The following is a 144,179-nucleotide window of genomic DNA, read 5'->3' as shown; positions in this document are numbered from 1 at the left end:
AATGAGCTTTTTCAGCTATTTCCCCTTGTAGTAGGAGGGTGGATCAGAACAGCACCAGGCACAGCATCTGTTTCTCTTCCCAGAGATGACAGACCACATCTTTGCTCAGCAGTCCCTGCGCCCAGGAGGATGGACACAGTTTAACCACTACTAGATTCTTGATTTCAAAACAAAACCAAAAACCTGGGCACAAGGCTGGGTCCATAATACAGAATGCCCACGTCACGAGAGGGAAATTGTAATCTAAGAAAAGTGAGAAAATAGAGGGAATAGGGGGCAGTAAAAGTAAAGCCATGAAAGAAAATTAGGAATATGCTAACCACACCAGTAATCATAAAAAATGGAAATGAGCTTAAGTGTTTTCTTAAATGTCTCTCTGAAATCCAAGGATAGGAAGCTATAGAAGGAATTTCCACTGCAAATGCTATAGAAAATTCTAGATAACACATGAGAAGGTTCCCACAGTATCATGCACAAAACTTCACATGGTACCCTACAAGTATGTACCATACAATTTATATTTGTCAGTCAGTGGGAGCTAAGTGTGTAGCTAAGAGGTGTAGTACTTGCTTACATATGCACAGCTTTGGGTTGAATCCCCAGCATGGCAAAAAAATTTAAGATTCATGAAAAAGATATTTTTAAGGAAATCTTAACAAACATATAAATACTTGTTTATACCAGGCAAAAATAGAATTCAAGATTTTTTGTTTTTTGTTTTTCGAGTGGTGCAGCTGTTGGGGGCTTGGACCTTTATAAAGACTCAGAATACATTGTTTAACAGCCCTGGCTGTCCTGTACACTGTGTAGACCAGGCTGGCCTCGAACTCACAGAGATCCACCTGTCTCTGTCTCCCAAGTGCTGAGATTAAAGGTGTGTGCCACCAAGCCCGCTAAGAATTTTTTAGAAGTTATATAAAAAGTTATACATTTGGGGGCTGTGGTGATGGCTCAGTAGTTAGGAGCACAGGTTGCTCTCTCAGAGGATCAGGGTTATATTCCCAGCACCCATGGTGTCCATCATCTGTAGCTCAGTTCAAGGGAATCTGATGCCCTCTTCTGACCCCAGGCACCCCTCCACATGTACACACACTCACACACACATAAATAAAACAATCCTTTTTTTTTTAAGATAATGACCAACAGATAAAGAAAATCTCAATTCCAAAAATACAGGATGATGACCACAAAATGACAGCCAGAGTAAAATAATAATAATGAAAATGTCAGAGTAATTTATGAATAAGCCTATCAGTGTTTATAGTGATCACTTCTTGGAAAAAGAGTTAGAAATAAACTAAATAAAATAAAATAGATGACATTTTTATATTTAGCCACACGAATGAGATATTTGCTTGATTTTTTTTTTATTGTTGAGTGTGTAATTTTGAGTTGTTTAAAGTAACAAGTATATAAAACAACAAATGAATATCAGATTAAGCTCCTTCCAATTGACAGGGGAAAAAAAAGCCTTAAGACTGAATTACTTAGAAATAAAGTCACAACAGTTGTTACATATCAAGACCTCAGCCTAAAGGCAAAGCAGGAGCCAGTGCACGCATATAGCCTGGAATGCACAGTGTAGGAAACAGCAAAGCTGACTAAAATGTAAAGAAAGGAGGGTCCTGAGTAAAGGTGCAAATGGCATTGAAATGAGACAAAACTGTTGTTTGTTGTTGCAGTAAACATCCAAAATAACCAGCTGAGCCACCAGTAATCGAGTAAGTAATAAACAGTGTGATATGCTTGCTCCTTATCCAGACATAAGTTAGCTCCTCGTGCTGGTGGGGATGTTTGGGGGAAAGGCCTTTGCCTTCTATTGAGGGGAAAATAAACGGACTCATCACAGAAAGCATCAAAGGTTAGACCTTTGTCCATGGACTAGGAGTCACACTGACAGTTCCTCTAGAGCAAGATTTTCGTAGGTGCACTGTCCTGAATAACAGAGGCCTGGAAGCCATCTCCATGGGAGCTGGGTAAGGTGAGGAGTCAGTCAAAGAAAGGACAAATGCTGTTCTAGCTGGAGAAGTGTGCAAGCGTGAAGACTTGAGTTTAGATCCCCAGCTCACACATAAAGCAGGGTGGGCGCCCTAGTGCAAGCCTGAATCCCAAGGCAGGTGGGAGGCTCCCTGGAAGTGAAAGGGTCAGCTAATCAACAGCAAGCAATCACTGTGCCGCATGTAACGTGGAAGTGTGAACTAACCTCTGTGCCTGTTCTCTGACCATACTATGCACACCCACACATGAGCATACATGCACATACACACATGCGCACACACACACACACACACACACACACACACAGAGAGAGAGAGAGAGAGAGAGAGAGAGAGAGAGAGAGAGAGAGAGAGAGATTAAAAAAAACTTCATTCCAAAGGGATAACAAGAAAGAGCTTTGGAAATTGTCATAGGTAGTAACAGAGTAGCAAGGGGAACTATAGAAGATGGAAAAGAAAAAGACAGTCTGAACACTGAAAAGAAGCTAGGCTGAAAGCCTTGGGGCAGGAGGCACAGAGATCTTAGCAAACGGTGGTCATCAACTGAGAAACTGGAGTTTGACAACCCTCAGCCAAAGGTTATCAGGCAGGTCAACCTCTGGAGCCACCCATGTGCAGTATAATACTCTACACTACTCCCTGGGGCGAGATCAGCACATAGGGAGTTATAAACTGTGAGGACAGGATATCTGCTTGCACATATCTCAGCACGGTGGCTGCTCTCCCATTGTAGTGCTCTTAGGAGACACCCACAGCTAGAACATTAGCCACCCCAGGGGCTGCAATCCTGGGAGTCTGGGAGCACAGGCTGCCTGCACAGCTCACACACTGTAAAGCTAAGTGTGGCCAGCAGAGGGCCCCAGTATACAAAGAAGAGAAGTCGTTAAGGGGCATCACAGTGCTATTTGCATGGCTGATAGGAAGGACTGAAGCACGGTTCTGCTGATACACCTTTCTTTTCTTCCTCCTCTTCTCCCATTTTATTTCTACTACTTTTAGTAAAAGTCTCACTGTATTGTGTTAAGAACAACGAAAAGCTTTTATGTTTCTTTATGCCCTCTTACAGCTTAATTTTGTTAATGTATTTTTCTCCTTTTTCAAATTAAAAAGATCCTTTTTATCTTATGTGTTTGGATGTGTTGCTTGCATGTATGTCTGTGTACTACACCCATGCCTGTTGGCTGTGGAGGTTAGAGAGGACGCCCGTCAGATCCCCTGGAATTGGAGTTACAGACAGTTCTGAGCTGCCATGTGGGTGCTGGGAAATGAACCCAGGTCCTCTGAAATAGCAGCAAGTGGTCTTAATCATTGAGCCATCTATCTAGCCATCCTGCATTTTTCTTGTTACTGGGCAATTGATTTTTTTCCTTTTTCCTACTCCCTCAATTATTTCTCAAACAAATTTATTTGGCTCTTTTGCTGCAGCCTCTGCAGTCAGTTTTCTTTCTATTACACAGTTATCACTTCTAAGACCACCTGCAGTCGAGCAGATGTACACGTTGGATGGACTCTTGGAAGGCCCTTCAATCCCTCGGTACCTAACTAGTATACATTCTGTAGGTCATCAAGGTCTCACTACACTCCTTTTGGACAGAACAGTCAAACCCAAGCCAACTCAAATGTGGTTCACATTTAGGACCTGGGCTTCTAGGATGAGAAGTGTGGTACAGCCCAGAGCCAAGGCCTCCAAGGGAGGAAGCCTATGTGAACAGTTCAGCAGGTCTGTGGTCATGTGTAATAGCCATACCTGTGAGACCAGACCTGTGGCCCACGATTGTGTCTGCAGCTGTCCAGACCAGCTACAGGGCACAAGCTGGGCCTTGTTCTTCTGGCTTTTGGATCTCACTTGTGCTGTGGCTGGCCATTCAGTGCAAGGCTCACACTGTGAGTAACCTCAGTCACACCTTTTCCTGATGTCTGCTTTTCTACCTCCTGTTGAGTATGTGCAGGACTCAGCTGGGCGGTGGTGGCTCACTCCTTTGGGAGGCAGGAGAAGGCAGGACCCTGAGTTCGAGGGCAGCCTAGTCTACAGAGTGTGTGCAGGGCTGTTGAATGGCTTAGGCCAACCAACAGCTAAGAGGGGTGATCACACAGCCAGGCTTCGGTGAGTGTCAAGCTATTGGTCATTCAGATGTTCACAGAGCAGGACACTGAGGCACACAGGGCCCCTTCTCCCTGCCACCTGCTGGCACATCGGCCACACCAGCAGTGCCACTATGGGCGGTGGTTTGTTCAAAACATTTTGGTCCATTTGTGTCTCCCCTTTTAAAAAGTTTGTTTACAATCGTTGTGTGTATCTCTGCACCTTCTACCCTGTGGGTCCCAGGGATTGAACTCAGATCATCAGGCTTGGTGTCAAGCACCCCTCCCTGCTGAGCCACCTTAGTGGCCCTCCCTTTTACTCTACTTTTGCTGCTGTTTTGACTTATTAGTTTTAAGATTTTTTTTTTTAAAAAAAAGCTCTGGTGTTTTATTTTTTATTCCCCTTCTTACATTAATGCAATTTTGTTTTTTAAACTTTCTAATTACTAGGAAATCTTAATTGTTGGTGTTTTTCTGTTTTTTTTCTAATTTCTTACTTTTGTTCTTCCTCTTCATAGCACTCTTCTCTACTCCTTCCCCCCTTTACTCCTTTAACTCACTTTCCCTGCTGTCTCCACTTCCTTCTCTCTGTGTCTTTCCTTCTCATTTACTGTCTTCACATTTATTCTAAATCTCAAACTTGACTATTTCTAAATTTCTAAAATTCCACATTCTGCATTGGTTTGGACATTTCCTGGCTTAGGTCAATGTGAGCATGGGAGTGGCTTTAACTGATTTTCAGTCATTTCTCTGTGTTGCAGGTTTTTGGTTGTAGCTGCTACAATAGCTTGCTTTCTTCCCTCTAAGCAGTGTTGGGGATTGAGCCCTCTAGAATCCCCCTACCATAAAACAAACAAACAAACAAACAAACAAAAACCCTAGAGGAGAGGTTCCACTAACAAATGCACAAACCATAGCACAGAAATATGGAGGAGTTAGGCAACATGACCGTTTAAAAGAGCCTAACTCACTGGACAGTGGTAGTGCATGCTTTTAATTCCAGTACCTGAGAGGCAAAGGCAGCTGAATCTCTGAGTTGGAGTTCAGCTTGGTCTACAGAGCAAGTTCCCGAGGGGAAAAAAAAAAAGAGCCTAACTCCCTAGTCACTGAATTCAAGACACCAAAGTGGGCAAGATACAGAAGGACTCAGAAGTTTACTAGTAAAACTGACCAGTGACGCCAGAGGATACAGCAATTGGCAGATTTAATCTAAGACCCAGAGAAGATGGTCAGCCACACAGAGGAAAATGTCAGCACAATGGGTGAGACAGTCACCAACAGTTCAACAAGGAACTTGTGATTTTGAAAACAAAACAGAAACACTGGAAACTAAAAGCTTAAAAAAAAGATAAAGCCAAAGCTAAAACAAAACAACCAAAAACCAAACACATTCATGATAGAGGAAACATCTCCAACACACTGAACCAAGCAGAAGAAAGAATAACAGGAATGGAAGACGAAGCTGAGGAAATATGGAGTTCAAGTGTCAATACAGAAAAGCGATTGAGTCGTGATGAAAAGACCAAAGACAGAAACCATTTGACAGGAGCTGTGCTAAAACTTGAGGTAGAATCTGTTCAGTAAAGTTAGAGCAGGTAACTTTCCAAACTGGACAAAGAGTGGATGCCCAAATGGAGGCATTTAGAACCCAGATCTCACCAGAGAGCCTGTCCATGACACATCAGAGTCCAGATGCCAGAGTGCAAAGCAAAGACACAAAGTGCAGAGCTGCAAAGGAAAACACCAACTCACCCTGTAAATGCCTGGAAGGCAGGCCAGTGAGATGCTCAACCAGCAAACCCCTGCTAGACCCAAGTTCAATTCCTAGCACCCATAGTAGGAGAGACTTGACATTGGAAAGTTATCCTCTGACCTCCCCACGTGTGCCATGGCATGCATACTACACACACACAGAGAGAGAGAGAGAGAGAGAGAGAGAGAGAGAGAGAGAGAGAGAGAGAGAGACAGAGACAGAGAGACAGAGACAGAGAGACAGAGAGAGACAGAGACAGAGGGAGGAAGGGAGGGAGGGAGGGAGAATGAGAGAGAGAGAAAATGAGAGAGAATGCCAGGCATGGTGGCAAGCACCTTTACCCACTGAATCATCTTGCCAGATTATTTGTTTTTCTGTTAACAGAGTCTCACTGTGTTGCCAAGGCTGGACTTGAACTCCTGACTACCACTGATCTTCCTGACTCCTCAGAGATTTCGAATCTGGATGAAGGTCCTTATGCCTGGCCTTTTATTAACATCTTGCTAAGCTTAATATTGTACCTTGTTGTCTGCTTATGGGCCAATATCTACACCCTGTTACTTGAGGCTCAAAGTTTGCATTAGATTCATGCTGTGTTATGCACATTCTCTGGATGTTGACAGATGTCACCATAGTATCATACAGAGCTGTTTCATGCACTTGGCATGTCGCCCTCCCCACCTCAAGGCTCTGCAAGCACTGATACTTTATTGCTCCATTATTTTGCCTTTCTGGAATGTCCTATGGTGCATATTGTGGGGTTTATCCATTCACCTCCCATTTTTGTTGATTACAAACTGCTGTTAACATCTGTGTGCAGCTTTTTGTGTGGACATGGTTTCCAGCAGATGCATCCGAGGGCAACTCCCGAGTCCCATGGTCAGACTGTCTAGTTTTGCACAGAACTGCCGAGCTGTCTTCTGGCCATTCTTCATCCTTGGGCAGCAGTGACTGGGAGCTCCTGCTGCTCCTCCCTCATTTGTGAGGGGCAGATTCTTGGATGTCAGCCATTCTAAGAGGTGTGCCGTGGTCCCTGCGGTGGCTTCCGTCTGCGGCTCCCTAGTGACACATGATGTCTCACGTCTGCTCCTGCACACGTTTGCCATCTGCCACTCTTCATAAAATGTGTAGCCCAGGTGACAGCTGGGGGCTTCTGGTCCCTCAAAAGTCAGATAAGATTCATTAAGCCCCTTATCCCAAGCCTGAGAACATGTTAATGCCTCCTTGAGATAAATGGAGGCAAGATTAGACTAGGAGAAGCTTCTAGAAGTGGAGGCATCTACCACACTTACTGTTTGTTTCCACATGAGTGCATTCCCACCCCTCCTCATGTGATCTCGGCAAGGGCCAATCTCAGTGGGTGGGGTAGGTACTATTTACTATTATTACTTGGAAAACAAAAGCGAGCGATAAATTTTTCCAGCTTACAAACTCTGAGGTGGTAGAGTGAGAAATGAGCTCTGGCCACTCATAACTCAATCCTAAGGGTCTTGTGGTGGCAGAATTTGCCTCTTCACTGAAAACTGGTGAAGCCGGTGAGTACACTTAACCACCTTTTAAATTTTCTTTTTCTTTATTAAAATTTTATGTGTTTGTTTATTTTGTATGTGGGTGAGGGTTGTGAGCACTTATGGAGACCAGAGGACAATTTTTGGGTGACAGTTCCCTCCTTCCACCACTTGGGTTTTGAGGCCCAAACCCAGCTGATCAGCTGCAGTGGCAGCTGCCCTTACCTGATGGCCATCTTGTCCCCCTCCCTCATTTTTATTTTCTCTCGAGACAGGATCTTGCTGTGTGGCCCAGGCTCTCCTTAAACTCTCTAGCCTCCTGCCACAGCCTCCTGCATTCTGGGATTACAAGCTTGGGCTGCCACGCCTGGCTTGTATCATGAAGACCTTTAACATGTCTAAATCTATACAGTAGGGAAATAGAAGCAGAGTTCCCCTGAATCTAGGAGCTTGGTCTTAGGTAGGGCTAGACTCTGGAGTCTTCCCAGTCTCTCCTTGTGGGGCTCTGGAAATAGGCAGCTTCCTGACAGTCATGGAAGGCCCAAGATCCCTCGCAGGCCATGTGTGGTTGTCAGTCATCGAGCCACTGAATAAAACAGATATTAACTTGCGGTGCTTTGACAACTTGCTTGGGTCCTTGATGTCCTCCGTGTGCTGACCAGCTGCCATCAGATAATAAATAGCTCCCTCAGGAGAGTGCCCTTCACGTGTGTACCAGCCATACCTGTCGTTTCCTTTATGGGACTCTTATACCTGAGGCTACTATTCTCCCAGCCTAGCCACTCACAAGCAAGTGTCAAGCATGCCCAGGCCGCAAGCCCCACGCCTGTCTGCCTCTCCATGTTTCTCCTCTGTCTCCTGTCCTACCTCATGGCTATTCTGCATGGTCCTGCATGGCAGTGGAGTGCACCTTCCTGCTGGGGACTGCAAGTAGCAGCCAGATCCCCATCTGTTGGTCAACTCCTTTTTTTTTTTTTTTTTTTAAGATGATCTCATGTAGCCCAGGTTAGCCTCAGACTTGTGGTGTAGCAGAGGATGACTTTGAATTTTTGACCCTTCTGCTTCCACCTCCAATGTGTGCAATGTCATATCTATTCTATGTGGTGCTGGGGCTCAAACCCAGGGCCTTGTATGCTAGGCAGTACTCTACCACTGAGCTATAGCCTAGCCCAAGTCAGTGTATTTTGAAACAGTGAGTGTGGTGTATTGAACCCTCATGCAGGAGGGCAATTTCCATAAGGATGGCAGTGTGGCCCTTACTGGAGGCTGCAACCTGGAGCATGCCCTGGACCATTGTGCTGAGGGGCAGAGTGGGAGGAGCAGAAGGTCGGCACCCTGCAAGATAATTTTTGGTGTCTACAAGATATCCTTTTTCCACTTCTGAAACTCCATGAAGAATCCATACCACCTTGTGCAGTGCTTAGTAGATGTGAAGATATCCCAGCAATTGACCTAAAGCTGGGTCCAGACGGAGCTTGGATTCTGAGCCAGAAAATTCCTTGGAGCTACAGGAGAATCTAGGGAGGGGAATCAAGACATAAAGACATCATCTTCCACATGGTGTGAGGAGTTGAGAGTGCTTAGTTCCCCTGGCCTTGCAGGGAAAGCAGTAGAGCCATCCTCCAGTGGCCATGGGTTGTCCATGTGGTATGGATAGAAAACAGCCAAGTTTAGCTTGAACTCCACAGTGAAATTCATTGTTGAAAATACAACCCTCTGCCTCTAAGCTTTCTTCCAACTGAGACCTCCAAGGACAGAGTGTGGTGCTGTGTGTGTGTGTGTGTGTGTGTGTGTGTGTGTGTGTGTGTGTGTGTGTGTTCTTTGATAAATGTTGCTCTTCATTACCTATTCATTCCTGTCACCCTTATTGCAGCCCTTACATCTGGCCTGCTTAATGCTACAAATGTTAAACATGTTTAGTCTCCTAACAGTACTAACACCTCTGCCCGGATGGATTCCAGTCTCTATAGCAACAATCTAGCTCTGCTGCTCCAGCAAACACCACTGTGCACAACACCAAGCCACCCTCGGACCAATAAAACTTTATTTATAAGATACTGAAGTATAGCTCAGTGGTAGGGCACTTACCCGATGTAAGATAAGACCCTAAGTTTAGTGCTTAATGCCACAAAATAAGCAAACAAAGCTTTACTTATGATCATTGAAAGTCAAACTTCATATAATTTCCACAAACCCAACATGTTATTTTGATTGTGCTTTAGCAGTTCAGAAATGTGGAAGGCATCTTCAGCTCATGGGATGAACAAGATGGCCAGCAGGATTGGCTCCCTGAGCTGGCTTGGACTGAACATTGATGCCTGAACTTTATGCCATCTCTTTGGCTTCCTTCTCCTCCTCCTCCTCCTCCTCCTCCTCCTCCTCCCTCCTCCTCCTCCTCCTCCTCCTTTGCTCTCTTCTCTCCTCCCCTGCCCTTTGAAAGCTGGTCTAAGCTGAGGGGAGAGATATCAGCAACTCAATGAGCTGGTGCTACCATGTGGTGGGAGCTGCAGGCTCAATGAAGACCAGTAGACCCAGACCTGAAGTCGAGGCTAGGAAGGGACAGTTCCAATCCTGCAGCAGTTGCAAGTGTCCTAGGTGTTCACATGGCTGCACCAGAGGGACCTGCAGGTCTTCACTTGCTTGCTTTCCTTCCTAGACAAGGCCTTTACTTCCTGACTAGCTTTCTTGGAAGCACTTTATAATAAACCACTTAAAACACCCTTTGCCTTGTGGTCTCTATTTGGTTTGAATGTGCAGTATCCCCTGAAGATGGAGGTTTCTGTCCCACCAGGTCCTGCGGGACATACAGAGACATACTTATTATTAAACTGATGGCCAATGGCTAGGGCTTCTTATTGGCTAGCTCTGTCTTAATTATTAACCCATATCTACTAATCTATGCATTTTTACATGGCCTTATCTTACCAGAGAACGCTTGGTGCATCCCATCTTCCTGGTCTCTACATGGCGTCCCTTTCCACGGCTTCCCTTTATCTCCCATTTCCCATAATTCTCCTGGTCTGGTCGCCCCACCTATGCTTCCTGCCTGGCTGTTGGCCAAACAGTATTTTATTCATCAACCAATAAGAGAAGCATATATACAGAAGTACATCGCCCATCAATCCCCTATAGACTCGTGTGTTTGGACACCTGGTCTTTGACTGGTTTCGGGAAGTTTCAGAACATCACTGCAGGAAGTGGGGGCACCAATGGGGGGGACTTCTTGTTCTGTTTCTGATGGTGACAAGAATGTGACTGGTTGTCTCAAGATCTTGCTACCCTGACCTCCCTTCTGTGTGTCCCTATTTGATTTTTGAGCCAAGGTGCTGGAGAAATGACTCAGTGGTCCTGAGCATGTACCGCTCTTGCAGAGGACCCAAGTTGCTGTTCAATAATCCTTTTGTACACTGTGAAGATTTATCGCTGTGACCAGTTTAATAAAGAAGCTGACTGGCCAGTAGCTGAACAGGATAAAGTTAGGTGGGAGAGCCAAACTAAGAATGTTGGGAGTTGGGGAGGGCCTAGGCCCTATCCCAAAGGATATGACAGACTCTGAAGACTCCCCCCTCCCACTGAAGACCTCACTCTCCCTGGGGAGCAGAAATGGTATTGGATAGGTAGGGTGTTAGTGGGGGGCCGGGGAGGAAGGAAGGGAGAGGGAACGGGCATTGATGTAAAACAATCTTGTTTCTAATTTAAATAAAAAAAAATAGAAATTAAAAAAAACGAATGTTGGGAGGAAGAAGGACAGAGTCAGAGGAGTCACCAGCAGAGACACGAGAAGCAAGATGGGCATGCCATACTGAGAAAAGGTACAAAGCATAGATAAGAAATATGGGTTAATCTAAGTTGTAAGAGCTATTTAGTAATAAGCCCGAGCTAGCCGGGCATTGGTGGTGCATGCCTTTAATCCAAGCACTGGGGAGGGAGAGGCAGGTGGATCTCTGTGAGGCCAGCCTGGTCTACAGAGTGAGCTCCAAAATAATACAGAGAAACCCTGTCTCAAAAAACAAAAAACAAACAAACAAAAAAGCCTGAGCTATCTGCCAAGCATTTAGAATTCATATTAAGTCTCTTGTGGTTATTTGGGAGTGGTTGCGGGTTACAGAAGAACTCTACCTACACCAAGTTCAGTTCCCAGCATCCACTTTTGGCAGCTCATGGCTGCCTGTAGCTCTAGCTCTAGGGGAGGGGGATCTGACACCTCTGGCCTTTATGGACACCTGCATTTATGTGCACACATACACAATTAAAATAAATATATAAAAATGTTTAAAACAAATCTTGAAATAGTAAACCAAAATGTCCCCCTTTTAAAGTTTTTGTCACAGCAACAAGAAAGGGAGCTAATATAGTCTCCTTGTGGGGACTCTAACATGGAACAGATTTGGAGGAGTGACCCTGTTTGTGTAGTGTAGCAGGTCCGGTGTCCTTTACATGAAGCAGCATCCCTGGTTCCCGATGGTGTGAGACACTGGGACTTACTTTTGCAAGTTAGGATGGCTGAGCAGTCTAAGGCACTGCATTCAGGAATGAGATGTGGACCTTTGGGAAGGGACAGAGAGGAAGCGGCCAATGCAAAGGTGCTGGACTAGTCAGGGTCCTTCAGAGCCAACAGAGCATATGCATATGACATAAAAGGTGATTTATTAGGCTGCTTTATGTCATCAGCAGGCCCAATCTGAAGGCCCGGAAGTTCCCTAGAGAGCTGATGCTGTGACTCCATGTTGAAATGCTGAAGAAGCAGGAGGCCAGCGCTGACCACAGCAGTCATCCTTGCACTCACTCGGAAGACGGGGTTTGCAGGCCCTCTGTGGACACTGCCTTCCTCCCCCTTCTTCAGGATGCCAGCCTGCTGAAGGATAACACAATCGGGAGGGAGGCTTTTCTTCCAGTTACTGTCCCATGTGTCACTTCTCTCTGGAAACACGCCCCCACAGACATGCAGAGGCGAATGTCCAAAGTTGTAGATATTTCTTAATCCAGTCAAGTTGGCAAACAAGACCAACCCCAAGGAACATCAGGGACAAGAGTGGGGTGGGGATGGGAGAGGCGACCCCACAGGCTCTGTCAGCAATTCCTAGGCATTTTGGTCTCTGGGTGATGTGGGAGCCCCAGACCAGAGGAGTATGAAACTGGATAGCGCCATGAAAGGCTTTCTTGACTCTGCTAACAGGGATAAACATTGAGCAGAGGTAGAAAAGCAGGGAGGAGGCTGCTTAGATGGACACTAACAATGCAGGAGAAAGGTGGTGCTGCTGAGATTACCGTGCCTCAGTAAAGGGGATGGAGAAAGGCACAGCTGCACAGATAGAGAAGACAGGGTTCCTGGAAGATTGGATATAGAATGTGAAGAAAGAGAATAGCAGATTTAATAGAAAATGTAACATGTGTGATTATGGTTCATTTTATGTATAGATCTGACCAGGCTATGAGATGCCCAAGTAGCTGGTCAGACATTGTTTCTGGGAGCAGCTGTGAAGGTGCCTCTGGCAGAGGTTAGCATTCAAATCAGTAGACAGTAAAGATTCAAGTCACCTGTGGAGGGCTATCATCCACTAAGATGAGGGACCTGAGTAGAACACAAAGGCTGGGGAAGGGTGGATTTTCTCTCTTCTCAAACTGAGATGCCCATTTCCTCTTGCCCTCTGACTTCTGGGGACTGACTTGTGCCATTGAATCTTCTGGTTATGTCTTGCAGGAATCCTTCATGCTCCACAGGTTACATCTTTTGGATGGTAGGATCCTTCCTCAGAGTTGGCATGTCTATTACAGCGTCTATACAAGGTGTCCCCCAAATAGCTCATGCTGAAGGCTTAGCTCCCCAGTGATGGTGCTACTGAATGGCGGCTGCATCATGAAGAGTGAACTTTATAAGTTAATTCATTAAGCTCAGAGTAAAATGGGCTCTTAGAAGGTGTGGTGGTTTGAAAGAAAATGGCCCCCAAAGGGAGTGGGACTATTAGGAGGTGTGGCCTTGTGGAATAACTGTGGCCTTGTTGGAGGAAGTGTGTCTCTGTGGAGGTGGACTTTGAGATCTCATATGCTCAAGAGACCACCCAATGTCTCAGACCTTCCTGTTGCCTGCAAAATGTAGGACTCAGCTACTTCTCCAGCACCATGTCTGCCTACATGCTGTCATGTCCCACCATGATGACAATGGACTGAAGCTCTGAACTATAAGTGAGTCATCCCAATTAAATATTTTCCTTTGTTTCCTTTGTTGCATGGTCATGGTGTCTCTTCACAGCAAAAGAAACCCTCACTCAGACAGAAGGTAAGATGTGAAGAGACACCAAGGCCACAGCAACTCTTATAAAGGAAAACATTTAATAGATTCAGAGGAATGGTTTATTATCATCATGGCAGGAAGCATTGTGGTGTGAGGCAGACATGGTGCTGGAGAGGTAGCCGAGAGTCCTACATCTGGATCAGCAGGCAGCAGGAAGAGACTGCCACACTGGGCATGGCTTGAGCATCTGAGACTACAAAGCTGGCCCTCAACAACACACTTCCTCCAACAAGGCCACACCCACTCCAACAAAGCCACACATCCTAATAGCACCATTCCCTTTGAGCCTATGGGGGCCATTTTCTTTCAAATCACTACAGTCTTTGGAGGGAGTGACTTACTGAGTCCATGCCTTTAAGGTAGCATCTGGTTCCTAGAGCCTTACCTTACATCCTTCTGCCCCCTGCATCTGTGATGTGAACAGCTCAGCTATACCACTCATGACTGATGCTCTGCCTCACCAAAGTCTGGAAACAAAGAAGCCACATGACCGTGGACTAAAAACCATGAGTCAAATAGTTCCTCCTTTAAATTGATTTTTCCCCCAAGGATTTTTTTTTCCCTCTAGGGTTAGAAAACTATGACAATGCTGCAAACCAAAGTCATGTCTTTAACCCAATCCTGGTCCCCATTAGCCACGAGCAGGACAAGCAAGACCCTTTGAGGCTGCCCTTCACTCTCCTGTCTCTGAGCCCCGTACCCGCCTTACCCATGCCCCGTCAGTGGTAGCTCCCATTTATTTTCCCAGTGTGTTTGCATTTCCCTGTGGCCAACATCCACCAAAACAACAGTCATCTAGTGAAGGCCGCATTCCTCTGACCTGAACTACTTGCAAAAAGTAGAACCTCATCATGTCAGCCTGTCAGCTCTTCTTCCTAGAGCAGATAACACCCCATGGTGGTTTCCACACTGCCATCACTCTGCTCCACTTATGTTGACTTGTCTTGTCCCCCTTGCTTTTCATGTCCCTCAGGTCATAAACCACAGATCTTGTGCATATGCTGGAGCTCCCTGCTACATCCTTGTCCTTCTCTCCACTCTTTTTTTTTTTTCCCTCCAATTTATTTACTGAAGCAAGGTTCTTTTGTTTTTCTTTTTTATTAATTTTTTACATTCTAATCCCAGTCCCCCTCCTTCCTTTTCTCCCACTTCCTCCACTCCTCCCATCTGCTCCACAGAGAGGGTAAGGCCTCCCATAGGAAGTCCACACATCTAGTTGAGGCAGGACCAAGGCACCTTTCCACCCCCACACCACTGTGTCTAGGCTGGGCAAGGTATCTCTCCATATAGAATGGGCTCCTCTAAGTCAGTTTGTGCATTAATGTTAGGTCTTGGACCCACTGCCAGCGGCTCATATGTTGTCCTAGTGACAACACACACACACACACACACACACACACACACACACACACACACACACGTATATATAATGATTTTTCGAGACAGAGTTTCTCTGTGTTGCTTTGGAGCCTGTCCTGGAACTCACTCTGCAGACCAGGCTGGCTTCTAATTCACAGAGATTCGCCTGCCTCTGCCTCCATGTGCTGGGACTAAAGGTGTGCACCTCCAACACCCATTGTCACCTTTATTAAGGGAGTCTAGTTCTGTCTTATGCAGGTTCCCCATTTGTGAGACCTGAGTCAGTGATCTCTCACTAGCTCGGGTCAGCTGATTCTGTGGGTTTCCCCATCATGGTCTTGACTCCTTTGTTCATATTTTCGCTCCTCACTCACTTTGAATGTACTCCAGGAGCTTGGCCCATTGGTTAGTTGTGGATTTCTGCATCTGCTTCCATCTGTTTCTGGAAGAGGATTCAAGCTTCTCTGGGGTTATGGATTGTAGGCTGGGGTCTCCACTCTTAGGAAACTCAGCATTGCTTGGCAAGGAAGCTGACTGGTGGAGAGAAAGCTCCCTAGCACGTTTCTCTCTCCTGTGGGGCACATGTCACAGTCAGAGTCATAGTTCCATGTATCTCGTGCTGTGTGTTCAGTGCCCACGTCTGTATTAACCCATTTACCCCCATCTGCCCAGTGCTCCATGCACTGTTGCACTTCTCCTAGGCACTCATAAATCTGTGTTAGATAAGAGAGTGACCACCTGAATCACTTCCTGGAGGGACTTCACACAAGGCTGAGCCTCCTGATTCCCTTCTTAGACTGGCAAAAGGATGCGGATGATAAACAGTGTGAAACCCCTGAGGAACATGAATGCAAGTAACCCTGAGTCACATGAATCCTACTCAACTCTGCTGCAGAGCATGGCTTTTTTGTCTTTTAGAAACAATCTTATTTTACATATCAATCCCCTCATTCCCTCACCCTCCCTCCCTCCCATACCCCTCAGCAACCCCCCCCAGCCACTCCCCAAGGACAGTGAGGCCTTCCACAGGGGATCATCAAAATCTGTCACATCGTTTGAGGAAGAGCCTAGGCCCTCTTTCTTGTATCTGGGCTGCAATTATATCCCTCCATAGGAAATGAGCTCCCAAAGTTCATTTGTGCAGAGCATGGCTTTTGGCTTTCTGGGAAAGAATCTGGGATAGCGAAACCATGCTTGTCTCTCCAGCAGGCAGCTGTGTGTGTAACAAGGTATATATCTTATGTTTTCCCCCTGAAAACATATGATATATACTTTGGGTCTCCCATATGCCACAATCTGGACACTTTCATAGTTTGAATTTCTGCATGAGACCACATGACTGGCAGGAAGGCCCTGAATTTGGCTCTGCCAGCCTTCATTCACTTATGGATGATGTGGGCATTTCACAGCTCAGATGGGAATCTAGGTCTTCCAGGAACTGGCAGCTGTCTCCTCCTGGACAGGGGAAGGACTGGACACATGGATGCTGAATATTTTCCCCAAAGACTCTGGAACAAGCCCATCAAGATGGGATAGGGAACTGAGAAAGCAGGCAGCTTGGGTGCTTCTGGTACATGGCCTTTTCTCTTAGAATCCCTCTTGTTGAAGAAGGATCTAGCATTGGCTCCATCTCCATCAGAGCCCTCTAGACCAGGGACACCTCACTAGATACGACTAAATGAGATGGTGTTCTCAGAGCTAGAGGCTGCTGCAGAGACCATTCCAGTTCGTATTGAACATGTCAGTCTGGAGGCCAAGCAGAGTGAGGGCTGGCCTGATTGTGGCTTCTGGATACACACAGGAATAACAAGCTGCCATGCCACAGGAGACAGGCTAAGGTACAGGAGACAAGAGGCCATGTGGCCTCAGCCCCTGTCTCCTTCCAGGAGATTCTAGTTTGTTCCTCAGCATGTTCCTTCCACAGAGGGAAAGATGGGGTAGGGGGAGGAGGAGTACAACAAGAGACAGTTCAAAGTGAAAAACAAACATCGGATCTCCCCACTGGCTGGAAATCAGGATGAATGGAAAGTAAGAAAGCTGTGATTGGCTGGGTATTTATTCTAGCCCCTTGCTGGAGACTGTCCACGTATCGTCTCTTCTTTGAATGGGATGCAGTAGACTTTAGTATCTTTTTTCACTAGATAGGGAAACGGGCTCAGAGAGGTGCCCTATCACGGACAGACGGGTGCTGCACAGGTGGGGATCGGGCTGCCAGTGGAAGCACAGATGGTGGGTACACTGCCTCCTGCCTTCCAAACTCACCTGCAGATGATGATAGGTGGGCAGTGGCAGTGGTGGCCATTGTCTCCCTGGCCAAACTCGCCTGCAGACGATAGGTGGGCAGTGGCAGTGGTGGCCATTGTCTCCCTGGCCAAACTCGCCTGCAGACGATAGGTGGGCAGTGGCAGTGGTGGTCATTGTCTCCCTGGCCAAACTCGCCTGCAGACGATAGGTGGGCAGTGGCAGTGGTGGTCATTGTCTCCCTGGCCAAACTCGCCTGCAGACGATAGGTGTGCAGTGGCAGTGGTGGCCATTGTCTCCCTGGCCAAGAAAGCAACAGCTTGTGTTCTGCCTGATCTAAGCCTGTTCACCACAGGTCCACACTGCAAAGTGCATCAAAGATGTCACCCCTGCGGAAAATCCCTTCTGTGCCCTCAGCCCTGTCTTATTCCCTCCTGTGCCATGACAGGGTGAAATGAACACTGTAACCTTCCTAGGTAGATAGATGTCTCTCTCACCCATCACTGAAGCCAGGGAAGTCTATGCTCAGGGTCACAGGGTGGGGGTGGGGAGCTGGCACATTTCCCAGGAGGGGAATGTGGCAGGCTAATGGAGCAAGGAGAAGGAAGGTGGATTTTCTGGCTGGGAGGCAGCAGATGTTTTTGTGCACCTGCCCTTTCCTTATTTGCAGGCTCCTACTTTGGGTACCACATTGTCCCAGGAGCCATGGCTGGCGGATGGTGCTAGAAGCTGCCCTTCTGTATGCACAGCACACACATGGTTTCCATGGGAACATCTCAGAAGGAGGATGCCACATTCCCAGCTCTTGGTGGCCTTGGATAAACAATGGTACTGGATGTTGCCGAGAAGTCCAGAACCTTTCTTCTGTTTCCTCCAATGCTATCTCTAAGCAGCAAACCACCCCCCAACCATGTAAAAATCAGCTGAAATGAAAAATTGGGTCCATTAAGCTTTTACTATGTAGGACAAAACTTCATGTTTATTTAATAAGTTGCCCCCCTCTTTTCTCTTTCTCGTGTGTGTGTGTGTGTGTGTGTGTGTGTGTGTGTGTGTGTGTGTGTGTGTGTGTATGTAAATCATATCTGTTGTCGTGGCCTGGCATGTCTCAGCCCCAAGCCATGCTAGCCATGAGATTCGGCCTGAGTGGGGGAGCGTGTACTTGGAAATTCCTAGCAACCCAACGGTGATAAAGACCAAACACAGGCATCTTGTCATTTTAGAGAGCTCTCAGTTCCATGCTGCAAAACTAGAGTCTCTTCTTTATTTGGCATCTTCCTGGTTGTTTCCTAACCATGCCTCCCTGAGCATGAGGCCATTTCTCTCCTCCAGTGGACCCCTTTCTGCTTGGTCACTCCTCACTCTTTTTCTGTCCTCACTTGTTACTTACACACCTAGCCCTCCACCCAGGTGCAGGCTTATCCAAATGCTTAGTCCTGTAGAGATGCAAACCAGGGGACATTCTCCACTGAGGCCATGTCATTCAATAGCTGATTAGCTCGAAACTGCAATACAGTTGTAGGCCGGAGCTGAACCGGAGGTTTGTACCTCGAGATATTTCTTAATGATATTTCCTGGCCCCTAACAATCTATCAAGCTGGCTTAGAAGTACAAAGGATCCCAGGCGAGTGTAACACGAATTAATAAATGAGCCAGAGACTGATATTGGGGTTCAAACTTCATGCTGAATATCAGAAAAACAAAGCAGCTGACCTCTAGCTTCTTACCTCTATCTCAGGCTGAATGGGCTGATCCTGTCTCCATGAGCTCTCACCAAGCCTCAGACTAACTTCTCCTCAGCGTGGCTGGAGGATGAATGCCCTACTGACTACTTTCTCCTGTCTTTTATACCCCTCTAGTGCTGGGATTAAAGGTGTGAGCTGTAATTCTCTTTTAGACTTAATTCAATCTTGTGTAGATCTGGGTGGCCTTTGACTCACAGAGATCCGTTTTTCCCTTAATACTGAGTCCTAGGATTAAGGTATGTACCACCACCAGGACACACATGGACAAGGTATCTCTTCCCTGTCGTTCTGTGCAGTTGGCTCAGGACAACCAACCAAAGGCACAGGTGCAAGGATCTGGAGGTTGAAGTGGGAGAGGGTGAGGCAGTGGGTACAGGATGGAATGTGGGGAAACTATTTAGAGACCATGCTGATATTCGACCCTTAGGTGCCTAAGGCCAGGGAGCGTGGCCTGTGCTCCATGGGAGCAGTTAACAAAGGACATGAGGCCAGTGCATTACGTACTTCTCTTACTGGGCCGAAGTGTCTGACAAAAAAGACTTTACTGGGGGGACATAGTCCATCATGGAGGGGTTATCATGGCAGCAGGACTGAGACAGCTGGTCACACTGTATCCATACAGGAAGCACAGATGACTGTTAGCAATCTGACTGCCCAGTGTTACTCAGCAGTGGGGCAGCTGGATGCATTGTGTGCTTGTTTATTTTGATAACGGGTAGAAACTAGACCCTATGCATGCTAGACAAGTACTCCACCACTGAGCCATGGCCCCAGCATGGCGGTTCTATGGTTAATGTTTTGAGGCTGTTTACCATGATGGCTATAGAAGTTTACATTCCCACCCACAATATTCCGTTAGAACAGGCCATGCATTTTCTCCATGTTCTTACCCTTATTGCCTTTTGGATGATAGTTATCCTACCAGTCATAAACCAATAGTTCATCGTGGTCTCTTTTAGATTTGTTTTTATTTTATAGCTGTGTGCACAAGTGAGTGCAGGCGCTTTTGGAGTTTGAAGAGGGCCTCAGATCCACTGGGGCTGGAGTTATGGTGATTGTGAGCTCCCCAGCATGGGTGGTTGTGAGCTCCCCAGCATGGGTGGTTGTGAGCTCCCCAGCATGGGTGGTTGTGAGCTCCCCAGCATGGGTGGTTGTGAGCTCCCCAGCATGGGTGGTTGTGAACTCCCCAGCATGGGTGCTGGGAAGTGGACAAGGGTCCTCTGGAAGAGCAGTTTGTGCTCTTAACTGCTGAGCCATCTCTCCAGACCCTTCATTTCCCTGGTGATGAATGGCATTGAACACTCTTCATGTATGGGTTAGCCATTTGCCTGTTGTTTAAAGAATGTCTGCTTGCATGCATCCTTTCCTACTTTAAAATCAGGTAAAATTTTCCCTTTTTGCTTTGTTTGGATTTTTGTTGTTGTCATTGCTTGTTTGCATTATTTGAGTCCCTTACATATTTTTATTATCAACCCTGGACCAGTCCTTTCCCAAAGGGATGTGTGAAAGATGGGTCCCCATATCTGTCATCCTAACCCGGTGCCAGGTAAAGTCTTAGGCCCTCTGAGACGAACTTCTGGGGTCTCAGAGTCTGTCCATTTAGGGCACATGCACACACTAAAGACAGCCTCTGCATGGAGCACAGCCGACACTGCATGCTGGCTTCTGTGACCTCTCTTTTCCTGAGTATTAGCTCTACTTCCCCAGTCAGCTGCTTGCTCTCCAAAGCTACAGACCTTGTCTGACTTTAGCATAGCAGCAGAGCCCAGTGTGGGGCTAAGAACGGAGGCGGGCCTTGGGAACGTTTTTTTTTTTTTTTTTCTGATTTAACAGGGAGGTTTCTCTCTGCCTTTTCATCCTCTGTGTCCCCCACAAGCCCCTGAGCCCTGCAGTAGGAAGCTACTGGCTTCACTCTCAGGGTGAACTTCCAGCAGCTGAGAGTCTCCCCACCCCCCACCCCTAACCAGTCCCTGTTCATCACCAATCCCTGTTCATGTCAAAAACCGAAGACAAAGCCACGTTTAGCAAATCTTGCAGTCCCACTCTTGACACCTCCCGCACAGAAAAGCATTTGACAACTGGTTCCTATGGCAACGGGCTTCCTTGAAATAATTTCTTGCTCACCCTGCCAGCCCCCCACCTTGCTCTTCTTGAGAGTAAATGGCCAGCATTGAAAATGAGACAAGGGAAGAATATTCCGGCAGCAAAGCCTGGGGTGGGGGTGGGGAGGCTCTGACTGGCCTATGGAAAGAGCGCTTACAGGTTACTGTCCTTGGAGCTATGCTGAGGGTCTGTAATGGGTTTAAGTATACCAAAAGTGAAGTCTTCAGAAAGCTGACAACAGCATTAGCAGGCGCTATTTAGAGCAACGCGGAAGTGTGGTGCACTCTAATTTTGGAAAAGAGCCATCTTCGTACATTATGAGCAATGGTGTCCTGGAAGCTGCTGGCTCCCTCCTGTTGCTTGTGAGCCTCAACACACAGGCAAGGCTCTTTTTTTCAGAGGGGAGCTGACCTTGCCTCGAATCTTTGTCCCCCCCCCCATGGTGCCAAGCAGCAAAAGACCAAGACTAAACTCTGCTGTGCACTGACCAGAGTTAACCCCAAATTCCTGTGTTCAAACCCTGGCTACTCAATACAACTGCATATTACTGTGTATGGAGATAGGGAGTTTGAAGAGATGATTAAGATACACTGAGATTGTTAGGGCGAGCCCTAACCCCGTGTGACTGGAGACCTCAGAAGACAGGATCAGGACATACAGAGACACTGGGGATATGTATGCAGAGAGAAAGCCAAGTGATCACACAGAGGAAGGCGGCTGTCTCAGTCAAGATGGTGTAGTGAAATGTTTCAGGCAGGGTTGCAGCTCAGTTGGTAGAGGACTCATCTAGCTAGCATGCCCGAAGCAGGGGTGGGAGTGCATGCCAGCAATCTCAGCACTTGGGAGGATCAGGAGTTCAAGGTCATCCTAGGCTATGTGGCAAGTTTGAGGCCAGCATGGCCTGCAAGAGACATTGTCTTTTTTTTTAAAGCTTGATGGTCATAAACTAGATGATCGCAAACCACAGACATTTATTTCTTGTTTTTTTGTTTTTTGTTTTTCAAGACAGGGTTTCTCTGTGTAGCTTTGGAGCCTATCTCAGCACTCGCTCTGGAAGCCAGGCTGGCCTCGAACTCACAGAGATCCGCCTGCTTCTGCCTCCCGAGTGCTGGGATTAAAGGCGTGCGCCACCAACGCCTGGTGACATTTATTTCTTGAACTTTTACAGGCTGCAGAGTCCAAGGTCAAGGTGCTGGCTGATTTGGTGCTCAGTGAAGACGCACTTTCTGGTTCACAGATGGCATCTTCCCACTGTGTCCTCAGATGGCAGAAGGGCCAAGGATGTTCTCCAGGGTTTCTTTTATAAAGGACACTAATCTAATTCGTGATGGCTCTACCTTCATGACTTTGTCATCTCCCATGGGCCCCAAATTCAAATAAATGCCATTACTGGAATGAATGAATGAATGAATGTACCTTCTTTCCTCCTCTCCCTCTTCCTCTTCTTCTTTTGAGACATGGTCTCAAGTAGCCTAGGCTGGCCCTTTAACTTGCTAATACCGGAGGCTCATCTTGAATTCCTGCTCCTCCTCCTTCCATCTCTCAGTGTTGAGATTACAGGCGTGTGCCACCATACTTACCTTTAGAATTTCAACACGGGAGTCTGGGGCAGATTCAAACATTCCATCTGCAATAGTGCAAGGTGAGAAGAGTGGAACCAGCCCTACTGACACCTTATCTTGGCTTCCAGTCTCCAGAATTATGGGAAATAAATGCCTGATGTGGAAGCCTCTCTGCCTGCAGCATTTTGGTACATCTGTCCAGACTAATTGATGTAACTTTCCCAGGAGCTACAGTCTCTGTCAGACCAGGGCTTGGGACCATGTCTGCAGTCATTCTACCTTTGAGTCCTTCTCAGGAATGGACTGTCTCTACCAGGCACTGGGAAAACCCATGGACTTTGCCTTCTGTCTTGATGTACTCATGGGATACTCATAGTAGTCAGTGAAGCCACTGGCAGCCACCCAGGCAACCACTGATCACAACTTTGTGATGCCCCTAGTGACAGGGGACCATGTGCTTGGGCTCCTTCTGCCAGCCTCCCTGCACCATGTTGTTAGCATTATCCGATGATGGGGTCCTCGAACTTGAGAGCCATCTTGCTTTTCTTTGTGTCTCAGCCACTGGCCAGATGCTGAATAGATATTTCTGACTAAATCAACATATTTAAACCAAGGCTCAGGGCACTTCTCAATTTAAAGTTCAAAGAGAAGCTGGTTGGTCCTTTGTTCTCGAGGAGGAGATAAAGGCTTATCACAGTCCTGCCCAAGGTCCAGAGAGGTAAAGCTAGGATAGGAACCAGGCTCTACACAATCTACACAGGTGCGGGGCGGGGGGAGGAGTTCTACTCTACCTTTCAGCAAATGAACACACAAGTAGGCATGTATGGACCCACGCCGGGAGAAAAGGGCCAGCACACACATGTCATTTAGGCACATCCTGTTTCGGACAGAAACCAAAGGTGAATTTATTTATTGTATTTCAGAGAATGTCACATCACACGGCTCTTTCATCCCGTTATTCTCTTGACTACAAATTCTTGCAGGCCACAACGTCTGCAGTTTTGAGCTCAGAGTCTACATATTATCAGCATTCGGCACATTTTTAGAAATGAATTAATGAATAAATGAAAGCAGAAGTCATTCTTAATTCCTACTTCTGGCACTCAGAGCCTTTCACAATCTGGTCCCTTCCTCTCCGGCACTCTGAGTTATAACCCTTCATTGCTCATCTCGAATGTGCTTGCAAAGACATGCGTAGCTTGGAACTCAGCTCAGTCTCAGATTGGGCTGTACCCTTCCATCATTGTGTGTGCTGATGATGAAACCGGAGCCTCAAGCACACTGAGCTCCACTCCAGTCCATTCTCTCCCACATTGTCCATCATCTTTGAGCCTAACGAAGCCCTCTCTCATTTGAGCCTGAAAGCAGCAGGCCACAGAAGAGAGCAGACAGGGTCTCCTGGAATGGGCTTTGAGTTAGGAAGAAAACCTGGAGGGCTGGAACAGAGGTGCAGCCTTTGCCAAGCAGCATGGCCACGACTTCAGCCAAAACTTGCCGCTGAAATCCTGTCAATTTTGTGCCGGGGGCTTAGAGTGGATGGCAAGTTGCTTTTCGGACTTTATTGACACTGAACATATCAGCTCAAGGTCTGCTGTCAATCTATGTAGAGCACTCAGTCCCTCTTTGTCCCTTCTGTGCAGGGAAGAAAGAACTTCCTGCCAAAGACCTTGTGTGCTCAGCACCACAGATCCCACCCTCTGCTCTTCCTCTCCAGTGTGTCTTACCCATCAGCTCTTAATGTGCTTATCTATTTATTTAGAGACAGTGTCTTGTGTATCCCAGGATGACCTTGAATTGGCTGTGTATCTAGGCTGACCTGGAGCTTTTGAGCCTCCTGCTTCGGTCTTCAAAGTGTTAGGATCTCAAGCTTGTACCACTACTATCTATTTCTGTGCTGCTGCTAGGGATCAAGCCCAGGGTTCCTGCATGTTAGGTAGGCTCTCAACCAACAGAGTGGCATCTCCAGCCCTGTACTGTTTTTGTACTTTCAAACCAGAAAGATGGACTTCTGCATTGTCTATCATTGAATAGCTGGAACCAGAATTGTCTTACTTCTGTAAACATGAATAGACTGGACGAAAAACAGGAGAAGGCATTTTTCTGGCCCAAGATAGCAGGCAGTGCTGGGCTGCGACTCCTGATAGAAAGGAATGCACACCTCATTTGTGCCCTCACTGCTGCCCACAGACCCCCTCCTGACCACAGCAAAGGCTGGAGATATCCAGGTAGAGACAGTAGTGTCACTGACTTAAAGTGGGGGCACCAGGAGCACTGGGTTTCCCAGGAAAGTGTAGAGTAATAGGGAATTTTGTGGGGAACAACTCTGAGTATCCACTCTGGGGCTATGCAATTCTGAGTAAAGAATCAAGAGTCTGCAAATGGTTATTCATAAATAGGATAAAATTCTTCACCAGGCAAAGGAAGCTGAGGAGGGTTTCCCCTCTGAAAGCTGAGCAGGGGATTGGAGCTCACTCGGACTGGGCATGTTTGGGTTATGACTGGACAGAAGAGGGAGACCTCTTTGAACCCCTTCATTGCTCAGTTGAGACTACAGGAGAGTCATGTATTAGTAGTAAGACTAAATTAATCCTATCCAGCCCATTCTAATTCATCTTAAAAACAAAGTCAGGTGGTGCTTGTGCACGCCTTTAATCCTAGCACTCGATGCAGAGGCAGGTGGATCTCTGCGAGTTTGAGGCCAGCCTGGTCTACAGAGCTAGTTCTAGGACAGCCAATGCTATACAAGGAAGCACTGTCTCAAAAACAAAAACAAAAATCTCAAAAGGTTGAAACGGTTTCACCAGTTATTTAACTGCCTGCTGGAACTAACGTAAACATGCTTTAAAGGAGAAAAACAACATCCAGACACTCAGTAACCTAACATTTACAACAACCAGTGTTACTTCCAGGCCAGTCAGAGTTCAAACATAGACACACATATAAAATGAGATTTGCCTTATGTAAGTTTGAAAAGTTCATTAAACTTGCAGTCTGTAGGGTAAATAGTCATGAATAGATCATGAGTGTACTGCAGGAAGAGAAGTGAGAAGGAAATTCAGATGCACCTGCCCTTTGGAGTCCGAGCTCAGAAATGTATGAGCTCCCCTTTTCTTTTCTTTTCTTTTCTTTTCTTTTCTTTTCTTTTCTTTTCTTTTCTTTTCTTTTCTCTCCTCTTTCTTTCTTCCTCCCTTTCTCCCTCCCTCCTGCCCTTCCTCCCTTCTTTTTCTTTCTCCTTTCTTTCTTCTTCTTCTTCTTCTTCTTCTTCTTCTTCTTCTTCTTCTTCTTCTTCTTCTTCTTCTTCTTTTTTTTTTTTTTGAGACAGGGTCTCACTCTGTATCCTGACTGTCCCTGAACTCACAGAGATGAGTCTGTCTCTGCCTTCCAAGTGCCCAGATCCTCTTTTAAAGACTTTCAGCTGGGGCTGGGTAGGAAGACAAATGGTTATGGGTAGGTACTGCTCTTCTGAAGAACCCCAGTTCAGTTCCTAGAACCCATATTGAGCACCTCACAACAGCCTGTCACTCCAGCTCCATAGATCTGATGCCCTCTTCTGGCCCCTGAGGTCACTGCACTCATGTGCACATATCCACACACAAACACCCATACACATCACACAAAATAAAAAAAGTAAAATCTTTGGAAAGACTGTTAGCTGATTAAGCCATGCATACTTTAAATAAACTTCATTTCAGTAACTTGAAAGCTGACATGTGTGAGGTCTTGGATTTGATCCCAGCACTGCAAAAACAATCAAACTAAAATGAACTTAAGTGAGAACAATGAAACATGGGCTTGAATTACACTTAAGAAACTCTCCAAGGCATGATTTTACAGTCCTGTTTGCACTCAGGTGTATCTATAATGTCCTCTGATTAGAGCAGGAATTTCTTAGTCCCAGTTGAGAATAGAGGGATATTCTAGGTCTACTTGGTTTGAGGGAAATATACAAATCTGTGTTCTACTTAATATGAAGTTTTGAGGCCTCTCACTTCAAAGGTAAATGTCTCAACCTTGCCTTTCCTTGACTGGATACATCTCCGTTTCCCTTAATTAATGTTTAGGTATCTTTTGCCTCCTGGAAATAATTCAAACATCTAAATCCCAATGTTATTTTTGTAGGTATGTCTGAATCCCATTTTGGTCACTAGGGAATGTACAAGATCACGTGAATAAAGGCATGTATGTTGGATTGCATGTTGATCTATAAAAAAAAAAAAACTCTCCAAATCAGCACATCAGCTTGCATTTGTTCCATATTTGGAAGAATAAAGAATGTCCTCTACCTCCCACCTGCACCTAACTCTCAGAGAGAGTACCTTTTGTACCTCACCCAAATCAGAAATTATACTAGAAAGGGAATCCTGGGCTGTGATGGAGCTCAGTGGTACAGCAATTGCCTGAGCATGCTTGAGGTTTGACCCTAAGATTGTGAGGACAAAATAGAAAAGGACTCTGGGCCCATGGTTAGTACATGCGACACATCACCAAGTCAATACATCCCGTATATCTCATATATGAACATGGTTAGATATGCAATTGAGCTGGAAAATAGACCCAGACTTTAGAGACAGCTGGATTAACAGGGAAGGACTTTAAAGGGCTATCAAAATATGTTCTAGAATTCAGAGAAAAATGTGATGATAAATGGTGGCACAAAGAGGAACCAAAAAGGATGTTAGAGCTGAAACAGGATATCTGGACCAAAAAATTCACTGAAAGGCTTAACTTCAGGTTAGGTTCCTCATCGTAACAATACCAACAACAAAGTCCTAGGCTGAAGACCCAGCAATACAACTCCCTAAGGTGACACATGAAAAAAAGAAAAGAAAGAAAAGAGCATTGCCCCAAGGGAATATTAGAACAGCAGCAAGCTGCAGGAAATGTGCATGGTTGGAGTTTCCCAAAGAGGGTGGCACTTGACAGTTATTTGAAGAGGAAAACCGTTTCCAAATTTGATGAAAACTATAATCTTGATATTCAAGAAGCCAGTGAACAACAAGCAGGATTTTAAAAATCACATCAAAGCATATCTAACTTGTAGAAAACAAGTTAGAAAAAGAAATTCTAAAAAAAAATTCAGCTAGATAAAGACACATGGTGTACAAAAGAACAAAAATTAGAACTGCACATTTTTCTCAGAAATAATAAAGGCAAGAGGATAAAACAATCTTCGATCTTCAGATTTTTTAAACTTAATTAGCCAGTTAACTAATTAATTAAATTGGAAGGGACACGTGTTTGCCTTAGCATGCATGGGGAGGCAAGTTCTGCACTTGTGTTGTGTGCATTCTGGGGATCAAACTCTGGCGTCAGTCACCATTACTTGCTGGACCATCTTGTCAGCTCATATGCAGAACTTTTGAAAAGCCAACCTATAACTCAACATTTAAGGAAAACATACTTAAACAATGGGTAGAAAACTAAAGCATGCTCCATACAAACAGGTTGTGGTAATTCCTTGTCACAGTCTGTGAGAAGTAATTGTCAGAGTTTCCTGGCTGAGGGAAGAATAAATGTGAAGCATGTTTGCTCTCATTTTCTAGTCTTTTCAGAAAAAAAAAAAAACTGAAGGCAGAAGACTTCTGTTTCCAGCTAAGATGGAGTATGATGGACTGGATTTACAGACACACATATGGGTGTGTCTGTAGTTAGGGTTTCTCTAGCTGTGAAGAGACACATGACCACAGCAATGTCTATAAAGGAAAACATTTAATTGGGGTGGCTCACTTATAGTTTAGGAGGTTCGATCCATTATTATCACGATGGGGAGCATGGTGGCATGCAGGCAGACATGGTGTTGGTTACATCTTGATCAGAAGGCAACAAGAAGTGTCTGTCTCACTGGGCGTGGCTTGATCATATATGAAACCCCAAAGCCCACCCCCACAGTGACACACTTCCTCCAACAAGGCCACACCTCCTAATACTGCCAGTCCCTTTGGGGGGCATTTTCTTTCGAACCACCACAGGGAGAGTATATGAAAAGTATTTTAAGTAACAGTTTGGAGATATTAAGTAATAGGCAACAAGACTGGGCAATTAAGTCAAGTGCCCTCCACAATTACTCCAGATTGCTGACTGGAGAGAACTTTAACCACAGGACAGGGATGTTGTCACATGCCAGTAATCCCAGAACTTGAGAGGCTGATACAGGTTAAAAAGAAAGTTCGGGAAGGACAGACAATCTTCCAAAACACATAAGACATTTATAAAAACAAAGCACTGAAACATTGAAATCTTTCCACTTGCCAGATCCTGTCTCAAATAAATGCATCCACTAATCACATTGCAATTACTTAGAATTGGCTTAAAATGGAAAGATGTTGATACTACTCTGTCCCTCCATTGAATAAATTTTTGAATAAAATGTCTATAAAATATTTAATGGGACAGAGAGATGACTTAGATATCAAGAGTGTTTGCACCTCTTGTAGAGGACTGAACTTCAGTTCCCAGCACCCACATTGAGCGGCTCACAACCACCTGTAGCTCCAGCTCCAGGGTATCTGATGCCCTCTTTTGGTCTCTGCGGGCACTGCAGTTATGTGCATATGCCTGTCCACATAGACACACACAAATAAAAACACACAGGAATTTAAAAATACATATACATATGTATATATATAATTTACACATAATACATTTGCATACACATATATAACAGAGAATCTAGGGCTGTAGCTCACTGATACAGTGCTTGCATAGCATGTACATTGTCCTAGTTTCAATCCCTAGCATTGCCAAAAAAGTGGGCTATAAAAAACTGATACTTGAACTTACATTTCTATGCTTAAATACATTTGTGAAAGACAGATAACAAAGACTAAGGCTGGGAGATAGCTCAGTGATGTGAAGACCTAGGTCTTATACCTAGCATTAAAAAAAAAAAGACAAAGAAAAATCTTAGATGAGAGGAAATACAGAATAAAGCTAAGGATGGAAGTTACTGGAGTGAAGATCAGGAAAGACAGTAAGACTGATTCTCTATAAAACATCAACAAAATAGCTAACCTTATGGAAATTGTGAACACACACACAGAGAGAGAGAGAGAGAGTGAGAGAGAGAGAGAGAGAGAGAGAGAGAGAGGCAGATAGCAGATAGATAGGTGATAGACAGAGAGATTGATTCAGAGTGGAAAGGAAGTCATAACCACAAAGTATTAATAATTTAAAGCAAGAAAAGGGACTGACAAATTTGTGCCTTTTCATTTGAAAACCTTATAAATGGAGAAACAGAAAGTCTGAATGACTAAAATTGACCCCAGAGGAAATTAGAAACCAGGAGTGGTTCAATAGCCATTAAAGAAACCCATTCTGTAGGCAGGCTTCCTCTCAGTGCCCAGGTTCCTCCCCTGGCAAGAACCTCCACGTCGCTCCAGGCTTCAGAGGACACTGAAGGCAATTTGTGCTGAATCCCGACTGAGCTAATAGTCCTCCTTATCCAGTGGCATAATAGCATTATTGTCGTTTTAAGGCATATTTTCTCATGTCACACCAGCAGCTATTTGTGTCATCATTCCTCTATGTAACTATTTCCTAATAGCTGCTCCCAGGATTCTTTATTTGTATATGAGGACGGATGGGTGAGTGCCACAGCATGCGTGTGGACATCAGAGGGCAGCTTGCAGGAGAAGTAAGCTCACACCCTCTACAATTCGGGTTCTGGGGATTGAACTCAGGTCCTCTGGCTTGTTGGCAAGCACCCTTCTCTGCTGAACCATCTCACCAACCCCATCCTCACACTTTATTCTCATCTGTTTCCAAATCCGTCTTTTGTTTCTGAAGTCACTAGCAAATGTCAGGGGTACTCTATGTGTTGGGGTAGGTGGTAGATGTGGTCTCTGCCTCTCTCCCTTTTAAACACTTTTGATTTGCTACTACTGTGTGTGCATGATGTGTGTGAGAGCCCTCATGCCCCTGTGCAGGTATGGGGTTCAGAGGGCAACTTTTCAGAGTCGGTGCTCTTTCCATTATGAGGGTCAGGTTTGTAAGGTAGTCACTTTACCCACTAAGACATCCCAATGCCCCCTGCTTCTCCTCTTATTCTTCAGTGCATAGCAATTCCCACCCCCTACGCTTGGCCGAGGGTGCTTTTTCCCCCTCAGGATGCCCAGCCTAGGTACATACAATCTACCCTCTCCAGAAAAGCAGCCAGCCCCAACCCGGTGAAGAGAAAGCAGCTGTGTTAACCTTCCCCCTGGAACAGAAATGTCTAGATTGAGCCAAAATATGTCCAATGGAATGCATTTTGTTTTCTTTTGAAACATCTATTTGTTTTATTTTATGCATATGCGTACTTTGCCTGCATGCTTTGTGTGTGCTAGGTGTGTGCAGTGATCTCCAAGGCCAGAAGAGGGCATCAGATCCCCTGGAACTGGAGTTACAGATGGGTGTGAGCCACCACATGGGTGCTGGGAACTGAACCTTACTCCTCTGTTAGTGTAGTCAGTCTTTTTATCTGACAACCCATATCTCCAGCCCCTGGAATACGTTTTAGATCATGCCATCAATGACTTTAAAGTATAAAGGACTTGTGGGCCGGCCCAGACTCCCTGGTTCATCAGTCTGGTTTCCATTGTCTTTTGCTCAGTAACAGTATGAAATTGGCTATCATGACAACTATTTGATCCAGAAAGCTTTTATTTTGGTAACTAAGCTTGTTGGGAAAGACCTGAGGACACTGGGGGGAGACCTGTACATGGCTGACTGTGTGGAGGAGGGACAGGTCTGGGCAGGACACAGTGGGGGAACATCTTTCCTTTCTGTAAGCCTTTCACAGTGGCTGCCAGCACAGCCCACTGCACAGTTCTTAGAAACTGCCACCCCTCCCCCTTTGTAGGTACTCCCTTTTAAGGGGAAGCAGGGTGGCGAGGAAAGCCTCAGCTGCTGTTGAAAAAAAAGCCCTGACAACTAATGGGCAGTCCCAGCTGGTATACTGAAAGCAAGATGGAAACCCTACACTTTTCCTTACAGGGACATTGATTTGGGTTTGTGATCCTGGAGTTCTGCTAATTTTTATGAAGATGTCCATCTGGGATGTCAGTGAGCATGTGGGCACAGACAGGAGCAGTGTCATAGAGATTGGGACCAGGACAACTTCCTGCTTTGGTCTCTTGGGAAGGCTAGGCTGATAGTGAGATGTCTGCATTCTCTCTCTCTCTCTCTCTCTCTCTCTCTCTCTCTCTCTCTCTCTCTCTCTCTCTCTCTCTCTGTGTGTGTGTGTGTGTGTGTGTGTGTGTGCTCACATGTGTGCCTGCCATGTCATACATAAGGAGGTCAGAGGACAACTTACAGGAGTAGGTTTTTGCCTTCCACCATGTGCATTCTGGGGACTGAACTCAGGTCATCAGACTTGTTGTCAAATGCCTTTAGCCATCTCTCCAGGCCCTGGCTTTAAGTCTTTAAACTACCAAAGACTCTGCTGGTGGAGCAATTTGACAATACTTGTTTGTTGGACCCTCTTTCTTCACTCTGTTTCAGGCTCTGTCCTTTCTCTGCAGTAATTTCTGACCCCCTGCCTTGCCCAGGCTCACACGACTGTCTTGGACACAGACTGCAGTTGTTATTCTTTTCTTTTTGCTATTTTTTTTTGCTTTGGACAACACCCACAGAGATTAGCTGTAAGTGGACAGTGGATAGTGGGGCAGAGGGATGAACACACACCAGCAAGAAGTGAATGTCTTCTTGAGTGGCGCCTTGGTTATGCAGAGCCTGTAGGAACACTACTGTCACCTCCCAGTATTTCTTGGGGGTGGAGGAGACTCAGCAGCTTTTTACTGAGGGGATGTAAGGGCTGCAGAACTCTAGGAGCAAGACTAGAGTTCAGTTAAGGATATGGGTGACAGGCGTTCAACCAAGACTGTAACCGGATTTTTCTTTGGGGCACCAGCTCACAAACAAAAGCCCAACAACACAGAGGCTCATTATTAATTATGAATGCTCAACCTATAGCTTAGAGTTGTCACATTAGCTCTTATAACTTTGATTAACCCATTTATATTAATCTATGTTTTGCCTCATTTTTTTTAACCTTTCTTCCATCTTGCACTTCCTGTTTCCTCTCTGTGTCCTTGGCAATTCCCCCCTTCTTCTTCTCAGAGCTCTTTTTGTCCAGAGGTTTTGCCTATACCTCCTGCCTAGCTCTTGGCTATTTAGCTTTGTATTAAACCATTCACAGTGACACATCTTCACACAGTGTAAAGGAATATTCCACAACATGAGATTCTGTTGGTCTTGGTCATTTGTCTAGAAAACCATGAGATGTCCAGAAGATCTGCTGAACATCACAACTATTTGGAAAAAAAAAAAAACAATGACAACCTTGCATTTAGTTTGGGAAGCAGAAGGCAGCAGGATGCACAAGCCTGAATGGCTGATGCAGTTGTGGACATCAGTGACATCAGTGTCCTGAAACACACAGGAAGCTGATGGGCTGCCCTGCAGTTTGCGCCAGGGAAACCTACTGAAAAGGAAAATGATCTTCAGCAATGGTTCAAGAATCTTGGATTCGTATCATTGGAATCCTATCATTAAGGGTTAGGAGTGGAGATGGGACATGAGGTGAGAGCCCTTCCTGGGAGGATTTTGCTCACATGATAGGGATGTGGAGCAGGGCATCCCTCTGGGCACTCATGCCTGTATACTGGTCACGGTGTGTCTAGCACAATATGGAATGCTCACCCATTGCACTCCAGAGAGGTGAAGCAACTTCAAGGCCTCCAAAGGCGAGAGTCAATTCCTCTGTCTAGATCTACATAGGAGAGCTGACTTCAAACCTGAATTCAGAGTCCACCTCTACATCCTCTCACCCTTGGGACAACACAGGCTGGGGAACCGTTCTGGCTCTTACTTTCCTGAGCAAGTGAGTTGGTGATCTGTATCTGGTCCTGTGCATTTAATAGGGAAATCCATGATGGGTAGGCCAAGCGCTGTCTTATCCTTGGAGACACCACCCAAGTAGTTACTGTAGTCCTCTGTTTGAAGGTTTTCTTGCCTAGAAAAGTTCAAGGCCTTTTGCTCTACTTCAACTTTCTTTTTCTTAAATATTTATATTTTTATTATTTTTATGTGTGTTTGAATACCACGTTTGTGTTGCTACCTTCAGAGGCCAGAGAGGGTGTTAGATCTCTGGGAGCTAGAGTTACAGGTACCTAAGAGCTGCCAGATGTGGGTGCTGGAAGCTGAACTCAGGTCCTCTGGAAGATCAGCAAAGGCTCTTAACCACTGATTCATCTCTCTAGCCCCTTTCATTTGATTTTGTTTTATTTTTAGTAATGAAGCCCCTTCAAACAATCACCCAGACATATAGGAAGCAAAAAATAACTCAGGACTTCACTTACTCAGATTTATTTCATAACTTCACAGTGGTAGCATTTAAATTTTGCAGTGACAATGGTGAGGCTGTTCCCAGGAACACAAAGCCACATGAAGTCAGGATATCATGGTCAACAATGACAATCACATCACTGTGGTTGGATGGTGTTAAGAACTAATATTTCAGAAAGATAAATAATCACAGATGATGACTTTTAAAAATACTTCTCTCACAATTCTTATCTTCAATTAAACTAACCACAACCCAGAAGAGCAGGTTATCATTTCAAAATCAAGTCAACTAACAGTTACCAACCACTTCTGGAATACTTATTACAGATGTGGAAGACAGCCAATGCAAAAGAGCTAAAATGCTTCCCAATGGCGGGAGCATCATGACTGGAAGTCTGTTACATCTTTACTTGTTTCCACACAACTTGAAAAGTCAGGAGAACATGCATTGAGCTGACAACAACTATCTCGAAAATACCAAGATACTCGGTGTTATTGAGGGGTTTCTAAGTTCCAAACGTTACTTGAAGCACTTAAATGGCATGGTGTTACGTGAACCTGATGGCAGGCCATTTTGAGATAGGGAAACTGATGTTGAGAAAAACTAAGCAACTTGCTCACAGCACACAAGGATCTACCACAAGGCTGGACATGAACTGTGCCAGGGCTCTGCCTAGCATGTAACTAAGTGGTGTTTGTTTATGGTGTCCCAGGGCACTCGACCAGGCACACTCACAAGACACTACAACTTTTCAGTCTATGTACAATCACAGAGAGCTTGAAATATGTACACCAATGGCAGCAGGGAGCTTTTGCCACAAGTGGGTAAGTCTGGAAACAAAAGCAGGTTGGGGAACACTGATAGGCTGAGACTTGGTCATCAGCACACTTGAAACTACCTGCTGTGTGTTTGAGATTTAAGGAGTTTAAAATACATCTGTTCAAAAACCAATCTTCTATAGAACTAAGAAGACACATTTGAGTGACACATAGCTAGTGGAGGGTGGGTTCCCAAAGTCTGTTCTGGGCTCTGTCTAGGTGTCACTTCTGAGCATTTTGGGGTTGAGATCATTTAGCTCATTTGAGCTTTGCTTCTTTCTCTTTATAAAAAGTAACAGACCCTCCACCCTTACCCCCCAAATGCATGCATGAACACACACACACACACACACACACACACACACACACACGAAGTCGGATTCATATGGAACACATTGCAGGTTGCAACCCTCAGTAGGTTGTGAGGTCTTTTTCTCTGCTTCGTTCACTGCTGCCAGTTTAAGTCTTCATGGTTAAACAGAACAGAGTGACAGTCACACACACTCTGTGAATGTCCAGTTCTGTGTGTGCCTTTGAACATCCATCTTTTTCTCAAAGACATCTCTCTATAGTTGTGTACCTCTTGGTAACGGACTTCGTGAGTCATCCGTGGGTTGAGACTGACACTGCAGCCGGGTCTGGAGCCATCTACATGAAGTAGAAGAAAGGCATGTGTGGACGGGGACACTCTGCAGGTGACATTAGAAACCTAAAGCCACCATGGTCTAATTCATCTGGTGGAGGTAGGCCTGCCTCCCATCTCCCCAGATCCTATTGCAAGGCCTGTGACTGCTGAGCTATAGATGACAGCTGGAGGAAGGTTCCAGAGTCTGACAGAATTTGCTGATTTGAGACAGGAAATGTCCTGACAAGCCACTGTACCTCATCTTTTAAGCTTATTGCAAAAGCTGTTTTTTTGTTTTTTGTTTTTTTAAAAATAAGGTCAATTCTTTCTTTTAGAGTATGAATCAAAATTGGTCTATTTGGTGTGGTTTAGAGCAGTGTGTGTGTGTGTGTGTGTGTGTGTGTGTGTGTGTGTGTGGTGTGTATGATGACAGCTTGTAGGAGTTGGTTCTCTGGGGATCAAACCTTCCTGAAGAGGGACATGGAGAAGAAGAGAGAAAGCCATGTCCCTCCCTTCCTCCCTCCCTTTCTTCCTTCTTCCTTCCTTTTTTCCTTCCTTCTTCCCTCCCTCCCTCCCTTCCTTCCTCTCTTTCTTTCTTTTTTCTTTTTCTTTTTCTCTTTCTTTCTTTCTTTCTTTCTTTCTTTCTTTCTTTCTTTCCTTCCTTCCTTCCTTCTTTCTTTTTGAATTAGGTAGAGGTTTAGCAAGCAGCCATATTTAAAGAGAAGAAAAAGCCCGAAGTACTAGAAAAAGCTTATTTAGGCTTGGGCCCCAGGCAAAAGAAAAGAAAAAGTGAAAGTTCCGTTTTGTGGTGGCTCTGTAGTGACTGTACAGATAGCAGGGATTCTGGGAAGGAAATGTACATGATCTCATTAAGGGGATAATTATTCCTCCCCTGTCTTTAGCATGGAGTTAGATGAATCTGCCTTCCTGGTGGGCAGTCCATTAGCCAGGTGATGGACCTACCCAACTGGATTAACTCTTACGTTTTGGTTAGTTTGGAATGTTAGGGTTCCTTTAGTCTTGTATTCAGTTACACTCTGCTTAAGAGTCCACCAAACCACTCTACTCAGAGTCTAGGCATTTTTTTTTTTCTCAGAAAGAAAAGTTGAGATGGGGTGCTAGTGATGGTATACTCCTCTAATCCCAGAACTCAACTTGGGAGTCCTGAGGCAGGAAAAGTGCAAGTCAAGGCCAGCCTGGGCTATAAGTTGAAACCCTGTCAAAACAAAAGAAAAAAGAAAATATCTGGTTCTAATGCTTGACTTCAATCCTGTGTATTAGAGAAAAATTCCACTGTAATAGGATTAGCCTCATCAAGCACTGTCCCTATGCTCACCAGGGGGTGACAGGAGTAGGGGTGTCTCTCAGTTGTTCCTCGAATTGTCCCAGCGGCCATAGCCCTCTCGTTCCCCTGGCTCCTCCCTGCTCTCATGTTCAAAGTAGGCCTCTTCTTCTTCTTCCTCCCGTATCACCTTCATCAGCTCCAAAAAGGTGGGTAGTGGGCCCTGATCCTTCAGCTCCCGTAACCGGCACCATAGAACATTGGTGAGGTTGGCCCCGGCCATGACCTGCTCCAGGCGTACCTGGTCAGCAATGTTTCGGGGAATAGCCCGTTTTTCCACGGCTCTTCGGAGCAGAGTTTCCAGCCGGAGCACGTAGGCTGAGATTTTCTCCCCTTCTTGCTGATAGGTCTTTAGGTATCTTACCTGCGAGCTCCTACGGCTCTCCAGGCTCCCAAACACCTGCTTAAAGGCTTCCAGACACTCTTCCACACTGATGGATGGGTTGTCTCCCTGTACGATGTGCATGAGGTCCAGGGCAGGGCCGCGGAGGCTCTCCATCATCCACTTTTTCTTTTCTGCCTCTGGGATGGGCCACTCTTTGGCTATCTCAGTAGCCTGTTCCAACCAGATCTCGAAGGACTCCTCCTCCGGGGCAGGTACTGTGTTCCCAGAGAATACTCGCAACTTACAGTACCTCACAGGCTGCAGAGGCCTTGGAGCTTGAGCCATTGCCTGCCCCACCAAGTGGGCCAGTAACTCAGGGGATGTGCAGGTTGGGGTAGCTGGAGACACTCCCTCCTGCTTCAGGGCTCGGAACATCCCTGCAATGGTCTGGCCTTCTTTTTCTAGAAAAAGGTTCAATCTCTGGAGAAACTCACTGTCCTGGTTAGGGGTCTTAAAGATCACTTTCCAGACACCTCCTTTCCCCTGCACCTCACTGGGGACCACAGACATATCTGTGTCCTCCACGAGTTCTAGTAAGACAGCATTCGTGTTGTCTTGCTTCTGGAATATCTTGCCTAGCAGGCGGTAGTTGCCCACACACTTGAGCGCCTCCTGAAGGACTGCCTGGATCTCAGGCTCACCACAGTCGGCTGGTATGCCAGTCACCATCAGTGACTTCTGATCGCTCACACTCATTATCTTGCACCACTCCTCCAACAGTGCCACTGCCATCGCCCTAGGGTATGCTTCTGCACACAGTGCCTGCCTGGCTCACTTCCCAAGTAGCTCAGAGCCTTGCGGACCAACGCTCTGTCCTTTTACTCAGTGTCAAGAACCAGGCACTTCCTGTGTGTCTTCGGACCCACGGCAAGGTTGCTGGGTGGACAGGGTAGGCTGCAGTTACCAGCCCCGTGGCTCTGCAGTGGGTTTGCTGCCGTTTCTGAGAGCCTCAGGCAGCTGTGTGGTGCTGACTCTTGTCACTGTGAAGCACCTGGAATGACTGCTCGACCCAGCCTCTCCCGGTTTCTGTCACTTTGTCTCTACAGTCAATGAGGAGGTGGTTTTCACTCTAGCACCCAAAACTCTGGAAAGTCGTCACACAGCGAGATGGTGAGGACGCCTACGGAAACAGAGGTTTGTTTTTACTACGCAGACCTCTACTTCCCAGGACACACCCACACTGTGGTTTGGAATGGAGCTAGGGGTGGACCAAGGGCTATGACTCCCACTGCACCTTTGTCCACCCCACTCTGTTGGACCCCCTTCTTTGCTCACTGTACTCAGGGCTAGGGGAGCAGCTTAAACCCCTTCTCTCCACCCCAAAGCCCCATCAGTGGGTGGGATTCAAGACCTTCACCATTCGAAAGATGAAATTAGGAGACATAGTTAAATACCTGTTTATGTGTTCCGGAATGTTCCTCAAGAATCAAGGAGCATGTATTCAGCTTCCAGCTCTGGAAGATGTCTCCCACCTCTGTACAATAGTATGGGTGTGTCTGAACTTCATCCAAATCAAGCTGTCCTGTTACACACAAACATGAACAATGTGTTTTTAGGCCTAAAATCTAGTAATAAAGATGAATGCACTTATTAAAAATATAAAGGTTCAGTAAAGGATGGGAAAAAAGTGACAGTCCTGCACAATTTAGTAGAACATCCTAAATAAGATAGTTGCTGCACTTTGAATAAAAACACCTCCTAGTTCTGGGTATACTCCTCAGTCTGTAGAGTGCTTGCCTACCATACGTGAACAAAGCCTGGAGTTCAATTTCCAGCACCACATAAACTGGGCATGGTGGTACATGCCTGTATTCCCAGCACTTGGGAGGTGGAGGCAGGAGGATCAGGAATTTAAGATCATTCTTGACCTCATAGGGACTTTGAGGTCAGCCTGGGCTACATGAGAATCATACTTAAAAACAAATACAACTGCACTGTGTGTGGTGCCACTCTCAACTGTTGTGAAGATAAGGCAGGAGGGTGCCAAGTTTGAACTCAATCTGGGCTACCCCCAAGAAATCTCGTCTCAAAAGAAGAAAAAGATATATATAAAAAAAACCTAAGTAGAATCACTCAGACCTTTCAAAATAATTTTTAATGGGTATAATGAAGAAAAATTGAATCTCAGAAAAACAAGCACACCGTGAAGTTAGGAATCAGTCCTCCTTTGCTGTCTTTGAGTGTTACACGGCTAAGTTATCAACCCAACTCCTGTGTTGGGTCTAGCAAGGTTTTTCAAGTGTTACACTGCTAGGTTATCAACCCAATGCTTCCTGTGGTGCTTTCAGTGAAAATGGGCCCCACAGCTCTTGTATCAAATGCTTGGTCCTTAGCTTGTGGAACTGTCTGTGAAGGATTTTGGAGGTGTGTCACTGGGGGTGGGCTTTGACATTTCAAAAGCCCACACCATTCCCACTGGCAATCTCTGTGCCTTGTGCTTGTGGATCAGATGTGAGCTCTCAGCTACTGCTCCAGCACCATGCCTGCTACCTGCTGCCATGCTCCGGGTCACAATGGCAGTGAAGTAACCCTCTGAAGCTGTAAGTTCCCATTAAATGCTTTCTTCTATAAGTTACCTTGGCAACGATACTTTGTCACAGTGGTAGAAAAGTAACTATGACACTTCCTGTCATTTAAATTGGACTGGGTCATTGAGGAAAAAGCAGAAAGCATAACCACTACCGAGTGAAGTGTCTATGAAGCAGCTTGCCCTGCAGGGAAAGAGAATGGTCCCTGTGACAGCCCAGCCATTTAGCCATGGGGATGCCTTCAGAGAAGCACCTTAGGCAGCTTCGAAATTGACTGAACATCACAGAGTGCACTTATGTAAACTAAGATAACTGCAACATCACTAGACCATGCATTCTTATGGAGTCACTTTGGAATGCCAATTGAAATTGGATTTGGTACTTGACTGTGCCTCTCAGAGACCTTTGCAGAGTGTATGTTAGGATGCTACAACATTTCTCCCCTTAACCTGAACATTTCCCATCAGTCTGAAGGAGGCCATATGCCACAGATGCTGGCCATAACTATGGCAGCAACTGCCTCAGGAGCAGCTTTGGGAGGTGCTAAAGGCTGTTCCAGTGTGCTAGAACCAGGAGGGCAAGATGCTGCCTCACACTGTGCCTGGGAGCATGAAGACCTGGAACTTTAGACCAATCCAGGCCTGAGATTTCCTTGTAAAATATAGGAGTGAATTTTGTCCTCTTGGATGTTTAGAGGAATCAGAAATGTAAAGGGCACTGGAAGGGCTAAGAATGTTGCTCAAGTTGGTAGAGTGTTTGCTGCCATGCTTGCAGCCTTGAGTTAGATAAGCCAGGTAGAGCAGCACATGCCCATTAGCCCAACACTTAAGAGATGAAGGCACCAGGATCAGAAGCTCAAGAGCATCCTTGGCTACATAGGGAGTTTGAGGTCAGCCTGGGGTTACTTATAGGACCTTGTCTCAAAAACATCAAAACCAAACAAGCAAACAGCACTGAATGCCCAGGTCCACAGAAAAATTGTCATGCTAAACTTGGCTAGCTTTTGAGGCTTTTCACCTGAAAGTAATTCTACCTACAAGGGATGGCCTTAAACAAAACAAAATAAAACAAACAAACCAACAAAAAACCGCAAGTGTCTGGAGAGATTCCTCAGTGGTTAAAAGCACAGGTTTGGTTCCTAGGACCCATGTTGTGGCTCACAACCATTTGTAACTTTAGTTCTAGGGAATCTGACACTTTCTTTTGGCCTACAAGTCCCCTGCCCCTCCCCAGGCATGCACTAGTACATGTACATACATTCAGGCAAAACACACACACACACACACACACACACACACACACACACAATGAAAATTAAACCCTCCCCCAAATTTTAAGATCCCAAGTGAAACACCTTGATATACAACAGGGCCACGAAGGAAATGTTTGGGTGTGGAGGAACACAGGGGTTTTCTATATTTCTCACATAAAGGGGACCCACGGGATAACCAGCCTCTGGGATCAAAGATCCCACTTGAATTACCGACCCTCCTAAACCCGTGTCCTAACTTGGGAGGCCAGAAGGATGAAAACCCTCATCTCACAGGGCTTTGGTGAAGCGTTGGCAATTACAGTTGGAGCTTTTGTTAAAATGCCAAGCACATCTGGTGCTAATGTCCAAAGGCCCTACTCCCATGAGCTCCTCTCAGCTTCTACATTAAGTTCAGGGTGGTGTGTGTGTGTGTGTGTGTGTGTGTGTGTGTGTGTGTGTGTGTGTGTGTAAACTGTGACTTCATCCATCAAGCTATCTCTGGCAACTGGGGGCGTTGGTATCAGCATGCAATCCTTCCCTAAGCAAAGGCTGACAATGGGACTGATTTCTTGGTCACACCGCCCTGTGAGAACACGCTGCAGTAAACTGTCTCTCATAGACCAAACCCATTCTCCTTGTGAGCATGCTCAGATCGCCCTCCAGGGCCCCGGAAGGATGGGCAACACTTCTGCAGGTTCCTGTCACTCTGGAAAACAGGAGGGGCTTAAATCCACCAGAAGCAGGACCAAACGGGTGGGAATAAGCAAGGAAGGGCCCAAGATTAGAGTGCGGGCTGGAAAAGCCTCGAACCTAGCGGCCGGCCTTGACTGGACCGCCCGCACACGAACACGAGCACACACCCTCAAATCCCCACACACTTTGGCTGCTAATAATTCACAGCATGTAATCCTCCCCTAAGACGCGATCTACCCCTACCCTTAACGCAAAGCTCTGCCGCCCTAGAGAAGCCTCATCTGGCAACTGCCGGGCACTGGCGCAGTGTGCAACAGGGGCGGGGGAACTAGGCGGGGCGCCTTGAAACAAGATGTGTCTGGAGTGGGCTTCAGTCTGCTTAGGCTCCAACCATTTTGGGTGGGGGCGGTGGTAACCGTGTGTGTGTGTGTGTGTGTGTGTGTGTGTGTGTGTGTGTGTGTGTAGCGGTGGGAGATACCAAATCCCCCTGTTCCTTTCCTGGGTCAGTGGCCTACCTGCAGGGCATGGGACTTTCAGATAATGTTGAGGGTTCTCAGTCTCTATGTTGAGGCGCAGTGCTACGATCCGCAACTTGCATTCTTCTCTATGCTCCTCCATGCACAAGAGGCCTGCGTTTTTCTCCGGGTCATCCCTCCCTTTCGCTACGCCCCTCTGCTTTTTTCGTCCCCGCCATATTGGGAGCCCCACCTCCCGACCACAGCAGCTTCAAGCAATGAGAATATTTTCCTTTTTCTCCGCTCCTTGAAGTCCTCCTCCGCCCCCGCCAAGGTCGTGGGTAAACTGAAGCTTTGGTGTCGGGTACTTGGGTGTTTGAGACCAGCCCTTGCTGTTTCCAGGATCACCCCTCCCCAGCGTCATAACATCCCAGCGCCTGTAGGCTTGACCCTTGGCTCCCCCAACCCTCAGCCTACACCCGGGGACAGGGGAGCTCCAGAGCCACCTTAGCAATGAAGCGAAGCAGGTGGAGGAGAGGGACTCGGGGCCAGGGTCTGCGCCCCCCGGTCCTCGCCCAGCTGTAGCTGTCTGACACTCACCCTGGCGCCGAGAGCGGTCTGCTGGGCGGCCGCTGCGCATCCATTAGCGGGTGGAGTGGCCGCTTCACTTCCGGAGCGCGGGCTCCGGGTGCCCCCCACCCCCTAGTACCCTCCCTTCTCCGTCCCTCCCTCCGTCTCCCCTCCCTTCTGATCGCGCGTTCAGCCCTCCCCGCCCCGCCCCGTGCTGCCGGGAACTGGCATCCTCTGCCGCAGAGACCGCCCGCCCAGATCTAACTTTGCCGCTCGCTCGGAGGTGGCGCGGCGGCGCCGGGGGGCGTGGGCAGGGAGGGAGAAAGCAGGGTCAGGAGGAGGGACCGCGAGGGGTGGGTCGCCGGCTCGCCAGCCCTCCATCCTTTCTGTGCACCTTGCGGTAGGCAGGGAGCAGCAGCCGCGGCGGCAGCGAGGGGCTAGTGCACACCCAGCCAGGGAGACTTAGGGAACCACGGACGGACGGACGGACGGACGGAAGGACGGAGAGGACCCTCCCCAGCGCCCCCTGAGCCATGGCCGATAGAAAGCAATCTGGGAAGGCGGCAGAGGACGAAGAGGTCCCTGCCTTTTTCAAAAACCTGGGCTCGGGCAGTCCCAAGCCCCGGCAGAAATTCTGTGGCATGTTCTGCCCGGTGGAGGGGTCCTCGGAGAACAAGACCATTGATTTCGATTCGCTTTCGGTGGGCCGGGGCTCGGGGCAGGTGGTGGCTCAGCAGCGGGATGTCGCCCACTTGGGCCCGGACCCGCACCGGCAGAGCCGGCGTGGCAGCGGGGAGCCATCTGTTGAATCAGGCCGGAAGGTGGAGATCCGGCGGGCCTCGGGCAAGGAAGCCCTGCAGAACATCTACGATCAGGTTGGTATGGGGGGTGGAGCGGAGAGCGGGGCTGAACCCTGGCATCTCGCGGAGGACCGAGCATCCCCGCGTGGCGGCGGGCACGCGGCGCTTGGAGCTCTGCCTCTCGCATCTGCACGCGCACCGCGCCCTGCCCGCCCCTTCACCGCGCAGGGTGCGGTGAGGCAAGGGTTCGCCGGTGGGCGTCTCAGCGCCTACAAAGGCTGCCCTCGCCTCCCCGTGCCTGGGAGCGTCAGGGACCAGCTGATCCCTAGGCTACAGGCGACGAGTGGCGATTGGGATGGACCACTGTGCTGTTCTTAAATCCTCCCGGGTGGCATCGGATTGCGGCTGTGGCTCAGTGCCCCACCCTTTTTTGATGCAGCTCAAAGAGCGCAGTGGAGGGCTGCAGTGAAGGCCAGACGACTTCCCTGGGGTCGAGGAGGGGAAGGGGCTCATATGGCTCCTCCGAGTGTCAAGGTCTCCGCCTTGGGAGTGCTCTGCACCAGGGTCCTGAGCTCTGAGGTCAGGACCACGGCCAGCGCCCTGAGCGTCTGAACTCGGTTCACAGCCAGTGAAGAGTTGGGGAGGCCGTGATGTCACCGAGAAAAGCTAGATAGCCATGTGGAGAACAAAGTTCTAAGTGTCTCGGCAAGGGCTTCCCAGAGCGCTTCCCCGGTGCTGTTTGGGAGGCACTTTGGGAATGGGGAGAGACTACGTGGATTATATTCAAAGAGCCAAAAAGAAAAGGAAAAAAGAGGGTGGGAGGAGAAGACTTGCATTTGAAGACAAGAGTCCCTGATTGTGTTAATGTCGAGACAAAGAAGTCTAGCTTGGTTATCCGTGGTCATAGAAAATGTTTGACATGGTCCAGTAAATCCCATCAGTGCACATTTCAAGTCCAGTGGTCTTTTCACACACATTTTCCTCCGTTTCAGGGTGACGTTTATGCTCGTATATTTTTTTCACAGCTTTAATGTCTCAACTAATCGTTTACAGTACACAGTGCCTTAATGCTCGATTGCTGCTTCTCTCCCATGCCAGTGGTGAAGACAAGACACCAATCTATGAATGACTTTATATTGAATCCCCATGTGCCTTCCCTTCTAGGGCAGCAGGGAGGTTAGTCCTAAAGGTGCTTCCTTCCAGACAGCCACTGGGAAGTTGGGGACAGTTTGCACACACTCGCTGTGGGACTTGCTTAGCATTCAGATTGTATGCTACAGAGAAAGCCTCGGAGAGCAGCTCTGGGGCAATGATTAGGGTACCACTCCCCTGTTTCCTGACGCAGCAGAGTGTTCTAGCTTTTGTCTTTTCTAGGACTACTTCTAGCACACACACACACACACACACACACACACACACACACACACACACACACACTTAATTTACATCCACCCACCCATCCTCTGATTTTTAAATTTATATTTCACTAAGAGGCAACCAGAGTCTAAATCCCAAAAGCTTGTTTTGTTCCAAGTGATCAATTGAAGTAAAAAGTTTCTTCTTTTCTTTCTTTCCTTTTCCTTCCTTTCTCTCTGTCTCTCTCTTTTGAAAAATAATCTCACTCTGTAGTTGAGACTGGACTTGAACTCATGACAATCCCAGTGCCACCAGAGTGCTGGGATTACAGATGTGAGCCACCATGACCATCGGCTCCATATGTCTGTCTGTCTGTCTATCTACCTATTGCCTATCTATGTGTTTATCTTTTCTTTTCTTTTGTGATGCTGGGGCCTGAACCCAGGGACTAGTGTCTGCTAAATAAGCATCCTATCACTGAGCTACATTTCTAACCCAAGTGTTTCAATATTGTACTTTGTACTGAAGATGGGGTAAGTATAAAATGAGTCCTTATGGGAATATGTTGGCGAAAGTCAAGACCACATAGCACCAAGGTTGAGTGAGCACTCTCAAGTCAGACACGATGTACAGGTCACTCCAACAGCTTAAAGGGAATAGCACCACTCCTGGAGGATCCACAAGAGAACACATAAAAATAACAGATGAAGTGACCTGCATAACAATAGCAGCATAATAACACCAAAAGGCAGGATGATCAGGAGTGATTGTTGGAGCATACCCTAAATTTAACAGAAACTCTAAATTGCAAATCTAGGAAACATGGAGGGGACAATTTGAAGACAAAAGCACCGGCTAAACCCTTAGTTTTAGCCCCTGCAAAGCCATCCCTGCCTCAGCTTCCTGCTCATTAGGTTCTAGAGGTTAGCTCGGCTTTTCTACAGCCCCTCTCACATTTATCAAAAAAGGGGCATTCCTGTGGGATCTTGTCATTCATAACCAGGGGTATTTACCCAGTGTGGTGCTTATGCTGTATGAATTTTTCATGTTTCACGAGAGAGTATGTGTATATGTATAATGATGGTGACTTCAGAAAGCACAGGGGTTCATTGTTTTGTCAGAATCAGTGGTCATTACTTAGATTTAGCTCTTGAGAGGGTGTCTTCAGGCTTTCAAGGAATTCCTCCAGAAACTCTGGCACAGAGGAGGGTAGGTGGAGTGGGTCATGCTCCTGTATCCTCCCTTGAATCTGTGTTTTCAAGGGGTCTTAAGAATGGTCAGACTTGATAGGCATGATGGCACATACCTTTAATCCAGCACTGTGGAGGCAGAGGTAGGTGGACCTCGGTGAGTTCAAGGGCAGCCTGGGCTACACAGTAAGTTCTAGGCCAGCCAGGGCTGCTTGGCAAGATACTGGGGGGAAAAAAGAAAAGAAAATAAGAAAAATGAAAAGAAAAGAAGTATTTTGCTCACCTACCACATTAAGAATCCTTCGGTTATAGAAAGGCCAGACAGAGCAGGCTCCTTAGCCACGTAACTCATGGGAGATGAGGGGACTAGTGAAGCATGATACATAGAGTGAGCAGACCATAATCAGAATGTTCTGGGAGTGGCTTGCCCCAGGCTTCCAGGTTTGAGTGAAGGGAAAAGCCAGTAGAGGGGTTAGGAATGAGGAGAGCTTCCATCTTGATGCTTCTCTTTCCCATGTGTTCTGGCCAGAGGCCAATTTGGACTACAATGAAATCAGATTGATTCCTGAGCCTGTTGGGATAAAGAACAGAAGGACAGCTGTCTTGGTCTTTCTGTGAGCCTCACATCACTATAACAAAAAACTCGGAGTGGGATACTTATGAAATAAATAAAGATAGATTTGTTTGGGCTCATGGTTCTGGGAGTTCATGTCCAAGATCAGGTTGCTTTGTGGGTTTGACAATGGGGGCATATGACAGAGTGGGAGAAGGGGAGGGAGTGAGGGAGGGAAGGAGAGAGATAAAATAATCCCTTTTGAAGGCACACCCACAATGGCATTGGAAGTTCCTATCAAATCATACATCTTAAAGGTCTATAGCACCTCCCTGGGAATCCAGACTTTACATACAAACCTTTGGAAGACACTCAGTGCTTAACCATGGCAGTTGCCCTGTTTGCCAGTGAATATGGGTCTTTGAGTCCCGCCCTTTCTCCTGGAATCCTTCTCTTCCATTGGAGATATGGTTAGGTCAGAAACATCCTTTCATTCTGGGATACTGGATATTGAGCCCCTTTCAAAGAACTTCCAGGCACATTTTTGTTATGAACAACCTATGCAGACTACAGAGGTGGGGAAGGAACTGTCCTCTGGTCCAGGGCAAATGCCAGTGAGTGGACTCTATAGAACTCTGTTGAGCTTGGCAGCATCATGCAGTGGCTCAGATATATCCCCTAAGGTATTTGCTGGAAACTCAATTCCCCATGTAGCGCCATGTTGGGAAGCAAGGCCAGTGGGAGCACCCTACCCTTATGCTGTCAACACTGATGATACAAGGACCCGAGTCTCTTGAATTGTGTAGCTTTTCCTCTTTTGCCGGTGTGATGCTTTCTACTATGTCACATGGCAATGATGAAGGCTCATGGTGTGTATGTAACCTCAGTCTTAGACTTCCCATCCTCTAGATTCAAGCACCAAATGCAATTCTTGGCTAGGACTGGGGAGGTGGCTCAGTCAGTAAAGTGTTTGCTGCATAAGCATGAGGACCTGAATTGATCACCAGGGCCAACGTAAAAAACTGGGTGTGGGCTGGGCATGGTAGCACATACCTTTAATCATAGCACCTGGGAGACAGAGGCAGGCAAACCTCTGTCTCTGTGTTCAAGGCCAGCCTGATCTATGTAATACATTCCAGATCAGCCTTGGCTACACAGTGAGATGCTGCCCCCCCCCCCCCCCCCGCAAAAAAAGCAGTGGGTTGTGGTGGTGTACGTTTGTAATCTCACAGCTGTGGAGACACAGCTGGGAAGATCCTTGGGACTCATGGCCAGCCACCCTAGTCAAAGCAGCAAGCCCTAGGACTTAATAAGAGACTTTGTCTCAAAAACCAACATGAATGCCTCCAGGAAGGATAGCTGAGGTCAACCTCTGGCTTCCACACACATGTATACACAGGTACAGTCAGAATATATGATCATGCATGTTTATCTGCACATATGCATCTAAACAAATGCATAATAGGATAACATGAAGAACAAGGAAAATGTCTTTGTTATAAGTTACCCAAACCAGGTATTCTGTTACAGTGGTACATAAAATGGATTGAGACAGTCAACACACCTATACAATACTTTCTAATATTCCTTTCTATATCCCCTCTCCCTAAATTGATTAGTCTCCAGCCCTGGGTTCCCCGTGTTCTACAATACCATCCCTACCCCATCCTCCTAGGGTGCCCCTTCTTCCTCCCAAGGGCATCATGTTCTAAATTCCTTCTCTTCCCCCCGTTCTCCACTCTTCCAGTCAACACTCCCAAATCTTAGACACAGAGAAATCCTGATGGTTAAAATTTCCACACCTATGTAAATGGCTATTAACGAAGTTATCCCTTAAGATTATTGTGTGATGACAGATGTGTCGTGGAGGTTTGGCTGGGAGCCTAGAACCAGGCCAATAGCTTGATACTCTTAGTGGTTCTCCTGCCTCAGCCTTCCCAGTGCTGGGATTCCAAGTATATCTCTACTTCAGCTTTTACTGGAGTTCTGTGGGTCAAGTGCAAACAAGAACTTCAGCAGCTGAACCAGCTCCCCAGCCTTCTTCTTTTTCTTCTAAAGGTTTTGTAATTCTTTAAATTGCAACACATCATTAGTAACTAATACATTCTTGTTCAGCTAGTAGATGTACAACTAACTAATTAATTGTAGGGGGAAGAAGTGAAAGCTTGAGCTCAGATGAGACAAGATTCCACAGCCTTTTGCGGAAGGCCTAAGTTGAGTAAAGCCTGCCAACTAAACAGCTGTAGCTATCTCCATAGTAGCTCAAGAGGAAGGTAATTGTCATTGCTCTACCACCAGCAACACCCCCCATCCCAGCCCCACAACCATTTGGAAGTTAAAGTGCTCAGGTTCCATGCTGTAGAAGTTAAGGCTGGGCTGAGCCACTATTCTAGCCCTGGCAACAGCAGGCAGCTCTTCTTAGGTGTCCTTTGGTACAAGAGTCCCTTTTTACTTCTTTAAAAAGGGAGAGTCCAAATAGACCATTATTTGACCATTATCTGTGTTGTATCTATACTTTGAATGTCAGAACTCATTTGAGCAGTGAAAAAAGGGTGTCACCCCTGGACTTCAGGTGGCAGTCCTGTGACTAGAGTGGAGACCTCTTCTCCTGGTTCTACCCTAGCCCTAGCCTGGTTACTAGCTAGATATGGTGGCACATGCCTGCAATCCTAGAGCTTGGGAAGTGGAGGCAGGAAAAGGAGGAATTGACAGTGAGCCTTGGCTATGTAGTATGGGTCGAACCTGGAAATATGAGACCCTGTTTCAAACCAGTGCAATGTCTCACTGGGAAAAAGCGCTTGCTGAGTTTAATTCCTAGAACCCATATGGTGCAAGTAGAGAACCAATTCTCGAAAGTTGTCCTCTGACTTCCATGTTTACTATGGTTTACATACCTGGTCATACACACAATAAATGAATGTAATTTTAAAAAATTAAAAAGAGACCCTATCAATATGACTCAATACATTGCTATGTTGCAAAACTAGAAACGTACTCTGAATAGGGAAATGTACAAATTCTTAAAGAAAAACAAACAAGCAAACAAACAAACCAAAAAAAAAAAAAAAAAACTCAGCCCATTACTTACACAAATCACATCCTGACTCTCAACAGTGACTTTCTACACCAGAGTCCTCGTTGAAGGGGTGCAGCCACATCACATTCCCTTTGACAGATGTGTCATCACCTTCCTGACACCAGTCCACTGCTGCTAACTTACCTGACTGTGGAGGCACGGACAGGGCTTAGAACAGAGCTGTCCGAATCTGCCCCTTGCTGCTTCTTTCAACTTGTTCTGCAGCTTAGGTCCATGGTGTGTCATGAACTTCAAGGTGTGATTCTTTCTTCTTCTTCTTCTTCTTCTTCTTCTTCTTCTTCTTCTTCTTCTTCTTCTTCTTCTTCTTCTTCTTCTTCTTCTTCTTCTTTCTTCTTCTTCTTCCTCTTCTTCTTCTTCTTCCTCTTCCTCTTCCTCTTCTTCTTCTCTTCCTCTTCCTCTTTTTCTCTTCCCTCCTCCTCCTCCACCTCCCTCCTCCTCCTCCTCCTCCTCCTCCTCCTCCTCCTCCTCCTCCTCCTCCTCCTCCTCCTTTTTCTTTGAGACAGCATTTCTCTGTAGCTTTGGAAGCTGTCCTGGAACTTGCTCTGTGGACCAGGCTGGTTTAGAACCCACAGAGATCCGCATGCCTCTGCCTCCCCAGTGCTGGGACTGAAGTTGTGCGCCATCACCATCCAGCGTGTGACTCACTTCTACTGGCAGAGTACCTTACATCCCATTGAACATCATAGCTTTATGGGGCAGGCCTGGGAGTAATGCTTGTGTGTTCTGTTTTACTAATCCTGCATTGACTTTATGAAGCATGTGCTTATGAAGCATGACCCTTATCTTGCAATGGAAAGATTTGAAGTTAAAAGCAACAGCCTAAGAAAGTGCAAAGGGTGGGATTTGAACCCAGAAGTAGGCAGCTGAGAACTTCTAAATCACCAAGATGTTCTGAGTTGCTCCTGGGTCCCACTTATTTGAGACAGGGTCTCATTATGTAGCTCTGGCTGGCCTAGGACTCACTGTGTAGACTAGACTACTCTTGAACTTCTGGTAATCCTCCTGCCTCTGCATCCTAATGCTAGTAGTAAAGCAGTATACCATCATGCTGGGCTATGAGTTACTTTTTATACTCATCATTTCTTATGTATCTCCAAAAGACTAATTATTGCAAACATGTTCTGACTGACTACATTTTTTTTTGCTATACATTCTTCAATGTCATTTATCAAATGGGCCATTGATTTGTCTTTATGAATGTGCCCATAGCGAACGATATTCTGTCCATTTATTTTTAAACAGAAGAAGAATCTCCAACTACCATTGGGACACAGGCCAAGTCTGAACAGCATGAATGACACCCCTTTCTAAGCTTAGAGCTCTGTGATGACAGTGTACCTTTTCCAGGTGCTGTCAGTCATTGTCTAAGGCAGCTGGAACTGCTGTAATGGATTACTATAGACTAGGCTTCTGGAACTCCAGGCGTCCATTCTCATAGCTGTGCACTCTTGAAGTCCAAGATCAAGACACTTGCAGATCCCTTATGTGGGGAGAGCTGCTCAATCCCCTCATGTGGTGGAGGAGGATCTCTGCCTGTTATGATGACATTAATCTCACCTTCATGATCTAATGTCTTCCAGAAATCTCACCATGTGATGCAATCCTGCTGATTAGGGTTTAACATAGAGATTGCTGAGGGACACATACGTGTAACTCTCAACAGTCATGTGAGCACTGAGGGAGCTGTTGTCAAAGCAGGGACAGGTGACAGGTGGGTTGCCGGACACTTGAGTTGTTTGCAGCAACAAGAAGCTTGGTGTCATGGACCAAAAGCCACACACAAAAGCCTTGCAGTTGAGGGAGAGAACCTGGCCTTGAAGGGCTAGTGTGGCCTTGAAGAGAGAAAGCCTGGTCTTGAAAAGCTAAAGCCAGGCTTTGAGGAGAGGACTTTGTCTTGAAGGTACTTCTGGTTTTGTTTTTTGTTTTTGTTTTTTGTTTTTTTTTTTAACAAGCACATGGCATGTGTGGGCTGGGATTCTTGGAGAACTGTCTGGAAGTGAGAAGGCTGTGTGAGGAGACAGGAAACCCACTGCTAACCTGGCTCTGCTACCACAGGGATGTGTGGCCTGCACAGTCTTATGACCTTGAGCTGTCACTGAGTGGACCTATGTCTCCAAGGGTTCTTTATTCATCTCCACTGAAGGATCAAAAAGAGCTGTGCTGTTCCTAGCTGTTTTTCATAGCCCAAAAGTTGCATTTTTACAATTTTGTGCATGCCACCATAACTGCCTCATTTCAAACACTTTCATCACCCTCAAACTAAAACTGTGTCCAGTAAGTAGACACTTCCTTTAGATCCTCTGCCAACCATGCACCTGCGTTTATGTCTGTGTGGATTTGCCTTTTCTGAACATTTTGTGTCCACAGAGTCAAACGATATGTGGCCATTTGTTTTTTCCTTATGTAATGAGTTTAGTATTGTCGAGGTTCACATTGTAGTGTGTGTGTGTGTGTTGGGGGGGGGGTGTTTCTTACCTTTACTGGCTAAATAATATGCCTCATTTTGTATGCTTTTCCATTTGTCCCTTAATGGGCATTGGGGTCATTTCCACCTTTTGGCAATTCTGAATAATTTGGTGATTCACAATCTTCTCAAGGTAGAATCATATTCTCCACTTTTTGGATTCTACCTAGGAGTGGAATTCCTGGGCTCTGTGGTAATTCTAGGTTCAGCTATTTTAGGAACAACCACACTCCTTTGTATTTCATGTTCTCCGGAGTGTGAGGGTTCCCATTTCTGCACAGTCCTTTCAACACTGCTTATTTTTCCCATTCTGTGAATTTGCGCAGTCTCTTGGTGGTTTTATTCCCGTTCCCAGGAACATAATGCTGTGCTTGCTGGGTGTTCATGTGTCCATCTAAAAACATCTCTGTCTGTTTTTAAGTTTGATTCCTTGTCTTGTCATTGAGTGATAAGAATTCTTTATATATTCTCCATCCTGCCTCTTTATTGGACAGATAATGGCTGTTTAGTGCTAGCCCTGGGTATCAAACCTAGGAGTTTGCCCATGACAGCCAAGCTCTCTATCCCTCAGCTGTCCCTTCAGCACTGGTATATGGTTTCTGATATTTTCTCCCTTTTCGGGTTATTTTTCACTTTTTTAAGATTTATTTTGTTTTTTATTTTTATTTATGAGTATGTGTGTGCCTATGCTTCTCTGTATGTGTGCATCGTGTGTGGTGTGTCTATGTCTTTCTGTGTGTAGATCATGTGTGCAGGTGACCTCAGAGGTCAGGAGAGGATGCCAGAGCTCCTGGAACTGGAATTACAACTGTGAGCTGCCCTTGTGGTTGCTGGGAAGCAAACCTCAGTCCTCTGGAAGAGCACTGAGCCATCTTAACTTCTGAGCCATTTCTCCAGCCCCATTAAAAAAAAACAAAAAACTTTTTAAGATAGTGTTCTCGGAGGAACAAAAGTTTTTCATTTTAATTAAGTCCAATTTATCTCTCCTTTTTTGCTTCTGTTTTTGCTGCATCATCCCTCGCTGTGCTTAACTACACAGCTGCCTCAAATCTATCCTGGAGTTTTGGGCACCCCTCCTGCAATCCCAGTCATATCACTAAGTCCTCAGGGAGCCTTGAAATTCATTTACAATAGCTGGGTATCTCCAGAGTTCTTTTGCTCTAAATAATGAGTCTCCCATCTTCTGGTCTTGCTCATATACAAAAGACTCCTTCATTATTCACACATATATGAATATCTAATTATACAATTATGAAATTATTTAGTATATACAATAGAGTTAATAAAATTGAAATTTTAAGTTGTATATATAAACTGTATCCCTAATAAAAATAGAAAAAATTCTTTCCAAGCAAAGAGCTTTGGAATGACAGGCGTGGCACTGAGGAACAGTGGCCAACAAGTGGAATTTAAAACTATTACATTTGGAAAACTGCATTCACTGATTTTTTTTTCCTATTGGAGTATAATATATATAACACAAAATTCACCATCTTAATGATTTAGGCGTGCAGTTCACTGATAAGTGTAAAACATAGGTTTGCTCGTTCATCAGAATTCTTTGCAGTTTGCAGATCTGCCCTCCACACACTGCTGGTCTTCTGCACAGCTTCCCTGCCCCTCAAGGACTTGGCAGCCCTAGTGTACTTCTAGTCTTTAAAATCTTAGCACCATAGGCATGTCCTATCTGGAAGCTGCACTGTTACATTATTTCTTTCACCATGACAATTTCAGGATACACCCTTGTTATAGCATGGACAGAACGGCCTTCTTTTGACTGAATGCTGTCTCATTGCTAAGACTACATTTTTCCCCCTCATGGTGCTGGGATCAAAGCCAGGGTCTTGCATGGGCTAGGTAAGCACCGTCCACCGAGCTATACCCTCAGCCTCAAACTACATTCTGTTATCCATTTATCCACCTGTGGGCACGATGAATCATTTTTGTTATGAATATGTTGTCTAAAATGTTTCCTTGAGCTTCTGATATCAGTTCTTCTGAGTATCTACCCTAAGGTGGAGTTGCTGGATCATTTGATAACACTGCTTTACTTAAATTTTTTATTTCTTGTAGGACAGGGTCTCGGGTAGTCCATAGTGACCTTCTAACTCACTGTGTAGCTGAAAATGGCCTTGAACTTTGGGATATTCCTGCCTCTACATCCTGTGTGTTGAAATTACAGGCATATGCCACCACATCCAATGTATGCAATTGGAGATCGAACTCAAGACTTCCTTTGGAAGAGCAGTCAATGCTCTTAATGGCTGAACCATCTCCAGGCCTTTACTTTTTGAGTGTATATTTGTGTGTGTCTCTGTATGTGTGTATTTGCATGTCAGTGCATTGCCCGAAGAGACCAGAGGCAAAGGATCCTCCTGGAACTTGAGTTTCAAGTGGAACCACTCAATATTGGTGCTAGGAACAGAATTTAGGTCCTCTGTTAGAGTAGTACGTGTGCTCTTAACTGTTGAGCCAGCAAGCTAGACCGTTTTTAGTTTTTTGAGAAACCACGAAATGGTTTCCCCAGCAGGTATGCTGTTTTATCAACAGAGCAAAGGGTTCCTATTTTCCCACTTCTTATGTCTTTTAAAATCTTTTTTTCTCCCTTCCTTCCTTCCTCCCTCCCCCCTCCTTTCCTTCTCCCCTCCCTTTCTGCCTCTTCTTCTTGCCCCCTTCTCTTCCTCCACCTCCTCATTGAAATGAAGTCTTACTGTGTTGTCAACTCTGGCCCCAAACTCTTGAGTCCAAACTGATTCTCCTGCCTCAGCCTCCCAAGCAGGTGGAAGTGCAGGTGTGTGCCACCACACCTAGCTGTTTTTGTTTTTGTTTTGATAGTAGCTGTCCCAGTGGGTGTGAAGTGATATCTCATTATGGGCTTGATTTGCATTTCCCTAATGACTTGACTGGTGGTGTCAACATGTTTTCAGATGCTTCCTGGTCATTTGTATATGTTCCCTGGAGATATATCTGTTTGGTCCCTTGACCATTTTTTTTTTTTTGAGTTGGATTGAACAATCACTGTGCTATAGAGATGTGTCCATGTACTATTAGTAACTAACTATTAGTAGACATACATGACATGTAAATATTTTCACCCTTCCCATAGCTATCTTCTTCACTGTATTGATTATGTACTGTGGTACAGGGAAGTTTTATAAGGACATTAAACATTATTATAGGTATTGTGACTGTGCACTTAAAACTTTTTAAATTAGACTTTTATTTATTTATTCTCTGTGTGAAGACACATGTATGGTCACCTATAATAAGATATATAGCTATGGAGGTCAGAAGCCAACTTGCTAAGGCTGGTTCTCTCTTCCCACTGTGTGGGTCCTGGCGATTGAGCTCAGGTGATTACATTTGATAGAAGTCACTTTTAGCCTGCGGAGCCATCTCACTGGCCCTGGAATTGTTTATTTTAGACTCCCATCAGCTATTCCAAAGGAGAAGACCTGTAGGCAGAGCTTTCCTGTCCTGGCAGGAGCTCCCAATTACCACATAGAAGCTTATATTAGTTGTAAATGCTTGGCCAATAGCTCAGGCTTGTTATTAGATAACTCTTACATTTAAATTAACCTATATTTCTTATTTATGCTTTACTACATAGCTTGGTACCTTTTCTCAATATGTCATGTCCATCTTGAGTCTCCCTGTATCTCCTTGTGACTCCTCTGATTCTGCCCTTCCTCATCCCATTATTCTCACTTTGGCTTTCCTGCTAACTTTATCCTGTTCAGCTATTAGTCAGTCAGCTTGTTTATTAACCAATCATAGTGACACATATTCCCACAGTGTACAGAAGGATTATCCCACGACACAGACCTATTTCCCATGACTTTACCATCACTTTTGATAGCAAATTTAAGTACTTGCCAGTAATATGGGCTATTCAACTCTTGTAATTTTCTTTTCCCCTTTTAAAAAGACTTATTTGTGTGTGTGTGTGTGTGTGTGTGTGTGTGTGTGTGTGTGTGTGTGTGTTTGTACAGAGATCCTTCCAGGCTGGGGTTACAGGTGTTGGTGAGATGGGTGCGCTGGGACCTGAATTCAGATCCTTTGATAGAGGAGTAAGCACTCCTAACTGCTGAGCTATTTCTCCAGAATCTCTCATAATTTTTGTTTGCCTTTTCCCTGGTGCTTGTGAGTTGAGCATCTTTTCATATGGTGCCTGGTTATTCATGGTCTTTCTCTTGTGAACTGCATATTTATAGTCTGTTTCCATTTTTTCTGTGGAGAGAAAACTGGATAATTAAATTTCTTTTTACTGTTGGTCTGTAAGCATTGCATATATATTTTGGATACTACGGTTCGCTCTTCAGCCCACTCCAATGTGGCTTGTGTCTCTACCTAAGTCTTTCAAGGTCATAGTACTCCCCTGTGGTGAATTCAGCAGCTCCATCCTACCATTGTCTCATTGGATAGCCCAGTCTTGTATAATCATGCTGTATCAGTTCATTTTCTCTTTGTGTTGACAAAGTCCCTGACAAAGCTACTCAAGGAAGGAAAGGCTTGTTTTGGCTCACAGCTTGAGGGCACAGTCCATCACGGCAGGGCACGTATGGCAGCAGGAGCTTGTGGTAACTGGTCGCATAGTATCCACAGGGTAAGCACAAAGAGTCTCTCTTTTACTCAGGGATCCCAGTGCATGGAAAATGACACTCCCATGCAGGGTGGGCCTTCCTTCCCCAGATAAACCTTTGTGAAAATGCTCTTATACACAGACACCACACCACACCAACACACACCCCAGCCCTGTCATGGGGCTGGGAAACAAAAAAAAAAAACATGACCATGACTTAACAGTAGCAATGGTGGGCTTTCTTTGTGGGCGTTTTGAGAAAATGCCTGAGACAGGAAGTCTTTCACAGCTGGAGACGAATCAGAGAGAAAGGTGGGCCACCACCCCATAGAGGATGGATGACATCACCTGGGGTGGGACGAGGACACATGTCCAGGTGAATTTCTGAGTCAACAAACTTCAGATGGTGACAGCAGCAGGGGCCTTCTATGGTGACTCAGCTCATCTATGGCTAAGCTCTGGCCAACAGATGCTGCGTGTGGTTTTGTAGAGGGAGACGCAGGAAGACTTGGGACTGCTTGTTGAGGTGATTGGGTGTCTAAAGTTTGAGTCTGGTGCTGACAAGTTTGGATCCAACAGTTCCAGTCTGTGTGAAGAAGAGAAGGACACAGGGACCAGTGTGTAGGTCTCTTCTGTTGCCCTGCCTGTGAGCCTCTCACACCTTCAGGGCTCAGGGCTCTGTTATGTCTTTAAAACTTGCTGAAGGCTTTTGTCTGTGTGGGCTTGCATCCACATTTCACAATAGAAAGTAAGGCTTGGAACTAAGAAAGCATATTTATTCATTCATTAAAAATAATCATAGCCAATAAGAAGAACAAATTCACTAAAATAAACAATAAGCCCAATAATAAATTGAATGATTTAAATAGCAATAAGAGAAACAATATTTGAAAAATGAAAATAAGCTGGGCAGTAGTGGCACACACCTTTAATCCCAGCACTTGGGAGGCAGAGGTAGGCAGATCTCTGTGAGTTTGATGCCAGCCTGGTCTGCAAAATAAGTTCTAGGAATACCAGGATTACACAGAGAAATCCTGTCTCCAAAAACAAAACAAAACCAAGCAAACAAAAAAGAAAAACAAAACAACTGCAAGTTCCTACCATTGTGTGGATTTCCTCTTCTCTACCATCTTTAGATGTAGAGCTTGCAGGCGTTTAGAAACAAATTGTAACCACGATGGAAAACAGATTGGAGGATACTAAAAAATGTTAACAATAGAACCACCACAGGGAATGGGGTGTGGCCTGGGAGGCTCCCTCATTGAGAAGGTCTGAGCTGTATGAAGAAGACTTGAAGGAGTTGACTAGGAGGCTCCAGAGAGGGGCTCTAGGCAGAAGGAAGACAATCTCAAGGAAGTACCATCTAGAACACTTGAGCTGCAGACAGGCTGTGTGTCAGCAATACTGAGCCAAGGGGGATGAGCTGCTGGGAATGGCATGGTGTCAGCAGAGTGTAGCCACGTTGAAATGCAGGCTTTGATCCTTCTTCAAGTGGAGAGTTGGTGCAGGAGACTGGCATGACATACCTGAGATTCTCAAAGGACTGCTGTGGACAATTGTGGAAGCAAAGAGCTGCAGGGGGCTCTGTAACAAGTCACATAGGAGATGGTAGTGACCTGGGCCTGGGGAGGGAGGGGATGGGCTACAGATTCCGGAGCTGGTGGGAGATTCTGCGGGGGGGGGGCGGGGGAGGGTGGTGGTGGAAGGCTGTGAGAAAGTGGGTGTGGCAGTCTCTCTGTTTCTCATTTGGATAAAGTGAGATGCAGAGCCACAGGGAACAGGGTGGGGAGGGGTGGCTGGAAGAGAGCAGAAGACTTTGCTATAGACGTTTTTTGAGTGTGAGGTACCTGAGGGACATTTATGTGGGTGTCACAAACTGGCTTGAAGTGAGGGAAGGTGATTTCCAAGCCAAAGATAGCTCCAGAAGGAGAGCAGTCAAATATCAGATTCAATGTATATGTCAAGAAATGAAGGAAAAGAAGTTTTCTGAGCACAAAGATTGAAATGCCAAGGAAGAGCCTAAGTAAAGGGACTGTCAGAACCGGCTCCCAGGCCTGTCTCAGGCTGTATGTCACTATAACCAAATAGCTGAGGCTACACAGCATATTTTTAATTTGTCTATATGCTAGCTTGTTTGTTTAGTTATTTATTTGTTTAGTTAGCCACGGCTGTCCTTGAATTCACTGTGTTGAAGTCACAGAGTTCTGCCTTGAACTTCTGGCTAGATCACTGTGCTATTACATCTGCCTTGAGGAGTTTATAAAAGAACACCTCCTTTCTCTTAGCTTGGGAAGCTGCAAGTCCAAGAGCGAGGTGTCAGCATCTGCTAAGGGCACTCTTGCGGTGTCCCCACACAATGGCAAAGTGGCAGTGACCTCTGTGTAGTTTGTCCTGGCTAACAAAACAAATAACAGTGACATCAATCTATACATGAATGTGGGGCTCTTGTGATCCAGCCACACCCCCACCTCCCAGTATTGCTGCATTGGGGTTAACTCCCATCAACTTTGGGGGCACACGTTCAGGCCACAATAGTGGCAGGAAGCAAAATGGAAAAGGCAGAGGGAGTTGTGGAAGAAGGTGATGGGGACTTAGAGAGAACACAGGGCTCGTCCAGTGTCGTGGAAAAGGTACTCAAGGGCCTCTAGATGCTTTTAAAGGGCCCTGATGCGAGTCTCCCAGGCAGTGCAGGGAATGCCTTCTAATCTACCATAACCTGCAGGAAATAATCCCAGAAGCCATCTGGAGACTGAGATGGAGGTGGGTTGCCATTGGCTACTAGAAGCCCTGGACAGAAAAGACTGCCCAGAGATACCATGGCCTGGATGAATGGAGCTAGCTGGACTGTGGGGAATGTGCCATCCTTAGATGGAGGGTGGGAGAGACAGTCCTGAAGACGTGCAGGAGAATGGCCAGAAGACCCAGAGCACAGGGAGTGATCAAATGGTTGAAAGAGCACAGAGGTGCAGGATGGCTGACAGTATCAGAGGCAGAGTCAGATGAAGTTGGAGGAGACGGCAAAAAGGCCCCACTGGCCGGCTGCTCCATGTGGGTCTTACTAAGAGCTGTCTCCATAGAGCAGCATGGGTGGTGGCAACTGTCATGTGCTGTGAGGTGGGAGGGGTCAGGAGGGGAGAGTAGGGGCAGGTTGGGACTTTCAGGAGCATACAGGGAAGGCAGGTGGGTCATTAGGGAAGGTCCCATGCATTCATATGTTCCTGTTTTGGGACACATTGCATCTTTGGTCACATTTTATGGTGAGGATTGGCCCTGGTCACACTGTCTAGTAAGGAGAGGTGGAAGTGGCAGTCAGAACAATGGAGATGAGAACCTGACAAGGAAGGTTCTGGCCTCCAGTGCTGAGGCAGGCATGGCTCTGAGGGCGAGGAAGGTGTGGGGAGTCGAAGGGCAGAACACTCCAGTTTTATCTTTTTGGTGCCATCTATACGTAAAGGAGGAGGGCAGGGCCTTCTCCAGGGGCAAGTTGGGGTAGAATAACTTCTGAAGATAGTTGAGTTTTGGTAAAAGCATTTTTCAATTGAGATATAATCCACATATCTTAAAATTATCGTGGTATGCTGGTTTTTTTTTAAGGTACATGCTTTTTCCTTGAATATGTAAGTTTTCTTCTTAAAGTCTATCTATCTATCTATCTATCTATCTATCTATCTATCTATCTATCTATCTATCATGTATTGAGATAGAGTCTCTCTATGTAGTCCTAGCTATCCTGGAACTTTCTATGTAGACCAGGCTGACCTCAAACTCATAGAGATCACCTGTCTCTGTCTCTTGGGTGCTGCCATTAAAGGCATGCACCAGCAGGCCTGGTCTTCCTTTTAAAATTTTAAGTTAGCCCACAAGGTCTTAGTTATCATTATGACATTTTCAAACAAAGTACATTGTAGTTATTTTCCTCCCTGTCTCTGACACCTATTCTCCCAATCCACCCTCATGTCCTTCCCAATCTATGTCTTTCATGTCTCATGTGTTCTTCCCCCCCTATTTTTCCTTTTTCCCCACTTTCATCTTTTCTTGGTTTCCTTCCTAGTTTTCTTAGGCTTCATGTGCGTTTACACCCTTTTGTGCATTGTGGGTTAGGAATTATATATGACATGTTTTGTCTCATTTTGGGCTAAGTCAGCTCACTTAATATTATACTTTCCAGCCTGGCAGTGGTGTCGCACGCCTTTAATCCCAGCACTCGGGAGGCAGAGGCAGGCAGAGCTCTGTGAGTTTGAGACCAGCCTGGTCTACAGAGCGAGTTCCAGGACAGCCTCCAAAACTACAGAGAAACCCTGTCTCGAAACAAACAAACAAAATATGATACTTCCCAAATCTATTTTCCTTCAATCTCATAAGTTTATTTTCTTTGCAGCCAACTACAGTTTCATTGTGTATATGAATACATTTTTTATCCACTCATCAGACGATGGGCATGTAGGCAGTTTCCTTTTCCTTACTGTCACAGAGCAGCAGTGAGCACAGAGGTGTGCAAGCATCAGGCATGGAGTCCTTTGGGTATAACACTCTCCTCTTTAACACATGTGACTTAGGAGCTTCTACTATTTTCATAAGCTGTGCACCACCATCAAATATTTACTAAGTGTTTTAATCACTCCACCCCCACCCTGACCTCTAAGAGGCCCCTTAGAAAGTCCTCTTTTTCTCCATTGGTGCCTCTGCTAGTTACTAATTTCCTCCCCGTCACTACAGATTTGATCATTCTGCAGATTTTATCTATATGAAAAGACAATCATGCTGTAGTCTTTGGTGATGAACTTCTCTCCCTATGCATAACGTTTCAAGGGCAGTGTGTGTCAGTAGTCCATTCCTTCCTTTGGGACTGCACAGTACTGCACTGTGTTGATATACACCGTTATATCACGACATGAGGGAGTGCAGTCTGAGAACTGTGTGTGGTGGTTTGAATGAGAATGGCACCTATAGGCTCATGTATTTGAATGTGGAGTCAGCAGGTACAGCCTTGTTGGAGTAGGTGTGGTTTTGCTGGAGGAAGTGTTTCACGGGGGGGGGGGGGGGCTTTGAGGTCTCAAAAAGCCCTTGTCAAGCCCAGTTTCTCTTTCTGCCTGCTGCCTGCAGATCGGGATGTAGCTTTCAGCTACTGCTCCATCGCCATGTGCGCCACCGTGTTCTCCACCATGATGATACTGGGCTAAGCCTCTGAGACTGTAAGCCAGCCCCCTGTTAAATGCCTCCTTTTATAAGAATCGGCTTGTCTCGAGTGTCTCTTCACAGCAACAGAACAGTGACCAAGTCACCATGTAATTTTGTTGTAGGAATATTATAGAGCAGTATTTTGGTGAGCAACTTTGCCTCATTTCTCAGGATAAGAACAGTGTGAGATGCCCTGATTTGGACTGGCAGAACCAATTACCGCCGACTCATAGCTAAAACACTGAATTTTTATTTCTCATGGTTGTATAGCCTAGATATCTGAGACCAGCCATCGTGACTGGTTTCTGGTGAGGGTGTTCTTCTTGAACATTAAGTCCGTAATGTTAAGGTTGTTTGGGGGAATTAAATGTATAATACTTGAAGCTTTTGGGTAAAGAGCTGAAATGTAGTTTTTTAAAAAAAAAATAAATAAAAAACAACCAGCCGGGCGTTGGTGGCACATGCCTTTAATCCCAGCACTCAGGAGGCAGAGGCAGGAGGGTCTCTGTGAGTTCGAGGCCAGCCTGGTCTTCAGAGCGAGTGCCAGTATAGGCTCCAAAGCTACACAGAGAAACCCTGTCTCGAAAAAGAAACAACAACAACAACAACCCACGAAACAAACAAACAAGCAAAAAACTCCTATAGTTCCAGCACTGGGGAGGCTAAGGCAGGAGGATTATGAGTTTGAGGCCAGCTCTGGTTGACATTGTGAGACCTTATGTCAAAAAAGAAAACAACAATAAGAAGAAAAAGTTAGCTTTTACCCCTTAAGTCCGGTTGAAAAATAAAATTTTAGGTAGTTGGGCATGAGCAGTGAATTTATAAAATGGGGAAATTATGGGGATATGTAATGAAGATTATTTTTTACTTGTTCTTTTTCTTTTTCCTTTTCCTTTTTCTCTTTCTTTTTTTGTCTTGTTTTGTTTTTTTTGAGACAGGGTTTCTCTGTGTAGCCCTGGCTATCCTGGAACTCATTCTGTAGAGCAGGTTGGCCTCGAACTCAGATCCACACATCTCTGCCTTCTGAGTCCTTGGATTAAAGGTGTGCACACCACCATGCCCAGCTGGTTCTCTTTCTTTAGCTAAGGCAGAGTTTGAACTCACAGTCTTTCTGCCATAGGTATCACCAACCTCAGTGTTGAGATTACATGTATGTACCATCATGCCTGAGATTGCATGCACCTTAATACCTGCTTACACGGATTGTGTGGGGGCTGGAACTGGGGTGACACCTCAGCATGTAAGATGCCCACCTTGCAGGCATGAAAACCTGAGTTTGATCTGCAGGGTCCATGGTTTTGTTGTTGTTGTTTTTAAACCCAGGCATGGTGGAGCGTGCTTGTAATCAGGTGGATCTCTGGGCTCCCTGGAGAGGCAGTCTAGCCTATTTTGTGAGCTCCAGGCCTGCGCGAGATCCAAGATGGACAGCTCCTGAAAAATAACAGTCAAGGTGGTCTTATGGCCTCTACATACATGTGCACACACATATACCTGTACATACACACACCTGTACAATGAAAACACATATAAATATTATATTTTTTGAAAGCTTTTTTTTTAATGAAGACTTTATTTTGGCTTATATTTGCAGAAGGCAAGAGTCTAAAGTGGTGGAGAAGGCATGACATGCTGGCTGGATAGTTACATTTTCTTTACATGTATGTGTATAAATATATACATAATATAAATATGTATATATGTAAATATATTTATATACATACATATGTATAAGCTAAAACATTTTTAAATTTAAATATAATTTGATCATATTCTTTCCCTCCTCCAAGTTCATTCAGATCCTCTTCTTTTTCCAACCCACCAAACTTTAAGTTACTTATCAATTTCAAACAAAAAACCCAATGTAGCAACAAGATGCCCAAAACCTAGAAAACAAAATACAGCGTCACCCCCAAAGGAAAAAAAAACAACAAAACAACAACAACAAAAAAACAGACCATTGAGAGATCCTGTCTCAAAAATCAGGACGGACAGCTCCTGAAAAGTAATAGCTGAAGTTGTCTTCTGGCCTCTACACATATCTGCACACACATGCAACTGCACGCACATGTACCTGCACACAAATGCATGTGCACACACATGCACCTGCACACACATGCACATGCACACACACACCTGTTCACCCATGCACCTGCACACATATGCATGTGCACACATATGCACCTGTACACACATGCTTGTGCACACACATGCACCTGTACATCCATGCACCTGCACACACATGCCCCTGCACACACATGCATGTGCACACATATGCACCTGTACACACAGGCTTGTGCACACACATGCACCTGTATACACATGCACCTGCACACACATGCACCTGTACACCCATGCACCTGCACACATGCACCTGTACACACATGCATGTGCACACACATACATCTGCACACATTGCACCTGTACACACATGCTTGTGCACACACATGCACCTGCACACAGTGTACCTGTACACACATGCATGTGCACACACATGCACCTGCACACAATGCACCTGCACACACATGCACCTGCACACAATGCACCTTACACACATGCATGTGCACACACATGCACCTGTACACCCATGCACCTGAACACACATGCACCTGTACACACATGCATGTGCACACACATGCCCCTGTACACACATTCACCTGCACACACGCACCTGTTCACCCATGCACCTGCACACGCATGCATGTGCACACATATGCACCTGTACACACATGCTTGTGCACACACATGCACCTGTACATCCATGCACCTGTACACCCATGCACCTGCACACATGTACCTGTACACACATGCATGTGCACACACATTCACCTGTACACAATGCTCCTGTACACCAATACCCCTGTACACCCATGCACCTGAACACACATGTACCTGTACACACATGCATGTGCACACACATGCACCTGTACACACATGCTCCTGTACACCCATGCACTTGCATACACATGTCCCCGCACACAATTGCCCCTGTACACACATGTACCTGCACACACATGCACATGCACAGACATACCCCTGCACACAATGCCTCTGAACACACATGTGCCTGCACACAATGACCTTGCACACACATGCACCTGCACATACATGCCCCTGTACACACATGTGCCTTCGCACACATGTGCCTGTACACACATGTGCCTGCACACACATGCCTCTGAACACCCATGCACCTGTACTTACATTCATCTGTTCACACATGCACCTGTACACAATGCACCTGTACACACATGCAGCTGTACACATATGCACCTGTACTTACATGCATCTGTTCACACATGCACCTGGATACACATGCACCTGCACACACATGAATATATACATACACACATATAATTGTAATCCCTACCAAACTGTAACCAAATAAAAGCACACACACACACACACACACACACACACACACACGCGCGCGCGCGCGCGCGCGCGCGCGCGCGCGCGCAGCGCGCGCGCCCCCGCCCCCGCGCACAGAGTCCATTATTGTGTTGGTCAATTACTCCTCAACATGGAATCTTCCATGGAGTGGTTGATATACTCAGTGTCACTCCATTGGAAAAAATGGATTTTCCCTTTCTAGCAGGTATAAATGACAGTTTACTTATTAGTCTTTTTCCTAGTTGCTTAGCATTCATTCATTAATTCATTCATCCTTAAATGTATTTTAATTCAGTCATTTTTAAGTGTAACAAAAATAAAATATAATAAGATAAAACAACTAACACATCAGAGTTGGACAAAGCAAACAAAAGGAAAATAAGGCAAGAGAAGGCACAAGAGTCGTAGACTCGCTCGTTTGCTCACTTAGGAATCCCATAAAAACTCTAACTGGAAGCCGTAATATAAGCCCATAAAGAGGACCTGGTGCAGATCCACGCAGGCCTAGTCCATGCTGCTTCAGTCTCTGTGAGTTCCTATGAGCTCTTCTCAGGTTTACTTAGAGGGCCTTGTTTTCTTGGTGTCCTCCATGCCCTTTGGTTCTTACATTCTTTCTGTCTCATCTTCCTGAACTCTGAGGGAAGGAAGGGATTTGATGGAGACACCTCATTTAGGGCTGAGTGTTTCAAGTCTGGCTGTGGATCTCTATATTGGTTCTCATCTGCTGCAGGAGGAAGTGTCTCTGATGATGGTTGAACGAGGCACTGATATGAGTATGGCATAATGTATCATTAGGAGTCATTTTATCGTTACATTCCTTTCTTTCCTTCCTTCCTTCCTTCCGTCCTTCGTTCCTTCGTTCCTTTTGTTTTTTAAGACCAGTATTATTTAGTTTTGTCCTAGGTTCCTGGGCTATCTAGTCTCAGGTTCTTGGTCACTCTAGCAGTGTCAGGTATGGGTTCCATATCCTGGAGTGGGCCTCAAGTCAGATTAGCTATTGGTTGGTTACTCCCACATGCCACTGTTTCCCTAGCATGTCTTGCAGGTAGAATACCATTGCAGATAAGGGTTTGTGGCTGGCTTGGTGTTTACATTTCTCTTTTGATAGCATGCAGAGTACCTGTTTATACCAAAGGCACTGGAACATAGTGGTGAATGTTCTGAGCAGACACTACTTCAACATATCCACGTTCAATGAGTTGTGTAGGTGTTGTCTTCAGCAATGGGGCATCGATGTCAGTTTGTGGAGAGCAACCTATAATTTTGGCAGTAGCCTGGGTTGTTTGGGGATTCCCACAGAGCCTGTGGAAAGCTTTTTTTAAAGTTTATTTTCTAATGAGTGACTTGAATAAATTAAGGGCTATAGAAATCCCAGGTAATGTTGATCTGCTTATTGTTGGGTAAATATCTAGATAATTGGGACAAGATCTCAAGATTTGGGGGAAGCACCTTTACCTTCTCACCAATCCACATCAATGGTTCATATATTATGTTTTTGGTCTTTTTATCCAAAAGAGAATGTGAGATTTGGGCCTTTGTCTCTGTGTGGGGACACACATCATCTGTTTTATAAGACATGGCCTTGGATCTCTGCTTTCCATTATGGTAGAGCCAGGTTTGGGCCAGCTGCCCCAGAAACTTCAAGGTCAAGGTAAATCTAGAGCTTTAGGATGAGGCAGCAAGGAGCCCCAAGTATCAGCATTTGTGAGGGTTTTTTAATATTTTATTTATTTATTATGTATACAACATTCTGCTTCCATGTATAGCTGCACACTAGAAGAGGGCACCACATCTCATAATGGATGGTTGTGAGCCACCATGTGGTTGCTGGGATTTGAACTCAGGACTTCTGGAAGAGCAGTCAGTGCCCTTAACCTCTGAGCTCTGAGCCATCTCTCCAACCCGTGAGGGTTTTTTTTGTTTTTGTTTGTTTGTTTGTTTGTTTTTTGAGGGGGAGTGATCATATTTGTATATAACTTTCAGTACTATTATATAAAATTTTGTAAAATGATTTTGGGCTTTAATAGTGTTTTAAATAAATTTGCATTTTGAAGACATTTAATGTTTAGAGAATTTCAGAGGCCATGCACAGGTATGGGAGCAGAAGCAGAGAATTAATGCAAGTTCAAGGCCATTATAATGAGTTCCAAGTTATCTGGGGAAACACAGTAAGAAAAAAAAACAGTAAGAAAGAGGATTTGAGTATGCTATATTTTCCACTTAGCTTCCTTAATTGCTGACATTTTTACTATATCCCCTTTCTCTGTCACCTCTGCTTAACTATATGTATTTTCTGTATCACTTGAGAATAAGCTGTCAATCAATCTATTGCTCCATCATCACTTAACACTCTCATGTGTATTTCCTAAAAACACAATAATATTCTCCTCATGGTTTAACAAAGTAAACCATTAAAGTCAGAAAGTCACAAGTGGCATGGTACCAGTTTCTACCCCCACCTCCAGACTCTGTTCACATCACACTGTTATTTATTGGTGTTCTTTGGTGGGTCTACTGTCTAAGGCATATATCTGTTGTCTCTTTGTTCTATGTGCTTTCTGCAAGCTTATCTTTAAAGTGATTCCAGGTCTTCTCCAAGACCTACCCACATCATGGGGTACAAGATGTCATTCTGCTCCATTACTGATCAGGTTAACTTTGATCACTGGCTGTCATGAGGCTGCCAGACACAGCTGTAAAATTAGTTAATAAACACACTATGCTTACTGGGGTAGTGTGTCACCAGCAATGCTTGGATGTCCCAGCTATCAGCACCCCAACACAAAAACAACAAGCAGCCGGGCGTTGGTGGCGCACACCTTTAATCCCAGCACTCGGGAGGCAGAGGCAGGCAGATCTCTGTGAGTTCGAGACCAGCCTGGTCTACAAGAGCTAGTTCCAGGACAGCCTCCAAAGCCACAGAGAAACCCTATCTCAAAAAACCAAAACCAAAACCAAAACCAAAAACAAACAAACAAACAAACAAACAACAAGCAGACAACCGTGTACAGGAGATCTGGGAGAGTTCTGGGCACAACGAAGGAACAAAAAACTGAATGACACATCCTCACAAGCTGAGAATGACTGCAGAGAAAAGTTTAGCAAGCAAGTGCCATCCCCTCATGACACACACGCTACCCATGTGGCTGATCTGGGTGTCCCTGTGCCTTGGACATTGGCATTCCCGTGGTAGTAAGTGCAGCTATTAACTAAACCTAGAGGGGTCTTATTGACCATGACTTTGTCACACTGGCAAAAGGAGATCACAGGGACTCTAGTGTTTCACTGCCATGGTGAACACCTCAACACAAAGAGCTGAGGCCTTCTTAAACTCTTCCCCAAAACAAAAGGCAGGGGACACTTTCTGGTTCATGAAATGACAATTTGCCTTGATTTCAAACCAGGCAAACACAACTACTAGAAAAAAAAAGCCACAGGCCAGCATTCCTGATGAGCACAGATCCTTATAAACACCCTCAACCAAATTCAACCTCACATGGTTGCACAGCATGACAGGGTGGGATTTGCTTGGGGAACAAAAGGATGTTTTAACACAGGCAAACCAACTTACAACATGCAGACAAGATGAAAGGAAAACCCTGCAAAGCCACCCAAAGAAATGTAAAACAGCTTTTCACAGAGTCTAATAGTTGTTGGTTAATAAAAGTCTCAATCAAGCAGGTATAGACAATGTCTGCGTTACTGTTCTATTGCAGTGAATTGACACCATGGCCAAGGCAACTCTTATAGAAGAAAGCATTTAATTGGGGCTTACATACAGTTTCAGAGGGTTAGTCCATTGTCATCATGGAGGGAAATGGACAGGCAGACATGGTGCTGGAGCAGTAACTGAGAGTTTTACATCCTGATCCACAGGCAGTAGGCAGAGAAAGAGAGAGACTGGGCCTGGCATGGGCAGGCTTTTAAAACTTCAAAGCTCGCTCCCACTGACACACTTTCTCCAATGAGGTCGCTCCTCCTAATCCTTTCCAAACAGTTCAACTAAATGGTGACTGAGCATTCAAATACATAAGCCTATGGGGGCCATTCTCATTCAAACCACCACAGAAGGATTGGGTCTCACCACAGTGAAGTCCATCCATGTACACTCACAGCTGGGGCAGGGAGATGGCTGAGTGGGTACATAACACTTGCTATGAAAGCATGAGGACCTGAGTTTGAACCACTAGCACGCATATTACAAGAAACAGCTAGGCATGGCTGTGTGTCTAACCCCAGCGTTGTGGGGACTGGAGACAAGAGGATTGGTGCAGTGTGCTGGCTGCCAGCCCAGCTCTAGGTTCAATGGAAGACTCAGTTTCAAGAGGATAAGATGTAAAATGAAACAGCAGGGAACCTGACTTTCTCCTTGAGCCTCCTTCTATCTACACACATGTATGCTTATGTCACAGTGGGTGGGATCAGAGGATCCCAAAGCTGGACCCATAACCAACGGGGAAATAAAAAAATTCTCCTTAGTTTGGAGCAAAGAAGGATGCCATGTCTTGACAGTTGGACAAGGAAAAGAAGAAAAAGCTGCCTGTATTAGTCAGGGTTCTCTAGAGGAACAGAACCAGTGAATAAATCTGTCTGTCTGTCTGTCTGTCTGTCTGTCTGTCTGTCTGTCTATCATCTATCTACCTACATACCTACCTATCATCTGTCTGTCTATCATCTATCTACCTATCAATCTACTTACATACATATGTATGTATGTATGTATGTATGTATGTATCTATCTATCTATCATCTACCTATATACTTGTCTACCTATCATCTATCCATCAATTATCTATCATATCATCTGTCTAGCCTTTTATTTTGTTTTGTTTTTGAGACAGGGTTTCTCTGTAGCTTTGGAGCCTGTCCTGGAACTCACTCTGTAGACCAGACTGGCCTTGAAACTCACAGAGATCCACCTACATCTGCCTCTCAAATGTTGGCACTAAAGGCACGTACAATCACTGTCCGGCTATAATCTATCTTTTTACCCTATATATATCATCTATAGCTACATGAATTTACCCACTGAGCCATCTTATGGCTCTTTGCACTCATAGCTTGATTTTTAAAACAGTTATTGTTTTGAGATAAAGACTTCCTAGGTAATCTAAGCTAGTCTCAAATTTGTGATCCCCATGCCTCAGTTTCTCTAGTACTGTTATTACAAGCATGGATAACACACCCAACTTCAATCTTGTTTTGATACACCATAAGCTATCCTAAAAATGAAATTTAGAAAGCAATTCCATTCATCTGAGCAGCAGAACAGTGAAATATGTGGAAATAAATGTGACCAAAGAAGTGAAAGACTGGTACATTGTGGTGTGTTGAAAAGTATAACTTATTCATAAAGGATTAAAGAACAGAAAGATAAATGGAAAGGAATCCCATGTTCATTTTTAGAATTAATATATTTTTAAATATCCACACTGGCTGGGGAGATGACATAGTAGTTAAAGTGCTCGACTCCCAGAGGTATGAGGACTGGGGTTCAGATCCCCAGAAATCCAGATTAATGCTGTGTGGGTGCGGTGACCATCCTGTAATTTCAGCCTCTGAAGGTGAAAATGGGATCTCCAGGGAAAGCTAGCTGGGCAGACTGGCCACATCAGTGAGCTCTGGGTTTGATTGAGAAATCTTACCTCACTAAATAAAGTAGGAGAGCAAGAGGGGACGAATCCACCATCCTTGGGGCTTCACATGCTCATGCACACACCTATCTCACGCATGCAAAAGCATGAAAACTGGAAAAAGAAAAACAAGCTGTCCACATCACCTAAATGAGTGAGACAGATTTGATGTGCTTTCTTCAAATCCTGATGGCACTTTTTACAGAAATAAAAACCAGTCTTAACTAATGCAAACCACCAAGGAGCGTGAATAATCTAAGCAGTTTTGAGCAGGAAGAACAAATCTGGATGCATCAAGGCTCCTGATTTCAAAATATATGAAAAGCTATGGTGACAAATAGAGGGTAGTAATGGCGTAAGGACAGAGGGACAGACCAATACGACTAGATATGATGCCTAGAAGTCAAATCCCATCTCATGGTGATTTGGTGGTGGACACCTGCCTGGCAGCATGAAGGGCAGTGCTCAATTCCCAGCACTGTAAGTAAACGAGAAAAATCTCCCAAACCATCCACCAACACCAGCAACAATCTTTACTTTAAAAAAGAAAAGAACGGGGTGGTGGTGGTGGTGGTGCATACCTTTAGTCCCAGCACCGGTGAGGCAGAGGCAGGTGGATCTTTGAGTTCAAGGCCAGCCTGGTCTACAGAACAAGTTCCAAGACAGCCTTGGCTACACAGAGAAACCCTGTCTCACAAAACAAAACACCAAACAACAGCAACAACAAAACAAAACAAAACAAAACAAAACACCCCTCCACACACACCCATATGGTCAGCTAATCCCTGATGAAGATTCTAAGAACTCACATTGAAGAGAGGCCAGATGTCACCATAATGCAAAACAGCAATGTCTCCTGTATTTTATGGCAGGAATGAAAAGCAGAGCAACCATGTTGGAAGAGCTGTTCTTAAAAAACTAAATATGCTCTTGCTAGGTGATCCAGTGACCCTCCACCTAAATGTGATGAAGTACAGGTCCAGGTAAAACTCTATGGAAATGTTTACGGCCGCATGGTCATAACCACAAAACCTTGGAAGCCACCAAGTTGTCTTTCTTTTATAAAGATTTGTTTTTTTTTTAATTCTTAATGAATTTTGTTTGCTTGCATGAGTTTATATGGACCATGTGTATGCAGTGCCCTCAGAGTACAGAAGAGGCCATCAGATCCCCTGGAACTGGAGTTACTACTGATAGTGGTGAAGCTACCATGTGGATGCTGGGAACCGAACCTGGGTCCTCTGCAAGAGCAGTAAGTGCTGCTAACTGCTGAGTGTTCTCCAGCCCCCAAGATGGATGCTTTTCAACAGAGAAGCAAATACATGGTTTATCCACCTGATAGAATAGCCAAACTGTGAAAAGTCAGAGAGTCCTACCCCCTCTATTGATGAATGTAAGAAGCCAGTTTTGAAAGGCTACACAGTGTATGACTGTGACAATATGATGTTCTTGAAGAAACAAAACAAAGGAGTCAGCAAGAAGACTAGTGTTTCCCGTGTGTGTGTGTGTGTGTGTGTGTGTGTGTGTGTGTGTGTGTGTGAGAGAGAGAGAGAGAGAGGGGGGGGGAGAGAGAGTCTGTATAGTGCCAGGGATTTTTTAGGGCAATGAAACAATTCTGTATGGTAGTGTAATGGTATACATTCAAGAGTAAACCTACTAAAGGTGGTGCACACCTTTAATCCCAGCACTTGAGAGGCAGAGACTGGCAGATATCTGTGAGTTCAAGGCCAGCCTGGTCTACAGAGCAAGTTCCAGGACAGGCTCCAAAGCTACACAGAGAAACCCAATCTCGAAAAACAAAAGAGTAAACCTGCTGGGCATGGTGGTGCATGCCTGTAATGTATCTCAGCACTTGAGAGATGAAGAGTTCAAGTACATTCACAGCTACATAATGAGTTGGAGGCCAACCTATGCTATATGACATCCTGTCTTAAAAAAAAAAGCAAATCACAGTAATGAAGAGTGAGCTCTGATGAGAGCTATGTTCTTTAATGAACAATGTGCCAAATTCGATATAATGGCTCATGCCTGTAATCCCAGCACTTGGACAGTGGAGGTAGCAAGATCGCCATGAATTTGAAGCCAGCTTGAGTTATAGAAAAAATTTCAAGTCAGCTAGCATTAGAATGAGACCTTGCCTCAAATTACCTCACTGGTGGTAATAAACTTATTTGACATAAGAAGCTAATGTGTTATTAGTAAGAGAAACTGTATTTTCTGGGGCGGACATATGGACCTCTTGTTACATTCTGCTCATTTTTTTTTCTGTGAACTTAAATGCTCTGAAATCAAGTTTATTGATTATTTTGAATGGGATCATATTATGTAATAATACTCTATAACTTACTTTTATCCATTTAGTAATATATTGTGGACATTAGACTGCTAATAGTTGTTGAAAGAAAATAGGCAGAGATAACAGTTAAGTGTCACAGCTAGGTCCCTTAGGGTAAAGTCTACAAATGAGTCCTGAGGTTGACCCCTTGCCAACTCTGTGTTAGATCTCTTTCAATAGCAGGGGAAGAAGGAGTCATGGCTTGAGAAGCTAATGGGAATGGAAGCTGAGAATTGCCTACACTTTGCCAGAATACAACCATGGAAGGACAGTAGCAGGGCAATAGCTGGTGAGGACACTGAGCCCAGCGGGTGAAAGAGCTGTAGCATTTTCCCAAGTTCAAGGAAGTGAAGAGTAGAGACATTGTGATAGCAGACAGTCTAGAAAGAATATTGCTGCTGTGACAAACAGACCTCAAGTTGTATGCATTAAGCACAGGAGTGATTTGTAAGAGTCTTGCGTGTGTATTTACATGAACATCAGGTTAATATGGGTGAAATAAACCTAAAAAACCCGTAGCTATATGACAGGCCACCACAGCCACATGGAGTAAGAGGTGCCTTGGCTGGGCACAGCAAGTACAGCATATCTGCCTCCCTGCAAGAAATTCATTGTCGACACATCACTCCCGGAATAGAAGGGGTGTGAGAGACAGCTGTATCATGCCAGGAGAGGTTTTCTCTCAGACATGGACACCCTGCCACACTCTGTCAGTGTTGCTTTAAGAAGTGTTGCTGTGGGGACAGTCTGGTAAGAGTGGAGGTCAAAGGAAATGGCCCACAGAGACTCTGCTGCCTTGCATGCAAGCATGGGGCAGTCATCTGGGCTATAATTGTGTGAGTAGTGAAGATTGACCTGTGTTGGGCAAACAGGGGATTTCTCCATCCTATCCTGACTGTGTCCACTGTATTCTGCATGTACGAGTAGATCCACCCACTGTGCACCTAGACCTCTGAGTGCCTTCGAGGTAAATTAAATTCTTCCAGTGGGAAGAACCACTAAGCATATTCATTTAAACTTTGGTGTCCTTCTGTGCAGGTTCTCAGGACAGGAAGTCAAGGGCTGCCCAGGGAAACTACTTTCTGTGTGTGTGTGTGTGTGTGTGTGTGTGTGTGTGTGTGTGTGTGTGTGTGAAGGGGTAAAGCAAGAAAGGATGGATTTGGGGGAAAAGGGGATGTGCTTTAGGAGTGGGGGTTGGGGATAGAGATCAGTGAAGACAGAAGGTAGATCACTCATGCCTTCCTCTTGTACAAGGTAGGGCCTGGGTTCTACAATCAAGCTCTTTATTATTCAGAGAACACACCTGCTGAACTATGGGCTTCTTGGATTTGAATATTTCTCTCACTCCAGTGGGAAGCTGCAGTTAACTAGAGACCTCTTTGTACCCTACTCTCTCTTTATCTGTATGATAGGATACAAAGACACACCTTGTAGGGCTGGGTGGTGGTGGTGGTGGTGAAAGATGTGTATTGTTTTTTTAAATGTATTTAATTTGAACTTTGGTAGTGCTGGGGACCAGCATATTCTAGGTAAATTCAGCCATGGAGCCACATTAGTGTAGGAAATATGTGCTTAAGGTCTCAGCGACATGACTAAATCAGTCTGTGCCCCATAGACGCTGTTTCCTGCCTTTTTAGCTACACAGCAACATTGTAGCAGATTGCTGGTGGAAACCAGACAAGTTTAAAGCTAGTGGGAATATTTATCCCTTTTTTTGTAGAATGAAAGAGCAGGTTGCATTGAATTTTGGGAAGTAGAGGAAGTTCTGAGTAGGGGTAAAACCTTCATTTTAGCTCATGGTTTGTTGTTTTGCTTTTGGTTTTGGTTTCCTCCTTTAGAAATAGAAGGCCCAAGTCTGTGGCCCAGTGCCTGGAGGACAATAATCTTCCTGAACCTGGCTGTGGGAGACTCTGGACTTGAGGGTGGAGCCAGGGTCAGATAATTCTGATGGGCAGACAAGCTCAGGACACTAGGGCAAATAAACCTAAAGGCTCTCTCCCACTGTGAAGCCCACTACTCCAAGACAAAGGAGTGAACTATGTGCATACTCCACTTTGGCCACCAGAGGGAAGACCTGAGACAGGAAGGCCAGAGTCAGGTGCCTTCTGTCTCTAACAGGGACAGAGACCCCAAGGACAATCTGTATTCACACACATTGGGGTGCAAGGTGTGTGATGTGAGGTCTTTTGGGTGGTATCTGTCCTAACTGGAGACTGGAAGAGAAAGTTTGATTCTGTTCGTTTCTGTGGAGTTCATGTTCATCTCTACCCTAATCCCCCTCTTGGCCTCATGTAGCCGGGGGATCTTAGGGACACTTTCAAAGCCCCCAAAGGGGCACAGTTCTGGTAAAACCAGTGTTTGACTGCACTTGTGGCCCTCACTGGTCACTACTCAAAAGACACACTCACTGAAGGTGGCAGCAGGCTGGCATCAAGTATTGCTGCTTAGCCGTTCTTTGGCGATCTGTGCCCTTTGGCATTCTATAGTCAAGAAAGCAATCATGATTGCTTGCACCCCTCCCAGCAGAGCACTTTAGCTAAAGCCCTTTGATTTAGGCACTGCTCCTTCTGTTGACCACAATGTCATTCCAACCTCTGCAGATCTCATTGGAGTTTGCAGCCCTGGGCAACTGGCTGCAGCGGCACAGGGATTGGTGGCTTTTTCTTCTTGGCTACATCTGGGTTCTCATCTTCCCGTCAACATTTTGTTTCCAAGTGTCTCTTCTCTGTGGCATTCTGAACATCGTGCTTCCACAGTGCCCCTTGGGTGCCGCAGAAGCAGAAATGGTCACTCCAGCTTCCCATACAGAGGGGAAGATGAAACCGAGAGCCTTGGGTTGGGCCTGGACAGACTTCATCCTGGGCACATAGTGAGGAACTGAGACTAGCCAGTCAGCCCAGAGCACCAGAATGACAGCCCTCAGCTCACCACCCCACCCCAGTTTCTGGTATAAAGGTCTTATAACTCCCCGGTGGGTGTTATCTCTACTCCATCCATCTGCAGAGCCATTTTTTCAAAGCCTGGAACTCCTGCTGCATTCTTTCTGAGGGTGGGTGGGTAATCAAGACTTTGTAACAGGTTCTTAGCTCTTGTGAGTGCAACCAGAATTACCCTCCCTCAGGCTCGGTGCTGGGGTGCACCGTATAGTACAGGTGGCACGATAAGACCAACACTATTATACAAGCACAAGAGAGAATGATGGAGTGGAGAGAAGAGTAGCTTCAGAGGACTAGGGTATGGCTCCAGAATGGAGTGCTTGCCTGGAAAGCATAAGGCCCTGGGTTAGCGCCCTTCTTTCCCCGCTCCTCTCCAAAATATAACTTCAGAAATTAGTAATGGGGTTAGTTTCCTAGGGATACCTTGTGTAATTCTTGGTTTTTGTTGTTATGATTTATTTAACTTTATTTGATGTGCGTTGGTGTGAAGGTATCAGATCCCCTGGAACTGAGTTACAGATGGTTGTGAGCTGCCATGAGGTTGATGGGAATTGAACCTGGGTCCTCAGGAAGAGCAGCTGGTGCTCTTAACGGTTGAGCCATCTCTTCAGCCCCCACCTTGTATGATTCTGAGGTTCATTTTAAGATTAATGACACTCCCTGTTACCAGGCTTAGTCAAACACAGCAGTTTTGTTAGGAGGAACATAACATAAGAACATAGGCAGCTTTTCCCTCTCATCTTCCACAGGAATAAGCTTTGCAGGCAGAATTCCATTGTGATTCCAGGGACTTGGGGAAGAGGGGCTGTGCAGACAGAAGCAAGACCCTGCTCAGTGATAGTGTCAAAAGAAAGACTGAGTTCGGGGTGGGTTTTTTGTTTGTTTGTCATGGTGGTAATATGGAAGAGTCTTTTTGGTTTTACCTTAACAGTTAAAGTGACAAAGCCTATTATGTATCAGTCACTAATGCCTGCTATGGGTCTGATATCTTGCTGGACTGCAGCTGAATATGGAAAGAAAAAACAGAGACACAAGCATTAGAAGTGAAAGAAAAGAAAGCACAAATGCTTTCTTACCTTTTTTAAGATACAGTCTTGGTAAGTTGGCCAGGTTGGCATTGAACTTGTGTTCCTCCTGCCTCAGCTTCCTGAGGAGCTGCAGTTACAAGTCTATGACACTAGGCCTAGCTAACACAACTGAGCTTGGGGCAAGCTAGGCAAGCACTTTACTGCTGGGATATATATGTATATATATGTGTATATATATATTTATATATATATTTTTTTCTCTTCTCTGAAAAGAGAGGTTTACTTTGAAGCTCTGTGTATCTGCTGAGCATGGTGACAGGAAGGGAGTCCAGAGGCTGACATCAGTCTCTGACAGGGCAACTCAAAGTCACCCCTCAGCTTTTACTCCCCTAGCAGACACCAGAGGCCTGGGGTGTTACCATCATGAGGACAGTAGACACCACTGCTGGCCCTGCTCTGATGCTGGGTGAGGAATTGCAGGGAGGTGGGCTCTGGAAGAGACTGTGAATGCAGAATAGACAGATTCATCCTTGTTTCCATGCATTTAATTTTTAAACATCCAGAAGTCAGGCTGGAGACTGGCTTCAAATATCCTATTTCCAGATAATGATTCCCTAGGAATTTTCCAGTGAGCATCTTTAAAGAGAGTTAACACAGTCCGGATTAACCCATCTGTCAGTGTAGATGCTTCTTTCCCACCACGTTTTATTTTCCTGTATTGAACTGAGCAGTAAGTTTGCTAAGATATGCAAACTACAATTATTTTCCTTCATTAATTAAAGTTGTTTTTTTTTCTTTGGAGCCTTCTACGTGCCAGATATTCTTTTAAGCTCCAGTCTGAACAGATAAATCAATTTTAACCTTATGCTTCTGGACATTTATGATGAGAAATGCCAATTCTCATGGGTTAAGATCCTTGTATGCATGGCTGTGGGAAGGAAACTGACACTAATAAGATGGATGGATGGATGGATGGATGGATGGGACAAAACAAAATATTCCATAGCAAATTGGTAAATAACAAGATGTATTTAAACCCATTAAGAGCAAGAGCAGGAAAGTGCAACAAAAACAAACACTGTAAGTAGAGGCTATTTTGTTTAAGTTAATTTGAATCTCATTATCCTTGCCTGACAGTAGTTATTTTTCACGGGATTTAATAGGCCTCTCCTTCTCCTGCTGATTTCTAGCTAAACCTTACTGTTGGCTTTCCCTGAGAGAAAAGCATTTTTTTTTGCTTATTTATTTATTTATTTATTTATTTATATCCTCCTGGATCAGCACCCTGAGTGCTGGGATTATAGGATCCACCTGATACCCTTTCTGAGCCTGAAGTTTTTAGCCATTCCTGGCTGACAGTACTTAGGATCTCAGCTAGTCTGCTTCTGTTTTCTTTTCAAGAGAGATGCACAGCTTAAATCGAACTTGAATGAACTGGCTGAGAGCCTCACAGTCCCCTCCCTTTTCCTTCAGGGACTGTAGATTTTAAGGCAGGAATTGAAAGGGTGAATTTTACACCTCCTTTGAGACTGTAAAGACAGAAGACCCCTACAGTGGCCAGGTGCAGAAAACAAAACAAAACAAAATAGGTGAACAGAGCCCCAGGATAATTCTGTCTATCTGGCTAATGGTGCTGAGCAAGCCAGTGAGCCAATTAAATAGATAACCCCTCCCCGAAAGGCTGCCCCATGACCTAGACTGAACATTCTTTGATCTCAATGTGAAAAGGTCAAAGCCATGCCTCAGTAGAAGTTCTGTCATCTGTCGGGGAACCTTCCCCGGGTCCACTGCACCAGCTCTTCCCCTTCCGTTATTGTTAGAACACAGCCTGGCTTGACAGTCAAAGGCTCACAGGCCTATTGCACCCTAGGGCCATTAAGGGAGGCCTGGAATGACCTCAGTGACTAGAGGTTGTGTTACTCCATGACTCAGTTTCCCCTTCCTGTGGGATATAACCTGTCCAGTCTCTTGTTCTTGCTCCTTCAAAACTCATGACGTTGCTTCTGGCAGTGGGAGCTTTAGGACTCCCTGCAGCTAGTCTCAGCAGCTTTTCCTTCCCACATCTGCAGGCGCCGCACCCACACAAAAGGAGTCAGTCTTGGCGTGCCAGCTAAGAGGGCGACTAGGGCGCAAGACTGGCTCCCTTTTGACCCATAGGCGCGGGCCTCCATCTCTTGTTCTTGGTAGCCTGCCGTCGCAAAACAAAATAAAACAAAAAACCCCAAAAAACCAAAAACGTTCTGGAGAGGGGCATCCGGTGCCCAGCAGCCCTCGACCTTTCCGGATGCTGTTCGCGTTCCTCCAGCCGTCAGTCCCCTGTCGCAGCAGCCGCTGCAGGGCGGAGGCCGCGCCTGGCGAGCGGGGCGGGGGAGGCCGCGGTGCAGTCGCGCGCTCGCCGCCAGCGAGGCCATTGGCTCTGCGCAGTCACCCCACGCGGGGCTGCAGCGGCGGCCTCCGCGGATTGGCGCGCGGGCGGGCGTGTGCGTGCCTCCCGGGCCGTACTGAAGCCCCTCTGTCGCGGGCTTGCGCCCCCTGCTCACCCTCCCGGGACGACCACCCCTCCATTGTGCCCTGCATTGCAGATGCAGCATCTGGGGCCGCTGCCAGCTGCAGTCCCCGCTCGCCCTCCCAGGCTTAAGAGAAAGGGCGCGAAAGGCGCGCTCCCCTCTCGGGCGCACGCACCGCGCCCTGCGCGCACTGCAGCAGTCGCAGCCCGGGCGCTGAGCCCCGCCCCACCTTTCTCATTTGCATATCCCACAATTCTAGCCAATCAGTGAGCGTCTCTCGCGAAGCGGATGGCTTTTGCCTGGGAGGAAAGGGAGTGGCTGGCGGCGCATGCGCGGTGGTGTCTGACTGGAACCAAGGCTTTTATTGCTGTAGTTTATTTCCACCCCCTTCCCTCCTGTTCTCTCTCCCTCTTTCTTTTTTTCCGCCCTAGCTGGATCTGTGTTGGAGGAGAGAAGAGACAGAGGATTACATTTGTCTCTTACAGTCTTGAAATCTTCTAACAGCAAGAGCAGCTAAGGGATTGTATCTTTTTCCTACAAAAAAAATACATATATTTTAAACCAAGTCTTTTTTTCCCCCCGGCTATCTTGGCTTTAAAGCTGTCCTCTTGAAATTACCCCCGCCCCCCAGGAGAGATGTCTTATCAGGGGAAGAAAAATATTCCACGCATCACGGTAAGTTTGGTACTTGGAAAGGCGAACAACCTTTTGTGACATAGACTAGCTAAAGAATGCATTTTAAAGGCGGAGGTGAGAAAGAGAATCAACTTTTCCTTCTTGTTGCCAACGGAGGCTACGGCAGTGAAGGTAGGGGTGGGGGCTGGGAGATGTAATAACAGTTATAAGGCACGCAATTTGCAAAACATTGAAATAGGCGCGGGAGTGCATGGAGGTAGCGCGCCAGATCCGCTGTATCCTTCATTGTCAGTACGAGATGCTGCAGCGCTGCCCGCGGGGTGCAAGCAAATGGATGCCAGATTGAATATGCATGGTCGACGCTCGGATATTGTTCTCCGGCTGCGTGCGGCAAGGCTGGGCTCCGGGACTCCGGTGATGGGGAGCATGGAAAACGGATCCTCCCGTGTTTCCCGCCCCATCCAGAAAGAGTTTTCTGGAGCCTTCTTCCTGCGAGAAGGAGAGAGTTCCAACCCGGAGGCGTCATGACAGCGGAGGGATGCTGGAAAGGGCAGGGTGTACCGGGATGATGTGGAGGAAAGGGAGGATCGGGACTCGATGATGAGCAGAGAAGGGCGGGAGCTTTTTGTGGACTCGGAGGACCTGGGGAGCCTCTGGTTTGGGGCTGGGGTCTTGGCAGGGCTCCCGGCTCGCTTTCTCCGTCTTTCCTGCCCCTTCCGCCACCAGGGAGGCGGCTGTGGTGGCGCATACAAAGCGGGCTGGGCGGGTGGGCGCTGGGGACAGCAGCGAGCAAGCTCGCGGAGGTAATGGCGCTGGCTCGCTCAGATGGCCTGGCCTGCCCTAGACAATGATCACCGCGGCGAAGGTGCTGGCCTCGTTCACGGCCTCCATCCCTGCCAAGCATCTGTGCAAGGAATTCGCGATGCTTCAGGGATGCAGCGGGTGGTGCCCCTGCCCCCCCCTCTTTTTGCATCTTTTACTGAAAAAAAATCTCACTGGTCCAGTTTTCTACATCCTCGAAGGAAATCCTGGGCAGGGAGAATCGCCAAGGAAATTCATTGTTATATAATGCTGTGCGATTGCACTGGCCAGCGTGTGGCCGGCTAGGACCCAGGGACACGGAGATTTGAAGGTATCTTCCAAATAGTGAAGATGGGTTTTAAGGCCGGATTTGAGGGTGAGCTTTTTCTCTGCTTGCCTCTGGGGCCCTGGGACCCTGGCCTCCTTTCCTTGGTGCACAGGGACACACCCATCTGCAGGAGTGGTGTAAGAACAGTTGCCCAGGGGAGGGGGCGTGTGCCTGGGGTTTCTAGCTTGGTAGTTCTCAGGCGAGGGTGGGTACTAGCCTTTTTTCAAGCCCCCTCCCCCCACTCCCACCCCCTGAACCAGATCCCGAAGGACTGACACACAGGACGCAATGTAAAAAAAAAAAATGTTCACTGCTCTGAAGGACCACATCTGGGTAGCTAGGCAGTGGGGGTGGGGAGAGTTCCTGCAAACCTCTCGTGATTTGTGTCTTCCTGCGCGAATAAGACAATTTCATTTTGACAGTATGGGGAGGGGGAATAGGCAACCAACAAGACCATTTTTTAGAAGAGCGCCCTCTCTATCCCTTAAGAATATCTAGGCGTGTGCCCTAGGACATATTGGTTCTCTCCCTGTGTCACTGTGGCCCGCCTCTTATGTAAGAAGTCTTCTAGAAGCCTCTAGATTGAACAGACTATTATTTTACCCTCCCCCGACTGGTTGGCTGGGGGATTCTCAAAGATGGCTCCGACAGGTACTTCCCTGAGGAGTGGGAGGTAGTGAAGAGCAAGACTTATTGCCTCCCAGACTACAGACATTCCTCTCAGGGGAGAGGAGGAGGGGATCCCTGCAGGGTTAAGCACACTGAGCCCCAGTCTTCTCATGTGTCACGGTAGTAGAATCTTGCACCATTCACTTCACAAAGGTTCCCAGGCTCCCGTAGCATAGAGTGTTGGGCAGGACTGGTAAAGATGTTTTTGTTTACCCTCTCCTTGTTGACTGCTTTCAAGGACTTTCCAGGTGCCTACCTCTGGAAACAAGACCCCTGCAGTGTAAAGCTGAACTGATCTTGGTTTTCATTGTAACAGAAACAATAAATATTTCCTAAGCCCAATAGTGTTTACATTAATGTGCAACTGTATCTTGTTTTCTTTGTTTAGTAGCATCAGGAGTGTATTTTAAGGGAAGGATTTCCCTTTTCTTGGTAGTAGCAAAATGCAGGTAGTACTTGCTGTTCTTTGAAAGGTGTATTATAATAATAAAAGGGGATGGCTCTGCTTGTAAGGATTATCTCTCTTCTGTCCATCCGCCCAACCTAGGGATGACATCACATACATCCCATCCACTGTATTTTGGATAGCTGTGAGTCATGAGTCAGAACACAGCATTTCTTATACATGCTCTTTGGCTCTCTCAGTTGGATTAGCCTTTAGTTTTTTTTTTTTTTTTTAACACAAAAGTGGGTTAACCATCTGTAGTGACATTAGTCTTAAAAAAAATTCCCCATGTCTCTAATTTATCATAAAACTCTGTTTCTTACCTGCTAGATGGATGTGTTTTATAGTTCCTCACTCACTCCTGCACTTGCTATGATTTACCCCAGAGAGAAATGAACACAGAATATGGACACACTAAGCTGAAAACTTGTTATGGCTGAAGTCTGTGTTTGGGTAGCATATGCTATGACAACAGACTTTTGGTCAGTTTTCCCCTACAAAAACTTTGCCAAGACATGACTTTCCTACATGTGGGTGGAGTTTTTTTTTTTTTTTTTTTTTTTTTTTTTTTTTTTAAGATGAGGTTTAGCAAAAAATCACTTCAAAAGCATTGTCTTCTTTAGCTGGAATGTTTTGTAATGGCCTTTTTGTTTGTTTGTTTTTTTGTTTTGAGGTCTAAGGTGCTCATGAAAAGATGGTTTGTTTATCTAGGGTGAGCTTTACTCATGTGTTCTGACTCATCAGGTGATGAACAGCCTGCTTAGCATAGATTCACTTTGGTTAAGGTACCTGGCTAAATTCCCTCAGATTTGAGCATCACTCTTGAATGGTGAAAACATGCCCTTTGCCCCCCTCCTCTCAGGATTGGTGCTTCTCCCAGGTCAGTTATGTGTTATGTTGTTATACCTTGTTCCTGTCTTTGTTACAGAGTGATCGCCTTCTGATCAAAGGTGGCAAGATCGTGAATGATGACCAATCCTTTTATGCAGACATATACATGGAAGATGGGTTGATCAAGTAAGTAAATGATTCATTGGTATGTGGAGGTGCATATACGCACACACACACACACACACACACTCACCATGTTCTTAAGCTTTAGCTTCTTTCATGTAAATAATCTCAAGCTTTAATGACTCTAAGAGTTATTAAGCTTGGGGAGGGGATGTTGTAGGATGTGCATCTGGCATTAGTCAGGCACTGCCAAAAGTGGTGGCCAATCTAGCATATTTTAAGCCCATTTTTATTGGTGGTAATTAATGAATTTGGGGATTCAGATTCAGGGAATTCAAAGTCACAGCACACACAAACACCCATGCATTATGTAATTTACTATTTTTAACAGAGCTGACACAACATCCTCCTGTTGCCAGCTCATGTACGTGGTTTGTGATAGGCTGAATGTACTTTAGTTTTCCTAGACTGTAGTTGTTTGGGATGGAGTACCCAGTCATAGGACATAAATGCAGATTGCAGCCTGCCCAATTAAGATGTATATCTGCTTGCTTAATCAGGAATGGCCACAGGACATTGCGTTAATTACCAGCAACCCAGTAAATGACTGCCTAATGCTGGAGGGATTTTAGGCTTCATTCCTTTTTAAAATTTTGTCTTTTAGATTTATTTTATGTGTATGACTGTTTTGCCTCCATGTATGAATGAATACCACATCTGTACCCTTGAAAGTCAGAAGAGGGCATTAGATTCTCTGAAACTGGAGTTACGGATGGTTGTGAGCCACCTTGTGGGTGCTGGGAATTGAACTAGCTTCCACTGCAAGGCTAGCATATGCTCTTAAAACCTGAGCCATCTCTCCTGCCCTAAGCTTCATTCTTGAAGTGGTTCCTAGAATAAATAAGGTCACCCCGTGTTGCTTGTGTGTTGGGTTCTGGGTTTGGGTATTCTGGGACTCTTGAGGGTTAACTGAGCGGAGTATTCAGCAATATCTTCATGCCTTTCCTCTGGGGATGGCTCATGGGCTCTGGAGAGAGAACACATCTGTTGAAAGACAAACAACCCAGGGAATGACATCTTTTAAATAAGCAGTGCTCATCAAACTCTAGCAGCAAGTGAGTCTGGAAAAAGGCAAGCTGGACTAACTGCTTGGAAGCTCACACCCTGATTGATGAAGCCAGAATGAATCTTAATGTTTCCACAGTTAATGCTTTCTCCATGTGTGTTTGTCTGTAACAGTCTTGGCTCTGGACAGTCACAGCGATGACTTTCTTATTCCTTTAGCATCCCCAATTGTAGGAGAGCATGATGAGTCTGGCTGAAGGACACTGGCCTGGAATGGAGCAGCCCAATGCTATTTTTAGTCGTAATTTATTTGTCTTAGAAATTTAACTCCTCAATTAATTTTTCTTTTTAAAAATGGTAGAAAGATGTAGCAAAATTTTTTAAAAAATTGGATATGAGATCTTGTTTCCAAAATAAAACCCTACAGCTGGGTGGGTTGGCACATACCTTTAATCTAGCACTGGGGAGGCAGAGACAGGTGGATTTCTGTGAGTTTGAGAACAGGTTGGACTACATAGTGAGTTTCAGAGTAGCTAGGGCTTTGTAGAAAGACACTGTCTCAAATAAAACAAAACAAAAAACCCCAGGCCCCTCAAAACCAAATAAAAAACAGGTCACAACAGTGGACACGATGCATGCCCCTAACAGCATGGATATTTGTTTTTCTACCTTTATCTGAATCCATGAGCACCTGCTTTCATGTTCTACAATTGTTGGAATCATAGTGTTTTCTTTTTTCCCTTGTTTTGCTCCCTCTACATTTTTCCACCTCTTTCCCCTACACTGAAAAGGAAAATGGTCAAACAAATGTTGGGAAATAGGTCTAGAGGGAAAACTAGCTGAATGGCTTGTCAGTGGAGAGTTTTGGGGCCTTGTTATTATTCAAGCTTAGGGGTTTCTGATAACTCGTCATTGAATGAGGAATTTGCTGCCTTGTGTAAGTTATGCTTTGAGATAGGGGCCTTATTCTTCAGTCTAGGTGAGCCAGGAACTCACTCTGTAGCTAAGGCTAAAAGAACTAGAGGTAATCCTTGTGTCAGATTCTCAAGTTGCTGGGATTATGTGAGCCCCTAAGCCTAGTTTCCTAGTTCATTCTACATCTGCTCATGTTTTGGGATGAGGAGTGGGTGGTGCTCCCAAGGAAGATTATTGCAACAACCCTCCCCAAAAAACGCTCATCTTGTAGTGAAGGTCAGTTTATAGCCTAATGAAAACAGATGTCAGATCAGATTTGATTCCACATTTCATTGGTCCCTCTCCCACCAACTCTGCTTTCTCAGGCAAATAGGAGAAAACCTGATTGTGCCAGGAGGAGTGAAGACCATTGAAGCCCATTCCAGAATGGTGATCCCAGGAGGAATTGACGTGCATACTCGCTTCCAGATGCCCGACCAGGGAATGACGTCAGCTGATGACTTCTTCCAGGGAACCAAGGCAGCCTTGGCTGGGGGAACCACCATGATCAGTAAGGCTTGGGCATCATCACCTTAATATGAATCCAGGGCAGTGTGAACATGAGTGGGTTTTGCTAGATTGTAACCTTGGCAAACTGAGCAGAGCTCTGAGTGAGACCATAGTAAACTGTCTTATTCCCTTAGCCTCATTTTCTGCTAAACTTTGCTTCTGCAGTTGAACTTGAGGATGAGCTTCTGGGGAATTATATAGGCCAAGAGGAGGTCTTGCTGCTCAATCTGATCTGGCACTTTTGTCCTCCTTGACCTCCACATGTGTCCGGGTTGTGAAAAATATGACATTTGAAGCCATACATATTAGAGTACAAAAATTCCAAGGATATTTCTCAGAATGAAGATAGGATAAATGAAGTGTTTTCTGTCTGTTTTTTAGACAGGCTAACCTCAATCTCTTGGTGTAGCTGAGGTTAGTTACTGATGTTCATTGCTTGGATGATAGGCATATGCCACCACACTCAGGTGCAAATGGAGTGTTAGCCTGAAACCTTCATCCCAATAATATGAAGCTCAATTGAGGGAGCACTTTTCTAACCTGGGATGGACACTAAGTGAGTTGGTCTCCTTTGCTTGGAACAAGACCTACTGATACTAGTTGTTTGTTAAACAGGAAAGCTGTTGGCACCCACAGTGGAGCCCTTTCATGTTATCACTCTCAGGGTTTTGTGTCCTTGGTTCAGTCAAGTCTAAAGCGTATTCACTGGACATGGCAGCTGTGTTCAGAGTTTGCTTATGAATGGTTTGATTCCAGCATGCCTTTTGAGCAGGGGTTGGTGGAGGTCAGGAAGCTGCACAGTGGCCTATTAGAGTTCTTATGTTAGAAAAGGGATTTTATCTAAGAGCAAAAGTCAGTATACTGTTGTCATGAAGGGGGAGTTAGCAGTGGGGTTGGGAAGAGGGTTTGGACCAGCACAGAAAGAGACTCAGTTTGTGCCTTTTGAAGCCTGTCTTCTTGGGTGTTTTTCAGGGATGACTGAGGCTTTGGGGTCTGTATAGAAGGTTCCCATCTGTCTTCCTGAAGCTAGAGGAGCAATGTCTCAAGTTTCCTGCATTTTAAATCACACCTGACTCCCTGGTGCTCCTGTCATCCTGGTCTTCAATCTGAAGCATTAGGGACAGCACTTACGGGCTTCCTTCCTTTCCCAGGTGGAGGCATCTCAGTATGTCTTGTGCTGATCCAGGAGACCTAAGGTGGTCAATAGAGGGAGGGCCCCGAGGATATTTACAGGGAAAGGGAGTGGGCCAGATGGCCAGCTCTGTCTGTTGGGATGGAATGTGATGACGCTAGTGTCGGTTCAAAATGCAGTCAGTTTGCCTCAATAGTAAGGGGGTTCGATGAACAGATCTCACAGAACAGAAGGGCCGAGCCTGCCTCTCAGCAGTAGAACTCACATATGGGAGGTTCTGAGTTGGAACCACAGCATTGTAAAAGGTGGAAAGATAAAGACTGTGGGTAAACAGTTAGTATTGTGGCCTCAGGGTTGTCACACCCTATTTGTGTTGCTTTGGTAGTTGTTGAAAAATACTAACGACTCTTGCAAAAGCCATAGTGCTGATTCAGGCAGGAATCCCAGCAGCCCCACTGTCTTCACCTGGGGGAGGGGCTCTAGTGATGCAGGTGAAGAATCAGGATTTTTTTTTTTCTGTCTTCTGCTTGCTGGGTGCACATATATTCTGCTTGGCTTAAGTGTGTGGCTGAAGCCTGCTCTGAGGGGTAGAGGCTTAGCTTCATGTAACTTGGTGCCTGCTTCTTTAAAGGGGCCCATGGCTTCCTGAGTACATGTTGAAGCCAGAAAGGCTTTGGGTGTTTTCAAGTGCAAACTTGAAGGGCTTCTAGCTGTTGTAGAAACAAGCAGTTGGGTAAATTGGTACAAAGACTGTCCAAACCTTCTCCCTCTTGTCCCTCTCACCTCCTCTAATCCCTGTCACCTGCACTGGTGGGTGAATCTTTACCTTTCTGTGGTTTCCCTGGCCCCGGAGGCTCTGTTTCTGCCTGGCAAGGCTTTGCCTGCTGAAGAAAATGCAGCGAATGTTCCAGTGTAAAGAAGGGGACACACACATCATCAGCAGAACACATTATTATCATCAAACCAAGCTGCTGTTGAGTATTACACAATGGGATCTTTGTGACGGGACCCTGTGTAGGGTGGTAGGATGCCCTTTGCCCTTTCCATCCAGGATGGGTGGGCAGAGACACCAGACATAGCCTGCTGGTGGCATCCAGACTGGCCCCACCGTCATGGTGGTGGCTGGAGGTGGATTGTGGGGGTGGCTGGAATTCTGCATTGGGAAAATGGGAGTTGGTTCTAGGACTCCCCATAAAGATAACAAAATTTGAGTGTGGTAAATAAAGTCTCTTATGTAAGACTAGTATAGTATTTACATATCTTCTACATATACCTTCCTGGAGACTTTGAATAACCTCTGGATTATTCATAACACCTAATGCAATGTAAATGTTGGGGGAAATTATTGTCATGCTGTATTATTTCAGGGTGTGTTCTAGTTTGCTTTCCTGTGGCTCTTATAAAACATCATGACCAAAAGCAGCTTGTGGCAGGAAGTGTTTTTGTCAGCTTACACTTCCAGGTCATAGTCCATCTTTGAGAGAAGTCAGGACAGGAACTCAAGCAGAAACCTTAGAGGAATGCTGCTTACTGTTCACTGTGGCTCATGCTTAGCCAGCTTTCTTATGGCCCAGGCCTGCCTGCCTAGGGTTGGTGCTGCCCACAGTGGGCTGGATTCTCTCACATTAGCCACAGGCCAATCTGAAAGAGGCAGTTCTCTAGTTGAGGTTCTTTCTTCCCAGGTGACTTTAGGTTGTCAAGTTTACAGCAGAAACTAACCAGCATAGGACTTAGTGACAATGAAAGTCCACACATGTTCAGTAGGATGCCATAGAAGAAAAAAAAAAGTGGGTCTGGAGTTGGTTGAATTATCAGAGGCAGAGCACTGTGTATCTCTCCGAAGCCTCTGCTGGCTCCAAGGACAGAAGTTGCTGCAGCTGACTTAAGTCCAAGGCTTTTCCTAGAGGTGTGGAACCTGGGCACAGTGCACCGGAATGGCTCCTCTGCTGTGTTTCCAGCACCCAATTCCGGAGCATTGCCTCATGGCCTCACTGGCTTGATTCCCAGAGCCTCCCTGAATCTTCATTCGTGCTAGTGCATTTTGCCTCTGTATCCTGCCGATTCCCACCTTTGCTTCCCAGCCTTCTGTGCCTGTACTCTTTCTTCCTAAGCTTGACTTATGCTGTCTGTTTCCTGCTCCTTCAGTGGTTCCCTCCTGCTCAGAGAATGCAACCCAAGCTGTCTGCAATGTGGTGCAAACCTGCTGGCCAGCCTCAACTCCCATTGACTCCTCGACTGCCCTTCCTTCTGCCTCTGAGAATCCTTATCCCCTTTGGGGTTCAGCATAGGTGTCCCATCACTACAGTCCGTAACTTCTCAGAACCTTAGCAAAAGATGGGCTTTCATGTAATGTGTCCACTGAAGCCCTCTGTTTTGTTTTTAAGTTTCCCACCCAAGCAGTTTCAGTGCTAGGAAGGATGAATGGGTGGATGGATGGAGGGAGGGATGGATGGATGATGGATGGATGGGTGGATGGGTGGATGGGTGGATGGGTGGATGAATGAATGGATAAATAAAAGCAACCTCCAAGGACACTTGATTTGAGTGATGCTGCCTGGGGTGGGTTTGAGAAGTCTCTGTCTTCTGCTCACTATGATGGCAGTGGCTGTTCCCTTAGTGCTCCAGCCACCCTCACCAACACCAGTGCTGTGGTCGGTGCTGTCAGCAGTTGGGGAGAGCCCAGAGCTCAGCCTGTGGTTGTGGACTGGGCAGGCTTTCTCCCTGAGTTATCCTTGCATAAGTGTTGGACTGGAGATTCATGATGGTTTTCATAGCAAAGAGAACTTGCTGTCTGTGGACAGTCACTGTAGGAGAAGTCAGGCATCCCTAGAGACCCTGGTGGACTCAGAAACATTTCCCAGGGCCCTTTGTACTTGTCCCTGCTCTTTCTGTGGGCGGAGGAAGATTGAAGGGACGTGGCTCAGGAGTGCCACTGTGGTACATCCATTGCTTGTCATTTGTTCATCCATGTGGCATTTGGGTTTGCGCCCTGCCTGTGGCAGGCCTACGTGTGAACACATAGTGTAAGCCGAATGTGTCTGTAATGGACACTTTGATTATTCCCTTTGCAGTGCTTATTTGACTTTGGTTAGACAGTGTTTACCAAATACCCGACCACATCACACTGAAGTTTCCAAGTCCAGGACCAAAGTTGTCACCGCTAAATCTGTCTGTAGTGGTGATTAGAAAGCCACGTTATCCACTGTACTGTCTGTGTGGACGCTTCCCACCCACTAATCAGCTTCTTATCCTTCCTAAGCCCTGTGGATGAAGTCACATGGTTTGCCTAAGGCCCTGGAGCCCTTTTCTGGGCTTTCTCAGGTGTCACTGACTGGCTGTCTGGATTGGAAGGTTTTGTCCGTGGCTGGGTAAATTACTTGCTACCTGTTGCTAAGGAGAATCAAGAGGAACATTCTGGAGGACAGTAGAACTCGTCCCAAGGGTCTAGCACTCATGTCTCACAGGGATTTTCTCTTGAAGGAGCCTGAAGGCTAGGCTTGATCAGCCTGCCGGGCACAATATTGCAGCTCATTCAGTTCAGTTGTGCAGAAGGACTTAACTGTGCCTTGCTAGGTCCATTTCAGGAGTTACCACAATCCACGAGAGTTTCCTTCTTGTATCCTCGTCCTGAGAGTTGGCAGTCACAGGCTTAGAGATCAAACCAGCTTAGGAAGGGAAGGTGTTTGTCTCCCGAGACATCACCCTCCTCCTAGATCTCACTCTTTACTCAGTTCCTGGATGCTTCTAGAACCTTGTCTCCAGTTTTCCCTAGAGAGTTCAGACTGTTTGGAACTTTCTGTTTGGAACTTTCTGGCAGTCCGATGAGTAAGTGATGACTGGGGCCAGGAGGAGTGATGGGGCTGCAGGGAACATGTTGGGGCTACAGCCAGGCCTCCCCAACCTTCAAATGTGAATGAGTGACAGGCTTCCATGGCTCAGGGTCCCAGTCTCAGGTTCCTGATGATAGATAAGATTCCATGCCCCTAAGGTCTCCTGTTCTATATCCCAGCTGAGTAAACTGAGCAGAGAGTTCTGGAGGGCAGAGCTGGATCTCTGGCCATTTCTGTATGCCCATGGCTTTCTGGGAGCTGGCTACACTGTCTGCTTGGCAGGTTGCTTTATGGTGGTCCTGGACAGCCCTTTGTCCCCCACCTGACAGGACTGATGAGAGCCGCTCTAGTGGGGACAGTGGGTGTTGGTGGGCTGTGGAAGACCTGGAGCCTTGCTCCCATTTTCTCTTGTCTGTTTCCTGTTGGTAGCTGCCCTGCCCCCTCAGGTTCTGGAGCATCCTAGAATTTGGGGAAGGGAGGTGGAAACCACACCCTCCATCACTTACCTGTCTTCCACAGCTGTCCCTATGTAGCTTCCATATTGAGTCATGGGATAGAGGGGTTTAGCAAATAGAGGCAGCATGCTCATCGCCTCAGGAACTTCCCTCTACTTAGTGGTCAGTGAACACCCCTCCTTCTGCTCAATATGGGTGCTGGGAGCACCCATTTAATCACTAAAGTGCTTCTTCCCATGCAAGCTCGTGGACCTGAGTTCATTCCCAGAACCCATGCAACAAAAGCTGGGCGTGGTAGGAGGTTCAGATTTGTAGTCTCAGCCCTGAGGAGACTGGACAATTTCTGGGCCTTCCTGACCAGTCAGCCTAACCTGCTTGGTCCGTCCCAGGCCAGTGAGAGACCCCATCTCAAACAAAATGAAACACACACACACACACACACACACACACACACACACACACACACACGAAAGCACCGTAGGAACAATATCAGAAGTTTCTTCTGACTTCTGCATTGGTTACTTTCTGTTGCTGTAATAAAATACTGTGACCAAGGTAACTTAAAGGGGAAACAACTTATTTTGTTTTATCAGTCCAGAGAGATAAGAGTCCATCATGGCAGTGAGGCATGGCAGCAGGCAGGCATGGTGGCGGGAGTATGGAGTTCCTCAACTGTCTGCACATAGCAGAGAGAATGAACTGGAAATGGCTCTGAAAACCTGACCCCTGTGATGTACTTCTTCCAGAAAGGTTCTGTCACCCAAAGCTACCCAAATAACACCACCAACAGGGGAACAATGTTCAAATACCTGGGACATTCCTCATTCAGACTACTGCCGCTTGCATACACACCTGTTCATGCAGAATAAACACACACACACATACACATACACTCCTGCTCATGCAGAATACACAAATATGTATACAGACAACAAATGTTGTGCAATGGTTGAAAAACAAAGCTGAGTACACCATAGGAACAAGTTGGCCAAGAGACGTGCTGTTTTTCCTCATCATCGATAATTCTGTCTCTTTTCATGCCGTTCTTTTCCTCTTTGAGTAGTCTTCCCCCATCCCCCATTTCTTCCCAAGCAATGATCCCTTAGTTCTTTGTGTTTTGAAGGCTCTGCCTCAGACTCGTGGCTATTGTTGGGTGAAGCCTTTTATTCAAATTCTTTGCCATTAGTCGGCCTCACTGCTATGGTTAATGATAAAGGGGGTTTCAGTGAGTAGACATTAGAGTTCTTTCTGGCTAACCCATTTGGGAGACAGCTCTTTTACAGTGTGACTGAATGTTCCCTTAATGATAGAGTGGATGCTGCCTGAAGTTGGGTCGTGGTAGCCCAGGCCCCTCTCCAGAGAAGGGAATTTTGTAGTGATCTCTGGCCAACATTAGAAAGTATGATTACACATTTGGACCCCCTAGGGAGATTTTTTTTTTTTTTTTTTTACAGATTCCGGGCACAGAAACTTCTATTTCTAGGTGGTTCTATTTCTAGGTGGGTTTAGCATTGCTAGTGTGGAAGCTTCCAGCATCTAAGATCTTGTTTCGGCAGTTGGGTTTCTAGTGAAATGGATTGAATGGATGTTCAGGAGGTCTCTAGAAGTCAGAGGTGCCCTCTGGGCTGTTCCCTGCTCTGCTCTCTCCTCTTTGTAAGGGGAAGGGTATCACTGCTAGGACCTGGTGTGTGTGTGTGTGTGTGGGGCATGGCTCACAAAGCCACTTTTCCTCAAGAATCTTAGGAGACCAATGAATGGCACTGAGCCTTCTCATTCTGTTGCTGTCCTTGGTGTCTGGAAGGTTTCACTTGGCTTCTTCCCCAGCATTGGTTAGTACTTGGAGTGAGTGGGAGAGACAGTGAACAGGAGAAGGATGGGAGCAGGGATGAGAGGAGAGCAGGGCAGAAGTGACTGCCTTCCCCAGGCCACCCGCTGTGCTGCATTTCTGCCAGAAGGCTACTGTCTTAGGTTGACTCAGTAGTGTTTATGACCTAGTCTCCCTCTAATGACAGGCCAGCACTGGAGTCCTTCTTTGTGGGGAGCCTGCATGCAAGAAATCAAAAGATCTTGGTAATGACATAGAATCAGGGTACTGAGGACGACCGTTCAGGTCTTCTATCCCAGCTCTGCCCTTGTGGCTAGGTGAAACTCACTGGACCACTTCAGAGGATGAGCTTTACATAACAGCACCAAGAATCATACCCGGGTTCACTTTCCCTTGTAGTGCTCGCTGTTTGGAAGCCACTGTCCTAATGTATTTCTAGGTAGCAATTTTACATCTGTGAGAATGACGAGGATGCTATTTCTTATGGTTATGTGCAGAACAAGTGAGATTTGTGGATTTTTTTTTTGTACTGTGATATTTACAAAATGGTTATTGTGATAATTCTGGTGTGTGTGAATCTCGAGTAGCTTATTTATCTTAATCTGTTAGTCTAGACCGCATTGCTCATGTATGTATTCATGTATGTATGTATCTATCTACCTATCATGTCTATATTTACTGTCTATCTTCTCCATCACCTATAAGTTGCCTATCATATCTAAATCTGTAAATCTATCATCTACCTTTATCTATTGAATCATAGATAAGATCCATCTATCTACCCATCTACCTAATTACTTATGTTGAGCTACTATGACAAAATACTATATGAGGGCAGTTTATAGATCACAGAAATGTATTTCTCACAACTGTGGGTGCTGGGAAGTCTGAGATCAAGACGCTAGCAGATTTGGTGTCTGTGAGGTCCCTCCCATCTTATGAGTCACAGACACTTGCCTTATCACTGTCTTCACATGGTGGGAACAACTGGGGGGTTTTCATGGACCTCTTTAGTCAGAGCAATAAATCCATTCATGGAGTTACCACCTCCTAAAGCCCCGCCTCCTACTGCTATCCTTCTGGGGGTTGGGATCTCAATTTATGAAATTTTGGGTGCAATCTACCAGTCTTCATGTCATAGCTCACTCTATGACCCATCTATCTATATCTGTCTATCTCTCTTTTATTTAATCTGTCACATATGCATCAATCCAATGTGTACATTGGCATCTATCTAGCTAACCTATTGCAGTATTATATGTAACTATGACTTTCTATAATCTATTGAGTTGCCCACCTATGTGTTGTCTGTCATTCATCTAATCTGTCTGTCCCCTCAGTTATCTGTCTATTCTGAGAGGATACAGGAGGATACCACCTGACTATGTGTTATTTCACAGTACTTGATGGAACCAGGAAGAGAGTTCAAAGTTTGTTTTATGCTCAAGTCTACGAAAAGCAGTTATTTTGTGTGTGTGTGTGTGTGTGTGTGTGTGTGTGTGTGTGTGTGTGTGTGTGTTTTAGATTTCTTTTAAAAAATTATTATGTATACAATGTTCTGCCTGCATGTAAGCCTGCAGACCGGAAGAGGGAACCAGATCTCATTACAGATGGTTGTGAGCCACCATGTGGTTGCTGGGAATTGAACTCAGGACCTCTGGAAGAGCAGTCAGTGCTCTCAACCTCTGAGCCATCTCTCCAGCCCAAAGCAGTTCTTTTGAACACAGCAGGACAAACAATGACAAACTAAAGTAAAAATTGTAACTTTTACTTTTCTTCACTCTGGGTTCTAGATTTTCTTGGCAGCACATCTGGCCCTGGGATACTGTTCTTGTTGGATCTCAGTTCTCAGCTGTCTTTGGAATTCAGATGAGGCCAGTCCTGTGCCTCTTCTGGACTACTGTACACACTGAGCCCTGTGGTTTTCATGGTAGACCTGCGATCTAGTCTGTACCCTGGTGTCCATTCCTCCCTGAGCCGGTATCCACATCCCCTGCTCCACCGTCTTGCCCTGTAGCTTGCCGAGGGTTCTAGACTACAGCCCTGGGTCTTTCCTCTGCCAGCCTTGGTGACAAATCCTTCCCAGTGGGTTTTTTGGCTTAGGAACCATGTGGTCATAGTGTCTATAACTCAGGGAAGTGGGCTTAAGAAGGGCCTGCCAGAAAGCAGAGCTCTTTCCCCTCTGAATGGGTGCCGTGAGCCTTGTCTTCCTGTCTCATAGCATCAACCAAGGGACCACATCATGGCTCCCAGCATCAGAGTACTGGTCTCCAGGCCATGGGTGGTCAGTTCAGGAAGAGACATATGGCAGGTACCTCTCCTGCCTCCCTTTAGCTGGTAGCCGTTACTATCATTATTTATTTTGTGCTTTAGTTCATTATCAGCAGAAATCATAATAGATAAAAGCCAGGCTGAATAGAGCCAGTATTAAACCCAGGAGAGAGTATAAGTAGGGGATCCTCTCCCCAAAGACCTGACAAATATTCAGGGTCACTCTGAAGCCTACTGTGTGGGGGGCAGAGGTTGTGGGCATTTAGTATTTTAGAGGAAAAGAAACTTTTGCTTCAGAGTTTGAAGTGGGAACTGACAGGAAGTCACAGCTTAAGTAGTTTTGGTTGTGTGTTGTGTCATTTTGTGCAACTATGTGGAACTTCTCTGAGGATAAACATTTAAGGTCCTGTCCGATGGATGCACTTCAGTCTACATCCTATTAATGTGACACTGGGACTCTCTCACAGGCCAGACTGATGCAAGCAAAGACACAGACACGGATTGCTGAACCACTAAGGCTCTCTTCTGTTTTGTTTCCTTGTCCTCTGATGAGCTTTGATGAGAACTGACCTCGTAGATGCTGTCTGGACACTTCTACAGACCCAGCAGGAGTCATGGACAGGATTCTGTCCTTTGTCACAAGACCTGAGAAGAAAGTTCAATTTTGAGTGCAGATTCAGTGCACTGGGAGTCTGCAAACCCTGGGCCCCATTTCCAGTCCTGTCCTCCCTTTGACCTTGAAGGTCAAGAACTGATTATCAGGCTAAATCTGAAGGTATGGGAAGAAGACCAGAGGAAACACAGGACTTGATTCATTACTCTTGAGCGTAGAGAAGGACCGCAGTTCTGATCCAGCCAGAGAACTTGGCTGTGTGCATGCATGCGTGTGGGTGGGTGTAAGTGTGTGTGTGCTTGTGTTACTCAGGCACCATCTAGCTTTTTTTTTTTTTTTTTTTTTTTTTTTTGAAACAAGGTCTCTCACTGACCTGGAACTTGCTAAGGGAGCTAGGCCAGCCACCTCTATCAATCCCCCTATCTCCATTTCTCCACTTCTGGGATTATAAACGAACACCACCATGTTCAAGTTTTTTATATGGATTCTGGGAATTGAACCCTGGTCTTCATGTTTGTAAGGCAAGCACCAAGCAAGCACTTAACCAACTAAGCTGTTTCCTCAGCCCAAAGCGTTTGTGGTTTTTATTTATTTAGTTTGTTTTATTAGAATGTCTGTGAATGCTGCAGGAACCCTGGGCACAGCCCCTACCTCGCGCTTGCCTGGAGGATTAAGCTCCCATCCAATCCCCCAGCAGCAGGAAGATTCTGGTATTCAGGCTTTATCCTGCATTTCCGACCAACTATCACTTCAAAGTGCCTTTCCTTCTTCTGTAATATAGAGGGAGAAAATGATCAGTTATTGTACATCTCCCACTAAGAGGGTGGCTACACCCACGTGGAGCGGCTTGCCACCATGGTGGTCTACCAAGTGTCTCTGGTCTCCCCACAGAAGCCCTGCCTCCATGACCTAGATTTCCCCTGAATCCTAGAGGGCTATTTGGACAGCCGTCCCCATGGTGACTGACACCATGAATTCACCATCTAACTCAATCCCACTTGTGAGGGGCCCCAACCCCTGTTCAATGTAGGGCTGACCAACTTGAGCCAATTGCTCTCAGGCAGGCTGCCCAAGGCTTCTTGACCTTGTCTGGGGCCCCTCTTCCGCATATTTCTGTGAAGTTCATCAGCTCAGCCCTCCCTATATCTGACTGTGAGACACCCTAGGAATGGGTGTTTTCTGAAGTTGAGGGAGTCCAGGGACAGGGAAGAGAATCAACACTGTCTGGGGTTGGGACTGCCGCTATTGGCATTGTTTTTTTTTTTCCTTTGTGTAGTTATCCCAGGGATTCACTAAGGAAGCATGAGGTGTAGTGGAAAGAATTTGAGGCCTCACTGTTTCAAGGACACATCAAGGAGGGACTCAGGAGACCTTAGTTCTGGGATAGACTGCTGCTTATTAACTCCGGCAAGTAGCTCCATGTCTGCCTAGCTTTCCTTGCTTGTCCAAAGCCTCTCTTGCCTACTGGCATTTTGGTGAGGTCTCAGGGTGTTGTAGATTACAGATAGAAGTGGGGTGAGTTACAGAGGTGGGGGGGTGGCCCACTAGCTTCCCTTCTGACAGCCTAACTGGTTTTAAGAATGTCAAATCCTGGGAGATTTGGGGGCAAAATTTGTTTTGCAAAGCAAGTTCAGCATTGGCTGTTGTTTTTATCGCCCATCTCTCATGCTTCTATCCTCTCCTTAAAGGGCTCCCCACTGCTCTGAAGTGGTTGTTGCTCTGTTCCAGAGGCACATTCTTTTGTTGTTGTTGTTTTACTTTCTGTTTTTTTTAAGACAGGGTTTCTCTTGTCTGTCCTGGAACTCACTCTGGAGACCAGGCTGGCCTCAAACTCACAGAGAAGAGCCTGTCACTGCCTCCTGAGTGCTGGGATTAAAGGTGTGTGCCACCAACGCCCAGCCAGAGACATATTCTTATTGTCACCTGATTCTCTCTCTCTCTCTCTCTCTCTCTCTCTCTCCCTCTCTCTCTCTCTCTCTCTCTCTCTCTCTCTCTCTCTCTCTCTCTCTCTCTCTCTCTCTCTCGTTAAGAGAGTTCAGCCATGGCTGCTGGAGACTTCTTGTCTTCGGCTACTTTCCATGGGCTTGGGGTTCATCGACGAGAGTCTAGGAAGTCTCAGGACATGGCAGTGGCTTTCAGAGAGGGCAGTGGGGGCTGTGACAAAGCAACAGGAGGGAGCTGTACAATCATCAGTGCCATCATGGGGGCCTCACCCTTATGACCTCCTCTAGCCCTAGTCACCTCCCAAAGTCTCTGCTTCTGACACACCATGGGCGTAAGAATTTAGAGATGAAAATTTAAAGGCATTAACTTTGGGGAGCTCTGTGGACTGGGGAGGATACACATTCAAACCATAGCAGTCCCCCCCCCTGCCATCTATAGAAACATCTCTCTTCTTTTGAAGACAAGGATTTGCTTTGCTAAGCTCTGTGCTTAGCAGCCAGTGTGCCACCTCTTCCACCACCTTGGTGGGACATCTCTCCTGCCATGCATAACCTCCAGCTCAAAAGAGAGTCAGGTATCCTAGACCATGGGAAAAAGTACTGAGAAGTCCTGGCTGTGACACCCATGTCATTCTGTCCCTTGAGGGCATAGTGGAGCCAGACATGGACCTTAGATCTTTGTTATAGTCATTTCTTGGATGGTGCACTGAAGAAAGGGGGTTTGGCCTTGGGGCAGGGTTGGGGTCACCAGTGTCTTTTCTGCATTCCACACTAATGAAAACCCTTGAGTCCATTTTCTGTCTTTATGGATTTGCTTATTTCACCTAAGTAGAATCATAACCTGTGTGCTTTTGCACTTGGCTTCCTTTAGCATGTCATTCTCAGGGTTCACCTGTGTTGTGTTGTGTATCAGTGCCCCCCCCCACCGCACCCCCATCCTCAGTGCTAGGGTTATGGACATGTACATGCTCAGTTGAGAACTTAAGTTTTAAACCTCTTTTGCTAACCCTGATGTGACAAGTTCAAGGTGGTAGGTAGAAAACAGGCAGATTATTGGGTGGCAGGGTCACCACAGGAAAGTGGAACTCAGAACTGCTGCCTGAAAGGACAAAAGCAAATAAAATTATTGCAATATTTTTTCAATGCATCCCCTAGCTATTCAAAGGGGCTGACGAAAGAAAATATTTGCTATTTCTTTATAGAAAAGTTTATTAAGCTTATCAGCTTGAACTAAGGTTAAAAGCTTCTATGTACTGTAATATACCATAAATGACCAGTGGGAAAATATAATTTAAATTCCTTTTTTACAGGAGCAACACAAAACTAAGGATTTTAAGAATATGATTCTACATATACTACCTAAGAGAAAAGTTTAGTAAATTAAAAGAAATCCTTTGTTCATAGAAAAACTGCATGCTATAAAGAAAGATTCTTAAATGATTACTTTCTATAAACTCAAAATCTTAGAAAGTGGCTCTGGGGAGACGGCTCAGCAGCTAAGAATGTGTGTTACATTTGCAGAGGACCTGAGTTCAATTCCCAGCACCTGTGTTTGGTGGCTGCCAACTGCATGCAGCTCCAGCTTCAGGAATCCAACGCTCTCTTTGTATGCCTGCACATGGATTCGTGTGCACATAGGTTTTTGTGTGTGTCCTTCACAGCATGCCTATGGAGGTCAGAGGAAAAGTTGAAGGCCTTGGACTATGTGGATCTGGGCATTGAACAACCATTAGGCTTGGCAGTAAGTGCCCTAATTAGTTAACTTTTATTTTATTTTATTTCTTGCTATATGGTCTCTTTGTTGCCTGGAGTGATCTTAAACTCTTGGGCTCAAGAGGTGTTCCTGTCTCACTGTCTGAATTCTGGGACTATAGGCAAACGGCATTGTGAGGAATGAACTCACCCCCCCAACCCTTTATCTTAAAGAGAGAGATTTAGTGATGAATAATTTATATACCATACTATTTTAACACTGTATTTAAAATACATTTATGTGTATAGAAGAGTGGTATAGATATTCATAAAAACAAATGACCGTTGAGCATTTTATTTGGTTGATTGGATGAATGGCGTTTATGGTCACGCAGGTCTTCAGCTCTCAGCGACTGTTGCATTTGGAGTTGCATTTGGGTTGCCCTTCCCTAGCTCTATTCTTCCTGAGCATGGGGAGAGCATATTGTGAGTGTGTGTTATTGTGAGCACATGCTGGTGTTTGTGTGTGCGTGCTGGTGGGTGTCACCTGGATGCTAAACACAGGTTCCTTATCAGGCTTCAACAGCATTATCAGACACCATCCAGATTGGCTTCTGTTCAGCCTATCTAATTAACGGGACAAAACAGGCCCATTGAACCATCATCCCCAGTGGAAAAGGGAGGCTCTGGTCAGTGTAGTGGCTGTGTCAGGCTCCAGTGAGACCATGATATGGTTTGTACTATGCTTTTGAATTCAGTCCAGGTTCCTAGGAGGAAAACACCCATCACTCTTTTTTTTTTTTTTTTTTTTTTTTTTTTTGGCTTTAAATCGAGCCCAGTCAACAGATGACCTCACCGAGTCTTCCTGCTGGACTTCGTTTGGAGGGAATGTAAGAGGCATTGTGCAATGTTGGAACAAACAGTGGAGGCCAGCTCCTTTGTTTTTGTTTCTTAGTTTAGCTCCAAGCCCAGAAAGCTGATCTATTCCTGACTGCACAGGGAGCTGTCCTGGAAGCTTTTGTACAAGGGTGGGATGTCTGTCCACGTACTGACGGAGTCCTGTATACACTGTGGTTAGTATTTAAACTAAGTGCTCCTTTTGTTATGCTAATCATGTATTCTCTATAAACTGTGCCCTCAAATATAGGTGTGAGTACTGTAGTGTTTGTTTCAATCTGTATTCTCACAGAAGGGTCATTGTCATCAGGTTGTAGTATTTCTGTGTGGACAGCAAGAGAAATGTGAACACGACCCTTCTCATGGATTGGCACAGTGTTCTTTCCTGTTATTGTCTGTGGCCTTTGGGCTTTTGGGAGTATTCGCACATAGTTTTGTACAAATAAATGTGTGTGTTGCTGTTTGTCCCGACTAACGGGAAGATCAAGTCCGTGGGTTGTCTACTGGATAAGGAAACTTCTGGAATGAAAACTGAGTTAATTACATTCTTTGCACATGGAAACCTTATGGTATACGACCTTTCTTAACTGATTCCCTCCCTCTCCCTCCCCCCCTCTCCCCCTCCCCCTCTCCCATTCTCTTCCTCTTCTTCTGTCTCCCCTCCCCTCTCTCTCTCTCTCTCTCTCTCTCTCTCTCTCTCTCTCTCCCTCTCTCTCTCTCCTTCTTTCTTTTTCTTCTGATGTTCCACCCTGCCCCTTAATCTCTTATTTTTGGCAAGCCGGCACCAAATCTGTGGTCCTGTAGCCCAGGGCAACTGAAAGCTGAGACAAACAGAGGAAGTGTCATGAATGACATATTTCTCCAGCCACCTCATCTGGCCAGCTCAGCCAGTGGCCACCCCCCTGTTGACATGGTACTCACAGAGCTCAGTCTGGCCAGTGAGGCTTGACCTAGTCTCATGTGGAAAGTCTTTAGGTTGTCTTTCACAGTCCCCCAGGCTCATCACATCTCTTTACTCTTTCTGTAATGTGCTCATCGTCTGGAGTTTATTTCTGGCAGACTGTGGTGAAAATTGGGAAGTGTCTCTTCTATTTCCCTTAAACGGTCCAAAGGCCCCAAGAAGCAGGGCAGGGAACTTGCCTCCACCCCACCCCCTCCTTGCACGCATGTACACCCACCCATGTGTAATGAACACATACACATCTGTGTGCGTATATATACACACACGGAGAAGGGAAGGAGTCTGGCATCCAGCCAGCCTGGGCTTCCTGTGTCCCTGGGGGTTTTGAAAGTAAGCATTGCTCTAGCCTTTTCAAAGGCTGCTGTGGATGGGACTGATGTTTGGAGAGATCTCTAGGAACCTACAGGATCAGGTTGCTTTGCTTTTTATTGGAATGACAGAGAGCCCTGCTAATGAGGCCAGTTTGTTATCTGCCCTGATTGGCAGCTTTCCCCACATCTGAGTCCTCTTAACATCAGAAACAAATTTACCTGATCCTAACACTTTCCAGAAAATAAGATTTGTTTTGTTTTGTATCCTGGTGTCCTGGCATGGGGGCTGGTGAGGAGTAGTGCAGGGAATTTCCCCAGGAACTAAGCTGTCTCCTTTTCCGACGGTCCCCAGAGGATCTCTGCAATGTACCCACTCACTTGTCCTGTAAATAGGACAGCTTCATCTTGTTCCTTGGGTTCTGGTCTGTTTCTGCAGAAGCCTGTTCCTCTGAGGGGATGACTCATAGTTCCAAGCCTTTCTTGTGGTGCTGTGGCCTTGGCCTTCCCTCTGCAGAGCCTTTATCCAGTTCCTCCCCACACCCTGTTCTCCCTTGCTGAAACTCCCTGCTTGAGGGCACCCTCATTTCCACCCCATTCCCCTGCTGTTAGGGGTGTGTGGCTGGTTTCCCCAGGAGGGGCTTCACCCTTTAGAGACCACAGCACTTGGGCGGGAATTGCTTGAAAACAGCTTTTGTCGTCCTATGTTACTTAGTCAGAGGCTTGATAGGACCTCCTGTTGTAAGGCCTTGGCACATGGTGTGTCACAACAGGTATTAGAATAATGTCTATTTTACAGATGAGAAAACTGAGGTTCAGAGAGTGTCAGTAATCCCCAAGTTCTACAGCTAGTGAGAGAAGTGGTACTCGGATACAAACCCAGGCACTGTGGTTTTGGTTTTCCAATGCTATGGGATAGACACTGTTGCTATGGGGAAAATGAGGCACTGAGGAGTTTATTAACTTGAACCCCATCAGTGGTGAAAGGTTCAGGCTTTAATGCTGATCGGCTTTACCTCTTTAAGAGACAGACCCCGCCCCCTGACAACAGTCAGGGCACGCACAGGGATGATCCATCACCACATCACCCACCACGCATTTACAGCCTGCGTGAGGACTCTGGGCATGCGTGGAACCTCAGTGTGCATGCGCAGTCTTCCCTTTAAAAGTTCCAACTTCTCTGCTTCGCTCTCTCTCTGCTTCTTCTTCGCGCTCTCTCTGCTCTGCTTCTCTTCTCTCTCTCTCTCTCTCTCTCTCTCTCTCTCTCTCTCTCTCTCTCTCTCTCTCTGTCTGTTCCTCTTACCGCTGTTCCTCTTCTCTCTTAGTCCCTCTACTCTGTCAGGCCCTATAATAAACTAGTTAATATGTCTCATCTTGAGCCTCCTCTTTTTCTTTATATCTAATTTAAACAAAAACATAACAAGTGGTAGTGCCAGGATTGAAGGCCAGACCTGCAGCGTGTCATGTCCCTGTTTCCTTCGAGCTTGGAGTGGACAGTTAGACCTCTGGGGCCTGTTCTCATGTAATATTAATGTTCCTGGTCCTCTGACATTTCTTTAAATGAGCAAGTATTTCACTCTGTCTTTTCAGATGAGTGAGTCCCCATGGTCTACACTGAGCCTGTGAGCGCTGGCATGTCTGGGAGCTTGCAGTGTTTCTGAGAGCAGGGGATGATGGCAGGGCTGGGTCAAGTCACTCTCAGGCTAGAGGAATTCCAGGCTTGACACACCCAGAGGAATGAGAGTATGTTTCTCTCCTTGGTAGGGTACATAAGCTGCTATCAATGTGTTGTTTGTTCAGTTTGACCTAGAGTGCATGCCTAATGACAGGAAAGAGGAACCTCACCCCTCCCTCAGCCAGTGACTTCAACATTTCTTGGAGAAATGCAGCGTGGCCTGGAGCCTGTAGCATCGTGAATGAACGGGTTTGGCTAGAGTGTTCACCTTTGGTTTTCCTTTCTCTCTTCCCCAGGAGAGAGTTGTGTCATTCTGCCGCAGGAATGGTATTTTCTATGAATTGCCTATGCTGGGAGATGAACATGAAGTCAAGATGGGGCACAGATTTTCTCAGTGCTGGGAGCTGGGGCCTGGGCGACCCTACCAAGCCTGTCTCCATTGTGCATGTCTAATGGGTCAGTGTTAGCTGGGAATTGTTCTGGATGCAGGTTGATAGCTGAAGAAGGGCTGAACAAGAGTTAGAACTAAAATGGCACCAGTGACCACTGGATCAGGCTCTCATGAGATTGTGAGTCACTCTGCACAGCTAGCCTACTGAATCCTTTGTGTGTTCCTTGGTTCTCCATGGATCTTGGAAAGTGGCCAGTTTTCTAAAACAAAGGCAACTAAGAAGGGTGAAGAGGGTGTTGTGTTTGCCCCTTTAAATAGCAAACATGTATACTGGGCACCAGTATTATCTGGAGTGACGTCCCCATGAATTGCTAGTGGCAGAGTGAAACCACTTTGATCATCAGGGTTGAGAGCCATAGTCCACCCCTTCTTGCTGACTCCAGCATCATCTCCAGGGAAGACTTTAAAGTAGGGGACCAGTTAGGAACATGAGTGTGTTCAGAAGAACATTATGCATCATTGAGGGATGTAGAAAACCCACAAGTTGTTCCTCAGGGAAATGTGAATTGATGGGCAACCCTAAGGATAACTCATTAGAAGATGGATCAAGAAGATGGTAACATGATGTTCTCTTAAGATAAAATAAAGCCCCACACAGCTAAAAATGATCATGGCCCGTGATTACACCCACACTACATATATGTATCTGTATGACAGATCTGGGGAATAATATGAGTGATGAGTAGTTATTAATAAGGTGGTGGGATTATGGGTAGTATTTTCTTCTATTATAGTGAAAAGGAAAAAAAAATAGAGATTTAGAATTCAGACCTGAGTTAAATTCCAGAGCTGTTCCATCTGATTACACATCTTAAAAAAATCTTTTTAAAAATAATTACACACATATGTTTATTTGGTGTGTGGGGGTATGAGCATCTATGGGAGGGAGTACCATGGTGTAGAGGCTGTTCTCCAACCTACAAGAGTCGGTTCTCTTCTTCTACCATGTGGCTTCTGGACATCAAATATCAGGTCACCACCAGGTGTGGGGGCAAGCACTTCCACCCACTGAGCCATCTTGACAACCCTGAGATTATGTATTGTTGAAAACTTGCTGGGAACCGATTCTTTGTCAGGAATGTGGTAGGTGATCCCAGCAAACTTTTGACATCCTTCTGATTTCAGTTGCAAAATCTACTGGTAGAGGCTGCCTGGCTAGCTTATGTCAGTTGGCTTTGTGACCGTAAGGTAAAAGCCTTGTGTACAAAGTCCTCTAAGGGTTTCTGCAGATCAGTTGTCAGGTCTCAAGGTTTTTGGTGTGTGTGTGTGTGTGTGTGTGTGTGTGTGTGTGTGTGTTCACCCGTGTATGTGCATGGAGATCAGGGGTTAATATCAAATGTCTTCCCTCATTGCTCTTTGCCCTGTTTTATGAAGTGGTCTCTCACTGTTTTGGCTAGCCTAGCTGCTCAGCAAGTCTCAGGGACATGTCTCCAGCACTGGAGTTCCAGGGGCATGCTGGCCTTTTCTGTGGATGCTGGGATTTGAACTCTAGTCCTCATACTTGTACAGTAAGCATTTTGACCACTTTGCCCATTTGGACCATATCCCCAGCCCTGTGGCTTGTCTTAGTCACTGTTCTGTTGCTGAGAAGAGACACTACAATCAAGATATAAAAGAGAGCATTTGATTGGGGCTTGCTTACAGTTTCAGAGAATTAGTCCTTTGTCGTCATGGCACTGGAGCAATAGCTGAGAATTTATGTCTGATCCACAAGATCAGAGAAGAGAGAAGGAGCAAGCAGGAGGGAGGGATATCAGACACTAACTGGGGATGGTGTGGGCTTTTGAAAACTCAAAGCCCTCCCCCACCTACCCAGTGACACACTTCCTCCAACAGATGACACTTCCTAATCCTTCCCAAACAGTTCTACCAACTGCAAATCAGGTATTCAAATAGATGAGTCTGTGGGGGCCATTCTCACTCAAACTACCATGTGGCTCATGGTTTGATGAAACTTTCAGCTAATGCCCAAACCTTTATGTACAACCTTTATGAGTCAATGGGCTCAAACTAGCAAGCCCTAGAAAGCAAGTAAATCTGTTTGTGGGGAGAGGGTCATTCCGGGCCTTCCTTTTCCTGGCCTGGCCCATGCCCAGCAGTTCAGTCTGATGGACCTGCTCTTGAGATCTTGACCTTTTGCTGTCTTCAGATGACCTGAGGGCTCTCACCCACTCCATGTCTTCTCTCACCCCCTCCCCATCTGCTTTTGAGGAGTCAGGGAATTACCCTTCATCATTTGACTCATCACTCTCCAAGGGATTTGCATGTTATAAATGACTGTTCATCACAACACACAGATTTCATTAGCCAGGCATGCATTGCATGTGTGAGTGAGCTACATGGAGGAAAGGGTTTTATGAGGTGCTGACATGTTGACAGGCTCTTAATCTGATGCCCGAATGAACATTCACCCATGCAAGAGGGTGTTTGCCTTTTGACCCTGGGGTTCCCTTTAGAGCTGCCTGCTTCAGGGAGCCTGCATGCCTTTGGGAGGCAGAGAGGAGTGTGGTAACCACTCCAGCACAATGCCTGGAAGATGGTTGTCACTGGAGGCTAGGGGCAAGGCCAAACTGCTTCACATTCCCAGTTTGGATGAGTTACTTTTCTGTTGCTGTGATAAAACCCATGACCAAAGCTACCTAGGGGAGAAAGGATTCGTTTTGACTTACAGTTCAGGAACGGAATCTGTAATGGTAGGGAAGGTATTGGCCGCAGGCTACTGGAACAGGAAGCAGAGAGAGGCCACATCTCCACTCACATGTAGGAAGCAGGAAGGGTAAAATAGAAATGGTGTGAGGCTAAGAACTGTCAAAGTGGCCTACTTCCTCAGCGAGGCTAAACCACCTAAACGTTCCAAACTTCCCCAAGCAGTGCCACCACCTGAGGACCGAGGGTACAAATACCTGAGTTCCTAGGGGGAATTTCTCATTTAATTACTATAGCAGATAAGTCATAACCCCCTCATGTCCCCCAGCTGTGACTGGAGGGACATAGCCCACTCTGCCCACCTACAATGAGTATCAGTCAAAGGAAGGTACATGACATCACTTTGTGATGCCCTCAGACACGATGCCCATGTGAGCTGACAGGATTGCTGTGAAATAACACTGAGCAGCTTCATAGTCCCCTCCTCAACATGGGTCATCATTGCTGGGGAGGAGAGCGAATGTTTCTTGATTTGGGAGCTGTGAACATGCATGCCCGTCTGGGATAGGAAGGAAGACTCCTATCCTTAGGTGCTGTCCTAAGGGCTTTTGCATCACTGCTGCTTCTGTCTGCCTTGCTCCCAGCTTCCATCTCTGGTTCTGACTCTTGGTCTCCCAGAATCATCTTCCTGAAGCTTGGAAGCAATGGGTCACCTCCCCACACCAGGCGCGACCCATGAGAAGGAAGTCTGGGCGGGTGGCCCATGCCTTTAATCCCAGCACTTGGGAGGCAGAGGCAGGCGGATCTGTGAGTTCGAGACCAGCCTGGTCTACAAGAGCTACTTCCAGGACAGCCTCCAAAAGCCACAGAGAAACTCTGTCTCGAAAAACCAAAACAAGGGGCTGGAGAAATGGCTCAGAGGTTAAGGTGCACCGACTGCTCTTCCAGAGGTCCTGAGTTCAATTCCCAGCAACCACATGGTGGTTCACAACCATCTGTTATGAGATCTGGTGCCCTCTTCTGGTGTGCAGATATACATGGAAGCAGAATGTTGTATACATAAGAAATAAATAAAATCTTTAAAAAAGAAAAAAAAACCCAAACAAAAAACAAACAAACAACAACAACAAAACAAAACAAAAAACTGCATGTGAGAACTTGGGAAGTGTTTGTCATGTAAGAATGTGGGTTCCAACACCCATGTAAATGCTGGGTAAGCATGGCAGCTGGCCCTTAATCCCAGCACTCAGCAGGTGGAAACAGGGAAACCCCAGAGCTGGCTGGCCAGCTGTACTAGCTAAACTGGTTAGCTCTGGGTTCAAGTGCAGAGTGATTGAGGGAGACATCTGATGGCAACTTCTGGCATGCATGTTCACAAGGATGCGCATTCACTCATACACACATGTGAAAACATACCTACACATACCACACAATACCACACAATACACAAATAAAACTGCATTTGAGTCTACAATAATTTTTTTTTTAAAAAGGTTAAATTTTTTGAGTCTCTGAAATATTGCAAATTCCAAAGGGACTTTGTATTAAGATTTTTCAAGTTTGCAATTTATTTCTTTGTGTCTTAATATTTTGCTCATATCCAAAAGCTTAAGTATGGTATACCAAAGCCACTCACTGCAGGTCATCAAGGGGGATAACGTGTTGACTCATGCTGCAGTGGCTGGCCTTGGAAGCTTCGTGGTGAGTGGAAGCATGAGAGGAGACTCAGGGGACCACACAGTGTACACTTCTCTTTTTTGTGAAGCGTTAGGGATCAGATTAGTGCTTACTTTGGGCTGGGGCTAATGGGGAGGATTGCTAACGAGTACAGGACTTCTTTTTGTGGGCATGTTTTAAAACTAGATGAATTGATGCTTGTATAGAAATGTTAATTCACCCTTAACTGGGTGAATTTTGTCTTATGTTCAGTCAAGCTCTTAAAAAGAGGTAGGATCCTTTGACAGTTTCTGTAGAAATAATGCAGGCAATAGTACAGGTCCAGTACTCCTTATCTGAGGTGTTTGGGACAAGAATTTCAAATTTCAGAGTAAGATATTTACATATACATAATGAATTATCTAGAAGATGGGCCTCAGGTCTAAACATGAAATTCCTATGTGAGGTTCATTACTGGCTTTATATAATGTCCAACACTTTTTTTTTCTTTGATACACAGTCCCTCTTGCTATGATCCATCCTCGTCCGCTTCCTGGATGCTGGGATTACAGACCTGATTTTTTTCAGTGCTGGCATGAAAAAAATCAGACATGGGCATGTTAGGAAAGCCTTCTCCCAGCCACACTCCTCTCCTGGCTCCTGAAAGCAATTCGGTAGCATGCCTTCAATTTGGCTGGCTCTTGTCATAGGAGATCGGTGTGGAACTTCCCACATGTGCCATGATATTTCAGATTTGGAGCATTTTGGATATAGAACTTTCAGAATTAAGAACTGACAACTTGTAGTCAGCATTCTCTGGATAGTCTGGGATTTTTGTTGAAAGCATGTCCAGATTCGGGCCATCATTCCGGGGCATGCTCTTGGCTCGTCCTATGACTCTATGGGGATGCTCCTCAGAGGGAATGATAAGTCCATGTGTGCAAGGCATTTCACAGATACTCTTCCCTGTGTCCTGTGTATATTTTCCGTTCTGAGTGGTTACAGATGAGTCCAGGAAGTTTTAGTAAACAACCACAAGAAAGGCAACAACAGGAAGCAAGCCCAGCTTTTGGGGTACTTTGGCCCAAATGTTCACCCCCTTGTCATTGCTGACCACTGGCGGGTGGCTGCGCCTTTCTCACAGGGGCAGCTAACCCAGGAAGGTCACCAGAGAGATGATCTGTGAGTAGTTTTCTGCTTTACATCCTCATCGAGGACCCCTGCTCCCTCCGGAAATGGTCATGACCCTCTGCCCTGTTCCCGAGAAACAGCTCTTCCCAGGAGACCTTCCATGGAAAGAGAATGTGGGAAAGCTCATGCAGGCATTTCAGGGACACAGTTGCAAGTGTCATTAGCTGAGAGGAAGCATGTCTGTTTCTCCCAAGTGCTGGCTATCACATGGCTCACTAATTGGATACTTTGGCTTTGGCCTAGCCTCATAGCCAGGGGACCTGGTTTTGTTTTGAAACTGGCATTGCCATTGTGTGGTGAACAGGCCCCTCTGAGGCCGGAGTGGGTGGAAATGGAAGGAGAGGCAAACGGAAAAATGGTCTACACTCAGCCAGAGTCAGAATGGCTGCTTATCAGAAACTCATTTCCCTAGGGGTCATCTGGATCTGTGGTCCAGAACAGGGGCAAAGGGTGAGGCCATGAACTGGGGTTTACACTCAAGGCACTTCTCTTATTCCTTGAGGATGGAGAAGCATGGCGTCAGAGTGTCTGAGTCCCTTTGTGGGTCCTGTTACTGTTCTGAAGGTGTTCCTGGCTACTGTCCCTACAGCTTTGTGAAGGCTGAGCCACTTCAGGCTCCTTGCTTGAGCTGTCCCAGGAGCAAGCATCCTTCATGGAGCACCCTGCACAGGGCTCTCCCGGGTTCTTTAGGTGGAGAAGGAAACAGACAGATCTTGTGGAAAGAAGTGGGCTGTTGAAAGAAACTTTTACTTTCATAAAAGTTAGAAGCCTGATAGAGTAGCTCAGTCATTCAGAAGTCTTGCCTACTATGTACAAGACACTAGGTTTGATGCCCAGCACTGGGGAATATGAATATGTATGTGCTTAGTGGCAAGGAAGGATATTACTTACATAGGATATTAAAAGGTATCACAGAGACCGGAGAGATGGCTCAGTGGTTAAAGAGCACTGGCTGCTCTTCCAGAGGACTCAGGTTTGGTTCCCAGTCACCCACATGGTGACTCGACCACCTGTAACTCCAGTTCCAGAGAATCCGGTGACCTCTTCTGGCCTCTGTGGGCACCAGGCTTGCACATGGTGCATAGACTTCCATGGCAGGCAAAATACCCCTACACATAAAGTAAAAATAAATATATCTAAAAGAAGAGTATCTCAAAGCGACCATGTTTACTATTGACAGGATAAATAGGATGAAAGAATGCCAGTGTAGGGGCAGGGCTTTGAGAACTTAGTCTTTATTCTCTGTAATGGGCAAATCAGAACATCCAGTGTGTCTATATAAACTATTTCATCCAATCCAATAGTAAGATATTTAAAATAATCATTATACTCAGTGGGTTGAGCACTATGAGAACTGATTTGCCTTGTTGATCCCTCAGGAAGGATATCTGCTGGATGTCAGGCCTCCTGGATATGGGCCTGAGAGCCTAACTTGAAGTCTAGCAGATGTGTGAGGCTTTCAAACCGTTGTTTAGCTGCTGATTTGAACACACGAAGGTGCAAACATGCATGCATGTATGCCTGTGCATAGGTGTAAACATGCATGGACACTAACAAAGTACTTACACAGGTCTGCACACATGAACACACAATGATGCATGCATTTATATATGTCTTCGCACACACGCACACACGCATAAACGTGCAGCATACAACCTTCTTCTTGATTTCATTTTGTCTCCCCCCCCCATTTTTCCCTTCCTACCTGTCATCTATTTTTCCTGTTTTTGTTTGATGGAATCTTCAAACCTTGTATTTTAAGGTTTTTATTGTCATTCACTTGTTTTTCTTAGACAGGGTATCACTCAATGTCTCAGGCTGACTTATTCACTATGTAGCCCAGGCTGGCCTCAAACTCGTCAAGTTCCTCCTGCCTCTAACTGCTGCATGCTGGGATTGCAGGTGTGCTGTCCAGGACTGGCTTGGTTATCTTGTTAAAGCCATTTAAACACTGTCGGGGAGGAGATAGATAGACTATAGCTAAGGAAATAGAATAAAATACAGCTTGTAGAAAAGAAGATGAATGCTGGCAAGTTGAGGTGGTTGATTTGAGGGAGGGGGTGGTAACTGAGTAGATGTAATATTAACTTTACCTAAAACTGCCTCTATTTTAGAAAAATCAGCCTTGAAGAAGGCAGTTTTCCTTCGTGTCCCATGCTGTCTGGTGGGAGGAACATTCCTTGTCCAGCAGGGCGGGGCAGGAGGGTCTCCAGAGCAGCCTATGGGTTCAGTAGGAAAGCTGACCCTGTTACCAGGAGAGCACAGTTGACCTGTTGGACCCAAAGATTCTGCATCTGTGGATTCAATTAATTCTGGGTTCAGCCAAGCCGCAAATAAAAATGTTTGGAAAAAAATTTCTGGAAAGTTACAAAATGCGCAGTTGAAATTTGCCTCAATGCAAGTAGGAATACCAGGTTCACACAGGCGGAGTGCCATGTGGGACTGCTTCGAGTCCTGCAAGCAAGCAATATAGAGAGGCTTTAGGTGTATGGAGGGGGCCTGGAGTGGAGCCCAGCTGCAGCATGCTGAGATCGGGGGATCAATTCTCAGCCTCCCCGAAAAAGTATGCAGATGGATGTAGCTGGCTGTGTGCACATACTATGCTGAAATTTATGCAAGGGATTTAGGTGTCTGTGAAATTTTGTCATCCTAGGGGTGTCCTAGAATGATGCTGGCAGATACTGAGGGTACACTTGAAACCATTTGCTTTCTCCACTGATTCAAAGGTGAGATGTGAGTACCAAAAAGTGATTACATAGGACATTCACTGAGCTCTTCCTGTATCTAAACACTGTCCCTGCTCTGAGGAGCTTATGCTTTGTGGTGTGTGTGTGTGTGTGTGTGTGTGTGTGTGTGTGTGTGTGTGTGCGCGCGCGCGCGCGTGCGCGCGCGCATGAAGGTACATGTGAGTGTATGTGTGTCCGTGTCTTTGTGTGTGTCTGTCAGTGTGTCTGTGAGTGAGGATCTGTGAGTGCGTGTGTGTCTCTGTGTGTCTCTGTGAGTATATGTGTGAATGTGTGTGTCTCTGAGTGAGTGTGAGTATATTTGTGTATGTGTCACTGAGAAGCTATTGCAGATGGCAGTGTAGCTAAGACAGTGGCAGTCTCATGAGCTTGATGAGGAGATGCTGTTTGGTGAAGCACACAGAGAGAGAGGATTTCTGTGGGGGGACACTGCCTGGGAGCATGGGGTGGGCAGGAACAGGTGAGTGAGTCAAAGGAGTAAGAAACCCACAGGGTGGCCATGGGTGACAACCATGTTGGGGACAGAGAGTGTGATGGAGACTGGAGACACCTTCTAAGATTAGATCTAGCTGGGCTCTGGGGAGATGCTGGAGTCTGCCCTTCCTGGCTGATGCTCACTGGGCTGCAGCTGAGGATAAAGGGTATTCCAAGGTCTGTCTGGCTGCCTGGGAGCGTGGGATGCAGGAGAGTGAGGGGCGAGGCAGGCTATAGCCACAGACAGTCCAGAATGCTTGTTGCTAACAAAGTGATACTTTCGTTGTTGGTGGGACAGTAGGGTGGAAGTGAGAGCAGAGATTAGGAAGAAAATTGGAACTGTCTTGACAGAGTTCATAGGGTAGTAGCATTTTGCCAAAGTCCTCATCAGCTGACATCATGTTCATGATACTTGATAGCTGCGGAACCCTGATGTTATTATATAGCCCAGTTTTTTGAGCTGGTACTTGAGAAGTCCCCAGTGAGAAAGCGTTGGGGGGAAAAAAAGAATTCTGTCAAAAGAACTTAGAAGTGTGTTTCAAAATACATTTATTTGAACTGCCATCTAGTAATGATATTGGCTTACAGGGGGCAGTGTGACATTCAATACATGCATGTAATTCATAATCATCAGGCAGGGGTAACTGCTGTATCTGGTGATCATATCTCTGATATGTATGAAGCCAATTTAAGCCAGTCACAATGTAGTTGGCATCTGATTTGATCCTGGGCATGGGAAATTTAATATTCCATATTGGAAAAATAACTCATTGCTGTAGGAGTCCAGAGTCCTGAGCCTTGGACAACTAATTTCATTTGGAATCTTAGTGCTTTGTTTTGTGTGTGTGTGCCGAAGATGAGTGATAATAGTTCCAGAAAACCTCATGTCATCAAGGAAGCCAGGCAAGAGCTCTCCAGGGAACCTATGAGAGATAATGGCATGTGCAAAGGCCCTGGGGTGAAAGGAAGCAGCCTGATGTAGCAACTGAAAGATGGCCTGTTCATCTGGAGATAGAGGGCAAGTAAGAGACGGCACAGGGTCCTGCTGTGGAGGTCAGCCAGGCTCTTACAGAGCTTGTTGTGGACTTCAAACTATATTTTCAGTTCATGAGAAAGGCACTGGAGGATTAAAATCAAGGAGTGTTGTAAGGTTGACAGACATTCTGTCTGTGTGTTATCTTCACAACAAAGTCTGTAGATAATACAATCCCCTTTAGAAGCAGTATTGAGACTTAGGGCAGCAGAGCCGTGTACCCGGGGTACCTGTGGGAAACTAGTGGAGCCAGGGGACAAACTGAGCAGCCTAAGTTCATGCTCTTTGTCCTAAATATCAGCCTGCCTTAGTAATAATATGACAGCAAGCTCAGCTTCAAAATGATTTAAACTCTTAAGATGAAAGATTGCCCTTAAATTACGGAGTGGAATTACACCATGGAAACCTGAGTGGCCAGGGATGAGTGGGGCTGCTTGCTGGTTTGCAAAGGCCTATCGTACATGGCCCCACTCCAGCCTCTCCGAAGCCTGGCTGTCTACTGGGGCGTCTCATGGCAGCTAGTGACACAAAGAAGGGTTTGGCTCCTCTAGCTGGCCCTGTGACACTGCCATTGTCCATAAGGACTCATTGTCCTCAGAATGTGCCCCGGGACTCGGACTTAGATTTGATAAATGGGATCTGAATAGTTCATGCACGGTTTCACTTGTCTGCAGTTTCTCCCTGTTGGGTACTCAGCTGGCTTAAGTGCATTCCAAGACATTGTTGGAGAGACACTGTCTCCAGTGGGAACCCAGGAGGCTCGGTTCAGGGTTCAAGTGGGTAAACACCTTCTCACGAGTCTCCAATGATGACGACAAATGTCTGTTCCTTTCCAGTTGACCATGTTGTTCCTGAACCTGGGACAAGCCTACTGGCTGCCTTTGATCAATGGAGGGAGTGGGCTGACAGCAAGTCCTGCTGTGACTATTCTCTGCACGTGGACATCACTGAGTGGCACAAGGGCATCCAGGAGGAGATGGAAGCTCTGGTGAAGGACCACGGTAGGTCTTGAGACTCCATAGCAAATGCTTTATTCTAACTCAAAGCCTTCCTCCAGCGAGCAATGGGGGCTCTAGCCTACAGCTTATGGTGATTGCAGGGGCCCTGGTCCAGTGTAGGGGCATGAGCCTGTATGAATAAGACAGTATGGCTTCCCCCTGGGGTGCCTTCTTGTGCAACAGCATCCCACAGGCTTGAGGGATGTGGTCTCAAGAAGTGATTGGCCCTCCAAGGCCCAGTGAGGCAGTAGGTTTGTCTTTGGAGTTTGGGGGTAGACTTGTCACACAAACTTGCAAGAATGAGGCTGGGACAAGCTGAAGGGCCCTTTCTGCTTCAGAGACTCCCAGGGAATGGGAGGAAGGGTTCTCAGGGAGGCCAGAGGAGTCTTCATGTACCTCAAGGTGCCCCAGGACTCCTGTCCATGGGAGACTTGGGGAGCTCAGGTGGTAGAGATGAACCACATGGTTTTCCTGGGCCCCCTTCAGCTTGGCTGTGGATTCGGTCCTAGGAGTCATTCTTTGATATCATGGGGGTTTGATTTGTGGGAAGTGCTACTAATTGTTTTGTTCTTAGTGATTCAGAGTCAGAAACAATATGTGCTGTGAGTGAAAAGGTGGAAGCTGATAGGAAAAGCATCTACAGATTCCATATAAAAGGCTCGGGGATGGGAAGCCAGCTTGTCCACAGACTAGCTGTGTGCTGTTAGGCAATTCATGTAAACCTTGACTCACCTGTTCTGTGAATATCGGACTAAGATGTCCTTTAAGTATCTTCCTAGCATGGAGGTAACCACCCAGCCAACCCCCATCCCTGCAAATTCTTATTTCTTTTTTTTTTTTTTTGACACTCAAGGACCATTTTAATAGGAAAAAGCCCAAAGGTAGTTAAGTTGCCTGGAGGAGGGAGGGAGAAAGAAAAGAGAGAAAAGATCATGCTGTTTGGGTTAAGCTGTATGGTAGCCGCTCAGCCATGAGGCGGGGAGGAGAGCTGGAAAAGCAGCGAAGCCCATGGTGTTAGAGAAGGCAGGCTTTGAAAGGGGATAGAAAGAAGAAGTGGAAAAGTTATGTTTCTCTGAGGGAGCTGGAATTCTAGGATGGAAAGTTCATTACCTCTTTAAAAGATAATTATTCCTCCCTTTTCTTTTTCTTTCTTCTTTTTTTTTGGAGGGGCAGGGCATGACTTAAGGTGAACCTGCCTTTCAGAAGGGCAGTGCCTTGGCCAGGTGATTCCCTCTTAAGAGAGGAGACAGTGATTCATCTCCATCCAGAAGTAGATCTCATTTTTTTCAGCTAGGAGGCAACAGCTTTCCCTTGATGGCCATTCAATGCTACTGTAATGTTTTTCCCTACCTCTGAAGAGGTGGCCCTAAAGTCATTTCGGAACCAGTGAGCCTCCAAGCACACTTCTGGCATTTCTGGCTTCCAGCTAGGACTGTTCTAACTTCTTGAGACTACACAGATGTCGCCGGATTTTAACTTCCAATTCTTAGGGTCAGTCTATCCTAAATCAGGCTAGGCAGGTTGCTTGGCAACTGTTGCCTGGTGTGGAGTGAAAAACTGGGATGCCCAGAGGCCTTTAGTTCAGGCAGCTTCCAGCATCCCCAGGTGGTTTGAATTAAGCTCCAAGGCTCTGAGGTTGTCAAGACGATTGTTTAGGATTGTGATGGTTCTTGGACAGGGATATTTGGTCTGGTGCCTCGGGAGGCAAGAACTCCAAGATGCTAGGATGGACAGCTGCTTGCCAAACTAATGGATTTTTTTTCTTATTTTTTTTTTAATGTTTCTTAAAAACTATCATGGCTTGCCAAAGAAAAGACAATTTTTATAGTCAGAAGTTTGTAATTCACTTTCTTGTCACAGTCAGAATATACCAGTTTTAAGAAAGCTTTTTAAAAAGTGATAAATTATAGACTATTTTTTAAAAAATTATTCATTTATTTTACTTTGTGCATGAGTTTTTTGCTTGCATGTGTGTCTGTGCACCATGTGAGTGCCTTGTGCCTGCAGAAACAAGAAGAGGCCATTTGTTCTCCTGGGACTGGAGTTACAGACAGTTATGAGCCACCATGTTGGTGCTGGGAACCAAACCTGGATCCTCTAGAAGAGCAGTCAGTGCTCTTAACCTCTGAGCTGTGTCTCCAGCTCAAGATGCACAGTTTGAATCACTCCTAAGTGTGCACTGAGTGGACTCACTCAGCTTTCACCTTGCTTCAAATCCATCCAAATGGGCCTCTGAGGTGGGTAAAGGCACCGGCTGCCAAGTTTGATGACCTGGATTTGATTCCCAGGGCACACATGGTGGAAGGAGAGAACTGACTTCCCACAGGTTGTCCTCTGCCTCCGTTTGCATGCTGTGGCACAAGCACACCCATGCATACACACACAAATAAATGTAATAGAAAAATTCCCCAAACCGTCACCACCTCTAGAATGCTTCCTCTTGCTAAAATGAAAATCTGTCTCCGGAATCCCTGGCCCCTTCCTCCAGCCCAGGTAACCCCATCCTGCCCTCTGTGATACTGATTGCTCTGTGACCCTCATGCACGTGGGGTTTTGCCTCTCCATGGCACTGACTGCTCTGTCCCTCCTGCACGTGTTTTTTACAGCACCTATCGTTTGTAACTGGTGTATTTCACTCAGGAGGATGGCTTCTGTGTTCATCACCATTATCCCATACAGCTAAATTTCCTTTATAAGACTTAATGGTGTTCCAGCTTATACAGGGACCTCATTTTGTGTCTGTTCACCCACTGATGCTCACCTGGTGGTAGGGTTGGGTGGGTGGTTCCACCTTCTGCTTGTTGTGAGTTATGCTGCTGTGAAGAGTGTATCCACATCGCAGGTTTTAATTTCGATGGACTTTAAAAGTTCCCAAACAGGAAAATCATAAGAACCCTGAAAACAGTGTGCAGAAATCCTACTCTGAGATTCCCATTTGCTTTGTCATTCTGTCTGTCTGTCTGTCTGTCTGTCTGTCTGTCTGTCTGTCTGTCTCTGTCATGCTTTTTCCTTTTTAACTCTTTGATGCTGAAGAGCTGGAGTGCCAGCCAAGCACTCCACTGCTGAGCTGTGTGCCAGCCCTGTGTAGTCTTTGCTTTTTGAGACAGGGTCTCTCTAAGCTTCCTACACTGCCTTGAGCTTCCACTGAAGCTCAGTCAGGCCGTGAAAGCGTGATCCCCTTAATTAAGCTTCCTGAGTATCTGGGATGACAGGTGTGTTACTGCACAGTTGCTTCGTTGTTCTTACGGTGTCTCCATCTCTTTTTCTCTCCCACACAGATATGCACAGGCACACACCTATGACAGCCATCACTGTCTTATGTACAGATTGTTTGGTTTGGGTTTATCTATTAAAACTCACTATCTGCTTCTCTTCTTTGTCTGTCGCTAGGGGTAAACTCCTTCCTCGTGTACATGGCTTTCAAAGATCGATTCCAGCTGACAGATTCCCAGGTAAGAAAGCCAGGTTTTCTGAATAGCCTCCTGCATTCTGTTTAGTCTGGTCACCCCTGCCATCTGGGGAAGCATTCTCCCTGTGTGTACAGCTCACCCACAGATTAACGGGACATGGCTGACAGATTTGATTTTTGATGGAATTGGCCTTTGATGGGGTCATTCTCCACCAGACTCTAGAATCCAACCTTGTAACCTCTACTTAGGATACCCTGTGTCCTGGAGGTAGTACTGAGAGTCCCTCATCACACGTGTGCAGAGCTGACATCCCCTGCTTCTCACACCTCACTCCTGTCCTTTTGGTTGGGCTGCCTCTGTGAATGGCAGTGGCCAGAAGCAGTCCCCTTGAGCGTATTGCTAAGCCTGGCCTACCAGAGCAGCCTGGGTGCAGTTTCTCCCCCACCAAGGGGATTTCCTTTGACCTGGAAGATTCAAATTCTAGTCTCTGAGCTCACCCTCCTCTTCCTCAGATCTATGAAGTACTGAGCGTGATCCGGGATATCGGTGCCATAGCTCAAGTCCACGCAGAGAATGGTGACATCATTGCAGAGGTATGGGACTCTTCCTCTCACATTTTCTTCATCTCTCCAAAAGCAAGCTCAAGAATACAGGACAGCTTTGGAAGCTGAATGCCAGGGTCACCAGTGTGGGAATCCAGAGGACCTGGTGTTCTGTTGCTGGGGTTCTGTTAGTGATCTCCTGCTAGTGTTCTTAGGGCACGTGGCTGCTCCTATTCTAGAAAGGCCCTTTCTCTTGGCACTGCAATGTAGCTGTTCTGGATGGAGTCAAACACCCTGCTCACACTTGGGCATCATTGCATACTACGCTGTGGGCCAGGAGGGCCTCTATTTTCAGCTTTCCCAGGGAAAGTTCTCTATCTTCCTAATGCTGTGACCCTCATGTTGTGCTGACCCCAACCGTAAAATTATTTCATTGCTACTTTATAACTGTAATTTTGCTACTGTTATGAATCGTAATGTAAATATCTGATATGCAGGATATCCAGTGACCCCCCAAAGGGGTCCAGACCCACAGGTTGAGAACCACAGCTCTAGTGGATCTGTCCTGTTTAAGTGGGACTGGGATTAGTGTCGAGACCCCTTCTGTTTCTGAGGTCTGGGGTGACACTGTATATCTAACAGGGCCCACTATACTTCCCGCTGGACTACTTTTTGCCCAGGTCTCTAGCCAGCCATCAGCCACCTGAGATCCATGTCCCCTGACCACTTGGCTTTTTTTTTTTTTTTTGCACATTACAGGAACAGCAGAGGATCCTGGATCTGGGCATCACAGGCCCTGAGGGACATGTGCTGAGCCGACCAGAGGAGGTGAACACCTGGGAGTGGGATGTGTGACGTGATGTCTTTTACACCCCGCCCCCCTCCTCCAGTACCTGTTGAAAGTGGGGCTTTTTGGCTGCACACTGGTCTTTCCAAGAAACGTGTGTGCATGTGCGCGCATGCGCATACCCACTAGCAATACCACCAGGCCCCCAAACTTAGGATGGAATGGCAAAGCTCTTTTACATCTCTTAAACACACACGAGGAGACTTCACCTACTGCAGCACTCGGTGGGGCCTAGTGGACAGAACCATTGAAGACTGTGAGCGGGACTAGCCCATGCTGTGAAGCACAAAATTACCACACTGGACCGTGGGACTTGTAAGTCAGAGGCTGCAGGCATCATGTTGTAGGAAATGGGAGTTTTCCCTACTAGAGTTTTCACCTTACAGTACTTTACAGAGTGTGTGAGTTTAGTGTTTTCATTGCCGTGAAGAGACACCATGGCCACAGCGACTCTTATAAAGAAGACGTTTAATTGTGGTGGCTCACTTACAGTTTCAGAGGTTCAGTCCATTGTCATCATGACAGGGAGCATGGTGGCGTTGCAGGCAGATATGGAGCTGGAGCTGAGAGTGCTACATCATCCAGGCAACAGGAAGTCGACTAAAAGTCACACAGAGGGAAGCTTGAGCAAAAGAGGCTTCAAAGCCCACCCCCAAGTGGCACACTTCCTCCAAGGCTGCACCTCCAAATAGTGGCACTCACTCCCTTTGGGTCCTTTTTTTCTTCTCAAACCACCACACAGAGTCTAGTCCTTCAGTAAGGGTAAAGGTCAGTCTAATGCCGTCTGACAACTCTGAGGGAAGAGGATGATGGGGAGTTCTACAAGGAACATTCTGGATTGTAAGATGTGTTAGAGGTTAAGAGGAGACCTTCAGGGACCTGGCCGGATGGAGGCTCAATATTTAAAGTGTGCCTTCCAGAAACAGATCAGAGGGGGATGTTTGGTAAGTGGGGTCACCAGATCCCAGAGCTTGCCAGAACAAAGCACGGAAACAGGAAGGATGCCCATGAGTCTACCAGAAGGAGATGGCTATCAGGGAGCACCGTTTGTTTATATGTAACTCAGCATAGGGGGCTTCTTTTTGGCCATTGCCGTATAGAATTGCAAAGTGCCGGGGGCCAGTTACAAACATCCCCCGAGGGCCAGCAGGGCTGAGAGCATACCATGGTGGGAGTAGGTCTTCCAGCTGTTTTGGAGGTGCGAACTTATGCCAGCCTCTGAGCTTGATAATGCCCTGAGTAGTTTCACCCCGCGACAGTCCTGTGAGGTGAAGCCAGATGTAGGGACTTTAGAAGAAGGGGGGTGGGGGTGGTCTGTCAGAATAGAGTTAGGATTCCAGGCCCTTCCCTCTTGATGTTCCTTCAGACTGATGACAGTTCAGATTGCCAAGCTCAGTCTGTTGTGTGTTAAACTGAGGTGACAACACAGCACAGAGAATCAAACATGGAGCCATTCTGAGTGGGCTTGCAGTACAGCCCACTCAGGAAGAAACCGCCAGCACATAGGACACACCATTAAACAATGACTTAACTTTTCTGTGGTGTCAGGATCTCTGCCTCACCAGTGCCATGATGGCCAGCTTGCATTTGAGCTTCTCAGAATGCCTTCCTGGTACTGCATGCTTCTCTTTGCAGCCTGCCATGTGGGCAGCTCAGTAGGATTTCCCCTGGCTTTTAGCTAAGAAGATGCAACAGGGGAAACTGGTAAGAATGTAGGACTCTAGGGATCGCCTGTCTGAGGTGGTAGGTACAGAGTGAGCAGCATGTATTCTGATCACAACAGTGCCTGGCCCTGTGTGGCAGTGAGCTGAGAGGGGCATGGTCCTTTCTGAGAGGGAATGTCAACGAGCTGGTGACAGAGAGGCAGACAGGAAATATTTATATAGGCTAGGATGTGACTGGCTCCCAGCAAGGGATAGCTGTCAGAATCTGGGGCCTGTGAAGAAAGTAGACACTCGGATGTGTACAGTGAAGCCATCACAGAGTGACCGTCCCAGCTAGACCTCAGGATATGTGACTGAGTTGTGTAGGCTGCCAAGGTGGGAGGTGCTGTCCAGAGAATGCCTATCTAGACTCTGCTATGGGTCTCTGGATACTTCATTTCACCGTGGTGTTCGTGCTGCTTTATCTACGAAATCACATAGATAACCTTCCAGATATCCGAGATCTCCTTGATGAGAAGAGGTTTCATTTTAAGCGGTTATATCCTTTCCACAAGATTTAAGGGGATTTTTGTCAGGCCTCAGTGCACATACAACAGTATCTGCTGCAGATCAGCGACTGGAGTGTTCTGATTGGACGATGGAGAGTGAGGAGGTTTAAATACCCTCTTCATCCAGAGAGCTAGCATTTTAGTTTGGCCTCTCTCCAATTTTAGGCCACTCTATGGGGCCAGATGGAGTCTAAATTCCATTCACAGTGTGTATGCAAATCCAGACAGATCCCTGGGACCAGGATTTTTCTTCACTAGTTTTAGTGAAAGCCGGTCCAATTTGGCCTTTTAATTAGAGCTATTGCACACCCCTGTTTTACTGAGGGCAGGCCTGGAGCTCCAGTCATTATTTATAGTGTGTGTGACCCTTTGTGAAGGGTCTGTGCTGGGACATCAATAGGGCTGTTTCTGGCATCCCTGTGAAGTGTTGAGCATCTTTGAGTCCCTTTCATTCACACTTCACACTACAGACTTCTGAGCTGGCAGCCCAGCAGGAGGCTCCAGGGAGGGGGAGGAGGCCAGGGAGCAAGAGGGAGGCTCCCTTCAGCCATCCCTGGAATGGGAAACATCTGAGTGTTTGGGGAGTGTTTTTGAAGCAAGCGTTTGCTTTCCTGTAGATTTGTAGACTCTCTTCACATAGTTGATACCCAGAAGCTGAGTGTGAGTGAGGCTTGGTCTCCCTTGCTGGAATGAGCACTTAGAGCAGTGTCAGACCAGAGCCTTGCCATGCTCCCATGGAAGCAGGACTAGCCAAGACAACTCATTGAAGAGTGCAGCTCTTTCCTGTGAGAAGTGACAGGCTGGCTTTTAAAGTGACATTAGTAAGATGAAGCCATTTGTTTGTGCAGCAATGAGTTTTGAGCATCTAGTGGGTACCAGCTGTGCTTTGAGGATGTTAGGAGTGGGGCATGGTGGGTAGAGAAAAAATAAGACCACCACTCCTCACCCCCTTCTCACTTACTAGAGTTTACACCTCAGCGACACCTTAGGATTTGGTAGTGGTCTTTTGGAATCTGCTTTGAGTAGGTTTTGTCTTTTGTGGTGAACACACATTGCTGTACATAACATGGACCTCCATACAAGGTGACTTTCCTGGTTGGGTGTTCAGCAGTCATGACATGGGATCTGAAATTCCATTCCCTGAGGATCGGATATAAAGAGCCAGATGGTTGATTTGTGTGGTTATCATCTGTGCTGGAGGTGGTACCAGGCTGTGACTAACCAGTCACGCTCTGGGTGAACATGCTACTGCCTACTTCACTCCGAAGCCCTGTGAAGCTTGTTTTGTTTTGTGGGTGAGGCTGGCTGGGCTCACAAGTATCTGGCAGACTCAGCTCCAGAGTCACAAACATTGAATGTCCTCACTCAGGACCTTGAGAGTAGAATGAATAGCCACATTGAGGTCAGTCAGGGTCTGTGAATGTATGGTGCTTGTCAAACGTGAGCAAATGAAATTGTTACCAGGGTTAGGGACAACGCCTGGGCGCTGGCAGCCCTGACAAGTTTGGCTTGACTATTCATCCTCTATAGGCGAATTAGAGAAATAAGCCATTGGCAAACAGTAGAGAAAGGAGATGGTTTAGTGTAGTCAGTCACATTAGGAAGAGGAACAGAGAGATACTTAAACCGGTCTTCAGAGGCCTGACACAAAGTTTAGGTTTAAACAGCAGGCTGCTGATTGTGGTGGCACACTTGATGGGCTATGATGAAGAGTCGAGGAGGCAGGATCACGAGTTCCTGGCCAGCCTGGAACTTCAATGACCTGGAGATACGGCTCAGCAGCCAAGAGTGCAGAAGACCTGAATTTGGCGCAAAGGACCTGAATTTGGGTCTCAGCACACACGTCAGGCAGCTCACAACTGCCTGGGCTTTGGATAGATCCAAAGCCCCTGGTCTCCATGGGCACCAGACTCATGTGCATAGACCCACACAGAGACTGACACATAGCTAAAAAGAATTAAGTGATGACAGCTTTTAAATAGAAGGCAAGAAGTGTGCATAGCCAGGCAGCCCAGATCATGGCGTGGTCCCTCCCACCCATCGTTGTCTTGGCTGTGGCTGTCCTGAAAGGTGTTCTGTCAGGCCAGAACTGAATGAATTGTCTTTCCTGGAGACAAGTCCTCTTCTGGCAGGCACCCAGCTTCAGTCATTTCCTTCTCCATCATGAAATTCTCCTCAGGAAATTCTAATTTCTTAGGGGCCATTGTTTCAGTGGTTTGATAACTAAAGGGAGTGACACAAGTATCTCTTCAGAATGTCTTCTTTCCTGCCAATGATCACACATGGTGGTTACAACCCACTTGGCTAGGTTCTGTTCCAGAGTTACTAGTGTGGGTCTAGGTGGGGCCCGAGGATCTATGTATTGGGTGCCACTTGGGAAAGAATCTTGGGGGATCCATCTGTCTCTGTTGGTGGATGAGGACAAAGATGAGCCTGAGGGTGGCCCGGGTTTTCATGCTTGTCTGCCCTCCCATAGGTCGAGGCTGAAGCTGTTAACCGCTCCATCACCATTGCCAATCAGACCAACTGCCCCCTGTATGTCACCAAAGTGATGAGCAAGAGTGCGGCTGACGTCATCGCCCAGGCACGGAAGAAGGGTGAGCCATGTGGGCCTTTTGGACAAACTGTGGGCAGGTGGAAGGAAGGAGCCTACTCACTGAGGCGCCTCTTTTTCCGACCCTCATGCCAACTGGGCCACTTTTATCATGTTCCAGCATTAACCTAATTGCAGCCCAACAGAGCAGAGAGCTCTAGTTTCCTCCCTTTGTTCCATGTCTGTGACCTTGTTTGTATCTATTTAAAGCCAAGGCCATGTGGGCAGGCCCTCTCTATAAGTTGAATTTTCAGTATGATTCTGTGTAAACAAACTACTTAAACACATAGGTTACATCACTTTTCACTGGCTATAGAACCCCTCTGGGAAATGCTATTGTGCAAAGTGTCTTCCCTCCATCTTGGGTGGGGATTTCTACTGGAGGACAGAAGGAGCCTTGTGCAGGACACGGTTCACTCACCGAAAGTTCCTCCCTGCCCGTATACTGTGGGTGCCTTCTGCCTGAAGCTGGCTCTCCTGAGCCGAGCCCTGGAAACTAATTCACTAAGTGTAGTTTCCAGCACTTTCCCTCAGGGATGTTCCACGGAGACCTTATACATTATGAATAAGCAGCTCCATTGTCACCTGCTGAGCTATACGAGCTTGGCTAATCATACTTCATGCTTTCTGTTTAGGAGTTAACTCAGCAAATAGAGCTGAAAAGCAGAGCACCGACTTGGATGGCAAACTTTGCCTGATCTGAAGTGAACATTGCCAAGGGATTCCTATCTTCCTTCTTGTCTTGGAAACCTTCTTGTGTATCTTTCCTTGTGTATCCTCATTTATCTGCTTTCCCCCTCCTCTCTGGTGCTCCCCTCCCTCCTGTCTCTCTCTATCTAGTTTGGCCTAGACAGCTATTCCTACTTCTCTGTGTGATCCACATGGATCAATAAGGGCTGTGGGGTGTTTTCACTGGTTGGTGACTTGGTACAAGCTCCAGAAGAAATCGTTCATGGCTACTCATTTAGCTTGTCCCCCAAATGGCTTCCAGACCAACACAGTGATTTCTGGGGCCCAATTTGGCCAGTTGCTAGGCTTATGAATTTTTGAGAGCCTGCCCTCTCCTGGCTGTTTGAAGGAATTGCCTTTTATTTAGTAATAGTAGTAATAGTAATAGTAGTAATAGTAGTAGTAGTAGTAGTAGTAGTAGTAGTAGTAGTAGTAGTAGTTGTTGTTGTTGTTTCATTTTGGTATTTTCAGACGTGGGCTCATGTCGTCCAGACTGGCCTGGAACTCACTGTGTAGCATTGGGTGACCATGACTTTCTGATCCTCCTGGCCTCCACCTCCTGAGTGCTGGAATTACAGGTGTGCACCACTATTCCCTGTTGAGAAAAGCTCCCAGAATTTGGTCAGTATTGGCCTTGAGTTAATTTTTCAGGAGACTCTGTAGGTGGTTACTGAATCCGTGGACCTTTATCACCCAGACACCCTTGTAAAGTGGCTGGGTGTTCAGCCTCAACACCAAATACCCTTCTTGGTGCCGCTGCTTCCATGTAGCATGGGTACAGTGTCTGAGAAGGGGAAACGTGGTGGACAGCTAATTTTGTGTATTCTGCACTGGTCATTCTGCGCCCATATGATAACAAGGAATAAGGCAAGGCAGACATGTGTTGTGTCCTTCCTGTCCAAAGTGTAAAACAGCATAGACTCAACTTGGCAGAGTGGAGCTGGGCTTGATGACTGGGCATTTAACTTCAGGCTCCAAATCTCCATGTTAATGTTTGAGCAACTCACTTTTCCTCTTGGGGGTTGTTTTAGTAGAGGAAATTCTTGGGGTCCTTCTGGGTTGGGGCTTAGTTCAGGTGGAGACTGGAGCCTAGCCCTTAGCATAGGCCTGGGTAATAAGAAAGAAGTATTCTTGAGCAACCAAGAAGGAAACAGTAGCAGGCTGTGTTAAGGTTCGTTCCCTGGGATCAATAACACTGTTCAGGATCAGACCCTACTTTATGATGCTTCAGCCATGTGGCTTATATATCATCTCTAGGTTGCTTTCTCACTTGCAAAGGGACAGCCATGATAGCAACTCTTCTCACAGAGGGATGCTTGTGTTTAAAGGAGATAATGAGAGTATGGATGTGTCCAGTAACCACTCACCCTTGCCACTGAGGGATGGAATGCTGGTTTAACTTGGAATGTGTTCAACAAGCCAAGATGAAGATGTTTGTGTGCTTTCCCCATGTGACACTTCAGACCTCAGTGCCAGGAGCCAAAAGTGGTCCTGACCCCAAGCATCTGCCCTTGGAGGGAGGGTGAGGCAGGAGCAGAAAGTTATGAGGGGAGTGGGCAGTGCTGTTTTGACCAGGCAGGACTAGAGTACAGGATAGAGAGCCTGTGAGGTTTAGGGTATGGGAAGGACTCGGAACAACAGGTAATCTCAGCACACATTAACAGGTCCTTCTCTCCATGTTCCATAAACCTCCCTACCCACAGACCCTCTGCTCCTATGTCCAAGGTGGGAGATGTTAGGGCAAATAGAGAAATGAGAGGAATATGAGATTATGGGATGGAATGCCAGCGAGGGCTATAGCTGCATGCCAGCTACATGCAGCACAATGGCAGCCTGCCTTTTCTGAGTGACCTGTGGCCACCGGTATTCTGTGCCATGTATCAGGACACCCCTTTACCAACCTCACTGTGCAGAGAGAGAAATGAAACACACCAGGACTGGAATACATTATCCACATTTTAATTTTTTTCTTGTCTTTTTCACTTTCTATTTTATTTTTATGCATCCCTGGGATTTGAACCTATGGCCTTGCGCATGTTGGACAAGTGTTCTTTCTCTGAGCTCTACCATGGTACCTCATCTTACTTTGTATTTGGGGGCAAGGTCTCACTGTATTGCTCAGGCTGGTCATGAGCTTGCAATCCTTCTGCCCCAGTAGCTGGGATTATAGCTGTACCATCAGGTCCTGGCTTGGGTTTCATTCTTAAGAAGAATTTAGACAGTGGTCCATTCAATCAGCTCATGTCACATAAGAGAAATCGAAATGCAGAAACTGAACATGTTGTTCCCAGTCATCCAGTTTGTGAGGAGAAGCAGTTGTTCTAAGTGTCCAGGGTGGGACTTCTCCTTCTGGCTGCCTTTTGTTCATGTGGAGATCCCTGGGTGGCTGCAGATACCTTCCTGAGGGAATGGTAACTTTTGGACAGAACCTTCTGATGTCACCCCATGGGCACCCTTCTTTCCCTTCCTTATCCATCCTGAGAACCAAGGGACAGACACATTCAAATAGTCATGGCTGTTGAGGGACACTAAATCCAAGACAAGACTTCTCTTGACCTATGGGCCAACAGAGAAGGCTGCATCATGAAAGTCTCTGGTCATGTGAATGATGAAGACGACTTCACCTTGGGGATGGGTCCTTAGGGTTAAACTGATTTACCACATGGTAATCTTGAACTGGACTTGAGATTGAGGGTGGCAGGTGGGTTGGATTGTGAATGTCACAGACTCCTAGCAGAGTCTCTTATCCAGAGAAACATCCCACTGGAGGATGGGGGAGGGAGCAGGAAGACAGAGGTGGATTTGTCTCAAGGCATTGGCTCAGGCCATAGTGAAGCTGCAGTGTGAAATCATCAGACAAGGCCAGCAGGCTGGAGATGCAGGGGATGGATGATAGTGCCGTTCACATCTGAAGGCTGTGTGGAGACAGAAGCATTTCCTTTCGGAGGCAGGGAATTCAGATTGCATTGTAATTTCAGCCAAGTAGGAGAAGGTCCTGGGTTTGACTCTCAGCCACCTGTGCTCTGCATCTGTAAGATATGTGGGCTTTCAGGGTAGAGAGAAGAGTGGCTCCTTACCTGGGAATTTGAATCCATAAATTCATTCTTTTTTTTGTCCAGCACCATTAGAGGCAACTAGCAGTGTCATTCTGTCTGTTAACTTTATAAAATGATCTATGGCATCAAATATAACATCTCAGCCTTGCCTTGTAGAAGGATTTGACTTAGGACCCCCAGTGGTGTTTTGTGCATTTCATCACGCCATTGTGGCATGGAGTACATGTGTTTTCTTTACTATAAGAATAATCATTAGTGCCCCTTAATTACCTCAGATTAGAGAATCAATTCTAGGAACTTCAGAAAACTTATCCTGAAAATTTTGCTTATTGTCCCAAGGGATGGTAATATGCCTATGATCCCAGCAATAGGGATTCATATCATGAGAAGTCTGTGATCGTAAGACTATGAGGAATAATTTTTTAGGCTAAACTAAAAGAGGCACAAGTAGGACTGTTACTTTAAGGTTAGCCTGGCCTATATATTGGTATGGTACTGACCCCCCACCAAAAAAAAACAAAACAAAACAAAAAACAGGGTTGGGGGATAGGGTCAGCAAATAAGCACAGGGACCTGGATTTGTCTCCCTGAATCCATGTAAAGAAAATGGGTGTGGTGGTGCATGTCTGTGGTCCAGGTGTTAGGGAGGCAGATCTCTGGGATTCATTGGCCAGCCAGGCTAGCTTACTTAGAGAGCTCCAGGCTAATGAAATACAGTGTCTTCTATGTGTGCCACTCCCTAACCCATGTGCATCTCCTACAACACACACACACACACATACACACACACACACACACACACACACACACACACACACACACACACACACACACACACACGCTTGGTTGCTTTAGAGCTGAACCATCCTTGCTATCAGCATCTCATTGCATAGCCCACAGGCAGTTGGGGCTGCAGCCTGAGCACTCCAAGAGAAATGTAGAGTCGTGTGGATCTGTCTGTCTTTCCACCATGTCTCATTTCCCTGGGCTTCTGTGACTGAGCTTTAAGCTCCCTACACGTGGTTTTCCGTTGTTCTTGCTTTGGATTTGTCCTGCTTCTCCTTCATGGGAAATGACAAACTGTTGGAGCCTGGAGCTGTCAAACCTTTTCAAACCCCAGCTTGCAGTTATTCTTCATGAATGTGCTCAGCCCGGGGCTGGTTGTGAATAAACATCACCCACCCGTCGCCTGCATTCCTGGCCTGACTACTGCGCCTTCCCGAGCCTGGCTTAGGGTCACATCCTTCAGTTTAGACTTTCCCTGCAGAAGAGAATCATGAAACTACAACAGCTGCCAAGAAAGCTTCAGCAGTGTATTTAGAGAAGCATAAAAAAGGCCAATTAAGCTGTTCATGGGTTATTATTCTTGGTGGTAATGAGTGCCGGCACACAGCAGCTCACTGGTGTCTGTGGTCTGGCTGAGCTCTGGAGGCCAGTCCATGGCTTCCTCCAGCACAGGGTTTATAGGGCAGGGAGAGGAGTCGATGGCAAGGCTCTGAGCCACTGAGATGGGGCTCTGTGTGGGGCCAGTGGAGCTAAAAGATAGAAATAAAGGCAGGTAAGGACCTTTGACTCCCTCAGGAGGTTTGATTGGAGCAAAGCAGGAGCTGGAGCCATGGCCCATCAGTTAAGACATGGTGACCAGACAGTTCAGTTCTGGACTCCCAGGACCCACACTTGTAACTCCGCCTCATGGGGATCTAAGGCTTTCTTCTAGCCTCTGCTGACACACACACTCATGTCTGCATATACACACACAAGTGCACACATACATACGCATAAATAAGAAAAAAATTTAAAAATTCTGGGAACCCTCTCCCCAGGTCTCTGCATGACTCCATCTTGGGTTGGCCAGGAGTCCTCACTCTGTGATGGTCTCAGGAAGAAATTATGTGTCCCCAGTGATCTGGGAGCTCTGAGCCATCCTGGGATTTCCAGGGGCTGAGTTCTCTGAGATATAAGGCTTATGCTCGAGTAGCAGAGGGCAGGGGACCCAGCCCCTTCTCAAGCAGCACCACTTCCAATCCGTCCTTAGATGAACATACCATCTGTTATTAGGACCGCCCTCCCCCAGTCACATTTCCAAAGCCAGGGTGGAGGTGCAGACTCAGTAACAGGGCAGAGGATGGCAAATTCCAGGGCATCCTGGGAATGTGGATTTCACAGACAGCTGAGCTGTTCTGATTTTATTTTTATGATGACAAAGCCTGTGTACCCTGAGGGCTGTGGGTTGTTTGTGTGGAGTTGTGCAGTGGACATCAGGGCTCACAGACCTGACTGGATTGGGGTTTCATCAGATCTGTTGAAGTTCCTGCAAAAGCCACTGCTGCCCCTGCTCAGCCACTGCACTACACAGGGGGCCTAAGGGACAGTTAACAGCTGGCCTTGGCTTTCTGAGGTCTTTTTCCATTTGGGGGTATGTGTCCAGTGTTCTACTGGGAGAGCTTCCTGAAGGTCAGGAATGTTGGGTTCCTTTCCTGGCCCTTTCTTTCCAGGGGTCTCCTTCTGGGCATGCTTGCCCTCAGTTCTAGAAGCCTCTCTCCTGCCTGGAGACTGTTACTGAGTGTGGATGGGAGGCAGCTGTGCTTGTGGCCTCCCAGCACCCTCTAACTAAACAGCCACTTCTTTGTGACATTCCTGAGACAGGAGGGGGCAGCTCCCTGGAGCCAGTTTTGAGTGTCTGGGCAAAGAGGGTGTTGTGGAATATTATCCAGTGATAAGCCTCTGCAAGGACCATGAAGAGGAAGGGAGACACATTCCTGACTGAGAAGGGTTTGGCATTGAGGGCCATGTGTTTGGAGGAAAGAAGCTTGGCTGGGTGATGAGAGGAGAGGCAGATGATGGATCTGGGTAACCTGAGAGCAAGTTCCAGCGTTCGGGCCTTGAATTAGTAAAACACTAGAACACCGAGCTGGCTCGACACACATTCGTTAAGTACCTACTGTGTGCAGGCAGAAAAATAGTCATTAGGTATGTTGAGTACCTACAGTGTACAGGCAGAAAAATGATCATGAGGTGTCACTGTCAAGAGTCTAACGGTTGAAAGCAGGTGATTATTTGGGTGTAGATGCAATGCTTAGGGGAGTGGTGGTGCCTGAGCCATTAAAGGGGAGGCTGTAATCTCAGCTCTCCAGAGTCCAGACAGGACGATAAGAAGTTCAAGGTCATCCTCTGGCCACATACTCAGTGGGTTCAAGGCCAGACTCAGATAGGCAATAAATAAATAATAAATCATGATAAGAGGTCCTTAGAAGATAGGACATAAGGATTGTATGAAAGAGAATAGTGTTCGGAGCGTGTTCTGTAAAGATGGAGTGTCTACACACAGAGCATGGGTGGAGCTGAGGAAACAAGCACAAACCTAAAATCTATTGGAATGGGCTAGGAAAAGGGATGAAGCCTGCCAAGGGAAGAAGGTATTTAAGACATGCAAGGACACTCATTAGGCAGAGTAAGGTGCACTAGTTGTCTGGCCTTTTCTGAAGGACAGAGAAGACACCATTTGGACATCAAGGGAGCTGACATTCTTTTTTGGATATTGTGTGAAGTTAGGCCAGGCTTCTAGAGACTCTGAAACTCCAGGGGCCTAACTGTAGATTCTCATGAAGTGGGCTGTGGCTCTGATGGATACCATTGAGGATTCTCCTCATGTGGCCACTTAGGTATCGAAGCATCTCAGAAGATTCTGACACTATTTGCTCTCTGATCCCTCAGCCTTGTGGTTTCATTTGTGACGTCAGCTCTATAGCTGGAATTAGACATGGTAAAGGGTATGGGGGAGAGGGCTGTCAGGGGTGAGCAAGGAGGAGAACTTCTGTGTTGTAAGGTTAAATCCACTCAGCATCCAAAAAAGAAGATTCTGGGTGGTTCTGAGGCCTGGGTGTTAGAAACCATCTGAGCTGGAGATCAGTGGTATGTAACATATATAGTATTTAGGGTTGCCTCAGGAGAGAGGGCTGAGTCCACAGAGCAGGACATCTTAGTGTGTGCTAACTGGGTGGCCTTGGCTGCCTAGGGTACTGGCATGGTGTCATCACCTGTGGAAGGAGGCTGTATCCCCAGGGAGGGAGCACCGAGAGCATTCTACAGTCTGCTAAGAGTGGTCTCTTGTTCTTGGGGTGTCAGACTGAACCACTTGTGTTCTGTTTCTCAGGAACTGTGGTGTATGGTGAGCCCATCACTGCCAGCTTGGGGACTGATGGCTCTCATTATTGGAGTAAGAACTGGGCCAAGGCTGCTGCTTTTGTCACCTCCCCACCCCTGAGCCCCGACCCAACCACTCCAGACTTTCTCAACTCCTTGCTGTCCTGGTGAGTACTGGTGACTTGTTCACATCTACACTCTAGCTCTCTTCAGACCAAAATGACCTGGTAGGTGACAACATGGTAGCAGGACTAAAGTTGGGGTTAGTTAATAAGAGAGAACAAGGAATTATTGTGTCACTATCTTGGGTGGGAATTCCTAATAGGAACCTGGGTCATTCTGACAGCCAACTAAAGGATCTGAAGGAGGTTTCAGAAGGATGCCAGCATGGTTGGTGGGACATTACTTATGAAATATCTCACCAGACAGATTGAGGTACCTTGCACTGTAAGGTAGCCTCATGTCATGTGTTTCCTTCCAGTGGAGATCTCCAGGTCACTGGCAGTGCCCACTGTACCTTCAACACTGCTCAGAAGGCTGTGGGGAAGGACAACTTCACCTTGATTCCTGAGGGTACCAATGGCACAGAGGAGCGAATGTCTGTCATCTGGGACAAAGCTGTGGTAAGGCTTGATGGCTTCCTTCATGGCTGGCCCAGGCATGCTCCTGTCTTCTTGGGTGTGGGGCTAATGTTGGCCGGTTGAGAACATTCTAGAAACACAAACATTGTGAAATGTATTTCTCCAAGACAATTCCTAATAGCTCATTTCCTTCTAAATATTACACAGAAGTCCTATCTTAATGAGGAAATAGCTTCCTCAGTCTCTGGTGATCTTCTCAGTCAACAATCTTGGACTCTACTTCTTGGAGTATGTTGGAGAGCTCTAGGGCTCAGTATTTGCACCCACCACGGGCTTCTGTTTGATCTGTTTTGGGCAGATACTGACCTTGGGAGTTGGGAAGCTTTTTTACTTTAAAGTTTTAAAATATAGTAACAGATGTTCTGATTCTTAGTGAGTTCTTTAGATTACGTGAGTAAAAATCGTCTTGTGTCAGAGGTTTGCCACAGCAAACATTTTGTGAATGTCTTCATTTTTGCCAGCACATGTGTGCACAGTGTGTGCCAGCTTTCAGGTACCACTAGCGTCACACATACTACCTCATAGGCCCGTTAAAAGGATTCTAAATATGCCATGAAACTGTCATCATTCTTAAACCCACGTGAGAAACAAGAAACTTATTTTTTAGTCTTCTTGTTTGTTTCTCTGAGACAGGTTCTCACTGTGTGGCCTTGATTGGCCTAAAACTAGAAATGTAGACCAGGCAGGCCTCCACCTCATTGGGATCCATCCACCTTCCTCTGCCTCCCCAGTGCTGGGATGAAAGGCGTGGCCACCACACCCAGTGAAAAGCTTGATGCTTTTAAATAGTAGATGGTTTTCTTTTCTCCTAACACCAGAGAGTCATTTTTCTATAATTCTTTGATTAAAAACTTGTGTGTTTCTATTTTTTTAAACTGAGATGAGTATCCATGTAGATATATCCTTGGGTACATCTTTATATTTTTTTGTTATTTATTTTTATTTTATATATGTTGGTGTTTTTCCTGCCTACATGTCTGTGTGAGGGTGTCAGATCCCCTAGAACTGGAACTACAGACAGTTGTGAGCTGCCATGTGGGTGCTGGGAATTGAACCCAGGTCATCTGGAAGAGCAGTCAGTGCTCTTAACCACTGAGCCATCTCTCTTTATGCTTGCATGGAAGTTTCTAGAAGTAACATCGCCAGGTCGAAGGGAGTCTGTTAAAGACTGTAAATAGTATTGTTAAAATCCCTTCTGCAAAGATCCTGACATTTGACATGGTGTATGGCACTCCTCAGTGGATTTTAAGAGCAGAAGCCTAGAGGACAAGTAATTTGGGTAAATTTTGTCTTTCTTACTTGATATTCAATTTCCTTGCTGATTGGAATGATTTTTTTAAATATGCCTTTTGGCCATTTGAAAATTTTTCTTTCTCTTAATGCACACTCATTTCCTTGTTCTCCTGTATTTAGAGCAAGTTTGGAAGGGAAGGGCTTCAGGCAATGATTGGCCCTTACTATATGTCTCAGAAAGCTAGGCCTGAGACTCATAGACTAGAAGCCCCAGACCTCTGCTTACCCTTTGTCAAAGGGATATCCCAGAATGCATTGCATATCAACATGTGTTTTTCTGTGTTCCACAGGTCACTGGGAAGATGGATGAGAACCAGTTTGTGGCTGTGACCAGCACCAACGCAGCCAAAGTCTTTAACCTTTACCCCCGAAAAGGTCGCATCGCAGTGGGATCTGATGCAGACTTGGTCATCTGGGACCCTGATAGTGTGAAGACCATCTCTGCCAAGACGCACAACAGTGTAAGGATTGCTCATCGTGGGTAGACATTTGTGCTACAAGTACCAAGAGATGGGGCCAGTCCCGGGATTCTGTAGGAAACTGTAACTTCAGTCTTCCAAGGACCAGACCAACACTCTCACTTTTTTAATTGAGGTTCATGAGACTGCAACTCTTGGCCATGTTTTGAGGTAATGGCCCCTGTCCTTAGACCTTCAGAGTCTCTAGATTGACATTGAACTCCAGAAACTTCTAGAAGCCAGGTGCCATTCCATTGCCATGGTTTGGACAGTACCTCTTGTGGTGGGCTTACTGAAAGGGACATAGCTAGAGCTGTCAAATATCCACTTCTGAGGTGGCCACTGGGCATATCCATTTTCTTGTCACCCTTCTCTCAGGCCATAGGTTGAATTGATAGCTATACTTCTTGTCCTAAAGGAATTTGCCTTCTCCTTCCAGAGAAGAAATAATCCAGGCATTGGGTCACAGTTTAAGAACTGAGGAATTTGGGGAATGCGTTGTGGCATTTTGACTGAGAACCAGGGGTTCTGTGAGGTTTGGGTGTTTTATGAGTTTGTGAATTTAATGAGTGGAGAGCTGAGGTGTCAGATCCCAGTAGCTCCTCAGATAGCATTAAATCTACAGAACACCAAGGGGATAAGGGAAGAACCTTGGACAGAATGTTTATTTTCTGTTTTTGGAGACAAGGTCTCATGATATCTATACTAGGCTGACCTCAGACTCACTATCCTCCTGCCTCAGCCTCCCTATTGCTGAGATTACAAATATAAGCCACCAAGCAAGGTAAAGCATTCCATGCCAGCACCTTACTCAAATCTAATTTTCTCCTAATCTTGATGTTATTTAGCTTTAGCCATATGAGCAAGAGACAGTTCTTACAACACTGAGCTACAAAATAACATGGACTCTTTAAAAATAGCCAAACAGTACAGATTCATCCAGGGGGTTTGTGTGTGTGTGTGGGGGGGGTGGGGCAGGGAGGCATAATTGTGCACTTCTGAAAATGTGTATGTGTACTACACGCTTGCAGTGCCTATAGAGGCCAGAAGAGGGCATCAGATCCCTGGAACTGGACTTACCCAGTGTGGGTGCTGGGAACTGAACTTTGGTTCTCTTGCGATAACAGCAAGTGCTCTTAACCTCCGATTTAACTCTCCAGTCCCTAGAACCATCTTTTAATGGGATTCTGTCCACTTGTTCCACGAGAAGGCAGATAAGGAAAGCACAGGTTTAGTAGCGCTTACCCAGAATGCTTGGAATCAGAGGCATTTCGATACAGGCTTTCGTATGTTTGCATAAATGCTGGCAGTTGGGCATCTCTAACATGAAAACCTCAAATCCGTAATTCTCTAAAACCAGCTCACTTGAATCTGGAAGTTATTTTTTCCCATCTTATAAGAACTGTTTTTGTGTATAGTTTGTTTCTAAACACTTTCATGCATTAGTACTGTATTTATACTGTTTCCACTGCCTCCTCTCCCTGTTCCAGCTCCTTTTGTCTTTGTCTTGCCACACACCCCTCTCAAACTCATGTCCTCCTCTTCTGTAATTACACACACACACACACACACACACACACACACACACACACACACTCCAGCCATACAGAAACCAGTTGGTGTTGCCCGTATGTATATGTATTTAGAGCTAACTGCTTAGACTGGGGTAACCTATCAGGAAGCTCATCCCTGAAGGGAAATGATCCACCCTTCCTTCCTTCCTTCCTTCCTTCCTTCCTTCCTTCCTTCCTTCCTTCCTTTCTCCCTCCCTCCCTCCCCTCCCTGCTCCCTCCTCCCTGCCTCCCTCCCTCCCTGCCTCTCCCTCCCTCCCTCACTCCCTCCCTCCCTCCCTTCCCCCTTCTCCCCTCCCACCGCAGTCATCTATCTAGTGGTGGGACTTTCTGAACCTTTCCCCATCCAAGTTGGCCCATCCAGTAGAGTTGTGTGATCTTGGGCAGACAACCTTATTGTTGTGAGTTCATGGCTACAATCTTTCTTCCAGAAAGTACTATCTCATAGCAATCCTCCTGGTCCTTTGGCTCTTACACTCTGGCCCCTCTTCCATGCATTCCCCGAGCCTTGGGTGCAGACGTTGTGTCAGGTGACCCATTTGGAGCTGGGCATGGAAGTGAGTTCCTAATGAGTACAGTGGATCTTTGAGAAAAGTTCTAAGTGACCGGCAGGCACCACAGGGATCGCACAATTCCTGCTGTTTCTCTCAGTGGGCCTGAAACTGTAATGACAGTTTGCCCCAAGTGCCACAACCGCGTAGGCAGGTCCAGGCATTTCCAGGATGGGCTTGGGCCTTCTGCCAGCCTAAGTCCTCTCTCTTGGGCAGAAGGGTTTGGGTGGGGCATGCTGGGTTCACTGTCAGCCTCTTTGGCCCCTGTGGGTACCGAGATGGTGGGTGCTTGATGGGGAGGCTGCTGGATTCCATGTTTATGGCTGATCTTGCCTTGCTGGTTCAGCATAGCCTTAGTGCCAAGTCTAAACGTATCATCCATCTTGGGATCCTCAGGGTGACCCTTTCTGGGCATGTGTGTATCATTTTGCATTCCCACCCTTTTCCTTTGACCTTCTCTAGAGGGTCTGGTATGATTATCCCGAGTGGGAAGATAAATAATCGAGAGGTGCAGAGAGCTTCACGACCAGTCTAATGTTACATAGTGATCTTGCGGTCGAGCCAGAGTTAGAAGCCCTAATTTTTTCGGCATCCTTCCCCCAACCAGACTGTGCAACGTATGCATGTGCAATGCCATAGCTGGGTGGGGTGGAGAGAGTGTTGTCCCTCTTTAGTGGGGTCTCCTCCAGAGGGGGGACAGGGGCTGCCAAGTTCTTTAAAGACACAGGCGACTGGCCTGGCATTGGGACCTCTCTGCCTAGACAGAGAGCAGGAAGGAATGAAGGTTTGGGAAGACAGTTGCTGCTGACGGGCATTTTTATCTAAACCTGTCTTGGGCAGTATCCCTGCCCTGACTGATGTTTTTGAAGAAAGGTGGCCCTTCCACACACCTCATTGCCTCCTCCTGCTTCAAGGGCGGGCACTAAGCGTGTTTGTGTGGTGTCACTCATCTGGTGAGGTACAGACAAGAGACTCCAGGTCTAGCTTGAGTGTGGAAAGTCTAGCTTATCCATAACCCTATTGCTGTGCCTTCATTAGGATTTCCTGGGATTCCAACTTGCTCCATAATCTTTGGGAAATCATGTGAAGTTAAAAATGCCCACACCTAGTGGAGGCGCAGCCTCCTATCTCAAAGAGTGATGGGAGATTTGCAATCCCATCCTTGAACATGCCAGCTTTAAATCACTCAGAGCAGTGGTTCGCAGCCTGTGGGGCTCAACCTCTATGTGGAGTCAAATGACCCTTTCACAAGTGTCCCCTAAGACCATCAGAAAATCAGATACTTACATTATGATTCATAACAGTAGTAAAATTACAGTTATGAAGGAGAAATGAAAATAATTTTATGGCAGGGGACCACCACAACAGGAGGAACTGCATTAAAGGGTCATTGTCCTGCTTCCTGCCATGTTTTACAGGGGGAGGGGATGGCTCCAAAAGCCTTCACATCAGCTCCTTCTTCGGCCACTAGCCCCAGTGTGTGTGTTCATGGTCTCAGGTACCAGGGACTTGTGCTTGTGGAGGCAAAGTGCAGGACTCAGCAGCAGTGGATAGGAGACTGGGTGCTTTTGTGTCACCAACCCTTTCATAGGTTGGATGTGTGAGAGAAGTGTCTAAGGTCACGTCACTGAGGAATGGCAGGTCTGGGGTGGGAGGGTCATTAATTAGGAAGTGATGAGGGGGGAGGTAGACGTCACCTTGATCTTAGACAACAGCCTTCCCAAGGTCATTTCAGTGTGACCCGATTCTCTCACCATGGCCCACTGTGAAATATATCTTTAGTTTGCTTGCCATGATGGAGGAAAGCACCCAAGATGAAGACTGTAGTTGGGGACTGCCATGTTCTTTGTATGTGATCCAGGAGATGTGAGTCTGCCCTTGGGGAGGTGGTGTGAAAAACCCCACCATGCTTCTGCTTTGACATTGAGGATGGGGACAGGGAAGAAGGTCCCTGAGATTCTGAACTAGTAGCTAGCACCTGTGCAGGCTTGGGGTTTAAATCCCACTGCCTGTGTGTGTCAGACAGCCTTGAGCTGAGAATGCTGTGTGTGGCTCTTCAGTGCTGGTCAACCCCAGGTAATTGGGTACCCCCTGGGGAATCTGGCTTCCCCTAGGCTGCTGTGCTTGCATAGCCAACTCTGATTTCAAGGACAAGCATTCTGCTCAGGGGGCCGCTGTGAGACATGTCCCCCAGAATCTTGGAATCCATGTGTAGAGCCTCTCGCCTGCAGCCATGCCTCTCTGCTTTTATTTACGGCAACCCCACGTTTCTCTGTGGAGTCTCCACACAGTGCTGAGAGCAGTCACTGGTGCGACAGAGCAGTGTGCTCTGCTAAGCCACTGTATCCTTTCTCTGTATTCTCCAGCCACTGCAGAAGCAGAGGTGGCCTTTGACCTGGGTGTTGGTGTGGCTCTGCCCTCCCTCAGATCCTCTGGTGTTTTTCTCTTGGTTGGAGTTTTCCCAGAAGCACATCTGGTCTGTGCCACGTGTTAACCTCCAGCTGCAGCCATTTGTTCCCATTTGTTATGTGGAAAGAGTTGGGGAGGCCTTCAGCCTGAGCTGAGCCAGAACTGTGAGAACCGTGGACACTGCTCTGACTTATGAAACCTTCTGTGTCATCTCAAAGCCTTTTGTTTTCTGTTGCTTCGACAAAGGCACCGGAAAGCACCCCACTTGTTTCCCAGGAGGGGGCGCCAAACTGTTTTCACTCACAGCAACTGAGCTCCCAAACACATCATTTAGGAAACTAACCCTCAATCCCTCAAAGGCTAGCTGTCTTTTATGTGTCACCAGTCTATATGGTTGAGGACTGTGGTTTAGCCATAGCTCCTTATAGACTGGAAATCTGGGAAAGGCTGTGGGAAAACCCGGCTCATTTCGCAATTCAGTTTGAACTTGTTTAGAGTGGAGCCTTGGGAATTCTGCCTGCACAGGGCAGAGTTGGTGGACGCAGTCTCTGCTAATGGGAGGAGTTTTTTCTTTCCTCCCCCTTCCATTTATCTTTTCCCTTCTTTCTGTTGTACTGGGGACTGAACCCAGGGCCCTGTGCATTCCAAGGGTTCACCACTAAGTCCGCTGTTACGGAGCTACATCTCCACTCTATTAGATCTCCCAGACTGGCCTTGAACACACTCTGTAGCTCAGGCAGGGCCCCGACTTGTGTGTGAACTCACTGCCCCAGAATCCTGAGTAGCTGGGTTCATAGGCCTGCCCCACAAGACCCAGCTGGAATAAGAGTCTTTATAATTTGTAAAGTGTTTACACAAATACACACACACACACACACACACACACACACACACACACACACACATGACTGTGAGCATGCTACCTATATTATTAATCTTTTCCTTTATTTTTATCTCAGATTTGTAGGTGTAGTGAGATGAATCGTATTCTAGACAGAAAGTGAGTGGCCCTTGGGGGAGCCAGTAGGGACAGGCTCCATCTGGGGTTTACCAGTGAGCTTCAGTCATGAGCTTCAGTCAGCCTGAATCAGTCCAGTTCAGGGACAGGGATTGCTCTGATGGTGATTGTCCTCCCCCAACCCCAGGCTCTTGAGTACAACATCTTTGAAGGCATGGAGTGTCGTGGTTCCCCGCTGGTCGTCATCAGCCAGGGCAAGATTGTCTTGGAGGATGGCACGCTTCACGTCACTGAAGGCTCAGGACGCTACATCCCCCGGAAGCCCTTCCCTGACTTTGTGTACAAGCGCATCAAGGCAAGGAGCAGGGTGAGTGCTTTTGTTAACTTTTAACCATCATGGGTTGAGTTTTAACGCCACAGATATTTGTTAAGTACTGTGAGTCAGAATAGCGGGAACGGGGGACAGCCAGGATAAAGACAGCTTGGCATTTTCATCCCGAAACTTAACCTACTAGTGGAGGAGTCAAGGATGGCCAGAGCTTTGATGACGAGTGTGGGGTAAGGGCCCAGAGGACAGAAACGCTACTGCAGAATCATGGAGGAAGATGTTTTGGAAGAATCTACTTGGCCGTTGAAGTTTAAGTAGGAGTTAGTTTCTCAAGTCAAAGGATGGAGATAGAGACACTAGGAAGACGGAATGTGACATGTGGGAATCAAACAGTGTGTTCAGGACATGGTGAACAGCACACAGACAGAGAATGAGGTGGGGCATTAAAGAAGATGGAGATTTAAAAGACATTTTGATCTTGAAAATCAGACCCTCTTCACAGTATGACCAGAGGCTTTTTTGAAGGGTTCAAATGATGTGACCCGATAGGGGAAAACTGTAAGAAACCGGCAGAGTAACCCATTGTTGGGGACCCACCTTGGGAGGGAGAGCCTTAGCCTAGAGCTTCAGGGGCTGATTGCAAATCTGTGCCTATTGTACCTGTCCATAAGGTGGGCCTAATCCCCAGGCGTCCCTGGCTTGTCTTGGCTGCTGTTCCATCACACTGGGTGGGTGCAGAGAAGACTGTCCTCTGTGAATGTGACAGAGGTTGTGGGGGTGATTGTGTGTTTCAGCTGGCTGAGCTGAGAGGGGTCCCTCGTGGCCTGTATGATGGACCAGTGTGCGAGGTGTCTGTGACACCCAAGACCGTCACTCCAGCCTCATCAGCTAAGACATCCCCTGCAAAGCAGCAGGCACCACCTGTTCGGAACCTGCACCAGTCTGGATTCAGCTTGTCTGGTATGGATAGGGCTGGGTGGTTCTGGGTTGGTTCAAGCTCTATAGAGCCAGCCTGGGGCTTTAGGCCCCGCAACTGCAGAAAATGAAAGATAACATTAGCCTCATGCTTTCCCCACTGGGAAACACTCCAGCCACCAGACATAAATCTGTAAATGATGAACTGGATCTCAGAATCTTTAGACCAGTTCTTGGGCCATGTGATGCTGAGACACCCACCCTATGAGCGACCCTTTTTAGACTGAAGGGACATTTTCCGATCTGTCACGTCCATTGTTAAAGAGGTACTGTGGCCGGTGCGTGTGGAGCTTGGGCTCTCAGCAGCCTCGCGTTGCTCAGGCCTTCTGTACCTCAGTTCTCACCTGTGCAATGAGTCACCCCAGTGGCTCCCTGGGGGGTGCTGTGAGATCTACTGAGTTAACATTCATGTTAGTTGTCTAGGACAAAACCACTGGACACGTGTGACCCATCTGCAGGGGTGGAGTAAAACCTGTGACATCCTTTTGGTGACAGAAAAGTAGACTTTCTGTCTTGGAAACATCCTTCCCTCTTTCTTCTGGCCTACGACAGGGCCTTCAATTCTCCTGGCTTCCTAAGCTTGGACAGGCATCTAGGTTCTTGTGGCCTGTCAGCAGCACAATTCATTACATAGACTTCTTTTTCTTGTCATGTCTGCTGGGTTTTTAAAAAAATACCTTATGGGGGGCTAGAGAGATGTCTCAGGGGTTAAGAGCACTGGCTGCTCTTCCAGAGGTCCTGAGTTCAATTCCCAGCACCCAAATGGTGGCTCACAACAATCTATAATGAGATTTGATGCCCTCTTCCGGTGTACAGGCATGCATGTAGATAGAATACTCATATACATTAAGAAAAATACCTTATGTGCCCTTGATGGATGAGGAATTACCCACTTTCAGTACACTTCAAAGTGTTTTAGTTTGAGAGACAGGCTCTTCAACCTTAGTTTTGTCCCACAAGTATGAGATCAGTCACAAGGTGCATCCCCGTATTATTCACATACATGGCACAGGTTTACCAGTCCCTTTTGTGAAAGAAATGCTTGGGATTGGAAGCTAGCTTGCATTTTTAAAATGAGAAAAATGTCATGTAGATAATTAAATATTTCGCGACCAAGACCCAAATTCAAACACAAAATGTGGACAGGACTGATGGCTCAGCAGTTCAGAGTCAACTCCGATCTTGTGGGGGAACCCAAGTTTGTTCCTGGCAACCATGTCAGGTGACTTGCAATCACTGGTCCCTCCAGCTCCTGGAGATCCAGTGCCCTCTTGTGGGCCTCCTCAGGCACTGCAGTTATGTGCAGGAATCCTCCCCCTTTCATATATATTTTAAATTAAAAAAAAGAAATCTTAAAAAACAAAACACAGTTCCATCTATGTTTCATATAAACGTGACACAAAGCCTTGAAGGGGATTTTATGCGGTATTTTTAATATGCCAAGTTTGACTACAGTTAGTCGTATCAGGTCAGCTGTGGTATTTCCTACTTGTCGTATGACAACACTGAAATGGTTTAGAGCATTTGGGGTTTGGGAGCTTCAGATCCAGGATTCTTTACCCAAGAGCATCTGAGCTCCTCCTGAGTGAGAGGCGTGGGTCCTCAGAAGAACCGTACTCATTAGAACCTTGGATCTAACTTTATATTCCCAGGAAGAGATCACTTACACCAAGTACGACGCGTAGGCTGCAGGGAGGTGCACTGTACTTCCGGTAGTTTGAACCTTTAGTGAGGTTTGGGGAAAGGGGTAGGGTTGAGGGTGCTTGGTCCAGCTTCTCTCAGGAGTGTTCCTGAGCATGCCGTATGATTTTATTTCCCAAGAGCCTCACCCATGTTTTATCTTTTCCCTAGGTGCTCAGATTGATGACAACATTCCCCGCCGCACCACTCAGCGCATTGTGGCGCCCCCTGGTGGCCGTGCCAACATCACCAGCCTGGGCTAAAGCCCCTAGGCCTGCAGGCCAGATGGGGATGGGGGATGGGACACCTGAGGACATTCTGAGACTTCCTTCCTTCCATTTTTTTTTTTTTTTTAAAGAGCCTGTGATAGTTGCTGTGGGCAGCCAGTTCCTGGGGCTTACTCTTGGGCCCCCACACTCGGTCTCCCCTTGGAGTTTCTGAATTCGCTCACCCAAGTCCCTACTACACAGTTATGAACACACCCAAGCCTAGCCACCCACCCCACACGGAGCTGCATCTAACACGCAGACATGCGCCACCAAGCAGATCTCAGCGAGGGTGCCCCGTCACATCCTCAACTGTAGTCACCACCTTCCTGTCCTGGGGAAGATTTAGTGAATTGCCCTGAGCTGCCTTCTTTTCTTTTTAAAAAGTTTTTAAAAAGGGGGTTTTCTTTGTGGGGCTGGGGAGGGGTGGGAGTAGGGGAGGGTTTTTTTTTTTTAATACTAAATTGAAAGCCCGATTCAATATTAATCCACGGGTCTTGAACTGGACATCCTAATGATGCAAATATGTAACCATTAAGCTGATCCGAGGCTGGCAGGCTGCCGCTGATATGGAGAAGCACCACTCGTCTACATTGCCATCCCTTACTCTGCAAGGTCAGCTGTTGAGAAGAGGCAGGTTTTCTTCATTGGCCTAGATTTTGCGGCAGATTAGATCTT

At 46.3% G+C, this 144,179-nt stretch overlaps 2 protein-coding genes and 1 non-coding gene across 4 annotated transcripts; 1 reads left to right on the top strand and 2 right to left on the bottom strand.

The window, feature by feature from the left end:
- Positions 1-4,104: 4,104 nt before the first annotated feature.
- LOC113832737 lies at positions 4,105-4,222 on the bottom strand. Its single transcript, XR_003480183.1, has one exon. It is a non-coding gene; the product is annotated as a small nucleolar RNA SNORA17 (small nucleolar RNA).
- Positions 4,223-36,772: 32,550 nt separating this feature from the next.
- Positions 36,773-37,867, bottom strand: Pnma2 (PNMA family member 2). Its single transcript, XM_035452902.1, has one exon. It carries the CDS (start codon positions 37,865-37,867, stop codon positions 36,773-36,775), a length of 1,095 nt encoding a protein of 364 aa, XP_035308793.1.
- A 5,299-nt stretch (positions 37,868-43,166) lies between these two features.
- Positions 43,167-143,735, top strand: Dpysl2 (dihydropyrimidinase like 2). 2 transcript variants are annotated; one of them, XM_035452280.1, is made up of 14 exons: positions 43,167-43,508; positions 83,490-83,578; positions 85,861-86,045; positions 114,678-114,842; positions 118,230-118,291; positions 118,762-118,842; positions 119,551-119,619; positions 124,327-124,447; positions 132,382-132,538; positions 132,853-132,994; positions 134,596-134,766; positions 140,440-140,619; positions 141,375-141,540; positions 143,407-143,735. In XM_035452280.1, the coding sequence occupies exons 1-14, from the start codon at positions 43,167-43,169 to the stop codon at positions 143,496-143,498; spliced, it is 2,022 nt and encodes a 673-aa protein (XP_035308171.1). In that variant the 3' UTR covers positions 143,499-143,735. The 2 variants fall into 2 exon arrangements, with proteins under 2 accessions (XP_035308171.1, XP_027246076.1); XM_027390275.2 differs by lacking the exon at positions 43,167-43,508 and adding an exon at positions 80,025-80,357.
- Positions 143,736-144,179: the final 444 nt, after the last annotated feature.

The sequence above is a fragment of the Cricetulus griseus genome (genome assembly GCF_003668045.3).
Source record: "Cricetulus griseus strain 17A/GY chromosome 1 unlocalized genomic scaffold, alternate assembly CriGri-PICRH-1.0 chr1_1, whole genome shotgun sequence".
NCBI lineage: Eukaryota > Metazoa > Chordata > Mammalia > Rodentia > Cricetidae > Cricetulus > Cricetulus griseus.
Note: the sequence above shows the minus strand (reverse complement) of the source record. Positions and strands in the feature narration are given on the sequence as shown.

Coding starts and splice junctions, on each gene's coding strand:
- Pnma2 (XM_035452902.1), bottom strand. CDS start 37,867: ATGGCAGTGGCACTGTTGGAGGAGTGGTGCAAGATAATGAGTGTGAGC.
- Dpysl2 (XM_035452280.1), top strand. CDS start 43,167: ATGGCCGATAGAAAGCAATCTGGGAAGGCGGCAGAGGACGAAGAGGTC. Junction 43,509..83,489: donor TGCAGAACATCTACGATCAG/GTTGGTATGGGG, acceptor TCTTTGTTACAG/AGTGATCGCCTTCTGATCAA. Junction 140,620..141,374: donor GCATCAAGGCAAGGAGCAGG/GTGAGTGCTTTT, acceptor TGTGTGTTTCAG/CTGGCTGAGCTGAGAGGGGT.